The sequence below is a fragment of the Emydura macquarii genome, unplaced genomic scaffold (genome assembly GCF_026122565.2).
Source record: "Emydura macquarii macquarii isolate MOO-44397 ecotype Brisbane River unplaced genomic scaffold, CSIRO-AGI_Emac_v2 contig_3390, whole genome shotgun sequence".
Taxonomy (NCBI): Eukaryota; Metazoa; Chordata; order Testudines; family Chelidae; genus Emydura; species Emydura macquarii.
In genome coordinates, this window is record NW_027133527.1 from 7,420,957 (window position 1) to 7,564,141 (window position 143,185).

A 143,185-nucleotide genomic window follows, 5' to 3' on the forward strand; every position below is an offset into this window, starting at 1 on the left:
TATGAGGGAAACCACAGTTAAATTAGCTGATTTTAGCCCTCTGCGAAGACAAAGTGACTCTTGTTTTGTATTCAGTTTTGTGGTTTGTTTAGTCTGTGTTTTCTTTTCTTTAGGCCAAATTCTGCCCTTCAGCATGTATGGTTTGAAGTTCCATTGCTGTGACACTTGATAAACCTCAGTTCCAGAACTATGCATCTGACTTTCCAGTTCCACTATCATCAATATATAGCATGCTCATTACACCAGTATAATCACTGGTCTCTAAGAGACCTGGATGATTGCACAAGTCTGCCTATTTCCTAGGTGTGGTCTAATCAGTAGAGCAGGGGACAAAGAGTTCTATTTTTCAGGGTTCTATTCCTGGCTCTGTTACTGACTCTCTGTATGACCTGAGGTTACTGCACCTCTCGGTATTTAGGGTTCTCCAGGTGGGGTTAATGATCCTGATGCAACAGGAGTCTTATGAGGCTTAATTAATGAATGTTTGTAAAGTGCTTTGAGACCCTGGAATGAAAGGGGCAAAGTATATTATTGTTATTGTTTATCTGGTTCCTGATGGTGCATTTTAAGATTGATATCCCATCTAAACAACAGAATCCTTTCCTTAGGTAACATCATCCTATTCGAACCCCAAATTATACTATTTTATAACCCTTTAGCTTTAAGCACACACCACAAATACTCAAACATTTAAACAAATTAAATTGCTCTTTAATCCAGGCAGCAAGCCCTGTGTGCTGAGAATAAGTCATTCTCATGGTGGCTTCCTGGCTGGTCCACCCTTCCATTTACAGGAAACTCTCCAGCTGAACAGTAACAGAAAAGAAACATGCAGCCTTGTGTCACATTACTCAGCATTTATGGTGAAGTGCTGCAGTCAATAAAGAAAGCAGACACATTTCTAACACTTGGTGCTATCCAAATAAATCAGGCTTCTCCTGTTCTTATACAAAACTAAAACAGCCTGTTTTACTACTTTAATTGCTTGGTTTATCAGATTCATTTTCAGACATAGTTGTGACTAAATAAAATAATATATATAGCAATTTAAGACATGACCAGTAAAATCCCAGTCAAGGGACTCTGAGCATTTAGACAGCCTGCCAAGTAATGTTACTGATCATCCTATAGAAAACACCTTTAACTAGCCTGTGTTTGCCTTACAAGGTCTATCAGTAACATGAACACAATTTTTGTTTTACAAAAGACTGAGGAATATAAAGAAAGTGGCATGCAGTTTAGTGCAAGTTCCCATGGTGAGCAGCCTTTCCTGCCAGATATAAGTGGGAAACTGGACCAGGCAATACATTCTTCATTCAAATAATCATTTTCCAAGTCCTGTGCTGATTGCAGCCATCTTGCTGAAGAGTGATATCATTTATGATACTAGTAGGCTGAGAGCCTCCAAAGGTCATGTACCGCTTTCCTGTTATGCTCTGTTTTTTACTGGCAAAGAAAAGGGTCTTTGGAGATATTAAAGTGCAACTCAGATTTACAAAGGATCTCTCTCTCTCTCTCCTTACCAACCAACCAACCACCCACAAGGGGGACTGCTAATAAGATGTACAATACCTAGGCAGCACTAACTTAGCCATACCCTTTCAGTGACCATTGATAGAGTTAATAATCTTAATAATAATCTTAATCTTAATAATTACCTTGAAAAACTCTAAACTGTGTCTTTGTAATGCCAAAATTATTTCACAAATTTAAAAAAATAAACTTTTGAAGTAAAACTTTGCAGATTTGGCCTCAACCAGAAAAGAGTAAAATAAGAAGAAATGGCTTAGGTCCTTGTCAGAGAGACTTTCTTCATTTCTATGTAAACTTCTTTGCATGGTCCTTACAAAGCTAACTACCTCCTCCAGAAAGGGGAAGATATGGTGGGCTAAATCCATCCCTTGTGTACCTTGCTATATATATATAGCATGAAGATTAATAACTAATGTAGCTTTTCTCTTAACTAGTGTCACTGTAAATGCATGTGTAGATGTGCTGCAAAACTAATAGACTGCACAGCAAAGAAATTCCATAGGCAGAGTGCCGGAAGAGCAGGTAGATCATTTGTTATTGTTGTGATTTTTTTTCCCAACAGCTTTTCACAGTACTACTTCATTACCAACAGTCATCACTGGAAAATAGTTTTACACATTTACTTTTTCTTCTAAAAGAGTTTATTGTAAAAATAATCTGCTTGATGTTACTTCATCTTTCTCTAAATACTCATGGCTCAAATCATATCCTTAGTTATGGGTACATAGGGTGCCCAGGTGTAACTGAGGGCAGTTCTATGTGCTATTTGAGGTATGGGCATCTGAAAATCCCCCATAGCCAGCACTTTATTTATCTCAGTTTCTGAGGAGTGAAGTCAGATACTTTGTGGCTGCTGAATTTTTCAGCATGAGGAAGACTTTGAAGGATCACTGATTGTGGCTGTCCTAATGACAGGAACACACTGTACTTTTTGCATTAGTTATGTAGACTTTGCTGAGAAGCTCTTTATTTTTAGCATGATATTGTAGCATTATTGCATATGAAAAATGGTATGATTCATTATGACTCAGTGACTTGTAACTTAAGCAGGCTTTGGCTGTGATGCACCAAAAGCTAAGGTGAAGCTCACTAGTATATCTTATCCCGTGATGATAACAGTTTCCAGTGAAACCATAATGTCCTTTTAATATACTGGGAACGCATATATGTGTTATTGTATGTGAAGGGAACATGGGGGGAGAGACCTGCTTTGGTAGAAAGAAAAGAGACAGCAGAAACAAGTGGCAATACAGCCATGCGGCACCTTACTTCATGTGAGGCTTGAGGAAACTTTCTAGAGTTTAATTTTAGATGGGTTCCCACTCCTTCAGTTTTGTTCTGAGTCTGTTCAAATACAAAGTTCAAAGCTACACTCAACTAAGGAAGGGCACTTTATGACATTTCAGTGGATTTGTGTTCAGTCTGACTCTGGGACAGACTGCATGTGTGACTTCTGACAAGTACCTTTTTCTCTCTGTGCCTCATTTCTTCATCTGTAAAATGGAGGAAATAATACTTTCCTATTCTCAGAGCTGTTGTGAAAATACATCTATATATACTGGGGAGGTGCCCAGATACTATGTTGATGGGGTCATATAAGTATTTATTTAGATAGATATTTTGCCTTGTTTTCAAAATAATAAATCCCTAGTGTTTGATCAAAATTCAGCCCAGGTTTATTTGAACAGTTTAGAGATACCGATGACCTTTTAAAAGATGATCCTGTGCCAAATTTTGTTTTTTGTTATAAAACGTTTGCACAGTTCAGTGTAGCAGCCTCAGCCACTAAATCAGAAACTGACTAACACAAAGGATACCGTTTTGCTTCCTTTGAAGTTAAGGAGAATGTTGTCATTACTTCAGTGAGAGTGGGAGCAGGAGCAGGGACACTATATAAAAAAACAAAACAAAGCCCAATATGCCTCACCACTATGGTGAAACCTGTCCAGTAAACTAAGACTTGGGGTAATGCCCACTACATAGTGTCATGCCAGTAATGCTATTGAAATAGGAGCTGCAGGAAATATTCCGAATACATGGAATTCTGGGCTATATGTATCCATATAATGAGTGATTGGACAGGTATGGAAATTGCTACATAGTCAAACACAGAATGACAATCATAGTTCCTTTGAACTCCTTTAGGAAAGCAAAAACAAACAAACGAAACGTGGTATGTTTGACCAAAAGCCCAGAAACTAATTTTGCCAGTAATAAGTAATAAAATATATGTATTGCAGTGTTGTTGTAGCCATGTTGGTGCCAGGAAATGAAAGAGAGAGAAGGTAGGTGAGGTAATATCTTTTATTGGACCAACTTCTGTTGGTAGAAGGTACAAGCTTTAGAGCTACACCTCAAGAAGAGCTCTGTGTAGCTGGAAAGCTTGTATGTATATGTATGTATCCACAATAGTTTTTCTCTCTCCATTTTGGTTTATTTCTTGAAGAAATGGACTTCACTGTTTTCAAAGTCTTTGTTGTTTCTGGCATGCAATGCACACCTGGTAATTTTGGCTAGTATCTAATATCCTCTTGAACATCCTATGCTATGGATATTAGGCATTTAAAATGCTTTTCATTATGTAATGTCATAAGTCCCTGGGAAGCAGACTTGGCCCCTGATCCAGCAAAGCAATTAAATATTTGTTTCGTGTTAAGCAAATTCCTAAGTGTTTGTAGGATCAGGGCCTTGGAGCTGGGTCCAGTTTTCCGAAGGATATGGCATATGTTACTGAAGTCTGGTAAATCAAAGCTTCACAAGACGTTACAGGAGTCCAGCTGTAACTGATATGAAGACAATGCAGCCAGGGAAGGAGTTGGCATTCTGTTTTGTATTTATCTGGTGTAGTTTCATTATTGCATAACAAAAGAATGATGTGTTTCTCTTGTCATGAGCCAGACAGGTCTAGTTGTTAGGAGCTGGCTATTGTACTGTTTGTGACCAGAAAAAAGAACAGCTCCTCACTATTTTACCAAACAGTCTTTTGGTTCAGTATTTGGGGAATAGTTTCATAGATCCTGGTTTCAGAAACCTGAATTATAAGCCTGTCTTTCATATGAGATGTCAAACCAAGGTGGTCCTATTTGTTGTCTTGATAGATCCCATGGCAGAGTAACTATTCTTATTTTTTATTAATATTATGAGAATGCCCACAAGTCTTAGAAGATGTTGTACAAATACACATGAAGTCATGATCACTCCTCTGGAAACCTTGCAACCTAGAAAGGGTGCTAACCCAGTTTGCTGACCAAGTTATATTTTATATTTACTCTACTTAAATCAAACTCTGCAATTTCAACAGGAAAAGACATTCTTCACTTCTCATTCCAAAATCTGTGTGCTGTTAAAAAGCTGCTGCACTCCACCTCAGGAGTAGCTGCTTTTCAGTGGTGGATGAAATGAACACTGTGTATAGTTTTCTATACCCGTTTAAAGTTATAAAGTACTGCAAAATCCCTTGTCGTGAAAGATGCTAGTTAAATATGACATTATCACTATAAATAATAGCTCTTCTTTTGTATTTGACACCCAAAGGACTCACACTGCTTTACGGCATTAATTTATTAAGCTGTGTGTTACCTCATTTGAGGTAGAGAAGTATTGATTTCAGCGGGAACAGGATTTTGCCTGTCATATCCATTATACAGATGGATAAATTGAGGGGGAGAGAGAGAGAAAATGATGTGCTCTTGGTCGCACAATGAATTTTTGGCAAAAACCCATGAATCTAGAATGTCTCTCCTGCTAAAACATGTGTCTCCTCCATGTTTTTATATATTAATTTATTTTTGTAAGTGACAAAAGTTCTTTTGTGTTGGTTAAAGATCCACAAGTGACATTCATTCTAACATGCCTGTCAAAGGCAACTCTGCTGCTGCTGCCGGTTTTTAAAAGGACTAGATAAGATTATGGCCATTGTTAACATTTACAAGGATGGACGCTAAAAGACAGTGAGCCCAGTCCCCGTCCCAAGGTGTACATGATATGCCACAAATCAATAGCAAAACTCCGAGTGACTTCTACCGGAGCATGACTGGGTCCAGTGTTATACAAAGAACATGCACTTCAGAGTATGAACTGATCGCCTGCAAGAGTAGCAAGTCATTGTTTTATTGGGTATTTTTCTTCCTCTGAATCAGCAGGGATAGGCCACTACAAGAGGGAGCATACAGGACCAAAGGATTATAAATCTCATACATTCCTTAACCTACCAGTCCCTCACAGAGCATTTTTTATTTATATGATATTTGTCACTTTAAAAATCTTCTTAATTGATCACTTAAGACAAATGGGTGAAGGTACCAAAGGTGCGTGTTCTGCTAATTAGGAGAGTATTCTTCCTTAGACAGTGAGCTCTGTGACACAAGGATGGTATTTGCCTGGGTGAGTGGTGTTTAGCACTTTGCACATGGGGAGCACTACCTGAATATGAATAAATATCAAGTAGAAAGAGAGGATCTCATGAGCACAATTAGATTGGTCACAATCTAACAGGGGAAAATAACTATTGGCTTCAGGATACTATGTGGCTTTCTGGAGACTGTAGGTTTGCATATTCTTTCACTTTGAGCTAGACATTTCCCCAGGCCATGCAGCTAGAGAGGTCCTCTACTGCTAGCAGCTGTTCTCTCATTAATCCACAGCAGAGGAGGGTTGATGCTGTCTGCTTTTTAAATCATTCCGGTTGTTAGAATTGTAGATGCTGTGCTTAGAGCTCAGTATATGCAAAAAGGATTTTCATTCCATGTAATAACAACACCCCATTACTCTCTAAAGTAGTAAAGTATGCTTAATTAGAGGTTTGCTTTTATAGCAGTCTGAAAAAGTTTCAGATATTTTCTTACAGAACAAAATGTTTTGAATTCACAGCCCATTTGGGAGCAAACAGCATGATTCTTCCTAGGAATTCAGAGGCTCCCAACATGTCCATAACAACCATTATAGAATGAAATATTCTTCATAAAATCTTCCAAAACTGCCTCCAAAACTGGACTAAATACTCCAACAAATATAAAGGAGACAGCCAAATGTTAAAATGAAGAAATGAGTTTTCCAACATTTTGATAGACAGCTCCAGCTATCGGCAGAGAGGAAACAAAGCTTGGGCCTACCTTAAAATTTGACTTTCCAGGTACACAAAATATTTAATAACAATAAGTAGAATCAGCCATCACTAATGTTAGCAGCTCAAAGCAGCTTACAAGAAACTGATGCAACAGAGCTGGTCATGTTTATTACAGTAAACAAATTAAAAATTTAAAAAGCACCATGTGTCAAGTATATGTACTGTGATTTCATTATCATACTATTCTTTGTATAATTAAGTTGCATTGAAACTAAAGGCAATTATAATCACTAAGTCTATGTCTACACTAGAGAGCTTACAACAGCACAGCTGTATCGATGCAGCTACACTGCTGTAAGTTCTCTCATGTAGCCGCTCTATGCCGACAGGAGAGAGCTCGCCCATTTACATAATTAAACCATCCCCAATGAGTGTGGTAGCTATGTTGGTGGGAGAGGCTCTTCTGCCAGCATAGTGCTGTCCACATCGGTGCTTCTGTCAGTGTAATTTATATCACTTAGGGGTATGTTTTTTCACATCCCTGAGTGATACAAGTTATACTGACAAAAGTGATAGTGTAGACATAGCCTAAGATAAAAAATGCACATGTTCCAGTAATGTGAAAACCACGGGATGTCCAGAAAGAAATAAGGTCACAAGGCAGCAGCTGCATTTACCAGCCTGCATTTACCAGCCTAAACAAGATGTGGCCATTGAAAATCAACAACTTAAAGATCAAACTATGAATCTTAAACTCAAATCTTATTTCCATCTTAACATATGGATGTGAAAGAGGGAAGTCCACCAAAGGTACAGGCAGATGTGTAATGCCTTCAAAAGCAATTGCCTTAGAAAATTTCTAGGTATTAAACTGAATTATTTTATAACAAATACCACCATTTGTTAGAGAGTTCAGCAACCTCTTATCTATGATGTTATCCAGAAGAGAAGATGAAAATATTTGAGATGTATGAAGAATGAAGCAGGTGCGTCCATTTGGGCAACTGGAGAAACAGCCAAAAGGAGCCCACCGAAAGAATCCCTTCATCACACAGCACTCAGAGAGGGAAAATTTACGGGGCTTAACAACAGAGAGGACATACAAAGAGCAGCCCAGGACAGACAGGAGTGACGGATCCTTGTCCATGCCCAAAGCAATGTCTGATGGCATGGGAATGATTCCGATTCAGGGGATAAGAAAGGGATTCCCCTTTGGGTTTATCACAGCAGTGAAATGGAAAGGGAAAACGAGACCACCTTGTTAAAATGTAAGTTACACGCTCACAAGGATACTGTATACAATGCCGCCAACACACAATATCTGTGGATTCTATTTGATCTGATAATGAATATTTCTCCTTCCTTGATATTTTTCCACATGGAGAAAGAGGAGGAGTGACAGACAAAGTCCAACCTACAAGCCATGATTCCTTCAGCCAGGGAGGGATCAAATGGTTTCCATACCAGGCATAATGACCACAGCACTATTATGTTTGCTGGGTAACTTTCTCCCATAAGGAGGTGAGGAACATGTGTGCTTACACTTGTTCTTGACAGAAAGATTGAGAAACTTCCTCATTAGGTTTGAATTTAGATGTTGCTTGCTGTTACTATTCCCACATACAAATCTGACCGTGAAAGGTTAATGGGAATTGGTCATCCAAGATGCTTGGGGCTTGTCTACATTTAAAACACTACAGCTGTGCTGCTGCAGTGCTCCAGTGTAGACACTACCTACACTGATGGGAAAGATTCTCCCGTCGGCATAGGTAATCCACTTCCCTGAGAGGTGGTAGCTAGGTTGATAAAAGAATCCTTTCATCTACCTAATGCTGGCTACACTGGGGGTTAGATCAGCTTAACTACACCACTCGGGGGTGTGGATTTTTCACTGACTGGTGTATTAAACTGACCTAATTTTCTGGTGTGGACAAGATCTTAGACAACTCTGAAAATTTCAGCCTAAATAGACAAGATGAATAAAAGACAGGAAAAAGGAAGTCACCACTACATAACCCATTTTGTAGCAAATCATTTGACCAGATCTAGAGGAGACCAAGGACTGGTCTATACTAGAAAGTTGGGTTTACCCAACTATGTTGTTCAGGAGTGTGAAAAATTCACATCCTTGAGAGAGGTAGTTAAGCCATCCTAAGTCCCGGTGTAAATAGCTCTAGGTTGATGGACGAATTTTTCTGTTGACCTAGCTACTGCTTCTCGGAGAGCTGGATTCAGTACATTGATGGAGTAACCCCTTTTGTAGCTGTTGTATGTCTACACTACAGTGCTACAGCAACATGATCGATTGCAAGACCTTGGGAAAGTCACTTCCTCTCTCTAGCCCTCTGTTTCCCTCTCATTCTTTCTCTAGTTTGTCTATTTAGGCTATAAAGTCTTTGGGGAAGGGACTGTTTCTTATTACATATATATACAGAACCTAACATAATGGAGCCCTTGTCTTGGTTGGGGCTTCTAGGAGATTTTGTATTATAAATAATAATAACGGCTGATTTTATTTATTTATTTGTTTTTTAAAAAATCTTTAAAATGACTCAGAACAATCTAGTTGAGCATACTGTACCCTTATACAACCCTATGATCTTAGTATGGTTACCTTCATTTTCCTTCCTATTATTTGTCACATCCACTTGTTACATCTTAATTCAAATTATATGTGAACTCCTCAGGACAGTATTCTGTGTTTGTATTGCAGCTAACTCAAAGGGCCCTGATACTGGGGCCTCTTGGCACTACGGTCATACAAATAAGAAATAATAATAATAGCCATAATTGAGGGTCTGATCTTCATTTACCATCCTCATTTACCTTACACAGTTATCACAGTGTAAAGGGACCTTAAAGTGAGAATAAATTACGTTTTACAATTACACTTACTTGAACTTTAAGGAGCAGAGTAAAGGGCCATTAGTGTAAATGAGAATCTGGTGCAGAAAATATTGATAATTGGATAGTTTCCATGTTTTTTTATAAATGGAAAAAGTATTTTTGTTAGATTGCATTTGGTTTAATTAAAAAAATATAAAATAGGAAATAAATTAGAGCTGATTTCTCCACTTCTGCTTTGCATTCTGTACATGTTAAGATGGTGTTCCTGTTGTTTGTTTGTTTTTATTAGCTTGTTTAAGAAACATTTTTATTTTTCCTGGTCTCTTCTTGTTTGCAGTTCAAAGTGGTGAGTAGAATTTCATTTATATGAACATGGGGTTTTCCTTTAAATATGAGCCAGCAGAATGGGAATAACAGGATCAAGAAAGACAACTCCACAAGGATTTTTAGGGCCGAGATAAACATGCACTGCACAAATATGACGGAGAGGAAACTCATTAATTTATCTTCCTCTGTCTCACACAGGATGTGGTTTGCAAGCTGGGCTTCCCCTACGGGAGTGTGTGAGACAGGTGAGTAGGAGTGAGAGAAAAGAACTGGCAGAGAATTCCCAGCAAATATAGGTGATGATATAAAAGAGAGGAGGATAACAACATACTAGTCCAGACCCTAAAATTAAGTATGTTTTCTTTTTGCTCTTTCAAATCACATTGCTAAACATCTCTCAGTAGAAGGGACTCGTTAGACTTCAGTTCCAGCTCCTAGGGAACTCTGAGGCCTGATCATGTTAGAAGCTAAAGGGAAGAGTCACATAAACTACATTTTTATTTTGCAATCAAGTTGTAGCCCTGCATTCCAATGCTTGTGCCACCCTCTGTGGCAGTCAAGGCTGTGCCTGTGCATTCAGGTTGGTTGGTGAGTGAGCATAGGAATGGGAATTAGAAGCTCCCACATTCCAATTCCAGCACTGACATGGCCTCCTCCTGTGGCTCTGGGCAAGTCCCTTTATTTTGCTTCCTCAATGGGTTCACCTGTACAATGAGGACAATACCTTCTTACCTCACCTGGATGTTGTGGGTGTTTAATTAGTGTGTGTGCAGCACTTGGAAGATGCCAAGCCCTACCTATGCACTCCACATTATTACTATTACCTGTCACAGCCTATCTGTTTTCCTAGTTGTTCTAGGAGGGTCAATTCAAAGTGTTGCTGTGGCAAGTGGATCAGCAGCAGGTTTACCTTCAGTGGTTTAGAAGGCATTTTGTGGCTGTTGTCCATGTTGATATTTTAGGTATTTTTTAACTCAGGGCTCTTGGTGAGTGGATTAGCTAAACGTAAATACAGAAAGGAAAGGAACCAGTTTATTGCAGCATAAAGAAGAAATACCCAGAATTCCATGTACAGAATTCTGGGTATGGGTTGGGTATCAGGATTCTGTCTACAGAATCGATAGCAGCATTTCCCCCCAGTATAGATCCTGGGTCTGGCTTCTCAAGGTGCTGAGCATCTGTAGCTCCCATTTATTTAAACTGGAATTGTGGCTGCTGCGCACCTCTAAAATGAGGTCTCCTTTGTGGTTTTTTCTTACTCACAATGGGAGGAGCTTTCACAGCTGATAAATAAGAAAGGGTAAGCTTTGTTAACAGAAAGAATGTCATGGGGATTCTCAGCCTGGGAAAAGAGTGGCACAAGCTTGATATTAAAATAGAATATTTTCAGGGACAGACTGTGATTGACAGCCAGTTTTCAAATTGGTTAAGAACTGAATTAGAATTGTAACCTGCTTCCTCAATGGTTGTTCAGGCCCTGGACTTTAATGGGTCCCTAACACTGCCCCTGCAAACTGAGCTCTCCAAGTAGATAGTTGCTGCTAATACAAAGGTTGGACAGGAAGATGCCACAGTAGGAGGGTGATACATGAGAAAGATTTCCTCAAAGCTCAGGGACAATGAAAGACTCTCTTGTCAGAAAGTGCGGAAGAAAAATTGAGCAGAACTCTGGGAGAAGTTAAACCAATGACCTCATACTATAATGTAGCAACCTGCCACATGGAGAAGAAATGCACATGAGTATCAGATAGCCACCTGGCTTACAAGCCTTCCTTCCTGTGAAACCCAGTACTGGATTGTACTAGACTAGAGCTCAGCTACACTTGTCTACCTTGTCATGCCAACAGAACTGTATTGAATTGGCTTGGCTGTCTGAAAGTGACACTGCCAAGGTCAGGAGTTCCAAATGTGATATTCATTTTAGTATTTTTATATCCTTATATGGTCTTAAGAAAACACCAAATGTCTAAAGTTCTTTTATTTTTAATACAGAAAACAATAACAGCTTAACATTCATTTCCTGAGCAACCCTCTGATCACAGAGCAGCAGGCAAAGACCAGTGTTTGGCAGACCCTGCTTTAGCAAACTATCGTGCAGACCAATACATATGACAGATCTTGGAATGAACAAACAACGTGCCCAGTCCAACACCTGTCTGGGCTGCGTGCACGTGTGCTGGCAGTGTGTGTGGAGGTATGAGTGAGCTTATATCAGATGCCGTTGTGGGGCTCGGTAATCTGGCAGCATAGGTGATGCCTTTTGGTGCATTCTGTCCACTGGGAATAGAACCAAAATGTGCTGACACCTAGTATTATGTCGTAGTAGTCCTGTTGGCATGCACCATCTGTGGGTGTGCTGTTGTTAAAAGGAGGAAATCAGTGCAATGCAGGTACTGTCGCAGAAACAGGAGAGGGGGGACTATGCAGACCACCAGGGAAGGCTTGGGGAGCACACTGGCCCAGAGCAAAAGGGGAACTCTCAAGTTGTGTCTACAAAGAGAATGAAGCATATTTTCCATGGGGAGGATTGTCTCCTTTGGTCTGTGATTGTTCCCTTTCCTGATGCACTCTCTCAGCTTGACCTGATCTTTTCTCTGCATTTTTTAAAATGTGTAATCAGTTTTTCCTGCCTTAATTTCCCAATAAATAAGCAATGGTGACTATAAGGGTTTGTTTATGCTGTGGATGTGGTGCAGAAGTGGCAGTGACTTCACACCTGCCAAGTCTTGCTCATTTGCAAGGAGACATCCTTATTTTGGATTAACATTAAAGCTAGTGCTCAAATTATTGAGGGGTTTGGGGACCTTACTACTTTTAAGGGCTACCTCCCTTCTGTCTATGGCCTCCTTACTTCACACTACTGTTTACATTAAAGCAAGCCACTTGAACCTCAGGAACCCCTGACTCTTTACCCATAATTTGAGTACTGGTTAGAACCATGTTTAAAATATCTCACTTTCCAGAGGAAAGGTTTTGCAATGTGTTGTTCAAAATCTGTCAGAATTGCCTGAAATCTCTCTCAATCAAATCATCACTTGACATGGACACAGTCTGATTGTTCTGGATGCTGTGTCTGAACTATGCAGGAAGGAGAAGGCATTAAAGATACTCCTGAGAAGTAGTGGGAACTGTTGACTGAGATAATTAAATTTAAATATTTTTGTTGGGGGCTGAGAGTAAAAGAGATCAAAGAATATTATTCTGTTCTATTCAAGTTCTTTTACTGTGTCCATCACCATGGTATCCGAGCACTTAACTCTTTTATGATGGGAGCTGAGATTCAAACCCACAAGAAGAGACAGGAATTCAACTTAAGTACCTGTCTGCCCAGACTTTGTGCAAAGCTGTGGTACTTAGTTTTAAAGGTGTGTTTTTAGAACATCTATCCATCTTTTTTATTAAATATTACTTTTCTTATGAGGGATTGTTCCACACACCCAGGGACTTTTGGTTCATTAGCAATAAGAGATGTGGCAGGCAGGCAAACTTGTAGAAAATAAATCTTTCTTAAATACGTTAAGTGGCCATTGCTGCACAGGGGGGTTGTGCAGTTGGAGAGCTAGCAGCCTGGACTCATCTTGCATTCTTGAGCCCATGGCGTCAAACTGAAGGAGGTCCATCCTGAAGCCTGACCTGCTTTCTCTAGTTCCACTCCTCATACTATAGTCATGTGGGATGAAAAGGTCCTTTTGATCCTTTTGAGCTGGAGCTAAAGTTGATTCTCCTTTCTTTTCAGATCAAAAGCAAATTGTGATGAAGTGGTGATAAGCCTCAAGCAAAGGAACAACTGGTGCCCGAGGGAGCTGTGCGTCTGTTCTATTATCAGAACAAACCAAAAGAAAGATGTAACCAGCCCAGCTCCATAGCACATGAGGCTCCTGTTCTGAACATCTCAGGTTGTTGTTGCTCCAGATCAGTGACCTTCAGAAAGGATGAGAAATTCTCATCCCAGAGCTCCTTGCTTCCTAAGTGCTGTGCAGTCACTGGACCCCTTTGTTTCGTTTGCCTTATCAAAAAGTCTTTCCTAGCATATTCTGTTGATAACTGGCCATTTAAGTCCACGAGGGATAAGCAGGTGCAGTCTTAAGGTGGCCATGTCATCTTCATTTACTCCAGACTGCAGCTTCCTCCTTTCGAGCTGGTAAGTACTCGAGCTGGTAAGCCTCTTTTATGTTGTTTCCCTCTTTTCCCGCAAGGAAGTGATACGTCCACACACACATACACTGACTTTCCCTGAACCCCTCTCAGTGTTTGTACCTTTAATCTAAGGCTCTGAGCTAAATGTGGAGCCTTTCTCTATTTGACTGTCCCTTCATTCTCCCCACCCGCTATAATAAGACCCTGTCTACACTTACCTCCGGGATTCGGCGGCAGTCGACGGAAATTACGCAAGCTACGCAAAAAACTTGCCTAACTCCCGTCGACTTCTGGGCTCCTCTTCTGCATGCCGTCTTCACTGCACTGCGCTGGTTCCTGTTGATGCAGTGCTACGCCACTTGCGAAGGTGGTCTTAGCAGATTGATTTCTGGATCGACTGAACGCATCTTCACTGACCGCTCAGTCGATCCAGAGCAATCGATCTGATGGCGGAGACTTTGCTGCCGTCAGTGTAGCCATCGCCTGTCTTGTTATCCTCTTCCTCTGGAGGCCTGGTGCTGGTCAATGTTAGAGAAAGGATATTGGACTGGATGGACCATTGGTCTGATTCATTCTGGCAATTCCCATGTTGCTAAAAGGTAGCTATAAGTAAGGCTAAATTACTGCACTTGTCCTGAATGCTGGAGACACTCATCTGACAGAAACAGTAAATAAACCTGTTGAAGCATTTTCCTTTTTTGGGAATGTGACTTTATTATTTTCAGAAAATCTGGACCATCTCAAGACAGTAGGAATTGCAGGGGTGGGTGGGATATGCATGTAGAAAGGCCTAGTTGTGCAAGGTGCTGAGCAGAGTGACTGCTGGGAGTTGGGGGACTGATGTCAAAGTGCTTTTATCCTGGGATTTGTCTGCTTATGCCCCTTCTAGTTTCTTGTATGCTGAGTGGGGGAAACTGTCTGAATTATCGTCTATGGAGGGGGCATTTTGCAGTCAGGCAGCAGTTCAGCACTTATGCCCACAGCAGAGGGCACAGTAGCTGGCTGATGTTGTTCTCACAGTGTTTCCAAGTGTGTGCGTGTGTGTGTAGCCTGATAGTTGTGGTTTTGTAATATTGTTCTGTTGCTTTTGTACTTTAAAGCATATAACTGCACTACAGACTTCCATGTAATATATGAGCCCAGTGCACACTTAATGGGAAAGAGAACAGATCCACAGCAGAGCAGCAAGTATTCAAAAATCGTGAGTCAGGCACTTAAAAATCATGAACTTTTACAGATAATTAATTTTGCATTTTTTTGTATTTGCCTTCTGGGTTTTGAGCCATTGGAGTTCATGTTCTTAAGCTTTTCTCCACAAGTCTGAGAGATGGAAACTAACCTTTGCGTGGGAGGGGAGCTGAGATTCTCAGGAGCTGGGCTTTAAGAAAAGCATTGAATATTACCAAACTTTGCAATAAAATAGCAATACTGCCAATGGCCTGATTTCAGCATGTGTCTGAGTGAGAGTTGCAAGTGCTGCATGAGTTACAGATAAGTGAATAAAATGCATTAGAGAATGTTTTTAATCCTGTGTTATTCACTGAAGTTGTTAGGGCTTCAGTGGCTGATTTTATAATCTGGTTTTGAATAGCCAGCTTGATCGATGTTCATTGTCAAATGCCCTAGATAGCAGTGGAGAAATCATCTGTCAAAGCACCAAAACATCTTGTGAGTGCAATTGCCCTCTCCTGTAGTAAAAGCAACTTATTTATGACACAATATATAAAATAAATGATTGACAGCTGTACAAGGAATTCCAACTCAATGCACACTGCCTTGAAGCCTATGAGAGCCAAATGGATTTATTATATTTTGGGAATAATAAGGTTTAAGATTTTACGGAAAACCCTGACATAAAGGCATGGAATGAATGTCAACTAGCAATTATACTTGATTTAAGCATTACCTCCATAATGGAATAGTGTTGCACTCACAGTGGGCGATACACTGCTTTGGCTTTTTATGCAGGACTTGCAGAGACATCAGTGGAAGTCATTAATGGGAGTCAAAATGTGACACGTTTTCAGTACAATTTCAGTGTCAGTCAGGTCTGGAGTTGGACACAGTTTTGGGGGGCAGGTACATACCGTGCAGCATGTGCACAGATGAGCCATCAGGCTTGAGATGGCTAAGGTTGCAGGACCCTGACTCTTCCAGTATTTTGGGGTGAAGGTCTTTATAAATTGGTTATATTTGGGACTCAGGCTCAGCCTTGAGATTAACTAGTCAGCTGCTGGTATTTTCCCTCTTTATTCCCTCGAAGAGGCTCTAGGTGTCACTTGCAATCAGAAAGCTGAGAGCCCTATCTGCTCCAGAACTATGTTTTGTAGTGTCTTGTCCAGTCCTGTACGTACAGCTCATTTGTCCTGGTTTCCTTGTAGCAAAAGCCCTGCCTAATCTCCCATAACATTCCAGCATTTCAAAGAAAAGATTCTGCTCTTCCAGGTGCCATCCAAGATCAAGGCTGAGAGAACAATAGCATTTTATACCACCTTCTACAGCCCTCCATGCAGGACACTGAGGGTTAGGTCAGGCAGCCTGCAGGAGACGAATACTGTTGCTTCCATGTGGCACTCTGATGAGCTGTTGAGTTGATGAGGGAACTAGGCAGGATAATTTGAAACAGTAATTAGTAGTTTGAGTAGCTATCTATCTCTTCAATTTTTCTGCATTGAGCACATCCCATTTCAAAGGCTGCATATCTCAGCTATTTGGAGAAATTCCATTGTCTGCAATTATTAGAGGAACAGAACAACAATAAAAAATAAAGGCAAAAATATCCCCTTCTTGTGGGCTGTGTGCCAGCTGTGGTGTCTCCCTCCTTCCACCAGAGCTGGTGGTGCTCAGACCTAAAGGGCGGATAATCACCCACTTAAAAGAGCCTCAATAGCAGGAAGGTGGTGCAAGAAAACAACTTGTGGCTCCAGAATACAGCTGGGCATTTTTTGACTGAAACTATTTTTCACTAAAAAATGGAGATATGATCGACTGAAACATTTTGTGAATTTATATCGAATTCTCCAAATTGGTTTGGTTTGAAAGAAAAAATCTCAACATTCAGTTTCCACATTTTAAATCGAAATGTTTCAACTGTTCGATTTGAAACAACTTTTCCTTTTTTAATTTTACTTCAATTAAAAAAGGTTTAAAACCCACAGAAAACAAGCCTTTCATTTTAGGTCAAATTAAACATTTTATGAAACCCTAAGTGAATTTAAAAAAACCTTTGGTTTGCTGAAAAATTGATCTAGCAGTTCAAAACCTCCGTTCTTTGCATGGCTGTGCTCCTGAGGATCTGATTGTTACTGTGTTCTATGGCACCTGAGATGATGATGTTATTCAGTGTAATTCCTAGCCATGTGGAGATGGCTTTCCCCACACAGAGCCAGTGCTGCTGCTCAGACATCTATCTCATCCTGGCACAAGACTGTCTCCAGACTCCAGCTGGCCAGAGAAGAACAGCAGCTGAAGTGTGACTGAACTGGTCGTAATAATTAATCATCCTTAGCACTTATGTAGCATTTTACATTTCAATGCACATTACAAACATTAATTGATGCATCTATTAACCATCTGGAGCCATCTGAAATTTGGGAGTTTTTGGCCAAATCTGCAGGTACAGGAGGGGCTGCTATGTGTGATCTAACCCACGTGCATTTCTCAAGTGCCTGTTGCTCTGTTGTGTAGGCCCTGGCTTCATGGTTGTTCTGTTCTACAGATTCAAACACCAGTTCGTATTGCTAGTGACAAGGAAAATGGCTTATAAATATTTACAGTCTTATTAAACCAAATGATTTTTGCTGCAGACTAGGTTTTTAAGAAAACACCTTGAAGTCCAACCCTTTGCACTGTAGCTGTGAACTGTAAAGGCCTCTTTATTGTTCACTGTTGAGCTGTGTCTGCAGTAGGGTGTTTTTACAAAAAATTCCCACTGTGACCCTGGTATATGCAATTTTAGGAGGCTAGTGTAGACAGCTGTCAGGCTCCAGAAGCCGCTCTCAGTGTTGTGCCAATTAGACTTGCTCAATTGCACCAGAATTAGCTAGTGTGGACAAAGCCCTATAGACAGTGGTGCCATGCGAATAACCGAATTAGCCATGCGAATAACCAAAAGAATAGCTGGTAGCAAAATATTCTGTTTGCAGGGTAAGATCATGTGGCTTTGTCTTCACGATATTTCCCATTGAATGAACGGAACATCAGGAACTATCTTGCCTGACTGGACAAATATTAGCTTGGTGTTTCTGATATTTAAGTGTGTTGGGAGTCTAAACTTTAACTATGCTGATATTTAAATAGTGATAATTATGGTTTAGGCTTAAAACCCCTTGAGATGAAAGGGAAAAATTCAAATGATGTCCTATTGCTCCATCGGTCTGTCTGCAGGCGCCCAGCCACTCTGCTGTTCCTGTGTTCTGAACAGTCCTCACAGCCTGAATAGCTTTTCCCTAGGCATGTTTCTTAAGATGCCCAACCCCATTTACCTTAATGAGGCATTTAACTTCAAAACTTGTTTGGGGACCATTGAAATGTGGGTGTTACCCAGCGACAAATAACCCACTGGAGTGGTGGAGCTTTTAACCCCATCCGTGCTGATGGAATGTGCTGCTGAATGTGTTTCTTGGAAGCAGCTTTCAATGGAAAGTTCCTTCGAACCAATAGGATGGCAGGAGTCCCCAGGTTCATGGGGCTATTTCACACAAACCAAACTTACGTTCCACTTCCCAGCCCATGCATCCTTGGCATGGCTGTTTAGTGTGAAAGCCTAGCCATTGTGTTCACTCCTAATTCACTGGGGGATTGGGCTCTCCCATTTCCCTCCAGCTTCCCACTCCCAGGTGAGGCTCTGCTGGTTGCCTGTCAGCCTAAGCAGGGAGGAATTTCTGTATCGCTTCACAGTCTGCCTTCTCTGCTAAGCCATTGCAGCATGGTTCCTCATCGGCTGGCTTCAGCTGGGAACACCTTCACTTGACACCAGGGTGATTGAAGTGTGGGAGGGGCCAAACGCAGTCCCCAGAGCATGACAGCGTAGCCCATGGTCACCATGATCTTCAACAGGGAGCGCATCCAGGGCATACAGTCTCAGAGAGGTGCTCGGTGTGTGTGTCCGATGATGGAACTTCACAAATTTGTCACAGGCAGCTTGTTTGAATTAGTGAATGTTGGAGAGGGTGGGAAAGAGAGCAGGATTCTTGTACAGCCTGGGCAAAATGGGCTGAGTTTGTGATTCAGGGAATGCTGTGTGGCTGCAGCACTCTCTGAGATGCCGGGCAGCAAGTAGCCGGAATGATAAGTGGTTAGTGAGACAAGGTGGATGAAGGAAACTCAACAGCTTCTGCTGGTGACACAGCCAAGCTTTGGAGCCACACAGAGCTCTGTCTCTGGGCTGGGAAAGGTGATATTCCCAGCATCACAGCAAAATGCAAGATGGGACAGATTGGTTAGCATAGGTAGTTAGCACATGTTGTAAGGACCCATTTAAGGTAGAGTAGCCCGTTAACACTGTTGCAGTCACAGGACAAAACGGGGGGGTGGGGTTAGTGGGTTACAGATTGTTGTAATAAGCCAAAAATCCAGAGTCTCTGTTCAGTCCAGGATTTTTAGTGTCTGGAAGAGTTATGAATTTAAACTTCTGGGCTCGTCTTTTGAAAGTGTTGTGCAGGTTTCCTTTGAGGATGAGGACTGATAAGTCAGATATAGAGTGATATATAGACATGGTTACAACTACCCTGCTTACAATGTGGTTAGTTGCATCTGAATCTACAGGTGACATTGATGATCCCCCATTGGCTAATGGCTGGATTGCCCGCGCTTAGAATTGTATGCAGTGCTGTTGTAGCCATGTTGGTCCCAGGATATAGGAGACACAAGGTAGGTGAGATAATATCTTTAATTGGACCAATTACTCTTGGTGAGAAAGACAAGCTTTTAAGCTTACACAGAGGCCATCTTCAGGTCTGAGAAACAAAGGGCTGGTCTACACTACAGAGTTTAGTCAACAAAAGTCAGCTTTTGTCAACACACTGATATGCTCCTCCCACCTATCTCCCCTGCTATGCCGATATAATAAAACCACCTCAATGAGAGGTGTAGCCTTCGGGCTTATGTTGGTGTAGTTAGGGCGACACAGTGTCAGTGTACACACTGCCTTCCTTACACCTACTCTGAACTGTGAAATTGACAAGAAAGCTGGGCAGCTAGAGCAACCCACTTTGTCAGATGTAAGGTTTGAACAGATCGTATAGCATAAGTAGTTAACACACATTTCAAGAGATTATTGAAGGTGAAGTGGCCTTTTAACACTCTTTCTATCATAAAGAGGAAAGTAGTGGGGGGGAAGCAGCTGGGAGAGGTTTGTTAGTGGGTTACAGATTGTTGTAATACATCATAAATCCAGTGTCTCTAGGAATTCACAGATCAGAAGCCAAATGAAAATAAACCCATGAAATTTACTTCCCAGCTGGAGCAGACACTCAGCCCTATACCCAGTGCAGACACTTTCTCCTGTGAATGTGCATTATGGCAAGTAAACAAGAAATCGCAGAAAACCCTCAATGTGTGAGGCCAGTCATTGCTATGGGACCTGTTAAATTGGGGAGAGCATCCCCCACACCTGTGATCAACCCGCCTCAGAGCTCTGTGGGCTGTGGCCTCTGTGTGGCCTGTGCCGTTTTACAATTGGGCTTATCTTCACTAGCAAATTCGGTTGTGATAGAACGTGACCTTGAGGAGCTTGATAATCAGCATGATGTTAACATGGCTTAACGCTCAGTGTAGACAGGGACTGTCATGTTTAACATTGTGTGAGCTGCTTGTGGTTAACTCCAAGGTCTATTCATCCAAACTTTCCATCTTGCTGCATTGATTTTTCCCTCCCTCCAGCTGTGCTGTCTAAACAACCAACTCACAATAATAACTCCTTTGCACACCATCCACTTCTCACCACACGGATCAGCATTAGACATGCTCCTTGCTATAAAATTCAAGGGTCCCCTCTCAAGTAAACAAAATGAACCTGAATCTGTGGCCCCAAAGACTACAACCAGGCAGTTATAATTTCAAACCAGACAAGAAAATTAGTCACAGGCCCTTCCACCCCAGTCACGGGATGCACTGAGTGCCTTTCCCCCACCATCTGGCCATGGGGAGCATCAGCACAGAAGTAAGTTTTAATTAATCCTTTTAAAAATTCTTTCTCCTCTGTGAAGCTCTCTTGACATTTACTGGTTCCTTGAGAGATCCACAGACCTGACACACATGAAGCACAGGTCTTGTTGCAATCTAAAGGAACTTAGATATGAAATAGCAGCACTAATAACTTTGGTATGTAACCTATTGCTGAAATCAGCCTATGTCCCTGATTGCTGTGTGACCCGTTCATACTTAGCTACCTGAAAATGCCAAGGTCAGGGCAGGCTACAAAAGGAGAGCAGATTCTCCCAAACTGGTGGCTAACACTGCAGTAAATTCACCAACCAAAACCAATCACAAACAGTGCTTCTGATTTCCCACACTGGTTATCAAGAAGCTATAGCAAGAAATACACAGCCCTCTACTGAATTTCAGTCTCTAGCTTCCAGTCAGCTACTAGGTCCAGTAAAGAGATAAGTTATTAAAATTATATTCCATTTACCGGAAAGGTTCTCCTGATTGCCAAAGGGTCAGCCACATTACCAGACCAATACAAGTTTGGATCCTACCCAAAATACCACACTGCCAGCCAATCCTTTAGTAACTAAAATTAAAGGTTTATTATAAAAAGAAAGAAACAGATAATAGGAGAAATGTTAAATTGGTCAAAACAATCAGACACATACAAATGACTTCAAAGCCCATATATATGAGATTCTCAATAGAACTGTGGAGTTTGCAGGCTTGTACAGTCCCTCTGGTGTATATCCTGTACCTGGATGTGTCTCAGTTCTTTGTTTCACAGCCTGAGTTGTAGATGAGTTGATCCAGAGTTAGGAAGCAGGAATGAAGACAACATGGAATGATGGATCAGCTGCCTTTTATGTTCCTTTGCCATGCGGCTTGTGGAAATTCACAGAACCAAGATGGAATCCAGGGTCACCTGGGCAAGTCCCGGTGACTCACAAGGTGTAGCCCCTGGTTTCTTTCCCTAGGTTCATTATACCTTTGAGTCAGTGGTGTACCAAGTGGTGGGGGCAGGCCCCTAGGCACTGGCCTGCGGGGGTGCGCCAGGCTGGCCCTTCACGACGTGCAAGGGACAGGGGGGCTGGCCCCTCCACTGCCCCCCCATCTCCTGCGCGTCATGAAGAGCCAACCCAGCGCTCTCCCCTCCCCGCCCCCCAGGCTGGGGGGTGAGGCCGCCCAGTCCAAACCAGTTCTGGGCTGCGGGGCTGGAGTGGTGGATAAGCACAGGGCGCCAGGCCAGCCCTTCACGATGGGCAGGGGGCTCAGGAGGCTGAGAGGCGGCTGTTTCTGTTCCTGCGCTTCCCCCCCCCACACACACATATTGCAAAGGGCCACCTAGCACCTCCTCAGGCTGGAGGGTGAGGCCCCCCCGTCTGAGCCGACACCGGGCTGCAGGGCTGGAGCGGGAGAGGCAGGTGCTGGCGGGGGAGGGAGGTGGTGGAGCCAAGCCTGCATTGGTCCCCCCCCCAGCCTCATGCCCCCCCATAGGTACAGACCCCCCTCTCCCTGGGGCAGCTGGGGGGTAGTTCTGGGACCCCTCCTGCCCTGCATATGAGGTGGGGGGCCACAATGCAGGTTTGGCCCCTGGGCTCCGGAGACCCACGGTATGCCACTGCTTTGAGTTCCCTTAATGGACCATTAAGCAGGCTTAGTACTGCTGCCATCCTGTCTGGGGTGTTGCCCAGAAACACAGCACCAGTTGAAATACAGATATATCAAACATATCCATAACTTACAATACAAATACAGCCCCCCAACCTGAAGCAAATACTCACCAGCAACCGTACACCATACAAGATGATCACTAACCCAGGAACCTATCCCTGCAACAAACCCCATTGCCAGCTGTGCCCGCACATCGACTCTAGTGACACCATCACAGGTCCTAACCACATCAGCCACACCATCAGGAGCTCATTCACCTGCACATCTACTAATGTTATATGTGCCATCATGTGCCAGCAATGCCCCTCTGTCATGTACATTGGCCAGACCGGACTGTCATTACGCAAAAGAATAAATGGACACAAATCAGACATAAAAAATGGTAACATTCATAAACCAGTTGGAGAGCACGTCAATCTCCCAGGACACTCTGTAGCTGATTTGAAAGTTGCTATACTTCTACAAAAAAACTTCAAAAACAGACCTCAGTGAGAAACTGCAGAGCTGGAACTCACCTGCAAACTTGACACAATCAGACTGGGTCTGAACAGGGACTTGGAATGGTTCTCTCATTACAAGAAGTAATTGTCACTGTTCACACATTCTCACCTTCTAATCAATGGTTGTGAATAGGCCTCAGCTACTCCAACTGAATGGACTTTGCTAACACCTACCCTCTCCATTGTTGTTCCTTACCCTTGGATGTATATATATACCCCCAATCTGATTTCTATTTCTTGTATCTGACGAAGTGGGTTACAGCCCACGAAAGCTTATGCCTGCAGAAATTAAATTTGTTAGTCTTTAAAGTGCTACAGGACTCTCAGGTTTTGGGGGGTTTTTTTGGTTTTTTTTAATACAAATATAACATACACACATAAACAATATCCTCATATTTAGCAAATTAGAACCTTTCTAATGGTACCTGACATGGTCTATCCCGTACAAATTATTGTAATTTGGCAATATTGATATCAATAATATTATGACGGGTCATTCATATTCCATCCAGCATCAGAGGCTGGAGAATAGCTAATGTGATTCCGATTTTTTTAAAAGGCTTCAGAGGCAATCCTGGCAATTACAGGCTGGTAAGCCTCATTTTAGTACCAGAAAAATTGGTTGAAACTATAGTAAAGAACAGAATTATCAAACACATAGATGAACAGGATTTGTTGGAGAAGCGTCAACACAGCTTTTGTAAAGGGAAATCATGTCTCACCAATTTCTTAGAATTCTTTGAGGGGGGGTCAATAACCATGGAGACAAGGGTGAGCCAGTGGGTATAGCGTACTTGGACTTTCAGAAATCCTTTGACAAGCTTCCTCACCAAAGGCTCTTAAGCAAAGTAAGCAGTCATGGGATAAGAGGAAAGGTCCTCTCCTGGATCAGTAACTGGTTAAAAGATAAGAAACAAAGGGTAGGTATAAATGGTCACTTTTCACAGTGGAGAGAAGTAAATAACAGGGTCCCCCACGGATCTGTACTGGGTCTGGGACCTGTGCTGTTCAACATATTAATAAATGATCTGGAAAAGGAGGTGAACCATGAGGAAGTAAAATTTGCAGACAGTGCAAAATTACTCAAAATAGTTTAGTCTAAAGCTGACTGCAAAGAGTTAAAAAGGGAACTCATATCGCTGGGTGACTGGACAACAAAATGGCAGATAAAATTCAATATTGATAAGTACAAACTAAGTAATGCGTATTGCAAAAAATAATCCCAACTAAAAATACAAAATGATGGGGTCTAAATTATATGTTACCACTCAAGAAAGAGATCTTGGAGTCATGGATAGTTCTCTGAAAACATCTGCTCAATGTGCTGCAATAGTCAAGAAAGCTAACAATGTTAGGAACCATTAGAAAAGAGATAGATAATAAGATAGAAAATATCATAATGCTACTATGTAAAGCCATGGTATGCCCACACCTTGAATATTGCATTCTGGTTGCCCCATCTCAAAAAAGATATATTAGAAATGAAAAAGGAACAGCGAAGAGCAACAAAACTGATTGGGATATGGAAGAACTTCCATATGAGGAGAGATTAAAAAGACTGGGACTGTTCACCTTAGACAAGATATGACTAAGGGGGTTATGACTGAAGACTATAAAATCCTGAATGGGGTGGAGAAGGTGAATAAGGAAGTTTTATTTACCCCTTTACATAACACAAGAACCAGGGATCACTCAATGAAATTAATAGGCAGCAGGTTTAAAACCAACACAAGAAAGTACTTCTTCACACAATGAACAGTCTACTTGTGTAACCTGTTGCCAGGGGTTGTTGTGATGGCCAAAAGTATAACTGGGTCCAGAAAAGAATTAGATAAGTGCATGGAGGATAGGTCCATCAATGGCTATTAGCCAAGATGGTCAGAAATGCAACCTCATGCTCTGGGTATCCCTAAACCTCTGACTGCCAGAAAATGGGACTGGACAACAGTGGGATAGATCTCGTGATGATTCCCTTTGAAGCACCTGGTATTGGCCACTGTCAGAAGACTGGTATTGGGCTAGATGGACCATTGGTCTGACCCACTATGGCCATTCTTATGTTCTTATGATCTGTGGTGTCTGCGGGTGCTACTGTAAATCCTCAGAGCGCCATGAAGTGAATGGAGCTTTGCTGATTTACTCCCTCTGAGGATCTGACCCTGGGGTTCCTTCAATGACCCTAGTTTAAAGAGGATTTCACAGAGGGATTAAACGCTCTGAAACCTGCTTTGGCACTGTCTGGCTAGGGGGTGTTTGGCAAGAACCTGGCCTTCACTCAGTTTTTGTCTCTGATTTGCACTTCATCTGAGAATATAATGATACAGTGAAAAGGAAAGGTTTGTGGTTCTTGCCTGAACTCCTGAAGCTCGGAGTTAAATCTCCTCCATATGGCTAACAGGTTCCCCTGCACTGTTAGTGTCTCCTCTGGGGCTACAAGAAATGGACTCTGAACATCACTGATTGTGACTTATACTGAATAAAAAAACCTCAATACCTGGTGACTCAGGCATATGGGCAGCTGCTGCATTATTGGCTGAGAACATACCACCTTCACCACATCCCACTGCACACTGGCAATTCCAGGCTCATGACTTCCACTGGGAACAACACCCAGAGGTCATGCAGGATGCAGTGAGATGTCCTGGTGAGAAGCCAAGCTGTGTATATGTACGTCACTGCTCTCCAGGTACCATTGTGTGTGTGGGGCCTGGCACCTTCCTCCCTTTGGGACATTAAACTTCGTCATGGAGTGGACGATGAGTTAACGGAGTTCATACTCTTGGTTTCATCCAACTAAATGGAGAAGAAGCGGAGAAGGGCCCTTTAAGAGAGTGGCAGGTAGTGAGCTGGGGTGATGATATCCCCCTTGTTGCATAGGAAAGTGAGACAGCCCTTCACATGTTTAATTTATGTTGCCACACAAAGGAAAAGCATGTTTCAATTCCAGAACTTTGTTTTGGAGCCAGTGGTGAAGCATTGTTTCAGGCAGATTCCGCTGACCAAGGAGCCCTGCCTTTCTCTCTATAAATCACAGTGCATTTATCGCGTTAATGAGGTGTAACTTCTGGGAAATGAACACCTGATTGCAGCACACATCTTTGGCAAAGCCCAGGCACAATAGTGGGGATTTATGGTTTTGATTTGGCACAGAATTTAATCATGAGAGTGGAAGTTTGATCAGGCAGAAGGTATGCCTTGTGGGAGAAGGTATGTCTTCACTGCAGAACTAGTCTGGGGGATTGGCACCTGGCTCTGAGCACCTGGTTAGCCTAGGCTGGGTGTCAGCATCCCCATTGCAAAGGCCTGCCCAGGTTATTTTGTCCTCACTGTTCTGCACTTGCCTGTTAGTGTGTCAGAGGCCATATCCCATGGTTCTTTGAGCTGAGACCCTCTAGGATTCTTTCCCAATCAATCGTGGGAGAACTAGCCTGGCCTTTGGGGCGATTTATGGGACAGCATTGGAGGACTGTTAGCACTTGCGTGGCTTAGTCTGTGTCCATTGTAGACACTTGGGACTTGGCTATACGGAGGGGTAATGTGCTCTGGGGGATGTGATTTCAAAGTGCGTTAATGGGTCCATGTAGACCTTGCTGGTAGTTAAAACTCTCTAGGAATTTGCAGTGTGCACCAGTAGGATCCACATGGGACCGTAGGGTGCATCTATACTGACGGTGGCAAAGTCAGATCAACTTATCTGGGTCGATTGAGCGGTCAGTGAAGACCTGCTCAATCGATCCAGAAGTCGACCCTGTTAATCCACCCCCTCAAGTGGTGTAGCGCTGTGTCCACAGGAACGCGGTTCCCGTCGGAGCAGTGCAGTGAAGACGGCGCGCAGAAGAGAAGCACAGCAGTCGAATCGCTGGGTAAGTGTAGACCAAGCCTTAGACACAGTAGCATGCTTTAGAAATCACAGCGGCATGGGGCACATTATATTACCTTAGCCACTATGTAGACAAGCCTGAAGAGTAACTCCCAGCTGCTGAGCAGTTAGTTCTGTGTTGGTCCCTGGTTACAAACGGAGAGGGCTCGTACAGAGCAGAACAGGGCAGAGGGAGGCACAGCTCACTTGTTCTTAGCAAGGACTTTGGACATCCAAGCAGAAACACACATGCATCCATTAACTACAAAAGCAGTTTATTAAAAAATATATCTTTCCCTGCTCTTTGTTTTCCAGCCTCTCTGCTGGTAAATAATTCAGTTAAAAAAGATGTCTTGTATTGCACATTTGGAAACACCTTTGTTCTCCCTGTTAAAATGCATAATTCATTTGACAACACAGTTCTCTGAAAGCCCCAAGAGGCCATGCTGGTCCAGAACACATCCATCCTGACACTCACGCTGCCCACCCTACTCAGCTCCAAGGAGGCTGTGGCAGGAACTGACGAGGAGGAGGGGGATTCTGAGTGACGGCATGGAGCCCACCCCTCCGTACATAATGCACTTGCCAGGGCTGTGCCCATCTGCAATAAACTGGGCACACCAGAGAGGACAAAGAACTGCAGCCTTCACTCTGGGTCAGACCTGCTGCCATGGAAGTCCATGGGAATTTTGCTCTTGACTTCAAGGGGGCAGAATTGGGCCCTAAATGTTCTTGTTTTCACATGCTCAAGGCAGGGAAACTCCAGTGATTTGGTCTAACCCATGAGCAGTGACATTTTAGAACCAGTGTTTGAAACCCAGTGACCATTTTCATCTCAATTCAGTGGGTCAGATCTGCAGGCACAGTGGCTCCCGGGTGGAGAGGAACTAGTGATAGGGTCCAAGGAGCCCATACATCAGGGAGTGCAGCTAATGTACAAGGGGAGTTTGAGCACAACATGCCTGGGGTCAGTGCATCTTCTGGACAATCCTGCCTCTGAGGCTGGGTACAAGGACTACAGGCAGCTGCAGAAATTGCTGTGGGGCTCTGCTGCCACTGTGCCCTGGAGTGGGATTCCTCTTCCTTCCTGGCCCGAGATGCTCCCCAGTTCTGTGTGCCAGCGATGGGGCTGGCATTTGAAGGTGTTTCCCAGCAGAAGGTCCCAGCCCATGGGTCAAAGGACTGTAGCATGAAGAGGATTCAGCTGTCCTTTGGGAGTGCTAACCTGAGTGTGCCAAGGGCGCCTACATTTCAAATGAGATCCCGTGGGGTTAGTGTGATGGTTGATTTGATGGCCGTTAAAGGAGCCCGCTGCTTGCAGAGTCTGCGCCTGGTCATTATTCTGCGCAAAATGATATTCCCAACATTTTAAAGGCGGGGTTGGGGGCTGACTTTGGCTCCCGAGTAGTTCAATTGGCTTTAAGGGTTCTCATCCATGCTAAGGAGCATCTCTCAGCGTATCCTGCCCTCTCTGTGCTTAGCTGAATTGGTCAGAATATGACACTGCAATGACATTTTCCTTTCCTCTCATCCACAGCCAGTATCCGTGTGGCTTTCCCTCTCTTTCCTGACTTCCCTCTCTGCCTGCTCCTAGCAAAGTCCCACAAGCATTCCAAAGACCGGGATTGTCAGACATGGAGCAGTTACAGTGTTATGCTGGATATGGCTGCAAGCTTCTCCTGAGGCCTAACTTCGGCCTACAGGTAATGGGCATGTGTGTGTGGCTTGTCTCTGTTTGGCAAGGCCCATCACTGCCCAATTCCACAACCTTTAGGACCTGGAGTTACCAATCACTCTATGCTTGTGGGCTGACTCCTCCTGCCTGGACTCCTCCCAGACACGCTTTCACCACAAAGCTCCAAACCTCTGAATTAGAGGCTGCACCCAACAGTCCCTCCGTGCTCGCCCCCAGACACACACCTCGCTCCTGGACACACGGATTACACTTTGGCCCTGGAGGAGGAGATAAATACTGTGTCACTGGCGCCTGCTCTCCAGGGTGTCGGGCAGCTGTTCTGTGAATGCAGCTCCTAACTGCAAAGTGCTGTAGTTGGGCGGGGGAGTCCTGGGCATGTGATTTTCCTGGGGCAGTGGTAAGTGAAGGGCCGTGTTAAAGGTGGGTGGGTCCTCGTCAATGCACACAGGGTTGTCGTGGCCTTCTTTGGCTGGAGCATTAACCTGAAGTGGCTCCTCAGGTTGTGTTGCTTTTCGGTCATTCCACCATTTCTTTGTCTTTTGCCAGCGGCGCCGCATGATGATAAAGAATGAATCGATGAAGAAAATTTCGATGATCTCAAGGACACAAACCATGGAGCAGCTCATCCAAAGGCCCAGCTGGCCCCCAAAGTTGGAAAGAAGAATGACAATCTGGAGGAGAAGAGAGCTCAAGGTTATGCCAGAACCAGCCAGGTATCCATAGGAGCTATGGCAGAGCAGCAGCAGAGAGAGAAGCGACTTCTCTGAGCTAGAACAATCAGCATCTGTCCCAAGGTGCCCAGGGGCTAGGTACTTAGATACCGTTAAAGGGGCACAACCTGCCCAATACACTAAAGTGAGGGCAAATGTCCTGGGCACATCTCTAAGCTGCTCTACTCTCACTTATTCTCTAGAAATATCAACGAATATCGAAACAGAAGCGTCCCTTACAGTTGTCTCGGGGCAGTTCCTAGCGGAGAGGTGCCCACATGATAGAAGACAAGGACTGAACGAGCCAAGGAAACCGACCTCTCCTCATCCCCTGCAGAGGTTTGCTACAGGGCAGGATGGAGGCACAGCGGAGGGCACTGTTTGGGGAAGCTTGTCCTGCCACTGCCTGCACTGAATCTATTCTAAGTGTGAACAGACGCTTGCAGACTTCAGAACTGTCAATGTGGCACCGTAGGCCAGCACTGAACTCACACTAAAAACTCCCAGAGTACTTACATTGTTGGTGGGATTCTCTGAAATTAATCTCTCGTTCAGGTCTTTGTAAAACACCATGAGGCTTGCAAGGTCAGTTCTGATAAGGGGGAGAGATAGAGCAGGACTTGGGTTTAGTGAAACAATAACGTGAGGCTCACTGAAAAATTATTTAAATAACCAGTTGGACGAGTAGGGCCAGGCCAGTTTAAGGGAGCTTTCTTTTCAATTGCCATCATTAGGGCTGCTGAGATTGTATCTGAAGTAGAGATGCAGGCTGGAAGCACACAGGTGGAAACTTACTTGTTTAACATTTTGTTGATTTTCTGCCCTTTGTCCCAAGAAAGGACTCGAAGCATCCAGTCCTTGGAAAATAAGAAAACAACGTCACAACCATGAGCACAAGCCCAGGAAGCCCAAAACGAGACATCTTATTTCACACCCTCTTTGGATCAGGTTTCATTCTTGAATGCCATGATTGTGTGGTAAGGGACCTCCACTGCTGCCATGTGGGGGGGATCTCGCAGACCCGGGGAGACTGAATCCCCAGAAGACACGTTTGCAGTTTAGATGGCGAGCTCCTCGAGCAGGAGCCTTGTCCTTGTACCTGGGTATGGGATCCTCACTCACGGCAGGGCTCAGATCCCCTGGTCAGGAGCACCAGGCAAACGCTCACAAATATAGAAGGGGCCTCTCACTTCCAAGGCTGCCCCTCTGGATTTTACCTAGTTCCTGTCAGAGCTACGAGGCTTTCCCTCCTCCTTTCACTGTGGGAGGCTGTTCTCCTTTGTAACTTCATCCCTCCATCGCTGAAATATCTGGGATCATCCCCCCATCGGGGAGAGGGGTGGCCCCCACTGAGACTGCAGGGAACCCCTGGAGGATGTGATGCAGCAACCTCCAGAGGGGAAAGCCCTGGCCTGACAATGATCCTGTGATCTGAGGCACAAGAGCAGTGGCGTATTGTGGGTCTCTGGTGCCCAGGGGCCACACTTACATTGGGGCCCCACGGGGGGGGGGATGTCTGTGAGCCCATCTTCTGCTCTCCTCCACTCCCCCCGTTGGCAGCAGTGCCCTGCAGGGGGGTGTCTGTGGCAGCAGCAGTGTGGGCAGCACCCTGTGGGGGGAGGGGGTCTGCGGGCCCATTTCCCGCTCTCCCCCTGCTGTGGGAGCGGTGGGGGCTGCCCAGCGGTGGGGAGGAGGGCCTGATGGGCTCTGGTCCCCGCAGCTCCCTCCTTGTGTCCAGTGCAGGGGCAGAGGGGCCGGGAGTATGCCTTGGCTGCCTGCAACAGAGGGCAGCTCCTCCTCCGAGGGTCTAGCCGGCAACCCCCCCCCCAGGATGGTGCCCTGGGGCATGGCCCTTCCCCGCTGCCCCCTTGGCATACCACTGCACAAGAGAATCCAAGCCGGCCTGGAGGCAGAGCCTGTGACCCTCATTGCGCCACTAGGCTGGCCTGCAAGCTCAACATGCAGGCTGAGCAAGCAGAGCAGAACTGGGAGCTCACCTCAGAAACTGAAGATGGCCACTGGGCTAAGCTGGTGGTCAGTGTCCACTCCTTAAAGCTGCGGGGAAAGAGGCTCGGTGTTAGCTGTAAGTCTGAATTCCTGCATGTGGAATGTTTCATTTCTTGTCTGTCTTGCAGCAGGACTTACCTGCAGGCTTCTTTGCAAATCTGCTGACAGCCCAACTGCTCCTTCACAAACTTCTCATGCAGTTTATAGTAGCAGTACACTGCAGAAAGAGAGCCCAGGGTGACTGGCTGGGGAAGGCAGAGCGTGAGACAGGCTGGTCTTGTGGTTAATGAACTGGGCTTGGGGGACCTGGGTTCAATTCCTGGCTCTATTGCAGGCTCCCTGTGTGCCTGGCAAGTCACCTCACTTTTGTGGGTCTCATTTCCCCATCTGCAAAATGGGAATAAACACTTCCCTTCTATAGACAAGACCCTCTTGGTAGGGACAGTCTCTTGCTATGCGTAAGCACAATGCCTAGCACAAGAGAGCCCTTAACTCAGGCTCATGATGCTACCAGGACACAAATCAATACTACCACTAAACACATAGCTGGGATTTCAGAGAAACGTGAGCTCTTGCTAACAAAGATCTAGTCTCTGGGCTGAACCCTAGAAGCATGGGAAGGGGTATGTGTTACTCCAAGGCTGATTCGTCTTTTCTCCAGCCCAATGGGCTTGTGTGGATGGAGATTTCAGTAGAGGATATTATGTGTTGTAATGATCTAATGAAAGGGGCTGAGATGAGACAGCAGCACATCTGGTGGTTGTAGCTAGGCAGTAAAGGAGGCTGTGCGGGGGTTTACTCATACTATGGAGAACTTACTCCAGTTGGGGTATTTCTTGTAGTCGCAGTATTCTGCGCCGGGAGGCAAGGGCTGCGCGTACTGGGCACAGTGACAGGTATCCACCATGGCTCTCTGGAAACAGGAATGCAGGCAAATCTGCAGGACAATAAACCAAGAGTTGGGTTTCTACAAGTCAACAAATGCACACGCATGCCCTGGTTGCTTATATGTCCTGCCACTTACTGCTCTGTTCCAAACTGTGTTGTCAGTTGGCATCAACAGGAACTAACTATTTTCAGCTGGAATTTCCAGTAGGTGGGATCCCAGCTTCAGTTCCTACCAACAGCAGTGCAAGGGTCCATGGTTTAATGAACTAATCCTACTGGAGGCCCATTTGACCTCAGCTGGCATCACATCACAGGAGGCTGCATTTTAATACCCACTAAAAGAAAAATCAAACCCAGGTGCTGAATTTGCAAAAAGAAGCAACTAATCCAAGAGCAATGGGAATTATAACCCTTCAAATGGAGGAGAGCAGGATGCCTGACGCTCTCAGGATGGAGCCTATTACAGGAGCCATGCAAAACCAGTGGAAACTTGCTTTGTCAGCGTTCTGCTAGTGGGACACAGATTAGATAGTATCAGTTATTCATGGAGTCTTATCTGACAGGAGTCACAATTTCTGGCTTCAAGGCTTACTAAGCTGCAATATTTGTTTGGCCAATATTTTCCAGTCCAGCAGTGCCAGAGAATTTCATAATGAGCTAATGTTCTTGCTATATATGACAGAATCCCCAAGGCAACTTCAAGCTTCAATTACTTTGAAACAAAACCCTGATTTAAAAAGTACTACGGTATTCTACAGCAGTGATCCAAAGCATTCAGCTGCAGCAGTGCTGCTGCATGGTCGGGGACTAGCACTGTAGAATACTGTACTGTTTGTATAAGGGGATCGCCCAAATGACTGAAAAACCTGAGGAAGAGCTTTGTGTGGCTCAAAAGCTTGTCTCTCTCACCAACAGATGCTGGTCCAATAACAGATATTACCTTGTCTCTGTAACAGAGCTTTACCTGAAGTGAGTAGGTCTTGTTGTAGAGGTTTGCTACTGGAATGTCAGTGCCAGTCTCCGTGCAGTCACTGTACGGTTTGCTTAGCTTGTGAGACTGAGTCTGAAAACCAGAAAAGAACAAATGTTGATCTGAGAGACCCCAGCAGAGCTGAAGGAAAGAGACCATTCAGTGCTCCTTATTGGATGTCCTCAGATCACAGTCCTAAACTAGAACAATGATGGGGCAGGATTGAACTGTGTCTGCCTTTTGGCCCCTGACAGAATTCTTCTCAGGCCTCTCAATGTCCTCTCAAAACAGTTAAGCATGGAATTGTCCATTCCACAAACACCATGACAGCTGACACCAACTGGTCCCTTTGTTGGGAATCTTAACAGAGACACTGAGGACTGAATGGCCGTGAGATTGGATTCCCCACAACAGAGGTACTGGGTTTACACTGAGGCCTTGTCATCACTAGCAAAAAGGAGATTTTCTTAACATGGAGAACTGCCATGCATCTGCTGTACAATCCTAGTGGAGACAAGGCACCATATGGCAAACAGGAGAGGTAGAGGATAGAGCTGACTTTGCCTAGCTACCTCGCAGTAAAACCGACAGTGCTTTGTCTCCACTGGGATTTTACAGTGGGAGAGCTAATGCGAGCTAGTTACCTTGCGGTAACTCCCACCCCCAAAATCACCACAGCTTTGTGCAGTGAAAGCCTGACTTGAGCACATGGCAAGAGGCAGCCTGGGAGCAGCTTGCACTGTTGCTGTACCTACTGTTCTTGTTCTGGGGATAAAGACCAGACTTCAGGCTCCAGCACTTCTCTAATAGTCACTTGTATCTCCTCCATAGGGACGCCCTAGGGCAGGATGTTTGTTGGTTTGTATAGCGTATGCTGGGGTCTTTGCAGTGTGTGTTATGGACGGAGTGATGCATGTTGTAACTGCGCAGCTCTAGTGCTTCAGCCTAGCCACTCATTGCAGTGACGGGAGGGGTTCTCCTGGTGGCATAGTTAATCCACCTCCCCAAGAGGAGGGAGCGAAGAATTCTTTCATTGACCTAGTGCTGTCTACACCAGAAGGGAGGCTGACTTAACCTTGTGGCTCGGGGGGCAGATATCACAGCAGAGGTTTAAATAGAAATGTTCCACTTTTGTGGTAAACTCTGGCCATTTGTATCACTGGACTGTGACTTTTTTTTATGGATTACAGGCCAACAACTTGCTTTTAATGCTGCTGCTTCCATGAATATCTGACAAAGCAACTTCTGGGCTGTGTCTACACTGCAGAGCAGATGTGAATAGCCTGTAGGTTGCTTTTATTTAGGGGATTATGTGGCTAAAATTGTTATTAGTTTGTTTCCCAATTACATTTGACACCTCCATGAGATGCCTTCTGCCTCAAAGTCTTCATCTCTCCTGGGCATACCCTTTTCCCCATCCTGTCTCCTGTGCCTGGAATAATGGCCTTGATTGAGGGCTCAATCCTGACAGGGGTCAAGTGTTCTCAATTTCTATTACAGTCAGTGGAAGTTAAGAGCACTCAGCAGCTCTGAGGCTCAGGCCCCTAGTGCACTTGGCCACCTGGCTTTCTTCCCTGTGTCTGCCTGGCCTTGTCCACTCGCACACCTTCAGTACTTGTTGTATAACATCCCAAAAGAACGCTTGGAACTACAAGACCACGCACTAGATCTTATTTACTTGGCTGTACATCCATTCTTCCTGCTCAAACATTGTCTGACTAGGCCATAGATCTTGCAATCAGATCCACTAGCACAGAGCCAGCAAAGGGGCTCCACATGGACACAGGGTTCTGTGCTAGTAGATCTGACTGTAGGACCAGGGCCCCTGAGGGTAAATTCCTTGGGGCAGGACTGGTCATTTTTGTCTGTAAAGCACTATACACAGCCATGGGGCTGTAGAAATACCAAACCCTAACAATCCTGGCTGTAGTGACAGGAGGAGCCTGTCACTTGTGCAGTGCAGGTGCAGCTCAGTTGCTTTGATACAAGATTGAAGTTACACCCTGGAAGGGGCAAGGAAAGACACTGAGTCAGTCTGGAGAGATCAAGCAGAGACTGGTTGCTTTTGAAAATTCATGTGAAATGACTTTTAAATGTGGCTCTTTCAGTTCCTGGAAGAGATCTAATGCCAGGAATCCTGCCTCGCAGGATCTGCTGCTGGGACCTTTTGCTTGTCTTGTACTTGGCTTATGATAGCTGCTTCTGGTAGAATTTCTGCTGTGGCATGTGCTCCCTTTCCTGTCATTCCTGCACTGAAATAACTCTCTGTAAAAACACTACTGTGTGTGTGGACAAGGGGCTGGAAATATTACCAATGCCTTGTTTAGGACATTGTTGGCTATATATTTATAGGGTGGAGGGTCTTGGTGCACCCACAGAAATACATAGGCATCCATTATGTACCCAGAAACTGACATTTGCAAAACTAGTGAGTGCCAATATACAGGTCTGTCTGTGCATACAAAGAGCCCTGTAGTGGCATGGGCATTTCAGTGGATGTGGCCACTGTGCCCTTTGCAGAACTTGGTTCATGTGCAGGTTTGAGCAGGGTGTCTTGCGCAGGCATTGCTCTGATGGTTGCATCTGAAGCAGCCCTTCTGTGACAATCACAATCTCTCTATAAAGGCTCCCAGGAAATGTCAAGCTTAGATTCTTCCTCCTCTTGATTGTCACTATTGAGATGGCACCAAGATGTAGTTTTTGGTTCTGGGACAAAGAAACTGGAAGCTGGATTCTATCTTCTCTGATACGTCAGGATGCAAGCAGACTGTCTGTAGGTGCCAAGCCTCTAAAACTCAACTAGAAGGAAATCTTATTTTTGTGAATTGCATAAAACTATCATATTTCAGGGTACCCAAGTCTAATCACTTACACATTCAGAATATTTGCAATAGCTTCCGGCTAAACACTGTATTGATTGATTGTATTTTCTATGTAAGAGTTTGCGTGCCGTCAGTCTTTTCTGTTTGAGTGACTGTCTTATTCACTGTGCACCAAGTCATGTCCTGAGACCAGCTGATGCCAGAAATCTACTGCCTCAAGACATGTCTCTGGGTCTTTATGGCCAATGCATGAATAGTTGGGGAATGCCCAGGCAAACCATGTGTGTCAGTGATAACTTGAGTTGTACTAGTAAAGTTTTGCTTATCTGATATGTGGAGTTGTTCTTATTTCATAGGCAGCAGAACAAGGACATGGGGCAAGGCAGGATTGGGAGATATTTTAGGGCTCTAGAGATCTAAACCCTCTGTTGTTGATTGCTCAGCCTGCTTTTAAAGAAACCCACAAGCCTTTATGGGATATTCCCATATTTTTAGACACTATAAAGTCACTTGTCCTTAACGTTTATGCAAACAATTGGAAGATAGTCAACTATATGCACATTTGAACCTGTCAGCTTTTATCCTACTGTCCTTTCTAATGCATGGACTAACAGGGCATGGCATGGCACACCCAGCCACTCCAAATAAGCAGTTTAGCTGGGTGTTTATGGTACAGTGAACAGCAGAGAAAAGGAAAGCCCAAATTATCACTTAAATGGTCCTTGAGATTAACCGGGAAGTTTGCATCTTCTGATGGCACAGCTTTAGTTTCTCTGCAATCAGGCAGAGGCCCCTTAGGACACTATCATCTTCTCTACTGAACTACTTTGGGAAACTCCCAGCTCCGTATTTCAGCCTTCACCCTACCCCCAATGATAGCAATGGTGGGAGATTTCCTTAAGCAGTCTAATGCAGACACAGCCATCTGGAAGGGTCTTTTCACAGCCAGGAGGGCAATAAACACAGAACCCATCTATCGAATCAGTATAGCCATATGTGAGAGATGTGCTTTAGCTCATCTGCTCTGCCCAGCCAACCCACATCAGAACCTGCTTTGACCACACCCATGTTTATACTGTGCCACAGCACCTGTGTTAAACCAGGTTTTGATGGTGTGGATAGTGGTAGAAAACAACAAAATCCTCAAGAAATCCATGGGAGAAAAACACAATCACCTGTAGGTGTGGAATTCCCCAGACATGGATTTCTAACAGCTCGCATTCATAAGCAATAAAACATGGCTCAGAAGAGTTCTAGCACATGTCAATTACACGGGCTCTCCCTCCGGTCTCATGCCTTCTAAGGCACTTTAGATATCCAGGCCTAGGGCATAAATACATCCTCACAACTCTCTACTAGCATTCCTGGATCATGCTATCCAACAGCATCTGGATCTATGTAACACAAATGGCCTGGCATTTGTAAGCTATGTTGTGAGCCTGAGGAGAAAGAGCCCTGTCACTCACAAAGTGCATCCCAATGGAGGTGGCCGTTGCTGTCTCAATCTCAGTGCCGACATCTTCAATAAAGGGATATTCGTTCTGGTCATGGACAATGATTTTGGCCCCAGCCGAAGTCACCAGGAAGGGATTGTAATCTGCTTCCTCTATATAAAGAACAACCTGCAATCCTGTAGAACAAAGGGATAGTATTAACAAAGTTAAAAAAACTAGACGCTAGAGCCCTATCTCTAGGAGAGTAGAACAGTCTATGGTTACTGTACAATCTTCTTCAGTTTTAACTATCATCATCATCTCTTTGGACTAAAGATCTGGCTTCAAGTTGGATTCTCAAGATATCATTTGGGTGCATCAATGCTTGTCCGACTGCTTCCGCAGCTAATCTTTACATCCAGCACGACTAATAATGTATAGTAGCAATAACTTAGAATGTTACCGAAACCTATTAGAAAACAAGGTACATAACTGGGGAGGATAATTTCAGGTGGAAAAACACTAGTGATGCAATACATTTTATTTATGTGAGTTGGCAACAGATTGGAGAAATGTTCATTTGAACCAAAACAATCAGATTACACATCTAATGCCTACGTGTCAGTCAACCCCATTAGGATCTACTTCTCCGAATGATCTGCTTTCCAACAGTCGCTCTACTACCTCAATTCCCTTACCATACTCGCTGCCTCCCATGGAGGTGGTCAGGACTGTTCCGTTTTCTCCACTATTGAAGGTGTAGCAGTTGCCATACAGTGGATGATGGAAAGGAGTGAAGTTTCTAAAAGAGAGCAAACACTTTTTCATACTAGGCTCTGTGGTCTAACTGCCTGTGGCAATGTAAATTACTCACTCCATCTCCCTTCAGCCTGATGGGAGAGATAGCAAGTGGATTTAACAGGTGTTAAGAGTCAGCACAGTTCCTAAATTACTCTGTTTGTTGCTTAAGTGATAAGGCTCAATGACATTCATGCCATATCTATACATAAAACAGCCAACAAACTTGTTACAGTCCCAGGAAGATCCCCTGTGGGAGAAGTATGTGCAGTATTAGGGTATTCATTCACTAAACTGTTAACACACTAAAGGTGAAATCCTGGCCCAGAATATCTCCCTCGGAGCACACTAAATTGAACCAATACAACCGCTTTAAATGGCACTGTCCAGCTAAATTCATATATTTAAGCAATCTTCACCTATGTTCTAGACAACACCTTATTAAACCTGAAATACTCCTAAAATCAAATTAATATTTATCTCTTGTGCTGATTCCTTTATGCATATTTTTTTCAAGCTTGGAAAACAGGTACCTTTTGCTTTGCTTTATATCTGGTTTCTAGTCGCTCTCCTTTTCAGGCTCTTGTGCACTAACACAATGCTGCAAATGCAGCAGGAAATGATTACTAAAAAATGTTTCCAGTTAAATAATAAGGAAAAAAAGTTATAAGAATATTTTTGGACAGATCTTGCATCCTGGGGAAACCCCAAACTCCTTCTGAAATCAACGGTGATGAGGGGGCAAGGAACACAGAAAGCAGCACTTCTATTGTAAAAGTGAATTCTTAGCTCTGGTGCCCAACTCTACCCAACAGTGTCTGTTTAAGACCCAATACCAAACAATCTGTGCTCCAGTGACTCTTACCTTGGACACTGGGGGCTCAGTGCAGTGAAAGACCCAGCAGAGCGCTAGCTTTTGAAGTACATTGTACCATTTTTAACAGTCTCTCTCTTGTGTTCCAAATGACCATCCTCCTTCATTCAATCCTTCCTTCAAATGCACTTTTACTACTGAACTTGTCAGCGCTAATCCATCAAAGCAAGACATGTGTAACACAAAGTTAAACTGTACATATCTATCCTCACCATTCCCAGTCTGGCCATCAGCTGATTGTCTGTCTGAGCTGTGCGGTCTGCCTAATCTAGATAGTAAGCTAGGGACTGTGGCTTCCTCTATGTTCTCTACATTCCTAAGTGCACCCATTTGCACTCTGTAAATAACAAACATTTAATTCCTAATTGTTTTACATTTATTTTAAAAAGTGAGAAGTCAGGCTGGCAAGTAGTTTTCATGCACTGACCTTGTGTCACAAGATATGCCATCAAAGAAACATGTCAGCAGAAGATCCTCAGCGGAATAGCCCATATTCACTTTCGTCTCCAGGGGAATTTGTGCCATGATGTTCATATAATGCAGCTTGTACCATTCTTGAATAGCATTTACCCCAGAGCTGAATGTGTAAACTGCACAGTCACTGCTGTTGTTTGGGTCACACTAAGAACAATAAAGGAGGAAAATGAGTTTCAGATGAGGAAGATATGGTGTAATTTTCCACTGAAGGCTTTGCAATATGATTTCTACTGAAAAATGCTACTCAAGCAGGAAGTTTCTGGTGGCAGAAAAAAAAGACAAATGAGGTATTATGGGGTGCACAAACCAAAGAAGAAAATGATTCCTCTTCACGAGGTCCTTGGTAGACTTCGTACTGAGAACTGTGTGCATTCTAAAGGCAGACCAGTCTGGGAAAGGTACAAAGGAAGCAAAGTGGCTCATTTGGGGACCAGTGGCCTTGCCTATGAGCATGGACATCAGGAACTGAATGTGTGTAACCTTAAAGAAGCATGGCTGGTGAAGCCTCGTCATGGGGGATCTCGGAAATAACCTCTCCAGTGTCGTGGTTGGCAATAAAGAGGAAGCAGTTTAGACTGGATTTCAAAAAGGACTTTTTCTCCCAGAGGATTGCAGGGGTGTGGAATAATCTGTGGGAAGCAATGGGAGCTGTCAAGGTGGATATGTTTAAGGAAATGGTGGATGAATGTTTACCTACTGAAAATTGTACCCATGTCAGGGGGCTGGATTTGGAAGATCTACGGTACATGGGTCTCTCCATCCTTGAAGATTCCTTGTATCTATTCCTCACTAAAACCTCAATTAACTCTTGAAAGTTTATTGTTTCCATCCATGCTACACTTGTCATCTACTCAAACAGGGGTCTTTGTGGTGCTTGCCCTAGAACATCCACTCCCTGTGCCAACACAGCACCCACTCACCACGTGAGAATGGAACTCACCAACTGAAAGCCAACAACATCTTGAGGATCCCCAATATTCACCATGCTGGAACCTTGGTGAAAGACACTAGCCTCAATTTTCCGCTTACGGCCACTGAGAATTTCTGTGGCCGTCTTCTTAAAGAGGTCTTCAAACTTTAGCAGAGGGACTTTTTCAAGGTATTTGCTCTGCATGTTCCTCTCCGTAGTATTCCAGTCATCTGCATCCCGACGCACCTTGGATTTGCTCTCTGAAAATCCATATAAAGTCTGCAAAGCATTTTTTGTCTCTTTGTCCAGTTCAGACAAATACTCTTTCATTGCACTGTACCTACATTTGAGAGAAGGTAATAGGAAATAACATATGTGATATTCTCCCAGTCACCCCTGCTGGACTATTCCATGCAGTCCTGTCCTGTCCTGTCCAATGCATTGTAGAATGAACAGCTCAGTATAGGGGACAGCCAGCTCCTCCTCACTCTGCTACCTAGACTGACTGAGAACTGCTGCTCTCCTTGATGTACTGTCTGGAACTTCTAGTCACACAATTAATTTGAATTGGCTTGAGTAAAAGATGGATTACAGGGATTGCCCATTGGCTGAAGGACCATGGACAAAGGGCCATTATAAACAGCAATGGACTGAGTTTCTTTAAAATCTTAATTAACAAGCTGGAGAGGCTAGGGAAGGTAGTAACAGGTAATAATACATTTGGGGATTGCACTTAAATTAGGAGGAATTGCCTAAACTAGAGAGAGCAGAAAGCTGGGCAGGAAATGGAAAAGATTTCTCAGCTGCGACAATACAATCTGAAATGCAAATCCTCCAGGGGCAGGAGAGAGCAGGAATGGCAGAGAGAGACTGGGATGGGGAGAGCAGATAGCAGATTAGATAGAAGAGTGCAATGCAGTTTAGCAGGAAAAAGAACCCAATGTGATTCTGAATTGCATATGCCCAGGCACCCCGTCCAAGAGAGGGGAGATGGCAAACTCTGCCTTCCTCTGGAGACAGCGTCCCTGATCACTCCATTACTGGACAGATGGAGTTCAGCAAGAGCCTCAGGAAAGATCAGGGCACTGGAGGGGCTGACTTGGCCAGAAAGATAAAAAGAGCTAAATGCGTCTAGCTTGGCTCAGCACTGGTACATCAAATCCTGCATGTGATAACTGGCATATAAACCGCCAGGAGGCAGAGGTGCTGTGAGAAGGTGGGCAGAGCTCCCAGGAAGGAGATGACATTAAAGAGCAGTGGTGTCAGAGCAGCGGGATGGGCTTCCTGAGGGGCTCAGTGCTGGAAAGAGTTTGGAGGAAAAATGATTTTAAAAATGTCTGAGAAACCCTTTCCGGTGTCCTTTGAAAGCGCACCCACCCTGGCTGTAATGGAGTGACTCCGCCATTTATACAGGAATTAACAACCCTCTGGAGCTGGTCAATCTCCCCAGAACCCTCATGTCTTACTTGTAAGGGTTGATATTGCAAATGGTGACAGCAGGGAAGGGCAGTCTCTGGAATTGCACAGTGACTGACACTGAGGCCGTGTAATAGAACATGATGAGCTCAGCACACTGCCACAGGATCAGCGCCACGGCACTCAAGGTGAGCAGGATCCAGACGAATCTGCGCAAGCGCCCCCTCGATACCACGATGCGCCGGCAGCCGTGCGTGTTGGTGTTCATGCAATACCAGTGCATCAGCTCACTGACCGTTGGAGCCTGAGGGCCGGTCACTGGCCAAGTCTTCTTGATCGTGGCTGTGATCGTCTTCCTAGGAGCCATGCTTAACTCTACAAATGGAGGGTGACAATGTGTTTGAACGAGACAAGGCGGGCGAGGTGATATCTTTTACTGCACTAGCGTCCGTTGGCGAGAGAGACCAGCTTTCACATTACACACAGCTCTTCTGCAGGTCTGGGACATGTACTCAGCATTTTAAAACAATACCGAGCCAAGTGAGTACATGGCCCCTTTCCTAAGCAGACAGCGGTCTCGGGGGGGCATTCACAAATATAGCAGAGGCAAATGCAAACCCATTTATCTCTGGTATTTCTTGCTTGCTCCCTTTGCTAATTATCGGGGTGATCTGTGTTTAAGCCAGAGCCACCTGCCTTAGAGCTCATCTGCTCCTCCTGCACCAAAGTCACTCTGGGCCCAATCCTGCAAGTACTGTTGACCTCAGTGGGACTACTGACATGAGTACAGTTACTCTTACACAGAAGTGTTTGCAGGATTGGGCCCTAAGTTAGAACTGCAGCATTACAGGCACGTCCAGGGTGATACACACCATGCAGTTGCAAACAGCATGATGACATCTGCACAGCATCTCCCTGACAGCGCTGTCAGGCTGGGAAGCACAGACCTCTGATTGCAATAGAAACTGCTGCAGTTGCAGAGATGGGAACCCAGAATTACTGGCAAACTACCGTATTTTTGTATACCGTGGAACTTGAACATCGAGAAAGTGTCGTGTTGCAGTCCCAGCTGCTAAGTGCATCACTGATTGTCTGTGATTGTTCTGGCACTTTTCTAAATATTTCACAAGTAGGAAGTGTCATGGTAAAATATATTTGTGCAAAAAATAGCAAAACACTTTCACACAAATGATGCATTCTACAATATGTTCTTATTGCAGATTTGCCAAAGTCTCTTGAATTCATGAATCTTTTAAAGGAAAACCACACTGTATTTAAAAATAGACAAATATATCCAATAAAAATGTGTAAATCTCCAGGAATTTAGCAAATGTTATAAAAATGAAACTTACTCAAGAAATAGGAAACCATCATCTTATACACATGGAGATGGGACGCAGTTCCACAAAGATTTAAGCAGGTGTGGTCAGTCCCATTTATGTTACCGGCGCTACTCTGCTGAGTAAAGTTACTCGTGTTCTTGAGTTTTTGCAGGAGAAGAGCCAGAATTAGTGACAAAGGAACGGTTCCTCAGCCTTTGAAAGCAAGGGCAGGCAGGGGCCTTTCCCATGTGTTTTCAGTATCCATTAGAACGTTTTGCTGATTTGAATGTGAAAGCTACTGACTTATTTTCTACCCAGATATTTCTAGGACGTGGAACTGAAGCAGCTGTGGAAGGCACCAGCCTCCCTCCTCTGCGGACTGGGGCTCCCCTTTGTCACCAGCTGCACATCTGGCCTCCTTGGACCCAAACCCTTGTGCAGAGCTACTGCGGGTGGGGCAGACCTGCGGGATCCCTCCTGCGATCCTTGCCCTGCGCTTTGGGGGCAGTTTTGCCTACCCCAGGAGGGAAGGATCAAGGCCGCGCAGCTCCTGCTGGGAAGCAGCAGTAAATGGGCAGCCCCCCATCAGCACCGGGACGTTCGCTCAGGGAGAGACTAAAAGACGGACTAAAAAAGCGCTGTCCGCCCTTCCCCAGGAGCTGCGGGCTGCCGCCGACTCTCCCGCGCCACCAGCGCGCCCCGGGGCTCCCAGCCCAGCCGCAGGAGCCGCTCGGAAGCAGGCGCCGGGTGGCAGAGCCAGAATCGCCTTTAAAACGCCCTGGCGCTTGCCGAACAGCGCCCGCATCTCCGCGGCTCCAGGCCGGGCAGCCGAGCCGGAGACCAGACGCTCTGCCCGAGGGAAGGGTCGGGCTTCCCGGCCAGCCGGGACGGGACATCTTAGCGCCCGGCGCAGGCTGCGCGGCTCATCCCGGCGCAGAGACGGGCCGGAGCGCTGGGCCCGGCGCCACGTCGGAGCCGCGGGGCAGAGGAGATGCTCGGAGCGCCCAAGGACGGGCGGGTCCCTCTCACCGGCCCCGCGGAGCTGCGGGGCAGGACCTGCGATGGGGCCCCCTGCGATGCGCCCCCCAGGTCCCTACCCGGGCCCCCTGCGATGGGGCCCCCCCAGGTCCCTACCCGGGCCCCCTGCGATGCGCCCCCCAGGTCCCTACCCGGGCCCCCTGCGATGCGCCCCCCAGGTCCCTACCCGGGCCCCCTGCGATGGGCCCCCCTGGTCCCTACCCGGGCCCCCTGCGATGGGGCCCCCCAGGTCCCTACCCGGGCCCCCTGCGATGCGCCCCCCTGGTCCCTACCCGGGCCCCCTGCGATGGGCCCCCAGGTCCCTCTCACCTTGTGTCTCTCCTGGGCGGGGGGCCGCCATCGGCCGCTGCCGGGCTGGGCTGGGCTGTGCTGGAGCCGGCTGGCGCTGCAGGGAGCGAGGCGGCAGGCGTCCGTCTGAGATGCGGCGCCCGGGACCCGGGACACCTGCCCCGTCCCTGTGGCCGCCCCGTCTCCGGTTGCTGCCCCGCCCCGCCCCGGCCCGGCCCGGCCCGGCCCGGCAGCGGCCTCGCAGCGTCCCCTGCCGGCAGCTCTGCTGCTGAGCCCGGAGCCGGGACGCGCGGCGTCGCTGCTGAGTCTGGACAAGCGGCTGGAGCCGCCCGACTTGCGTTAAAATCAAACCGCGGCGGGGGCCCTGGGGGAGGTGCCGCGTGTGCTGGGGCGTGCACGGCGCAGGAGACTTGGGGGATGAGGCTCGGGCTGCCCCCAAGGCGGGACATTCAGGATGAGCCTGGGCCCGCGGGACAGGCCGCGAGCAGAGCGCGCTGAAGCCCCTCTCCCCCGGGTACCCAGGACAGCCGCCTGCAGGCGGGGCCGGTCCTGGGGACAGGTGGGCTGGTGAAAACCCCGGATGAGGGGTTCAAGCGTGGGGGAGCTTCCCATCTCTGCATGGCTGGGGGGCAGCGCTCCCCACGGCGCCTCGTGGTTGATACTGTCAGCTGAGCTCCTTCACAGGTCATTTGTCATCTCCGGCTGTGCAGCACCTGGTGCAGTGGGGCCGGGTCCCGACTGGTGACTCTGGGCTCTACTGCAATGCAAAGAACGGAGAATAGCAGCCACTGTATGTTGAGGATGTTCTCCTATGCCCCACTTTTTTTCAGTTAAACACCCCAGGCTGAGTCAGCAAAGGTGTCAGAGCGTGTCTGACGGCGGCTTTGGCAGGCCCTGGCTTGTGCGTTTGGTTGTTGACAGAGTGACGTTGATTTAAAGTCAGACATGAAGAGACGCATCCCTAGGTTGGTGGCTCTCCTCCGAGGAAATATGCCCTTGAGGTGGGCACATTGCCTTTGCTGAATAGTGCTTTCAAAGGGACAAGGAGCATTCTCCATGTTGACACAAAAATAAGACATCTAAAACCTGCCCCAGAGGAGATCAAGTCACAGTGATATTGTCAGAGGAGTCAGGCCCCGTCAGCCCAAACTGAGTCTCCTGTCTCTGTAGTGTCAGCTCCAGGGTTATTATGTCCGTGGGCCAAAGAGCCCAGTCACTCACGCCAAGGATAGTCAGCATTTGTGATGTTCTGGATCAGGGTTTCTCATCCTGTGGTCCATGGACCTCTGGAGGTCCGCAGACTATGTGTTAGGGGTCCACAAAAGGTTGTCGTTACCATAGAACAGTGGTTTTCAATCTGTGTGTCCGCAGACTATGTCTAAGATGTCCAAGAGGTCCACGCCTCCATTGAAATTTTTTAGGGGGTCTGCAAATGAAAAAATGTTGAAAACCACTGTTCCAGCTGATCACCTGCTCTGGATCTCCCTCCTGCTGCCTGGTGGGGGGAGGTATCACACCAGTACAACAAGTGGGAGACTCCAGTGAACGCAGGCTCCTCCCAAATCTTGGGAGATGGTGGAGAGAAATACTATCTGAGCACTAATGTTGCCAGGAAATCTCTTGCGTGTGTGGTTGGGGGGATGAGTTATATGAGGCTATTAGTGTATTTTGTGCACCGGTGTGGAGGGAGTTATTCCCTGTTGGTTTTTGTTTTTTTGGTATTGCTCCCTTGTACTTCCCCATAGCTTTCTTCATCTTGTATTAGCAAGAAGGAGCACATGCCTCCATTGGACAGACAGCCTAGGGATGGAGAAAGAGGAGAGCTGTCTGTAGGACGTGTCTGAAATCAGGTGTATCTGGAACTATTCCATTACATTCACAGAGGGCATGTGACGGGATCCCTCAGGTTCCACTACAGGCCCCACTACAGATGAAGCAGTGATCTGCTAAACATTACAATTGCTCAGCTCACTAATGCCACACACCGAAGGGAAGCATTCCTGAGCTTCACTTATTTCAGGGTTCTGAACTGGCATCCGTCACTACAGTATCTGAGCACCTCCTTGGTTAATAATTGATATGGTAAAGTCCCCAATTGACTTCAAGGAGTCTTTGGCCTTTCTCCCTTCCTGGGGTTTTTGGGGAGAGGGGCAGTTCTGAATATCAAGACTTTGTCACTTATTTTCTGAACCCAGTGTGTGATCTAGTCTCTGTGATCCTGTTGGCTCTTTTATTGGTGGGTGATAGGAAGGCCCCTGCTGCTTTATGTATCATGTCAATGATATGGATTTAATGGTCTCCATTCACACCACCTAGAATCTCAGACAGTGTCCTGTAACAGGTTATACAAGTCAGACCTGACAAAGCAGAGTAAAGTCACTTCTGAAGTCCCTGCTGCTGCCCAATAGTTGCATATAACTGATGTCAGTAGGACTTGGGGGAAACATATTCATAAAATCTAACATCATATTATAATAAATACTAACCTGCTAGGCACAAAGGCTACTTCCAGACTACCAAATCCATGCATTCACCTACAGAACAATTTAAATACTGTAATATGTCTGGAAATGAAAACATAGAGAGGGTAAAGTAAAGTAAAATGAGAGTTCTTTTACGCTGGTGATAAACCAGACACATTTTAATAAATGGCTGGCCAGCTAAGTCTTCACAGCTGCCACCACAGTCCATGCTTGGAGCTTCACCCCAATAGTGGGAACAGAACTCAGATCTTCCTGTTTCAAACCACAGGCCCCCTACCACTGAGTTAAGGAGAATCTCCACTAGCTAGTATCAGTACAGGGCTTTCTCTTTGAGTCAGACTATCTGTAGAGCCCAGTCTGAATGGTACTGTAATTATAACAGTAATTTAATAATAGAAAAATTGAGCAGTTTTGATTCCAATCAGTAGAGGGCAGTAGGACACACACAGATACTAGCACGTTTATTGCGCTGTGTGGCTAACGTATTACCCCACAGCAAGGTAAGCTGAGCTTTGGAAAGAGGAGAACCACCCTGGTTAGATAAACACCAGCTGTGATGTGTGCACACAGGCATTCAGAACTGTAGAGCCTGGGTAAAGCACAACAAAGAGTGGGCCTACAAGAAGCCACAGAAATGCTGCCATGAGTGATGTGGTAAAATACCTTCTGCAAAAAAATGTCAACTAACCAAAGGACTGTTAGGAATGAAAACTACTGTATGTGAGGCATGTGTGCAAACCACAATGTCAGAGAAATGAGGCCAGGCTGCAAACCGTAAGATTAGGGAAAACCAAGCTGACTGGAAAGACTGCTGGGTATGGTTTTACCAAACCCACAGCCGAGTGCAAAATGATAGCAGGCGATATAGGATGCTGACCAACACAGAACTGATTTATGTTGGGCTCCATTGCTGGCCCGGTGTGTGAGGACAGAACCTGGCACCGAAAGGCCATTTTACGATTTCTGATGAAAGACATTGGCCTGGCTTCTGAGTGAGCAAGGCACACTGCCAGAGGAGGAGGAGCTGAAGGTGGTTTTATGCCACTTTTACAGCTGCCCAAATTCTTGGCCTAGCCCTCAGCATAAATTAGAGCGCCCCCAAGAGAGCTGTGACTGCTGCTCACTGTATCAAATATTACTTGTTATCTTGCCCTCTCCCCTGTTTGTTTGCTTACCTCCAGCATTGCTTCACATGTGAAGATTGTAAATCCTTAGGGGTAGAGACTCTTCTATTATTTATATGTGTGTACAGGGGCTGGTACAAAGGGGCCTGGATCAGGGCATCTAATGCTCTCACAGTACAGATGATAAATAACAATCATAATAGTAAAGTGGATGCACATAATACAAAATCTGTGCATGTAAGTCAAAAATATAATCTCAGTCTGGCAACTGTTACCATTCCATACAACAATTCAGTCCCCTTTTCCTGCCAGCTTCATAACAATGGTCATGCACCTCTCAAATCCTCACAAGGCGGCTTAAAGCCCCCTGGGCTGTGCCTCCTGTGCAGTGTCTCTTGTGAGTTGCAGCACAGGATCTGCCCCAGAGTGTTCATCGTTAACTCTGCCATGTCCCCTGGGCTCGTCACCTCCTATTCTGTGCAAACCATATTCTCTTTCAAACATGTGTAGTCCTTGTTATTACAGCCCTGAACTCCCCACTAGCTCAGTAAACACACAGAGGGGATCCCTTGGGGAGCACAGCTGTGTTTTCTCTTTGGACCTCCCTTACACTCTTCCCTCAAAAGAGAAGAGAAATATTTAGTTGACCCCCTCACATTTGTTACCCAGTTCCCTCTTAACTAGTAAACATAGGAAGTCCAGCCCTGGAGCTGCTGCCAAAATCAAATACCTGACATGGGATCTATGAGACGGACGGTGCCAGAAAAACAAAACAAAAAAACCCGCAGGAAATGTGGGCCTGGGGAAAAAAAAGAGTGCATGGCATGCGAACATATTGTTGAAGTAAGGATCAGTATCTGAGGTGTGAAGGTAAGTGTATGACTGAGCCTGGCAGCACGGAGCACTGCCCCTGGGCACTATGTGAGGGCAGTCTCATGGTACAGAATGGCAGCGGGGAACCCCAAAGGCAAGCTTTCCCTTTGCTTTGAGAAGTTATTAATTATGTTTAATTATTATTATTATGAATGCAAATGCAACGAAGGTCAGTTAGATGTAGAGGCCAACCACCAACTAAACGACTGGACATAGTATGCAGGGATGTGATCAGGCTGGGCTTACTGGAGGAACAAACCACGGACCGGAATGAATGGTGCTGCTGTGCTGCTCCCCGTGTCAGTAAAGAGTCTTTGGGATGGGAACGGAATTATTATTATTTTAACATTTATAATGAGGTAGCCCCTAGAGGCTAGCCAGGCCAGGGCTCCATTGTGTGGTGGGCTGTCAAAAGCTGACACGACCATGTGAATTTGCCCTCAGTGAAGCTGCCTCTACATCCTTCCTGCCCAGTGCTCTGCAGTTTGAAAACTGAGGAGATTGTCTAAGCAGGGAGGGATGGGGATGGGGGACCTTGTGGAAGGAAAGTGGACTGTGGAGAATGTGGAGGACAGAACAGGGAGGGAGAAAGATGGGGATGGAACAGAGGAGATGCAGGTGAGGGGGTCAGGAGACTGAGAGGACAGGGTGGGAAACTGGGAGGGGCAGAAGATTGAAGGGGCAGGTAACAGTAGAAGACTGTGATGGGATGGGAAAGGAGGCAGGAGAGTGATAGGGAGAGAGCTGGGGAGGAACTGAATGGCAACTTGCTTACCAGGGATTAGCAGATGGTCCCCCTCTGGCAGGCAGGGAGCTGCCTGTGTGTGCACATGTGTGATTGTGTTCTCTGTTTGTTTAAGGTTTAATTTACAACCTCAAATGATGACACACAAGTTGGGAGCTGGAGAGGGGCTTTGCAAATCAAAACACAGACCAAAATCAGCATATGAGTTGTTAATTGTATTATTTATTTATTTATTTATTATTATTAAAATCTCATGATTTTTCAGCCACTGTCATGATTTTAGGGGCTCTGATTCATGGTATTTTTTAACCTTGGGGTTGGAGATCTAGAGTAGGTGCCAGTAATGATGGCATTTGGTGACAGATTGTGATAGAACATGGGCTTTTGTGACAGACAGGGGCAGCTGATGGCAGGTTGTGGCAAACTCAGTTAGGTGGTGGGCGATTGTGGTGGAAAATGATGACTGGTGACAGATTGTGGCAGTTTGGTGGCAGGTTCTGATGGAACAAGGCCATTGGTGACAGATTGTGGCACTTGTTAGCTGGCTGTGGTGAAAGATGGCCATTGATAATAGATAGGGCAGTTGGTGACAGAATCCTAGAAATGTCAGACTGAAAGGGACCTCGATAGGTCATCTAATCCTGTCACCTACACTGAGGCAGGACTAAGTATTATCCGGACCATCCCTGACAGGTGTTAGTCTTACCAGTTCTTAAAAACCTCCAGTGATGGAGATTCCACAAGCTCCCTCGCTAATTTGTTCCAGTGCTTACCTACCCTTAGAGTTAGGCATTTTTTCCTAATGTCTAACCTAAATTTCTCTTGCTGCAATTTAAGCCCATTACGTCTTGTCCTGTACTCAAGAGATCAATTTATCGCTCTCTTCTTTATAACAACCTTTTCTGTACTTGTAAACTGTTATCGTGTCTCACCTCCTCTTCTCTTCTCCAGACTAAACAAACCCAATTTTTTCAATCTTTTCTCAAAGGTCATGTTTTCTAGATCTTTAATCCTTTTTGTTGCTCTGTTTTGAACTTTCTCCAATTTATTTACATTTCCCCCTAAGTGTGGTGCCTAGAACTGGACACAATACTCCAGTTGAAGCCTGATCAGCACTGAGTAGAGTAAAAGAATTACTTCTCTCTTCTTTCTTATGACACTCCTGCTAATACATCCCAGAATGATGTTCGCTTTTTTTGCAACAGTATTATACTGTTAACTCATATTTAGTTTGTGAGCAGTTATAACTCCTAGATCCTTTTCTTGGCAGTACTCCTTTCTAGGCAGTCATTTCCCGTTTTATATTTGTGCAATTGATTATTCCTTCCTAAGTGTAATATCTTGCATTTGTCCTTATTGAATTTCATCCTATTTATTTCATATAATTTCTCCAGTTCATCAAGATTATTTTGAATTCTAATCCTATCCCCCGAAGCACTTGCAACCCCTTCCATCTTGGTATCATCCGCGGACTTTATAAGTGTCCTCTCTATGCCATTATCCAAATCATTGATGAAGATGTTGAACAGAACCAGACACAGTACAGATTCCTGCAAGATTTCACTTCATATGACCTTCCAGCTGGATTGTGAACTATTAATAACTACTCTCCGAATACAATTTTCCAACCAGTTGTGCACCCCACCTCACAGTAGGTTTGTCTAGGCTATATTTCTCTAGTTTGTTTATGAGAAGATCATGTGAGACAGTGTCCAAAGCCTTACTAAAGTCGAGATATACCACATCTACTGCTTCCCCCCCATGCACAAGGCTTGTTACCCAGTCAAAGAAGGATATTAGGTTGGTTTGATATGATTTCTTCTTGACAAATACATATGAACTGTTGCTTAACATCTTATTTTGTTCTAGGTGTTTACAAATTGATTGATTATTTCCTCCATTATGTTAACCCTATCTGCCATCATCTGCCCTGCCTGTCACCAGCGGCTGTGTTCTGCCACAGCCTGACACCAGCTGCCCCACCTGTCACCAGTGGCCATGTTCTGCCACAGCCTGCCACCAACTGTCCCACCTGTCAGAAGTTAAGCTGATTGGTCTATAACGCCCTGTGTGTCCTTATTTCCCTTTTCATAGATTGGCACTATATTGGCCCTTTTCCAATCCTCGAGTCTCTCTCCTGCCCTCCATGAGAACATGGCCACTGGTGACAGGTGGGGCAGTTGCTGAAAGGCTGTGACAGAACCTGGCAGTTGGTGACAGGCTGTGGCAGAACATGGTGGCTGGTGACAGAACCTGGCCGCTGGTGACAGGTGGGGCCATTGGTGACAGAATATGGATGTTGGTGAAAGGCAGGGCAGCTGGTGACAGACTATGGTGGCAGGCGATGGAACATGACCGCTGGTGACAGGTGTGTCCATTGCTGACAGAACATGGTGGCTGGTGACAGAACCTGGCCGCTAGTGACAGGCAGGGCAGTTGGTGACAGAACATGGTGGCTGGTGACAGGGCAGTTGGTGACAGGCTGTGACAGAACATGGTGGCTGGTGACAGGGCAGTTGGTGACAGGCTGTGACAGAACCTGGCGGCTGGTGACAGGTGTGTCCATTGCTGACAGAACATGGTTGCTGGTGACAGAACCTGACTGCTAGTGACAGGGCAGTTGGTGACCGGCTGTGACTGGCTCCGGTGACCTGGCCGCTACTGACAGGCGGGGCAGTTGGTGACAGAACATGGTGGCAGGTGACAGGGCAGTTGGTGACAGAACCTGGCCGCTGGTGACAGGGCAGTTGGTGACAGGCTGTGACAGAACATGGCCGCTGGTGACAGAACATGGTGGCTGGTGACCGGCTGTGACTGGCTCCGGTGACCTGGCCGCTGCTGACAGGCGGGGCAGTTGGTGACAGAACATGGCGGCTGGTGACAGGTGTGTCCATTGCTGACAGAACATGGTTGGTGACAGAACCTGACTGCTGGTGACAGGGCAGTTGGTGACCGGCTGTGACTGGCTCCAGTGACCTGGCCGCTGCTGATAGGCGGGGCAGTTGGTGACAGAACATGGCGGCTGGTGACAGGTGAGTTGGTGACAGAACATGGGTGGCTGGTGACAGGGCAGTTGGTGACAGAACATGGCGGCTGGTGACAGAACCTGGCCGCTGGTGACAGGGCAGTTGGTGACAGGCTGTGACAGAACATGGCCGCTGGTGACAGAACATGGTGGCTGGTGACCGGCTGTGACTGGCTCCGGTGACCTGGCTGCTGCTGACAGGCGGCGCAGTTGGTGACAGAACATGGCGGCTGGTGACAGGTGTGTCCATTGCTGACAGAAGATGGTTGCTGGTGACAGAACCTGACTGCTGGTGACAGGGCAGTTGGTGACCGGCTGTGACTGGCTCTGGTGACCTGGCCGCTACTGACAGGCGGGGCAGTTGGTGACAGAACCTGGCCGCTACTGACAGGCGGGGCAGTTGGTGACAGAACATGGCCGCTACTGACAGGCGGGGCAGTTGGTGACAGAACATGGCGGCTGGTGACAGGTGTGTCCATTGCTGACAGAACATGACTGCTGGTGACAGGGCAGTTGGAGACCGGCTGTGACTGGCTCTGGTGACCTGGCTGCTACTGACAGGCGGGGCAGTTGGTGACAGAACCTGGCCGCTGGTGCACCCGCCCCCCTGCCCTGCCCTGCCCCAGTTGTGCCCCGGGCACTCGGGGGAAGGTGCCTGGCGGGCAGGCGCCGAGGGCGGCGGGAGGCCGGAGTCCAGCCGCCAGCAGCGGCCGTTGGGGACACTCCGGACAGGCTCACGCGCTGCCGGCGCTGCAGCCTGCACACGGGGCGGGGGCTGCGCAGAGGGGGAAGGGGACCGACCGACCGACCGACTCCCCCTTCGGGGAGCCCCCGTCCACCCTCTGCGGGAGCCGCCGGCCAGGCTGCAGGGGAGGCGGGGGCGGAGTCACGCCGGCGCGGCGGCCGCCACCCACCGCGGGCTCCCGCTGTGTCGCCGACCCGTAGTAAAGATGGCGGCCAGCCGAGGCCCTGCCCGGCCCTGCCCGCCCTCAACATGGCCCGGGCGGCATCACGGCGGGCGGTCACGTGAGCGCCCCCAGCCCCGCCCCCAGCCGCTCCACGGCGCGCCGGTGAAGCCCCCCAGCTGCTCTCGCCTGCAGCCCAGCGCCGGGGAGCCGAGCCCAGCCCGCGGGGTGCCGCGGCCGGCGGGCTGAGCGGAGCGAGGCCGGGCCGGGCCTGCAGCGGCCGGGCGGAGCGGAGCGGCCCGGGATGTGCACGGGGCGCAGGAGCCATGTCCAGGGTGAGCGGCCCCGCGCCGGCCGGCGGCCCCGGCAGCGCCAAGGAGAAGCGCTCGTTCAGCAAGAGGCTGTTCCGGGGCCGGGCCGGGGCGGGCGGATCGGGCTCGGGCTCGGGCTCGGCCCCGGCCCGCTCGGTCAGCGGCTTCATGAGCCGGATGCTCAAGACCCTCTCCACGCTGTCGCACTACAGCAGCGAGCCCGAGGCGGCCCGGGGCCCGCCGGCCCCCCGCCTGCCCCCTCCGGAGGCGCCCAGCGGCCTGGGCAGCTGTTTCCAGGCGGCCCGGCCGCAGCAGAGCCCCGAGCCGCAGCCGCAACCGCCGCCGCCCGAGGCGCTGGAGCCGGGCCCGGAGCTGGTGCCCGGCGTGGCCGGGCTGAAGAACCACGGCAACACGTGCTTCATGAACGCCGTCCTGCAGTGCCTGAGCAACACCGAGCTCTTCGCCGAGTACCTGGCGCTGGAGCACTACCGCGCCGGGCGGCCGGCGGGCGGGGACGGCGAGCCCCCCTGCGCCGGGCACGGGGACGGGCCCGCGCTTGGACCCGCAGCCGCAGCCGGGCCCGGGGCGCCCCCCGCCAACGGCGTCCCTCCGCCGCCCAAGGGCGAGGTGACGGAGCAGCTGGCGCAGCTGGTGCGGGCGCTCTGGACGCTGGAGTACACGCCGCAGCACAGCCGCGAGTTCAAGGTGAGGCGGGCTCTGGGAGCGGGAGCGGGGCGGAGACCTCCGCAGGGGCAGGGGCAGCTGCCGGGGCTCACGGAGCGCGGGGCTGCAGCAGCCGCGGGGCTGGGGGTGGTGCAGCTCCCGGCTCCCTCCCTTCTGGGCTGGGCCCGGCCGGCGCTGCCCGCTTCTCTGGCAAAGGGCTGGCCACGATCCATGGCATAAATGCGGAGTGCTCTGCTCTGCTCTGCCTGCCACACCCAGCAACGGTCCGGGCTGGGCGGCTGCTAACACAGCTGGCGTGTCTCTGCTCCGGGCGTTCCCTGCCATTTCAGGTCACGGTTGCGGCTGGCCTGCGCGGACTGTGCTTGGCCGTAGCTGCAGTTTGTTGGAACTGAGTCTGGGTTTTTTATTATTGCACGGTTGTGCCATGGTCAGGTACATGGAGAACTGCGAGATTCCTCCTTCAGCAGTTAGCTTGACCTGGATATGTGGAAACCTTTCACTGTTCTAATGACTAAAAGGAGAACATGTAACTGAAACACAAGAGGGAAGGCAGGTTATACAAGGTCATACTTCAGTTTGTACTCTGATTTCATAACGGTCTGACTTACAAGCTGAGGGGTTTGGTACACACTAGGAAGATTCTTTTATTGTTTCAATTAAGCGTTGCTTTCAGGAGGAAGGAACTCTGTTTTAGTGGATGTTTCTTTTTATTCTTGGTCAACATCATTTATCTTGGTCAGTTAAGAGTTGGGGACCAGATGTGGGTCCACTAGCAGAAATATAAGCGGATTCATAAGGCATGTCATGTTATACATTGGTAGTCACTAATGGGTCTCTGGGATAACCAATACCTATGTAGCTTTTTGAGCGGCTCATGGACTTCACTGAATGTTGTTTCTCACGTTCTTCGTAAGCAAAGATGCTAGCTAGCTGTAAACAGGCAAATAGCAGACTGGAGTTTTCAGAGTTTGAAATTTCTGTGATGCAAAGCGAAAATCTAGATGGTGAAATCTGAGTGTGAAGGTAAACCTGGCAGCATTTGCAAACAGCTTGTTTCTTCTCTGTAGAGCAGTTGCTTGTTAACCTGGCTATGGTAGCAACACCCTGCTTACCTTCTTAAACTAGTTCAGTATTAAGTTAGCCCCCACTCCCTTTACTCTGGGATCCAGTCTCATGTGCCAGTGGCTAACTCTGTCCTTGAGACGAGTTTCCCTAAGAACCCTGCTCTGAATAAGTTTACAACTTATTAATGTCATTACCAAACCAGGCACTTCACCAGCTGAGTGTGTACCAGGCTTTCTTTTGGTGGTCTTTTCCTTTCTTAAACTTTATTCCAAAGTCCCTTGGAACAGAATTCTGGGGTTCTTGATAAATCTGAAATTAATATTTCTAGATGCATGGCCCAAATGTTGCTAATTGAAAGCTTTGCCTACGGTGGAATCAACTTGTGGCTGTGAGTGGAAGGTGTACTTCGGTCCTCTGATTAGCAAAGCTGAGCCGTGAAAAATGGGTTGTATTGTGTAAATCATGCTCTCTCTCTCAAGTAGCCTCCTGAAACCACTGCTTGCTTTTGTCTCAGGCCACACTTGTGGGATTTTCTGTTTCAGGATGTGTGAACTTGAGATTGTTGACTTTTTTTTAACTTGTGGTCTGGTCATAAGCATTATCAGGCAAGGTTAGTTCTTGGTGTTCTTAGGAAGTCTTTCATCTTGTGTAGACAAAATCTAAGAAAAATTAATTACCAGGTTTGCACGACTGCCCTATCCTCTTACCACTAACGTAACTGCACCGTTGCTGTAATATGACTAGATGCAGGTGCTGTAGGAAATGGTGTTGATTCAGTGTACACAACTTCCCAGCCTGGTGCTGGGGATTACGTATTGCTGCTGTCTTTCAGGAGAAATGCAAAGTGTGGTTCTAATTTGAAACATGCCTCTCCGTAAGGGGCCTTGTGGGGTTCAACGTTTGTGTATCAGCAGCTCCAGAGAACTAACATCACTTCTAAGTGATTTCAAAAGAGCAAACTTGTGTTTTAAATAACCATGCCACAAACTCAAGCTATAAATCAAACTCCGTTCTTTCGAGGTCTTGCATGGTCACCAGTAATTATTCTGTAGATCAGATTCTATCCTTAATAACCCTAGTATTTTCATTAACAATCTTGTTGGTTTTGCAAAAGCCAGTAAAGCATCCGCTTTGCTGTCCCATTGCTGTATGGACTCTGCAGCACTAGCATATTAAAACTTTGTCACTCAAGTGAGCAGGTCTGAGACTGATTACATGCAGAAAGTAGGTCTGTTGAATAAGAAGATGCCATTCTTACAGAGTCAGTCATTTTTAAGACTAGATTCTTATATGCAAACCAAGTTTCTGACCATGTGGAAATATTCAGTTTCACTTTTTGCAAGCGTTGAGACTTCTAACCTTCACATCTGTGCCAACTCCTGTTTCACTCGGGTGCATTCTGCCTACTTAAACATTTCTTCTGCAGTTTTGGTTTCTGCTCTAAACCGCTGTCTAGCATTGTGCTGTTCAGTAGCTGTCATGTTTACTCCAGAAGTCAGGTCACTTCTGTGGTGGGGAAAGTGATCTTGTATCTGTAGTCTTTAAAGTACCGTAGGATCCTTTGGGATGAAAGGCACTGGGCAAAGAGAGGTTATTCCTGGGCTAACTTTATTCCTAGCATAGCGAGGATGCTACTAAATTACCTTCTCTGTAACAATGACTCTCGGGAGTATCACAATTCTGTGCTCCCATGGAGGATTAAGAGACAGTGGAGATTTGATTTTGTTCATCTGAACGGTCTCTACTTTGGGTAAATTCCTTTTCTCTAGAGTGGGATGAAGAGAGGATGCATTGGGTTATAGCAAGAGCAGCCAGAAATGTGCTTTTGTGGGTCTGAGGTGGCTCTTCATTTTCCAAGTGATGGTGCGACCTATAGAGACTGCAGGTCCCAGCATGCAGTGCTCTACCTTGATCTGAGCAACTAGGCCCCATCAAATTCTCAAAAGTGCAGCATGTGAAGACAACACATTCTTACTGAAGATGACTGAAGATGGTAACAACTTGCTCCACCATATGTACGTGCCAGGTGTGCTCTTTAGATTCCTGTTACATTGCCCATTTGGGTGCTGCAGTGACAAAATTTGGGCTCCCCAATCTTCTGGATTTGAGACAACGGCCAGCAATCCTGTCTGTTTCTGCACAGGAAATTCACTGATGTCTTTCCATGGCATTCCTCCTGCTATTTCCATGTTTTTGTTGTGAGGTCTGTCAGTTCATTTCTGAGCTGGGCCCCACTAGCTGCAGTTGCTGACATGTGCATGATGCAGCTAACTGTGTTCAGCTGTTATGTTGTGCATGGCTGCTCGGTAGCGGTCCTCACATGAGTGGATAATTCTGTGTTCAGTACTGAGTATCATTGGGCAGTAGAAGCACTGGAAGAACAGACTCTTGGAACTGCAGGAATAATTAAACCCTTTCTGGAAGTGCTTGGGGGCACTGACACATCATATAATTATTTTTTCTGATCATGCCCAGAGTGTGCAAAGTGCTTCCTGAATAGAGACAGGATGGTCCTCTCCCAAGGAGTCCACAGTCTAAAAGGGGGTATATAAACTATTGCTGATCATTCCTTCCACTGCCATTATCAAATAATCAGCTGACCTTGCATTTGGAAATTCTATAAATTAATTCAGATTGCAGAGGGGTTTATATAGCGCTGACAAAATGGTGATGGAATGGAAGGAGGCATATTGTAAGTTCTTTGGGGCAGGGGCCATATACTACTCTTGTGCTTGTACAGTGCCTCCATGAGGCCCCACTCTTGGGTGGTCTTTAAGCACTACCATAATAAACATGATTAATAATAATAATACCTGGATAGAAACAACTCCTGCCCTCAAAGGGTTTTCATAGAACTCTTTTCTGCATTCCCATTCCTCTCAGAATCCCCACTGCATCTAGGTGAACGCCTCTCTCTAGACATTCGTTTGATGCAGCTCTGGCATACAATTTTTTGAGTCCCTCAGGAGCCTTCTGGATGATCTCAAAAGCAATCTATCATGGGGAATTCTGCTGAGGGATTGTCTGAATCAACAGTCAGTGCACAGTGAGCTAGGGTGTTCATCTACCTTAATAGCCTGCCACTCACTGGCTGGCTGTGTGAACCCTACTGACCTCACGAAAAGTTCCTTAGTGTGCTTTGATAAATTCCTTTATTTATCAGAGGGGCCACATGGACAGTTGGTAGATTCACACCCCATCATACTGTGCGCTGTTTGTTAGACAGGCCCTGAGTAAGATCCATCTTCACATCTGCAGAGGGTGTGCAGGCTTACACAGATGGGAAGTGATTTGATGATGATACTGTCAGGTACTCAGCTGCCTCTTTACAAGGGACAAGATGTTTCCAGTGAGTTGGCTTTCTGCATTTTCCATCCTGAAGTGTAACTGTCCTGAACCTGCGGTTAAATCCTATGTTTAATGGGATTGTTATTTGTTAACTAACAGATTTGCACAATGCCTCTTAAAGGTGTAAGTAAATACTCTTACCTCTGGCTAAAGCAGGGACTGTAAATTAGGGGAAAAGTAGAAATTGAATTTTTCAATTTAAAAGCCACAGCTAAACGAACATTGTTGCTTCCAGTAATGGACACAGCGTTGCCTAGTTCTATTCTTTCCTTGGTCAGTCAGTAATACGTTTATTGAAGGTATCTGGAGAAGAACAGTGTTGCACCCCTACCCAAACAGCAACTTCCTGGGCAGACTTTTTGGACACCCTAAAAGCTTGTTACCAGAAAATAATTACATGAATGTGAAGTTCTTGTAAATGTTAGTGTAGCAACCAGCATGCTTTGGAAATCTAAGTGTCCTCTGCTTTGTGGCTTGGGATGGACTATTGCTGGACAAAGACCATTTTCACTTTGCTCTGTGGAGTAAGTTGGGATGGGGAGAAGATGCTGATTTGCAGGGGGAGTGGACTTCCTACTGTCAGTTACACCCCTGCTGACTCTTGGCTTGTCCTTGATCTTTGTGTGTCTCTCCTATTGCTTGCCCTTGTGACTTGCCTTTTGGGTGAGGGCACTTCTGTCTGAACCCTTATTGACATGGATTAAGTCTCCACAAACCCTTTATCCTTCACTATAGTTCTTTTGCATTTAAGGTGTTTTCTTTGCTTTCAGGTTGCCTGTAAGAAATTGCCTAACCCACAGTCCATGAATCATGTCATTGTATTTTTTTAAAAAACAAGAAAATCCATTTAAAACAAAGGATTTGTATGGTAACTCTGTGGAGCTCAGTGGAGTAGGCTCACCGTAGCTAATTCTACAGTGAAAAGAGAATGTTTACAGAGCTAAATCAATATCCACTGTTTGGTCAGATATGCATGACACACCATGTTTTCTGTGTCTCCTAGAATCTCTCCAGTCTCCTAGGACCTGGTTTTTTAAGCCCTTGGTTTGTCCTATTCTCTGATCACAGGAGTGTTTGAAGTTCATTATCATACAGAGCACCTCTAATAAAAGTACTTACCTAGTTTCACTGGGTTATCGTTGTTTCAGACAAATGCCACATGTGTAGTCCATTGTAGATAGATCCACAGATGGTGTCTGCAACCAGTTCCAACCTTAAATTAAGGCTCCATTGTGGGAATAAGGTGTTTGGAGTTACTAATTTACCTCTGTGATGGAAGTGGAACTGCCTTGTAACTGATGAATACCGTGTGCTGATCTGATTATTGAGATGTTTGTTGTACATCTACATTGGTGCAGTTTAATTAGGGTGCTGTAAGAAAAAATAAAAAATAAACTGGAAGGGAAGAAGCAAATTATTTTCAAGTGAAGGAACTTTCCAGTCCTAAATTTCAGTGATAAGCCTGGCTCAAGATAAGTCACTTCTCAGCAAACACTTGATTTGCTGAGAGACAATGCCAGGACAGGAAAAGACCTGGGAACCAGAAGATCAAAAGGACTATAGGGTGTGTCTCCACCCCATCAAGAGAGAGAAGAGGTGCTTGGGGAACTAGATTGAGACAGGCACCAGCTGGAGGTGTCTGAAGAAGGTAGGCCTGCCTAGGTTATCATTGGGGATGGTAAGCCGGATATGCGTGTGTACTCTTCTAAAATCCTTTTTCTCTAAATGCTTTGTTCCTACTAACCAATAAACAATACAACGATGCTTTGGTTGTGAGGAGGCTGTTTGGTACATGTAGTGACCACTGGCTCAAGGATCCTGAAAGGAAGACCCTCATTGGAGCTGCTTGATCAGCATGATTGGGTCCTGTGCTGGAGCACAAGCATGGGAGATGAGCTGGGAGTTTGGTAGGAATGTGTGGGTGGAGTTTGGGAAGGGCATGAAAAGCAGTTCTGTATTGGCTGCAGGGGGTGGCGGTGGCGGCAAGCACACATGAATTCAGTCTGCAGCATTATTAGTGACTTTAGCAGCTTTGTTCGCATCTCCATGGCTTTTATCATGTGCCTGTGACCTGCTAGCACTCGCTCCTTGTTTTCCCTTATCTCCTACTTATCAATTTTCTGATTTTCAGACACTGTCTCTCCATGCCCTTTTTTCTTTTCTTTTTTTTTTCCCCCCACCTCAGAAGACTGGAGGAATTCTTGGAACATCTCCTTTTTTATTTCTTCATGGTCATTTTCTTATCAACTGCAGGCACTTGGCAGGTGTGGAGGGGTTTCCCATCAAGGGCACAACTGTAGAAGCACAGTAAACAATGAACAGAAGCATGACTGAGAGTGCAATAACAGTATTGATACATGACTGTAAAATACACCTCTTTTCACTGTCCCTGGCGAGCACACAGCTCAATGATCGACCAGGGCATGGGGAGTTGTACCTGAGGGGAGGGGGCGCTCAAGCTGGGGAAACAGTTCTGGGTGGTTATTTGGGGTATTGATACAGATAGGGACAAAATTTCAAATTGTGCCACCATTTTCCACAGGTGGGCGCCATGGAAGCCGATATTGCACTCCTGAGAGTAAGCAGGGATGCTTGGGTTTATCTCCTCCATGCGAGCAGCTTCAAACTGGCTCCCTATGCGGCTTGTCTGTGTGCCACTTTGGTCCCTGCACAAGTGATAGCTGATTGTAGGAAATTTTCCTGTGCCAATGGGGGAAGAAACAGCAGCTCTGCTGAGGAATGTCCGGCAGAGAATTGGCGAGTATCTTCAGGAAAGTTTCCTAGAGATTTCTCTGGAGGGTTCCCATGAAATCTCGGTGTGCATTAATACACTTTTCGTCTGCCCTGGCTGGCTGAGCAGGGGAATAGGAAGCACATGCAAACACAGCTGCTCTTGTGCATTTCTATCCCTTCAACCAGCTGTATAATGCAAGAAAGCAAAGGATCACTGTATCTCATGTAACTGAGCAGCATCAGCTCAAAAAAATCACTTACCCAAGCTCCTCTCTCCTGCATCCTGCACGCCAGAGCTGGAGGGCTAGGACTGGCTTGAACCCCCCTGGGTCAAGAAGAGGTCCTGGCTCCCCATGTCCCCAAATGACCCGGTCCCCTGCTCTGCATCATCCTCTAACTCGATCGCCTCGTCCATGACTTTGTCAGGGTTGAGTCTGGTGTTCACTGCCTCTGGGCCCAGGTAGGTATCCACAGGGTCTTGCCACGCTGAGGATGGCTTCCAGCTCCTTATAGAAGTGGCAGGTATTTGGCTCTGCACCAGAGTGACAGATGACTCCCTGCCTCTTGGTAACCCTGCTGCAGGTCCTTGACTTTCACGTGGCACTGCAGCGTGTCCCGTTCATAACACTTCTCTGCCATTAAACGAGAAATTTGACAGCATATATCAAAGTTCCTTCTGCTGGAGCAGAGCTGGGACTGCACAGCTTCCCTCCTCAAATGCTGATCGATCTAGAAACTTCAGTGCACTCCAAGCAGGAGAGCTTTTGGTGCATGGAGCCGCCATGGTCACCTGGAAAGATGAGATGTGAACTCTCCATGCCGACCAAGCAGGAAGTGGAATTTCAAAAATTCCCGGGACTTTCAAGGGGGAGAGGCGGATGGCTGCAGGGCAGCAGAGTTCAAACTGATGTCCAGAGCGGTCAGGATGGGCATTGTTCCTGGAGGCCAGTTACTGCAACATAACCAAGTGTGGTGTCTATAATGACGCATTGTCTCTAAAAGTTTGGTGCAAAAAGCTCTCTGCCCCTTGTCTGTGGTTTTATTTTGTCACAAAATCAGGGGAGTTGGGTCGGCGGATAGAGGGGAGATTGCAGTGTGTGCACCACTACTGTTGTGTCATAAAAAGCTGACTTTGGTTGACAAGTCTCTAGTGTAGACCAGGCCTCAATGAGCTATGTGCGGGCGGGAATGTCTCCATTCTCAGAGAATTCTTTACTTCCTGGGCGGGGAGAATAGAAATAAGAATTTTACTGCTAGGAAAGTTGCCCACGTTCCACAACTGTACTTGTGTGCAGTCCAGGGACAGCAAAGCAAAATATTCCGTGAACAAATATATTCAGAGTGTATGTGGTATGACCAGTGATATCCTTACGTAAATAAAACTGATGAGAAAGGAATGCTTCTTGTGTAACAGGGAAGCTTCTTACCAGTTAGTACAAGTACGGTGAACATTGTTTTGTATCAGTTTAGTCAAGCCAGTACAAATGTTGAAATGTTGAGCAAATCAAAGGATGAAGGAATAAATTGATTCAGTATAAGTATTTGAATGTCATCGCTACGGTATCAGGCAGTGCTTTGCTGAGACTGATGACCTGTTTCCAGGAAAAGGTTATTGCCTTCCCTTGTTGACAACTCCCACTACTGTGTATGAGCATGCTATGTGAAATCTTAGTAGAAAGAATAAAGTATTTCTGATTTCCATCTGCTTAAATAAGAGCTAGCTCTTCTGCAATATACAGCTGAACCTCTTCCTGCATAAAGGCTGGGTTTTTAGCATACATTGAATTATATATTTTTTCATCTAAACATTAACAAATGCAGCCTTGTGATCACTGAGTGTCGTAGGGACACAAGTGGGAGTTGGGTACTGCTAACTTATTTTGGCGCACAGGATCTAGAACTCGGTGCGAAGGGTTTGGTACTTCAACTTCCGTTTATGGAGCAAAGCTGGCTTTGTCCGGCCTTGTCTGCACTAGAAAGTTTTGTCGACAAACGTTTTGCTGGCATACAGCCACCGCTGTAATTAAATCACTGTTGCGTGTCTTCACTGTCTCCTGTCAGTGGATTGCGTCAACAAAGTAAGCAGTGCACTGTGGGTAGCTATCCAACTGGGCGCAGGCTGCTCTGGGAAGGATGAAGGTTTCTGAATCCCATCATTCCATGGGCATCCTACTAGTTTGACAGCTCTTTTAAACTGCCCGGTCAGCCAAGCTGACACTGCTGAGCACAAGAAGCTCACAGAAGAGGGGGGAGAGGTGTGTGTGTGTGTGTGTGTGTGTGTGTGTGAGAGACAGACACACACATGGAGAGAGAGAGCCTGTGTTGGGGACAGTGAGTAGAGTGTCTGCACTCCTCCTTTCTCTTTAACTTCAGACAGCAGCAGCTGGAGGCAACCAATCCCAAGTCCCTCACCTCCCTTCCTGGCTCTGCGTGGCACAGCGGGAGTTACACCCTTCCCCTGTAGCTTAGGGTCGGCAGGACAGAACTGTTTGCTGTGCTGTGGAGTGAGCTCCATGGTGAGTTAATTTGAAAACTTTCTGGGGCTTTGACAGGGGAGGGGCGGAGGTGGACGGCTGAGCTCAAGCTGTTTATCAGAGTCGTCTCATGCAGGCGTGCTGGGATAATCGGGAGGCTATTTTTAGCGATATAACCTAAGCGCAGTGTCTACACATGTGCTTTTTCGCAAAAACTTTGCCGAAAAAGGCTCCACGCCGCTCGTCTAGGTGGTTTGGTTTTGTTGACAAAAGGGTCACTGCAGTTTGTCGACAAAAGGTGACATTTGACAAAACTCTCTAGTGTAGACCAGGCCTCAGGAAAGCTGAGTTTTCTTGTAAATTGGATGATGATTGTACTCTGGTCGTCATCTGCTAACTCTGCCTCTGACTAAATAGGTGACTGTTAATGAGTGATTAAGCCCGTAGCTATTTGTTACTACTTCCCTGGTAGATGGAGGGAGGTTAAAAATTCCTAGTCTGGTGCCTGGCCTGGGCTGCCTGGCCCATGCTGACCTTCTGGGCAGAACTAGAGTCCTTTCCCCGTGCACATACAGTCACTTGGGCCATGAGCTTCTCAGCTTTGAAATTCCATCCCATGCACTTGACTAAAAATTGATCATTTTAGGAAACAGTAATTATTTATAGGGGGAATGGGATCCTCCTTCAGGTCAGAGTTAAAAGCCTTGCACGCTGCACATTCACCACAGTGGTCAGTTCTTTTTATTCTGTATGAAGGGTCAATTGCATGTTTGTTTTTAAAATTGTACTGTAGTTTAACAGTACTGTATTTTAAAAAAAGCAGCAAGAGAAATGACTTAAAATTCAGTGTTCATTATCCATGGGGAGAAAAAAGCCAACAAAAAAGCCCACCAATTTAAATGTCCATTCAAGTAGCACTACAAAAAATGCTGCAGCAAAATGTACTGGCACTAGTCTTTATAATGACAATTTAAATAAAAAAGAAAAAGTATCCAAACTTCATTTCCTGCTTAAGTAAAACAGGATAAACTATGTGGACTTGAATGAATCTTTAATGGTACTCTGAGGTTGCTAGGTTGCTAACACGCTTTTTTGCTGTCAAGGTGTATAGCTTTTAAAGTATCATTAGTTTCATAGCTACAGCTTCAGGCTGTTGTTCAAGCCATTGAAGACAGGTAGCAAAGCTCTCTCTTCTGCTTGCACATTGTGGGAACTTCTTGGTGTTCTCTCCCTCCTTGTCACTGTCATTGTCCGGTTGTGCTGTGTCTCCTACCCATTCAATTATCTCATGGTAGCTAAGAATAGGGTGTCTGTTTTCATGTTTAGCCATTCTTCCTGCTCCTCCAGGGTAATGTCCAAAAGCTGTTACTCTTCCGAAAAACTTAGTTAATTTGGAAAACAATGATCAGAAGGAAATAAATCATCTGGTTCCGTGTTATCAATAGATGACCAAAGTGTATTCCACAAGCGTCTCAAAGACTCAGAGCCAGTCTCACTTCAGGACTCTGCACACATGTAGACAGCATCTTTGATTGTCAGCTTTTTACAAAAATTTGTGTAAGATTCAAATTGCATTGATCCCAGGAATAATCGCCATAAGAGGTTTTTCTTGTATTGACACCTTGACTGAATGAAGCTTCTGACATTTGATGGCAAAAACAAACACCGAATGCTTGTCTTCCGTCGATAGACTTTCAATGGCAGGGTGAGATGGAGCATTATCCATCAGTAGCACAGCTCATATAGGTGAAGATTTTGACTTAAGGTAGTCTTTCACGAGTGGACGACAGTGTGTGTGTCTTTTAAACAGTCTGAGAAAATGTCTTTATTCATCCAAGACTGTGCTGACGGTAGTAATGGACAGATAGAGCTGACAGCGCACGTTTGCAAAGCAGTGAGGTTTCACACTTTTGTGAATGAACACCAGTGGGAGACTGAAATCCCCGCTTATGTTATCAGTAGCCCTCAGCGTGACCTGATCTTTACTGGATTTGAAATTCTTCCTATTTTTCTGAACTGTCTGCCACAGTCTTGTTTGGAAGTAGGTGCCAGTATAGCCCCATCTCATTGCAGTTAGATACTTGGTCCTGGGAAAGTATTTGCTGTTCAATAAATGATTTGAAAGTGTTTTTTAAATACACCAGCGGTATTCAAGTCAGCTGTGAGATGCTCTCCTTGCATCCCCAACTGCTGTATTTCACACCGATTTTTGAACCGACAGCCACCCATTCCTTGCTTTAAAATGGTCCTCACCTTTGTCTGGATACATTTCTAGGTAGAGTAACTTTGCTTTTTCTGTAACTATCACACTGCTTATAGGAGTGCCTTTGGATCTCTCTTGTGCAAATCACAGATGCATTGCCTTATTAAAACCCTAGTCCGCTGTGTGTACAATACACCTGCTTTTTACTGCTCTTTGGCTGCTTTTGCAAATTGCTTTATTTTTTCCTGGCTTTTACAAGTATCAGTGACGGTTGATTTCCCAATGTGACATTCTACTGCTATGTTGCTGAGGCTAACACCGTTGTCAAGTTTTTAAAAAGATTTCTAGCTTGTGTCAGTTCCATGTCTGACATGTTTGCGCTTCCCTCTGCTTGCCATTTTGCTTAGTCATTCAGTACAATACTTGAAATAACTTCACAGGTCAATGAAACTGCCCTCAAATGTGCTTTTACTGCCAGGCTAATAACATGTCAAATTCAGCTGCGCAAGAAGTCTCCTTGTGTGATCACATCTAAATACAGGATAAGAACTAAGGGTAAAAATTTCAAAGGAGCCAAAGAGGCTGAGTAATATCTTCAGCCTGTCCGTTCTGCTTCAGTGTTAGCATGTGGGATGCAGGCTTGATCCCAGTAACCTCATCAATGTTAGCCTTTTTCAGGCAGTTTCACATATTGGTAGTGCTAGTATAGACTGCTGGTGTCTTGGCACTGTTTGTCTAGACTGGCTTAGATCCAGGCAAGGTGACTCTGATTGAAATGCCTGTGCCCTATCTGTTTGTGCTACCGCCGGAAGAGATGCGATGGTGGAAGACTTCCCAAAAAAAGGTTAGTATAGATGTGGTGAATTGAGTGCTAAGGCCCCAGCTGCTCTGTTAGTTGGTATCACTATCAGGTGCCTTTTCTTAATAAAATTGAAAAGCAAAGCTTAAAACCCTGTGACACAATTGCAGCACTTCTGGCATGTTGTCGGGAGTAAATGCGACTTGCCATTCACTAAAGTCTCTGGCAGTCTTGATGAGAAATGTTTTTTTATGTAATCAGTAAGATGTGGGAGTTGCTTTTACTACTTGTCTGTAGTTGCTACTAGGAGACTCCACCCGTCTTTCAAAAGGCTGGAGAGTGTTTGCTGTCTTTGCTCTAATGACCCTGAGGAGGGCTCGCTGTGGCCAAGTCATGGTCAGGCTGCTGCTTTGATCTGTCGAGTCCAGTGGCTTGCTGGAGGCTTGAGTTCAATGGGTTAGGCTGTGGATCATTCTTGAGAGGTTGGTCTGAGTGGTAGGAGCAGAAGGAGGTGGAAACTGGAAGCAAATTTCAATGGTGCACAGCCAGGAGACACTGACTCCCTGGTTTGTAAAGCCGGGTCTGTGGTAAGGAGGGAAGGGGCAATGAGGCCTGACCTCTCTAGAAGGCAAAGGAAACAAACACAAGGACGGGGAAGCAACGCTGCACACTGCTTTGCCAGATAGCCCTAAAAGCTTTTTCTGATTAGGTATGTGATCTCCGAGATGGCAGGGATCTGTCACATACGTCACATGCTTCGGCAGTGTGAGAAAAGTTACACAGCAAAAAACATCAAAGTGGCCGTTCTGGTCCCAGTTGGTACCTGATAAAACGAGTGAGTGACTCGTCTCAATGAGAGTGAAAGTAATTAATCCATAAGTGTGCAGACTAGCGTTTCTAAATGGGTGCTTGCCACCAAAGTGAGAATGTGCAGGGTCCCGTTTGAAAATTTGGCCTTTATGACTAATCAGTGACATCGGATTGTTGTTGATGTGGCAGGTACCTTCTTATTTATTTTCCAGCATATGAAATGTGCTGGGAGCTTTACAGAGGAAATACAAGCAAGATCCCTGTCCCAGTGGGTTTACAATCTAATCTGGGATATGGGGTAACAAATGAGGCAGTAGGATAGGGTGGGAAGGGGAAGTGACTGGCCCAAGATTGCACAGTAGGTCAGTGGTAGAGAACTGAGGTCTCCTGAGTCCCAGTCCTGTGTCCTGTCTCTGCTTTTTAACTACATTTTGAATCCTCTTCATGTGAAAAGAGTGTCCCATCCAAGGTACTTTGCCTACTAGTGTTGAGACCCAGGTCTTGCTATCAGCTACTTCACTGAATGTTTATATTTTTAACAGCAGGGCTGTCTGCATAGCACCATCCCCAATCACCGTGTGACTGAAGCAGGGGGTTATTTTACCAGAAGGCTTATGGTTATTATGTCCTCGACAAATTGTTGGGTTTTTTCAACAAAATGAGAGAACTAGGAATAGGGTAATTAAAGCTTAAAGCTAGAGGAAGTGAGCTAATTGCTAGTGTTTTGCCAGCTGGGCTAAGTGTGCATTGATCTATGAATTTGTTAAAGCTAAGAGCTTCCTATTTCTATTGAGGCTGTGACTTTCTTTAGAGGAACAACCAAATTCCCATACTTCTCTTTGAATGTGAGTACTCTTGTGTAGAACAGAACGTAACGGGAGCTTCTGAGGGTGGCACGCTGCCAGAGAGGCTTCCGCTTTCCTCTTCGGAATGCCATGCTTAGCTGTGTTTGCAACAAGACTCATCAAGCAATTTTGGATAAGGATAAAGAGCCTTAAAGCTTCTCCTAGCAATTTCATATGAGGTAAGGAGGTAAAGCCTGCTTTACCTTCATGATTGACTGATGTATTTCCTCCTTAAATTCCTGAAAGACTGAATTGACTACAAGGCTGTAAAATCAATCCCAAAGGAAAAGGGTTCAGTTAATCAAAATTATAAGCACCTTATTTTTACTACCAGAGCAGCATGACAGTTAGTCAAACACGCTTGGAAGCTAGAGGTGAGCCCAATGCATTATCAGCTCAGCAGTCCATCTCAGACAGAGCAGGGAGCTTTTAAACAGCTGTGGACATGTTGTTTGCATGTGGCTTATTCCTCTCCATGGAATCTTTAAATCTACATGGTAATAATGGATGGCTTGGTGTTTGTCTGGCCAGATGGCATTTGCTTTATGTGCTAAGGTTAGGAATGGAATAGGAGGGTCAACTGTAATACCATACAAACATAGCCGGCAGTGAGGGAGCCCTATGAAACCTGGAGCAAACTTCATCAAGAGCTATAAAACAGGCTGTTTGTGTGTGCACTAAGTATACAAAAGCTTTCTTGAAATGTTGTTTTTCTTCTGAGGTAGGAGATGGTTTGTATTCACTAGGGTACAACAGTCACTGGGAGGTACTGTTTTGAAATACTAATTCATGTGCCATTTCAAAGGACTGTGTGTTTTCCCTGACCCATCTTAAACTGGAGTTGAAATCATGGTGAAATGAATTTGGGCTGCAGTCTTCTGACAGGCTGATCTGTCTTGTTAGCCCCCATTTTCCAGAGTGTTCATCCAGTGAAGCAAAAAAGCCCTGTGGAAAGAGATCTTTCTCCCAATGGCTTTAGTAGCCATGTGACTGTGCTAACCCACCCTTGCCACTTAGCCCTTTGTAGAGCCAGGATTAGGGTTTTCTGGGACGGTCAGCAAGAGGATTATTTGGGATATCCCCAACCCCAAATACCACCCCCATATCTGATCCTTCTTAAATCGAAGGACGAGTCACCGTCCGCATTTGCTGCTGCAGGAGAAGTGGCGCTTATGATTGAGCAGAGTTGCCAGCCTCCTAACACTTGTCTGAGGAAGGACTCTTCAGCTCAGCTGGAAGTCTGGAGGATGTGAAGCCTCCATCTGATGGGGGAGGTGAGTTGTGACCAAATGCACCCCTGTATTCACACCCTACACCCATGATTCCCAATCTTTTTATATTTTTCCCTTACTGGTGCAACAAAGCCCTAATATCTGAACTGCCCAGGAGGGGGCTGGACAGTGCTGAACACCCCTTTTGTGGAAAATTTGGGACTGGGAGTGTGTTGGGGTCACCCTGCAGGTAGTAACCAAGGCTGCTGGAATCCAGTGTGGCTGGTGTGTTGCTGACAAGCTGCTGGGATCAGAATGGCTGGACCAGGGACTGCAGCTATACACAGACACGCAGGGTGTGTGAGACCTGCCTGCTGTTTGCGAGTGACCCCGGTTGGGAGCTGCAACAGCAAAACTTTGTGAGGCACTCCATGTTTCAGGGCAGGTGGTGATGCAACCTCTCACTAGTCTGGGTGGTACACTGGAATGTGACAGGAGTGTTGGGCACAATTTTTTCCCCACTGTTTCCCCTCTGTTCTCCTCTTATCTCTCTCTATTGGGAAGCATCAGCATCTCTTTTCCCCATTTTGTATTTGTGCTCCATTATTGCTGTACATCCTTTCTCAAATCATTTTGTTTCCTGCTCCATCACAGAGTGCCCTTTCCTTTTCTGTCCCCATGAGGCACTGCAGTTGGTGGGGCAGGAAGAGGAACTCAGAAACCCTCTTCCTCTTCCAGTTTCCCCGGGGTTTAGGTCCCCTCTTTGGGTACATCTGGGTTGGGAAAAGTGCTTGAGGTTGGCTGACGTGTTAGCCAATTCCGACTTAATCTCAGCCTCTCCCTACTGTAGACAAACCCTTCCTTTGTTGCTATATTACCTCTTCTGTCTTTGCCCCTGCCCCATCCGACTCACCCCAGATGATTGTTACTGTTAAAGGTGTGGGAAAGGGAGATGGTTTCATCTGCTTCTGCATTTTTTTGCAGTAGTTGTCTACCTTCATGGAGGAGTCTGCTTAGTGGCCAACAGGCCAGGAAGGAACATGAGTTGGCCCCCCACCAGTCATTGCAAACCTAGGTAACTTTTTTTTTTTTTTTTTTAAATTGCAATCACTACCATTCCAGGGACGTTGTGTTCTGTTTTGGGGACAAATGGAAGATCTAGGCTGTCCAACTCCTTTTTGGTTCTATGGTGGTTGCTCTTGGAGAGAAATACCTAGAAAGTGCAGAGTTTGTATTTCACCTGTGTAGAGAAGGATAGCTGGCTGGGGGTATGTGTGCGGGGTTGGAGGTGGTTGCGCTGCTGTGGTCAGAGAGCTCTGCTTGAGACACCATCTCCCAAATGCAGAATGAGGTGTGGGTGACTTAAAAATCTGTTTTAACATGACTGAGTGTTCGTGTATTGAAAGATAAAGAATAGAAATCTTTCCTGTGCACATCTGTGCCATTGTATTATCAGACCTCTAATGAGCTAACCCCATCCGTTCACATACCAAATCCTTTCCACAGCTGTTTCCTACACAGATGCATTGGAAAATAGCAAGACCACACTTTTCCAGTAAAATCGTGTGTATTCCAGGGAACAGAAACGCCAAATGAAAGGCTAATAATTCTGTGCCATATGGTTTTATTTCCTGTTTGTGATTAGAACAGTAAATTAGACTGGTGGTTGGGCCTTGTCTGTGTGGTTCTATACTGATGTAGTATCACCAGTGCAAATACAGCACTGGTGTGAACAGCAGCTTGCGTCTGGACATGGTTCCCACACTAGAAGTTTGTCCATTTAGTTCCCACACTGTAGACAAGATCTGACTGTGGAATTTGGAGACTTTTCCCTTCCTCCTCCTAATGACCCTGTTGCTCTTGTTGATTACTTTGCTGCTACAGCATCTTATTAGAAGAAAGGCATGACACATTTCACAGAGCAGCAAATATAACGGTTTCAGTAACAACAAACCCGCTTCATAGCAGTGATGGCAGAAGGCCTGAGTAGAATTGGGAACACGCTGCTACTATCAGTGGAGTCTCCATAGCAAAGCACCTCTTGTGAGGGAACTGCATTTGATGTTCTGTGGTACTTCCTGATTCACGTCCAGTGACCTAGCAGTCCATCTCCATAGGCAACTCTCTTTATTCTCTGCCCACTCACTTCTCAGTGTTATGGAGGTGGCCAGGATGACTATCATGGAGACACTTGTGAGGCAGGGAAGGACGATGATACCACCCAAGGTGTACTGTTTGCTGCTAGTTTCCTGGCTTTTCTCTCCATTGTGAGCAGAGATTGATTTCTGCAGGATTGGCTGATTTTCTTGTGGTGTGAAAGCTCATCAGCAAAGCTTATTCATCAAATGTTACTATGCTTTTGATCAGGGTGGATAAAAATCAATGATTTTAAAAAAATCTTTTTTTTTTTTTTTTTAAATTTAAATTGGCTTTTTTGTTTTTTAAAAATTATCAACAAAATACTACATTTCTCTCTCGTTTAAAAAATAACAGTTACAATTAAATCTCATCACAAACATGCTAATAAACCTACACTTAGTCTCATAAAAATGAATTAATGGCTCTAGTCTGTCCAGTCTAACTACCAGCTCTTGCTTCTTGGAAGTTCTGGGCTTTCAGTTTGTTTCAGTTTCTGTTTCTCAGCAGACTAAAATCACACCTGCAAAGACAGACACAGGCTAGATAGGATTGTTGTTGTACTGTGCTTGTGTGGTGGTGGAGCTGGGCCAAGCAAGGCAGAGGAGTTAGTTAAGACACTGTCTTAAAGGCACAGAATATTTTCATTTGATATTATTCACTCACTGCTGCAAACTTGGCAAAAATTGAGAAAATATTAAGAAGAAATGGAAGGATGCTCCTTAACACACGGCTGCAGTGCCCATTTAATGCATCTTTTAGCCAAAGACTTAAGTATGTCTTCTCCAACATTTTCTTTTATTCCTGAAGTTGCAAAATACTTCCGTAACAACCATTTTCCTTCAGCTTCACTGAAGAGAGCTGGAGGATCCAAACTAATTCTCCCTCAAGATGTTCCATGGAATTCTGTGGTTAATTTGAACAATGTATTAAGAACTGGCCTATTCTCATAACTTTGAAGAAAATCGTGATAAAATAGATGGAAGTATCACATCCAAAGTATCTAACATTGGATTAAAGAGGAATGTAGAGGATATGCTCAGTATGCGGAAGCCTATATCCATAGCCTTAAACTTCAGAGAAATTGTTGCTGCATTGCTGATGCTGTTGAAATTTGGAAGGCACTTCCAGAGACATTGAAGAAAGAAATCCCTCACCAGAAAGTTAAACTGCAGGCAATAAAGAAGCGAATGGATCAAGCACTAAACTCCACCTCATTTTTTTGCTAACATTCTCAACCCCAGATATAAATGTAGATGCCTAGCTTCTGAAGATGCTGCTGCCATGGCACGGGCATCTCAAAATTACTCCTGAGTAATGCCAGTCATGATAAATGTCAGGGCTGGAGCAGCACCATTTAAACAGTGCATGTTTACTGATGTTTTGAACAGTCACTCCCCTGAATTGTTGGAAATCATTAGCCAGGCACCTTGAAACAGAGTTCCTTCAGTTGCTAAGCCAACTTTTCACAGCAGTAGCTTCCTCTGCAGGCAGAGAGAATATTTTCATGGGTTGATGTTATTCACTCAAAGCTAAGGAATCGACTGGGAGTTGAAAAAGCAGGAAAACTGGTATTTCTGTTTGTCTATGAATAAAAATGACAATGGGAGTGGGGAAGATGAGAGCTAGTTGTAGAAGTTTTAAGGACCGTGTATGTTTAGTGTTGTGATGATATAAGGACTTTGCAATCACTTATAAATGGTTAATAGATCATACAACTTTTATTATTAAACCTTTAGTTTTTAGTTACTGAAGGGTTGGCATCAGTGTGATCACTGGGTAGGATCTGAGTTATGTATTGACCTAGCTAAGTAGCTGATCCCTTGGGATTAGAAGGACCTAATTCTGGTGAAACTGGTTTTCAGTAAACACTCCTCATAACGTTGAACATCTGGGTATGAGCCAAGGGCTGAAATGCCTAGCAAGATTGCATTTTTGACTTCTTGTGAACTAGTGTGGTGATACGGAAGTTCACCTTTGTTGTTGGCTTGGCATAATCTGATGATAGAATACCACCAGTGTGGGGTGAGTCTGCCCTATTTCTCAGTGGTCTGTCCTGAATTTGGCATCCTCTGCTGTGGCCCACTGAGACACAGTGAGCGAAGGATCCAGCCCCAATGAGCCAGGAATGATCACAGTTGGGTGGGTAAAAACTTGCACATAACCTAAGCTGCTGCCCAGCTGAATAGTAGCTTAGGTTATGTGCATTACGTGTGCTAACCTTCTGTAAGGTTGCACATTTTCTATCTCCTAAGTCGTGCTAGGGACCCAGGCTTTCCTTCCTTCTTGCTAAATAGTTAAGAAAACAGAGAAAATCCCACTTCTGTTTCCAATGGATGGAACTGTTTGAAGATGTGAGAGTAGGACACACCCACCCCCCTTCCTACCACCCTACCTGTGTTAGACTTCCTTAGGGGGTGGTGAGTAATCTCATTCCCGTTCAGGGCTGTTTTATGTCTTTATTTTCCCAAGACAGCAGTGACTGAAGGTGGCAGCTAATAGTTTTCAATATGGTCACTTCTCATCTTGAAGCCAAGCATAGAAGCTTTGCGTGCTTAAAACCAAGTGAACGTGAATGTTAATGGGAATTGCATATGTGCATTAAGAGGGCAGAACCTCCAGTGCTTGGAGATGAAAAGAGAAAGGTCACGAGTTCTGTTGCTTTAAATGTGTGTCCTGTGAAAGCATGTTCCAAGTGGGTGACTTGAAATTCCCTCGCTGTTTTAAAGGATCTTGCTTTAAGAAGCAGCAGCGAAGGGCAGTGGATGGCAGGCAGGGTTGTTCATGCTTGGAGGCTTCTTTGACGAAGAATAAGCTTTTCAAGTATAGAAACCAGCTGGAGGGAACACACTTCTTGTGTGCGGAAAATCCATGATGGAGGCTCTGAAGTAGAGTCCCCAGGTCGCTGCTATGGGCTGGCCTGGGTCTGCCCCACTTTCCAGCACAGTCCTGCATGTCATCTCTGGGTGGACAGAGCTTTGAGTGTGAAGGTGGATTCCCTATAGCAACTAACCGTCAGATGGGGTGGTGGCAGCAGCAGTTGGACCATAGGCAGCTGTGTGATACTGAGAGCAAGTTGGATGAGAAGCACATGACCACCTCCATGATGTGAATAATTCACACCCCTGAGCGACGCAAGTTACACCGACCCAACGCCGGTGTAGACAGCTCTCCCACCAACATAGCTGCCACCTCTTGCGGAGTCAGGTGTTAACTGACAGGAGAACTCTCTCCCGTTGGCTTGGAGCGTCTTCACCAGAAGTGCTACTGCAGCGCAACTGCAGCTGCTGTAGTGTAGACATAACCTTATTCGTAAAAGGTGATGGTGGAAAAGTGATCAGGGAGCCAGAGAGCCGGCCAACATCCAGTATAAATATATAGAAGATGCATGAGGGGCTGGGGGAGAGAGACTCCTCTAATTGTGCGCAAGAGCTTCTGAATCAAACGCTTCTACAGAGCAGAAATCTGGCTACTGCTGGACTCACATAACCTTGCTCTTCCTTCCTTCATCTCTTGCCGGTTGCTGGGCTGAGGTGGTTTAAAACGACAGTTTTGTTCTGCCAACACTTTGGGCCCAGTTCAGTGCTGCCTGCTTGTGAATGCCGTTATAGAGCCTGTTTCTGATACAGTGTGCAGAGGGCTCTGTTAATACTGTGTGTTCTCTGTTAGGACACTGTGCTTTCTCTAAGGTTTTCCAGGACCATTAGACCCCCAAGTTCCCCTGCCATTCCTGACAGACTAGACTAGGTTTAAAATGGCTGCAAGCTATGACCCTCCGCGTGGCGACCTCCTTGGTTTGTTGGGGATGTGTGCAGTGTGGGTGGAGAAGGAATATCAGGTCTCTAGTGTATACAAGACTCTGCAGGTGGGAAGACTCCAGTCTGTGCAGGCACGAGCAATAAATCTACTAATGTCACTGGAATTGCATGTCTGTATTGAAAGCCGATTATCTGCCTTAGTTTCCACTTCCTCTCATTTGCTGCCTCAGGGCAGGTAGGCAGATTACTGAGGATCTAGAATAAATATGTATTGGCCCATTTCTTTCCCCTGTGGCGACCTCCTTTCTTAGAGGGATAAAACTAGTAATCCAGCCGCCGTTCTCAAATCTGTTGTAAAGTCTTATTAGAGAAATGGAAGTGAAGGGGAGTCTTGATAACGTTAGCATGTGTGGCTCGCCCAGCAATCCTGTTGGCAGGACCATTATTGCAGACTGCATTGCTTTCTCAGTCCAGCTTGCTGGCCCTGATTCTGCAGGGATTGTTCGTTTCTGGGTTGGCAGCTGTAGCCTGTTGTGCTGGGAAAGTCTTTGTCCTGTCACATGGCTGGTATGGAAAAGCAACTCTTTTCAGCTTCATCACAATGGTTTTCAGATCACTTGCAAACATGGCTGTTGAGCCATGCTCAGTGAGGAGTCTTGGAATTATTTTGTGGATAAAATTGCTGAGTCTAAGACCTGGGAAGTAGCTGTGTCCCCCTCCTGGCTAATGAAAGTCAGTAGGAAGGTGTTGGGCCTCTTGCAGGTGACTTAGGAAACATGCTGATGACTGAGGGGATGGTGATGCTATTGCTCAGTAAATTGTCTCTCAATGCGGCTGATCACTCCACCTGTCAAATCTCCCGTTTATTGGGCAGGAGAAATGATCAAAAGCTGGGCAAAGCTGCCTCAGCGCTGTAGGGCGTTTTCAGATCTCTCCTCTGGTTAGTTTGGTTTGGGCCAGGATATACTGCTAGTACAGAAAGTCTTTGATTTTTAAGGCCTGAAAGGACCTTTATGATCATCTAATCTGACCGTCTGCATAACACAGGCCAAAGAGCCTCATTAATAGCACTGCAGGTATTGGTGAGGCGGATCTGCTATGGATGGCTTTACAGGAAGATCTCCAAGGCAGGAGTCCCATCACCTCAGTATAGTGCCAGGCACAGTGGAAACCTGATCCTGTTTGACGACGAGGTGCTGCAAATTGGAGATGAAATAATCTGCTCCGGTGGATCAGTTGCCAAAGGGATGCTATAGACTAAACACACAATCTTTGATTTATAAAATGTGCTAAGGGTGACTTAGGGGAGGAAAAAACAAGTAGGAAAAATGATCCCGTGGGAGATCTGAAAGCAGGGTGCGTGTTGTGTGGCTGTATGGCTAAGTATAGGCAGCAGCATTGTAAACACAGCCCCATGGCCACCACAATCCCTGAAACTGCAGGGTGATGGAGGAGCTGAACTGCAGGTTTTTACAGCTGGTGAACTCCCAATAGGCAATTCCTGTTTGTGTCTAGGTAGAAACAAGTCTGGGCACATACCCGTGGTGCCTGCACATACTTGTAATACAGTTCTGGGAACTCAAATGTAAATCAGGTGTATCCCTCTGGCTCCCAACGAATAGCCAGTGTAGCTTCTGTTTCCCAGCTCTTCCTGGTGTGAAAATCCCCTACAGTGCAAGCAGTGTCTGTCTCTCTGCACTGGGGGTGGGGGGAAATTGAGCGTGTCCGTGTCTCTCTCTCAGCGCCATCCACATCACCCTGTAATCTTTTGGGGGAATGTCGGTGGATTAGTGGTGTTCATGCCATTTGCTACCATCACATTGTTTTACTCTTTTCTATGTTCTATCCCTTCCCGGGTCCTGTCTGTCTGGTCTATGTAGATGTAAGCTTTTCAGGACAGGAACTGTCTGCGACTGTGTATTTGTGCAGTGCCTAGCACAATGGGGCTTCGTTCTTGGCTGGTCCTTGGGCACTACCATAATAAACATGATTAATAACAACATGGAGTCTGCGCATTCCCAGAGGCATGGCATAGGAAACAGTCTGCTTCAGGGTGGAGCGGCCTTGTCAGAATTTGCCGAAGATGCGTGGATGAGCTGGGAGATGGCTTTCGAGCACTTAGGACAGGAGCCTTTTGTGTAGATGGGTTACTGGAGGTGGAATGTGTCTGAGGAGCTATCTGCAGCGTGCTGTAAAGACAATGTATTCAGCTGGGGAAGGCAACTTTCAATGGGTTTGCTATGAAATATCAATTATTAGTTCAGCTTGTTACGACGAGGGTCTCCTTAGATCTTAGACTCCTTTCAATCACCATTCTAAGGTCCAAAACCATGATGTTCCTAGGCATAGACAATGGTAAAAGACCAGATGTCTCTCTCCCCTTCCCCCCAAATGCTTGGTTTAGAGAGTAAAGTCTAACAGACCAGCACTTGAAATCAGTTCTGCGCTACAAAGGGGCAAATGGACTAAGTCAGGTGATGTTGTCTGCTGGTGCTGTTTCTTTGCAAGATGTAGTTCTTGTGGCTGCCAGCTTGTCTTTAATGGCGTCAGTCCAGGACAGTAGTCGGATGATGAATAGTACTTTGTTCTTCTGATAAAGAAATAAATGTGCAGATCTCTGGCAAACTTCCCAGTTCCTTGTCTCTCCCATCAGTTAGAGGCTAGGCTGCTGCATCCAGGCTGAGGGCTAAAACCTGCTCATAACCATGTATCTGCTACTAAGGCAAACCGTGATCTTCGTTCTAGTTTTGCACACTGGGTCACTGATGTTTTATATTTAAAAGGTGAACTCACTTCACAGGTGAAATGTGGTGAATGTGCTTTAGGGCATGCAGCCCCTCGACCAGGACTGTAGCAGTGGCTGGAATTTCTATTTGCTAATCCAGATAAATTTTGGATGTATCTAGCTATTGTCAAGGATTGGGTGTTTTAGGCAGAGGATTTTGTGATTCGTTTCACTTCTGGCTCTTTGACACAAACTTGAGCCCGAAGACGGGTCTTAACAGCAAACGCTTAAACTAGGGATTTCATACTTTGAGTATGACGCTAATCAAGGTATGTAGTGAATTGTATCCAGAATGATTCCAAAGCGCTCAGCAAACCGTCTTTAAGCTTATCTACCTGCATATTACTTCACTTACCACTGAAATGCAGCCACTTCTGGATTGGATAGGTAGTTGGTTAACCGTTCCCTGCAACACTGCACAAGTTTAGACGCACAGCGAAGACCTGTTTGTTTTGAATAATGGAGAATTTATGGCCCAGGTGTACTAGTGTGTGCTTCATAGCATCTGTGTGGTCTGCACTACAGAGTTTTGTTGACAAAAATCAGCTTTTGTCATCAAAACAGTGGAGAGATGTACACACTAAAATGCTCCCCCCTGCAGATGCAACTCCCCTGCTATGCTGACACAATAAAACTACCTCAACAAGAGGTGTGGGGCTTCTGTTGGTGTAGTTAGGGCGACAGTGCCAGTGTAGACGCTGTGTTCCTTGTTGGCTGGGATTCTTGTTGTGAAGTTGACAAAAAAGCCAGGCAACTAGAGCCTAGTTGCCACCTGCTCCCCTGCAGAACTGGGGTGGTTGGACCCCCGCTCAGAGGGGAGCCTGGGCTCCCGGCAGATAGCTGGGGCGAGGAGGTGGTGCAGCTGGACCTGGAGAAGCCAGGGCAGTGGAGAGCTGGGGTGGCAAAGGGGGGGTAGCCTGCCAGGGGCCTGTGAGGCAGCTGGGCTCCCGGCAGGGAACTGCCAGCAGAGCTGAATGACCAGGCTCTCAGCTTCCCACAGTGCCCCTCTTTAGGTAGGTGGAAGTGTTCCTGGGGAGGAGGGTAGGTGTGGACATGAGCCACTGCAGTAATTAATGTGGTGACTGTAAGTTGACTTACCATAGGTCCACTTATCTTTGTAGTGTAGACAAGGCCTGTGTTGCAGGATATTAGAACCTTTTAGGCTGTGACACGCTTCCTAGCATGGATCTAGACCATTGGTGCCCAGACTTTACCTCTCACGGCCTCCCATTACTAGGAAGGAGTGTGTCTGTTGCTTGGGGCTGGAGCCGCAGTTGGGGGCAGAGCGGGGCTGGGTAGTGCTCCCTCCCCACCCCTGTGGGGGCTGGCCTGGGCCCTGCTGCATGGCCCCCCCCCCCCGAACATTCTTATTAGGGGGCTGAGCCCCACACTTTAGGGATCACTAATCTAGACCTGCCAAAAGCTGTGTTTAGACTGTAGGTGCCCATCTGTGCCAGATGGGTATTGCTGGTCTCACTAGGCTAGGAATGGAGATAGTCCCTCAAGTCAGAATATTCATACTGGAGCTGGATTTTTGCTTCTACTCTGAGGTGGGGGAGGAAATGCCAGGGGCATTTTACACCTTCTCCAAAAGGTCTCTATGCCAGCCTCCCTGCAAATGCTGCTGCTGCTCCACTTCAATGGATCTAAAATGCATCTGCCTGATTTCCAGCTAGTGCTAACTCCACACACAGATCATTTTGGTGCTGATCTCTTTGCATCCGGTCCTGAGCAGTCAATGCACCACTTATATTTCTGTCTAAACTAGAAACCAGGCTCCTTGGTAGCCTCTGCTGTAGCCCTTCTGCCCAGTTTTCAGATCAGATAGTAACTTCCACATCTCCTGAGGCTCTCAGCTCACTTATACCTTGCCTTCAAGCAGCGCACCGGATCCTGTGCCCCTTCCACCTGTGACGCTCCGCATCGGCAACAGGCCATCTGTAGTGGGTAGCTGAGCCTGGCTGATTATGTTCTTGAAGGCAGGTGTTCTATGCCTGGGCTTGCACTATGTTCTGAGTGCCTCTTTGCTGTTCCTCTGCAGAGCATTGTCTCCAAGAACTCCATGCAGTACCGAGGGAACTCGCAGCATGATGCGCAGGAATTTCTGCTCTGGCTGTTAGACAGAGTTCATGAAGACCTCAATAATGTAGTGAAACACAATGGCAGACCTCCATTGAAGGTAAGGCAAATCCAGTACAGGCCGGGAGGGGCATTTAGTCAGTAGTGGTTCCATGGAAGCTTTGTTTTGTTTAAAACATCTCTGTATGGGATTCCCAGCCACGATATCTCTGCTTTAAAAAACACACCGACCAGAGTGTGGTTGCAAAGAGCCTTCTCAGCCAGTGCCTGGTAAGTGTGCCCCAGCCCAGCCCAGCGTGAATGGTGACACCCGACTCTGCCACCCGTTAAGTCTGGCAGCTTACTGATCTCCCAAAGATACTTACCCAGTGCAGGAGGCTGCCCCAGTTGCCCCAATCCCCTCTGTGGGCCACCCATGGGAACCAAAAGCACTTGCAATTCAAACCCTTGACTTTGTCCTGGTGCATTCAGTTTAGGAGATCCTAACTTGGCTCTTCCCCGTTAGCGGTATGCGATTGACATGCCACTCCTGTGTGTCCTGGCATGCCTCCTTTAGAATTGCTTTTCCCTTTCAGCCTCCGCTGGAAGACGTTGCACTGCTTGAGGCATCAGGCTTTCCAATCAATAGCTCTTTCATACAGGAACTCTTTCAAGCCCAGTACAGGTACGGTAACTTTCAGCGCACCCTGCATGAGGGGGGTTTATGTGCATGTCTTTATAACACCAATACAATTATTTAATCCTTTGGGGCAGAGCCAGATGCAGTTCAGCAGCGCTGGGGGGGGGGGGGGGGGAGGGTGGCAGACAACTAACCCTCTGCAACCCTCCACTTTGTTTACAGTGTCGCTGTGTTTCCATGTCCCATTTGGTCAGACTCCCTTAGTGGTTGCCTTTGACTCCGGAAAATGAAATCTAAGAGATCTTGCTCCAAAAGAGAGCAACAGCCAGTTTCATTTCACTAAAGTCTCTGTCACTTCAGTAGGAAATTTACATTTGTTTCGCTCTAGCCAGTAAACCGGAGTACTTGTTTCATCCTTCACCCCCAACCCAATCCCGCATGGCATTTCCAGCCCGACTGGTCAGAGAGCAATGGTGTGGGATGCGATTCAGCATGTCTGCGATTTGCCTGGGCTGTGCCGAATCAGTAGCCTGTGGCATGAACTGGAGGCATGTGGTGGCTGCTTGAGTTTAGAATCCCAAACAAACTTGTAGCCGTTACATTTATCTAAGCTAATGAGGAGGCTTTCTAGCAGAAAAGAAATTATGAGCTTAGTCCTTCACTGTGCCTTTGTTCATGGGAATTAGCAGAGCTTTCCACCCTGGGAGCTGAAACTGAAGAAAAACAGGCCAACTTCCAAACTCTCCCAGCAGCGCTGCAGCCAGTGTAGGAGACTGACTGGTCAAAGAGTGTGTCACTGAGGCTCCCCAGTGGCAAAGAAATAAACCTGAGGTGTTACAAAATCCCGGCCTAGACTTGTTAATTTTGGATATTAAATACTCAGTGCGTGCGCATATGTGGAGTCTCCTTCCCTTCTGACTGAGGGAGACTGAGGCACCTGCTGTGCTGTCTGCATAACTATCCCCTCCCCCAGACATGTGGGGAAAATAGTCTTTGTCTGTCTCTTTATATTAAATCAAATATGGGTGAACTGTTCATTTCAGAAATGGCTCAGTGGAGGCGAAGTGAAATATTAGAGCTGGAGCCTGTTTTCCTGCAAGCCCTGTAATAAACGAGCTCAGAGACTAATTACTGAGTGCGGATCTGGGAATTAGGCACCTTTCACTGGCAGCAACGGTTTGTCTGCAAAATCTGTGCAGAGCCCTGCTGGAGTGTGTGGGGGAAGGGGACTGATTCAGAGGGAACAGCAGGTCACTTGTTTGTGTTCTTGCTGGTTTGTTTGTCCCTAGTTCAATGAGTGACGTAACTTTACCCCATTAATATTTTAATAGGTCCTCGCTGACGTGTCCTCATTGTCAGAAGCAGAGCAACACCTTTGACCCTTTCCTCTGCATCTCTCTGCCAATTCCTCTGCCTCATACGCGGTAAGGTGCTAATCTGTGCCTCAGTTACATTTCTGAGAGTCCTTCCCAATGCTTGGTAGCATCACAGATCTTAATATAGAAGAGACTGAGAAGCCCACAAGGTTTGTGGCAGATTGCGGCTGCATTGAATGAATCAGTACAGCTGTGTTCTGAAGGAGCCCCCCAGCCAATGCTGAAAAGAGGAGAGCTGTTTCTCAGCATTCCAGAGGTCTAAAAGCTTTCCCATTCCAAACCGAATAGAAACAATACAGATTGAAATTACATTTTGGGTTAAAGTTTTGCTCTGATTTTGACTTTTTAAAAAATTGTTCTTTAGGTCCACCAAGGGTAGGAGAAGAAGTAATGAGCTTAGTTTGCAGCAAGAGAGATTTAAGTTGGATATTAAGAAAAACTTGCTAGCTATAAGGCACTGGAAGAGGTTATTTAGGGAAGTTGTAGAATCCAAGTCATTGGAGGATTTTAAGAACAAGTTGGACAAACACCTTCCAGGTATGGTCTAGATATACTGGGTCCTGCCTCAGTGCAAAGGATGGACTAGATTAGATTACCTCTTAAGGTCCTTTCCAACCCTACAATTTGTATGATTCTATAATATAAACATTTTAAAAAATTTAAACCGAAAAAGCAGAAAGGCTGTATTGACAAATTGGCTTTTGCCAATGAGAAAATGTTTTGGTGGAAAATTTCCAGCCAGCTTTAGAAAAGAGCCTGCAAAAATGCTTCCCCTTTCTCTTTAACCCAATGGATTTTCCCAGCAGCACTCTTTCCGAGTGGCTTTAGTATGTCAGTTTTGATTGATTTGGGCCATGTTACAAGGATCCTTGAGGTAATATTGATTGCCCTTCAGTCCTAGAATCATAGAAATGGAGGGATGGGAAGGACCTCAAGAGGTCATCTAGGCCTCATTGAGGAACTGTGTTTAGTCTGTGATTCCACTTATTTGGCAGTGCATAGAGTAGAGGCTGACACCATCGAGAACGTACCTACAACCTGGAGTAAGATTGGTGTCCTCCCCTCCTTTATTTAAAGGTCTGGTAGACATTTGGGACTCCAGAGCATCTGCTGGGTGGGTCTGGTTGCCTGAGTAGTTCCAGTGTATCATGACCCAGAATGGTCATGTATGACTTCATTACTTACGATGCAACCAGCATTGTGGTCATTCATAGAGCCATCGAATTGGGAGCGCTATGTGAGAAGTAGGCTGGGGTCATGACTCAAAGACTGAGTGATATCCTTACACCATTTATCTATCCCGAAGTGCTCTAGAGAGTAAACATCATAACAACCAGATGAGAAATGGTCTGTGTTCTTGTGATGTGTGCAATGTACATGATTCTACAGCCTGCGTTGTCCATCAGTCCAAGCTGAACTCCGGTTGAGCTTGTTTTCCTAGGTTCCGTGTAGAAATGTTCAGCCATCCCAAAGCAGTTCTTCCTTGTATTCTCTGTAGGCCTCTCTATGTCACTGTGGTGTATCAAGGGAAGTGTTCGCACTGCATGCGCATCGGTGTGGCAGTGCCTCTGTCTGGGACAGTGGCGAAGTTGCGTGAAGCGGTATCCAGGGAAACCAAGATACCCACTGAGCAGGTAATGGCTGGTCTTTGGTCACTGTTGGTGTCCTGAAGGAGTTCTGATGCATCGTGCTAGTTGCTATGGCAGGTAACAATGGACGCTCGGGATTCAGGTCAGTGGACCTGTGTGCAGGAAATGGGAGAAGGCAGAAACTAGGTTAACGTGCTGTATCTTTCTTGTAACTCACACATGAATCGGTTTGGCTATCTGTAGGTTACACCAGCTCCCTGCTCAGGCCTCCAGGCTGCACTGCTGCTCCTGCTCCTTTTTGCTCCATTATTTGAGGAAGGGAAAGCCTGGTGTGTGTGTTTGACAGCCCTACAGTGATTGTATGTTCACATGTTCTCTGCTCACTGTTGAGAAACCAGCAGGGGCTCATGGGAAATGTCCTGGAGTTTTGAGAGTCCTGTGGGAAAACTACTAAGACATAGGATCCCACAAAAACGTGTGTGCATGCGTGCGTGCCCTTGATCCCAGCTGCTCCTTCATGGTCAGGCCTCTCCCCCACTTCTCATCGGGTGATATTGTAAGACTGGAGAATTCCAATCCTACATGAGGAAAATTCAGCAAAAGGCCATTCCTCAACTTCTCTTGCTGTCCTGGGTGCCCTTCCTCCCCTGGTGCTGACTTTGGTAGCTCAGCTGTGGCTGGCACTGCTGGTCTAAGGGCTGCTGTTCCATTTCTGTCTTCTAGATTGTGCTAACGGAGATGTACTACGATGGGTTCCATCGCTCCTTCTGTGACACCGATGACTTGGACACAGTTCATGAAAGTGACTGCATTTTTGCCTTTGAGACCCCCGAGATATTTAGGCCTGAGGGGATCCTTAGTCAGAGAGGTAAGTGGGTAGGTCTGCTTTAACGCCCCTTCTCCCCAACTCCACCTCTACTGGAGTATTGGCTGAAGGGAATTTGTTTGAAAAGGGGGCATTTGGTAATATGAACTAGTGATGGAGAGGAACATGGCGTCTGCTGATTCCTGACTCAGAATTGGGCTCTGTTTCCATGGGCTGGCACTCCAGATGCAGCTGGCTTAGCTTGGAACCTGGTGGAGGGACGGTGCTGAGCAACTTGTCACAGTACAGGGTAACGCACATGTATTTCTCCATAGGTAACTGGTACACAGTGGGCCTCTTTTTCTTGAAGGTGCATCTTCAAGAGATTGGCTTCAGAGGGTAGAATTTGCATTCCCCTCACCTTCAGGTGCTTCCTAGGAAATCCACTTCACACACGTTGCAAAAAGGACTTTGAAGGGTCCAATACCTTTCAGGGATTGCAGTATTCCTGTTTTCCTGCTAAAGAGGTTCCATGCAATCTCATGATAGTAAATAAACATTTGCATTTCTGATACAATGTATCCCGATTCTATAATAAGATTTATAATATTATAATAATATATATATTATTATTATAATATATTATATATATATATTATTATAATAAGGTTATATCAATAATGAATAGTTAATTCAGTAACGTTCATTCAGGATATTACGGGATATTGTCAGTCTGTTGCAAAGCCCTCTGCAGAAGTGGGTGTAATTAGGTTCTGACTGACATTCTAGGGAATACATTGATTGATTGCCTGGACAGATGTGTTCTCTGGATAGCAGTTTTGCCATTACTTGTCTGTTATCTGAATGGGTGAAATGTAAAACAGAGCTTCAGCTAGCAAATCAGTACGCCTCCTTTAAAAGTCTGGCGTGGTCTGACCACCAACCTGCCTGATTTCCCTCTTTAGAACCTGTGAGACTGATCTTTCATGAGCCCCATTTTTCCCTTGCTACCCAAGACCTGTGGATGAGAACTTGAGACCTGATTCTCCCACTTCTCGTGCAGTTTCTAGGGATCATGTCTCGTATCCTGTTTTTACCAAAAGGGTCAGTTGCCTCAATTCTGGATTGAGGCTCCCCACCCCCCGGGAATTTTACAAGCAGGCATTCTTTGGACCAAAGGAGAAATAGGTCAGGGGTGCCTTCCTGTGCAGTGGTTCTTAATGCACTGCTTTTAACAGCAGAAGAGTCAAGCAAGGGAGTTAAGTTTTCAGGGCTGATTTGTCTTTCTCTGCATAACTCAATCAGCCAATTTTTCTTCAGCTGTTCATAATTCCTTTTCCCCAGTCATTTTTTGCTTTTCCTTTTCCCAAAAAGACTACTGAGACACTTTTCTCTCTGCTTTTTCTTCTACAGTACTTTTTTTCCCTGCTGTTGGCACTTGTGCAATTCACACTGTTACAGATCCCAAACACGTTGTCATCCTGTATGCTGCAGTTCAGGCAACTGCCACTGCATTTCCTCGTAGTGGCCCAGCAAGGGCACTCACTCTCAGGCACCAGCTGGGGAGCTAGAAGTGTGAGGGTGGCTGTTCTTGTTGGGGTGCTAAAGGGAATTACAGGGGCAGCTGCCCTGAACTGCAACACAACCTAAGAAGCTAAAATTTTGCTATGAAAATCAGATTCCTGAATCCTAACCACCAGCAATAAACAAAATGTCCCCTCTTTGTAAAGCCCTGGGGCCCCAGTTCTCTCCTAGTCTGAGTAACTCCCATTCAGGGAGTAACTAACTCAAATCCTGCAGGATGAAAACCCTGCGTTTCTCTGGTCTTCTTTTGCAGTAGCTGGTGCTAACATGCTTCAGCCAATTCATGCATTTTCCAGCTGAACCGCATGCTGCTGGTGCACAGATGGGGAAGGAAACCAAAGGAAGCTAGATTTGCTGGAGCTCTGTTAGCAATTTGGCAGAATACCATTTTCACCAACTAGAGGAGGAAACATCTGGGCGTGGGGTGTAGGAAAATAAAAGTAAAGCTTATATTTGAAAACGAGCAAGATTTTTTTTTTCATTTACTCTTTCAAATAATTCTCCTTTTACATAGAAACAAAATAAGCTGATCTAAAGCTGCAGGTGCATGTGCAAACAATTGAACTGGGTTTCCAGTGTAAGGAAGTAGGGTGGGTGTGTGTGGGTGTGCACGCTATATTGTATCTCTGTTGTATAGAAATAATCACATATATAAAATAACTTGTTTAGTTTTAAAAAGTATTTGACAATGAATCGAATAGAAGTGATACAATCTAGAGGCCCTGATTTTACATTGGCATGCTGTCCTAAGGTAAAGAAGGCTTCTTGAGAGCATGTGCCCTCCCCAGGGAAGTGTCGACAAGGGCCCAGTAGCAGAGGAAAACCATGTAAAATGCCTTCTCTCCCCTAATGTTTCAGGAATTCATGTGAACAATAACCTGAATAACTTGAAATACAGCACTGACCACCACAGAACATCTTTTACACAAGGAGCGGTGAAATCAGGGAAACTGGAACCCTCTCCTCGGTCTACAGCAAACGACAAGATTGTACTGCTGGTCTGCAACAGAGCATCTACTGGGCAGCAGGGGAAAAGGTAAAGGCCAGCTTCAAGGCTGAAGCTCTGGTTGTGGCCTCCGCAATAAGCCAGGATTCACTGTTGTAACTCTCCATGTAGTGAGGTGACAACAGAGCCGCCTCTCTGGAGCCACGGAGTCAAGTCCGAACTCCTGTTGGGAGCCGGAGCAAGGTGTGAAGGCTCCCTGGCCCCCTAAAAGCATGATATGCTCAGTGATGTAGCCGTTGGATTCATTTGAAGCCATTCATGGTTGAGTCTGCCGTTAAACAGGGATGACAACTGTGAGCGCTAAAGGGAAGCTGGGTGTGTCATTGGGAATTAGACCTCTTCCGGTGGTCTGAAATCACCTCTGGTGAGCCAGCCTGTTCTCCGAGAGTGTTGCGGGCCACATTCGTACCGGATATACCTTCCTACCAAACGTCAACTCGACCTGCTCTTGTGGAGGTCTTGAGTGGGCATGGGAAAGCTCTTCTAGTGGGAGGTTTATTCTCTTTCCTCATCTTCATGTTGGCAAATGGCTGAACCGGTGATGATCACACTTTGCAAAAACTCACTTTCAAGTGGGGACTGGGCCTGCGAAACTTCAGCTTGAAAAGGGGAACTTCTTGGTGGGAAGTTACAGCCAAGTGAAAAAGGCCCTTTTGAATGTGACTGCTCAGACAGCCTTACCAATAAGGGTCTGTGTGTGCTCCAGTTGTACCTCTAAATGTTCACCCTCCCCCAAATCCATCTGGGCCTGATTCTGATCTCAGCGGGTCTCAGAGGCCTGGGCTCCACTGAGGTCAGTGGAGTTGGGGTGAGGGTAGAATTAGGCCTCGTGTTTTTCTGAGATGGGAACTGGAGTTAATGAGGAGAAGGGTGAGCTATGCCATGGGCTTTGGTGGGGCAGTGCTGGAAATCTCATACAGAGTGTCATCTTTAACTTTGAAACTCCAGGCTTTGGCAGGGTTGATGCTATTCAGTGTTGTGCTGTATATGTGCAGTGAGAGAGGGAAAGTAACATCAGCCATCATTATCATGCCCTCAAAAAGAGTAGTCTTTCAACGGCTTCTTGAAACGTTACTCCTTTCAATAGGTTTGGCCAGCCCTTTGTGTTGCACTTGGAGAAAACAATTGCTTGGGATCTCCTCCAGAAGGAAATCCTGGAGAAGATGCAGTATATCCTGCGGCCCTCGGCCTGCATTCAGGTAAGAGACTGACCCTTCTGCTCCTGGAATTTCCATCACTTTGTAGCTTGAAGCTGAATCAAGTTGATTGGAGGTGGCGAAGGTGCTGTGTGTGACGATGGACCATTCCTTAAGTGAAATGTTTACTGGGGTGGGTATACCGTGCAGTCTGCCTGTGTTTTCCATTTGCTAAATTGCCCACTTTTATTTACCACATTGAAAACTTACAGGTGCTTGGCCTTGGCAGGGGCTGAATGAAGTCAGTTTCCTATGGCTGTTGCATAAAGGATTTCCGCAAATAGCTCTGTGTGCCTTTCTGACAGCAGCACACTGTAAGAACTCTTTCTTTCCTCTTCCTTCCATAACTGAAATCAGTAAGTAGGAGGCATCTCTGCCTTTTACACCTACTGGAGCAGAGCCCTTCGGTCTGAATGATAGAGCCCGCCAAGTGTTCAGCTCTCATGTTTGGAATTTTCCTCTGCTATGAAAAGCACAGGTTTGGCAAAATTGGGATGAGCAGGTGTCTAATTTTGATGTGACCCATGTTAGGGGAGGACCAAAGGAATCGCCCTGGGGCTCTGTTCGGGATTAAAGTCCTGGCGAGTATACAGAACCTTGTACGTTCTTGGAGTGCCATATTGATATTCATTTCATTCTCAGGTCAGGATGCAACTTCTGCGGTTAAGAGAAAATCCCATTGTGAAGCCCCCTGAGCCGAGGCGAGCATGAGAAATGCAATGCCAAGGGGAGTAGATGAACTAGAGTGCTCTGTGTTTGGGTTCAGCCTGATAGGGGCACTGCTTGCCTTCAATCTTTGGGGGAGGTGTTGGAGGAGCTGAGAGCAGACTAGATGGCTAGCCAGAGAATTTTCTTGTCCCCTGAGAACTTTTGACTAAACTCTGTTTAGAACCCATGCTGATCTTTCCAGCTCTTCGTTCCTGGAGAATTTCTGCCCCAATCAGTCCTTTGTGTATAATTGTTTCAATGAGATGATTGCTCATTTTCTTCACGCCCCCACTCATAAGCCTCAAACTGTTCACAGTTTAAATTGCGAAAATCTGAGGCTTGAAGCTGTAATGAGTCATTTGTAAGATCAAACGTGCCATCCTTTATTTTGTAGTTCTGCCATTAACATTCTTAATTGAGAAATGCCTCGCAGTAAATGATTCCCAGCTATATAACGAACAATCTGAGATAAGACATAACTTTCTCACAAGACCAGCCCTGTTTGTTACCTCCTACGCCTCTGAAGAAGAGTCAGTCACGTACTGCCAAGACTTGGACACATTAGTTGCTGACTGGTTTCGTGGCTCCCACAAGTGTGCGAGGTGGTTCTTAGGGCAGACGTGTCTGTTGGAAAACTTCTGTGTAAGAACCAAGCGGTGGGGGGAGAGGAGGCATTGCCTGATTGCTAGGGAGGAGTTCCTGGTCATTCTCCCAAACCTCAGCTCTTTCAAGTGTCCCTGCATTGGCTTCCAGGTGCAGGAACATCTACTCTTAGCTCAGTAGCCACAAGAACTTCACCTATTTGTTTTCTCCTGCAAAACGCATAACCAGAGGGACAGATCCTGCCTTGGCCCCTGTGGGGAGGGAACCAGCCTCTTAGAATAAATCCAACTTCAGTCACTCAACCAGTTCACTTTTTTCCTGTTTACCACAGGTTTGTCCATTCAGCTTGCGGGTGGTTAGTGTTGTGGGCATAACATATCTATTACCTCAGGAGGAGCGACCTCTTTGCCACCCCACTGTGGAACGGTAAGCAAGGCCCTTGTTCCCCCAGTGGGGAACAGTATTTCCCAGTTCACTCCTTGCTTGTTCTGTGTTGCAGTTCAGTATTGCTGCCTCGTCCTTAGGAGACTGTTGCCTTATGTGTGGGAGCACAGATAGACTTTCTAAACCTGGAGGGCCATGCACATGTGTTGTTTTGTTGTAAGAAAATTCCATTAGAAAAATCCATGATAAAACTCTTACTTGACACTACTTGGAGAATGCGAATGAGTGAGTGGAAATGTGTGGGGGGAGAAGATGAGAGGCAGGTGGGGGGGAAGGAGAGGGTAAAAGACTATACTTGGCTTACAGTCATTTTACTCCCTTAATGTACTTAGCAAGGGCCGTGTTCAGCTGTGCCCAGGGCGGGACCATCTCTAGTAGCAGGAGGAGTTCAACTTACAGGCCTGTTGCTGGCACGAGACATGCTAGTGTCTGAGGGAAAGCAAGGAAGGGTCTGTGGACTCGAAAACGGCATCTCTAAAATTGGATTTCTGCTCCGAGTAGAACACGTTAATAATTCTGCCTTTCCCTAGCCCCTCCCATCCCACAGCACTTCAGGAGCCACTTCACCCATCGCTGCAATGCACACACACCTAGGTTCTTGGAGAATGTGTTGATATGAGTCATATGCGTAGCTAGAATAGATTGGAATGCAAAACCATATCAGCAGCATGTGACATCACTGCATTACCATTAAGACAACCAGTGAAGCAAGAAACTGTACCCAAGGGAATATGATGGCCAGCAATAAAATACTGAAACAATGGGCCTGTTAGAAGTACCACCGACAGATCCCCAAACTGGGGCAAAGTCTCATGAGCATCACTCTTCCGTTATGAGCTATCGCACACTGAGTGATTAGGACCTCCAGTTTTGGAGGTGATATAAACCCTTTAAAATTCTTGCAGGTCTTGTTCATGGGGCAGTCTTGATTACAGACAGAACGGTCATTTTTCAAGGGAGGAAAACACTGGAATCCAGTTGGCTAGCAGAACTTTTGGTTCATGCATTGTTTCTCTGGTCATATATTTTGCTGGCTTCAGAACTCACTGTTTGAGTTTATTTCCTTGCTCCATTTTGCAGAGTGAAGTGTGTCTAGCAAGTAGTTTTTCTGGTATCCTTTCTTTATTCTATTCCTTGCTGATGATAGCACGAAGGAAAATTCCCCAGAATATCTGGTCACTTTTGTGGCTGAACACCTTATGGATAAGCTGTTCTGGCTGGATTTGTTTGAGTAGCCTGTCAGTATCTATTTAGCAGCAGTAGAATATACTTGCTTCTCTGGTCCAGCCAAGTTCCTACCATGTAAGGCCCTGCTAGGTTTGTTTGGTGGTTGAGGGTAGGGGATATATAGTACAGGTCTAACTTACAATGTCTGCTTCTCTCTCCAGGGCACTGAAGTCATGTGGACAGGGTGGAACTGCTCATGTGAAGTTGGTGGTAGAATGGGACAAAGAGACTAAAGATTAGTAAGTATGGTTGTATTAAGTGCGGGGAAGTGTTTGCAAACAGCCTGGCATGATAGGAAATGCGGCAAAATGTTAGATCCCATAGAATCTCCAGCTTCAGAGATGTTCAGGTGTAGATTGTAGCTGTAAAGACAGGAGCATGTAGCGATTGGAGCGTCCGTGTGGTGGAATCCTAACCTCTGTCTAGCCTGGATTCGTAATATCAGAGCTGGCTTCCCAATCGCGAACCTTTTGCTCCATGTGCACAGCTCCCATTCTTGTGGGAGGGGGTCTTAAGGGAAATACATGGGGCGGCTTTCTGCTATCAGATCCAGACCTGAGGTTGGGAGGGTGCCCCCTGCCCCCACTTTCCAAAACTGCTCTTGCCTTTAGTTAGTTGCTGTAGAGCAGCCTCTTACCAAGGCAGTGCTGGCTCCCTGTGGGGTGGGACAGATCAAGCAAGTGATATATCTCCAGCCTTGCAACAGCTCATCTGTAACGGGGAGGAATTGGGGGGGGCGTGTATTGTACAGCTGGTAAATGCCTTGTTTCTCTGGTGCAGTTTGTTTGTGAATATGGAGGATGAGTACGTCCCAGACTCGGAAAGTGTCCGTCAGCAGAGGGAGCTTCATCATCAACCTCAGTCCTGCACTTTATCTCAGTGTTTCCAACTTTACACCAAAGAGGAACAGGTAGGAGCCCAGGACCTGGCCTCTTTCCAGATGGAGCAGGAAGTCGGGGAGGAGAATGGTAGTCCATCCTCTTCTCTGCTGCTGTAGTCAGTTCCTGTGCTGCCTAGATTCACTAGCTTGCTGGAGCAGCTGTTCTCTTCTGCGAACATTGCTTCATTGGGGTATCAGAGGCCCAGTTCAGATCCTCCTCCTCCTCCTTGGCAGTGTCCTCCTCCTGAGGGAGTACTGCTTCCTGCAGACAGTGGGGGCTTCTTTTTATTCTCATGGGAATATGCTATTGCGTGTTTCCAAGTCTCTGAGGCAGACCGGAAGGGATTTTCCTCTTGCAGTGCAGGCTGCCTCTAAAACCCTCTACACATGCCCCTGGGAACTACATTGCTCAGTCTGAGCTTCCCTAGCAAGCATTCCGAGGGCTCCTTCTCTCCAGGGATCTTGCCTTTTTCTTACCCAAAATTAATCTCCATCTACCAAGGAGCACTACTGGGAAGGCTGGAGACACCTAGTCTAGACCCTGCTGTACTTAACCTCTTGTAGAAGAGCTGCTTTAAGCCTATGCAGTGTTCGAGGGAGAGACTGCTAGCTTGGTACCAGGCACCTTCGGGGAGCAGGCTTTTCCCCACTTCTGGGGGAGACGTCCTGTGCATGATCAACATGGGGCTGCACAGGAGGGGAACATGCAGATGTCCCTTTTAATGCATGCACATGTGATCTGCATGCCTGGCCACAGAATGGACTCTCACTGTCCAGAACATGGCTTCATTTTTTGGGCCAGGTGCTGTAATTACACATCGAAAGCAGTATAGTCCCAAAGCTAATTTCAAGCTGTCCTGTAGTGGTTCAAGGGCGTCCGTACCAACCTCAGGGCAGATTGTTAAAAACCAGGGCACCAACCCCAAACTGGTGGTGAGTTCTATACTTGGATGTTACCAGCCATTGTGGAGTGTAAACTCCTTGGGCACTATAACAGCCTAACTGTGGAATAACAGACAGACCCGTTGGGTACTCCAATCTGTCTTGCTACCCAGCTAAACTTACTTGTGTGATAGAAGGTTCCTTACACCAAGTAGAACAGTAATATTCAGGATACTTCCAGTATCAAAGGACCAGTCGCTTACCCCAGGCTGTTTGCACTTTAGATCTCACCCCAGAGACAACACTTGTGGCCAATCCTATAATAAACTATCTGAAGATTGATTGTATAGGAAAAGGATACAAGAGGGTTGTTGACAAGGTTAAAGCAGGTAAACCTAGGTAAACACAAATGAGTTAGAAACTTCTATTGCTTTTGAACCTTAAGACTGTGATTAGCAAGCTCTATACGTCCTTTAACAAAGCACGGGGGATCTTTTGCTTGTGGCAAATAATCCTTGCCCTTCAGAGTCCAAGCAGCATAGATATACAGACGTACATTCCTCCGTGTTAGGAGGAGCTTTCTGCTTTGAGCTGCAGACTGAGCTGATGGGAGGAATTCACTTGCAAGAGTCATCATGGGGAGTGGAGGAATGGGGGTGGGGGGCGAGAGTATAAACAGTCTTTTGTCCTTTGATGTTTCCCTCTAGCCCATCTGGTGCTGATGGGCCTTCCTTGTCAGGCAGGGTAGCACATCTTCTGTTGTAGACCAGCGTTTCACCCTAATTGATGTTTCTCCTGTCTGCTGATTTGCACTATTACAGTGGCTTAGAATGCAAATGTTCAAATCCTGCCTTGCAGTGTGGGATGCAGATGTTGTGTGAAATTAATGCCTGCAGCAGCTCATGTACATTCAATAAAGTCTAACCACTGAACATGTCCCTGTAATCCTAACACCTATTTTAACACTGTGAACACACAGGTGAGCCAGGCTGATTCCAGCTGTGTCTGTCGGTGTCAGTTGAGCCATGGGGACCTGGGCCTGACTTGGTGCCTGCTCTGCCAGTGTCGTACAAGCTGTGTGGTTTTTAAGCATTAACCCTTCCAGCCTCTTCCGTTGCTTGAGTCAGAGCAGAGAGAACACACTTATTATATAGGTTGTTGTCAGTCTGTAAGTGGCTTCTGGGCTTCTAGCCTGGTGCTCGGCACTGAGCTGTGGTTGGACAGTGATTCATCCCATTTCTAAGAAGTGGTTTCCTTTCCCACTTACGGACTTTCTTTGGGGTTCTAGCTCCATGTGTAAATGGGATAGGGAGGAAGGGGTTCTTGCCTAGAGCATTGTGCGTGAGATCCCAAATAAGCCCGTGCTCTTCCAGTTCTAACTGGTGGGGGATTCCGATTCCCCTCCCTCTGGGTAAGTGTGTTCTCGCCAGTGGCAAAGAATTGCTTTCTTATGCTGCCAGCCCTGCCCGTTTTTACCTTTCTGTGTGTATGGCCATGGAAGGGGATGTGGGAAGTGTGCAGCTGCACTGGCTGAAGTGTCTCCTGTGTCCAGCCCCCTCATGTTTATATGCACCACCAATGTGGAGAGCGTTGGGGAGTTCTCCTCCTGCAAAGGTTCCTCTGCATAGCTGGGAAGCCCTGTTGGCCGGGGGTGACCGCCAGGCAGTGAAGGTGTTCGGGGCAGGCGTCTGGATGCACTGCGTCTGAGTGCGTAGGTGAGCAGTGGCTGTGGGTTAATGGTCCAAGTGAGATGTTTGCCAGCTAATAGCTGCTAATGCTCCTTCTTCTTAGCTTGCTCCAGATGATGCATGGCGCTGCCCGCATTGCAAGCAGCTGCAGCAGGGGAGTATTACACTGAGCTTGTGGACTTTACCTGATGTTCTCATCATCCATCTAAAGCGCTTTAGACAGGTAAGAAACAGGTGCATGAAGTGGGAGGCTCCAAAAGGAGCACTACAAAATGGGCTTTCAGAACAGACCCTCTGAGGCTCCGCAGTCGATGGGCATGTTGCCTTTTGGCTACTTTGCAATGAAATACTGGCCCCACGGGGCCAATTGTGCTCACCAGAAGTACGAATGTCCTAGATGTACTTGTATGGCCACCTGGAGTTGTGGCTCTTACACACACCCAAGTAAAACGCGAGTGTTCCTCAATACAACCTCACACTACAGTTCCAAGCGGCGTTTACTGCGCCCTGGAACACACTGACCTTGCCTGCCTTTCTGTGCATTCTTCCGTCTGCCAGAACAGCTCCTTTGCTTGGGAGTCTCACTCTAGTTTCTCTCGTTGCTGTGTTGGTGGTGGCGGCTCAGTAGCCTCTGAAGAGAGGAGCTGCAGAGAGAAGTCCTTCACGGTGTGATTGTGATTCTGCCTCTTGCATTCCTCAAGCTCAGGACCCTCCCTGCCATTGTAACTCACATTTCCTTTTCAACAGGAAGGAGACCGAAGAATGAAACTTCAAAACATGGTCAAGTTCCCTCTGACTGGCTTGGATATGACCCCTCATGTTGTCAAACGTAGTCAGAGTAGCTGGAGTTTGCCATCTCACTGGTCTCCATGGAGACGACCCTACGGTCTTGGAAGGGACCCTGAGGATTATATCTACGACCTGTATGCTGTGTGCAATCACCACGGCACTATGCAAGGAGGCCACTACACAGGCAAGTGCTTGACAGCTTTAGACTGATGCATTTTCAGAAAGGCAGGTAACTGTTGGGGTGGAGCTTTGTGGCCGTGCCAATGTGCCTCCTTCTTGACCCTGTAGCAATCTCGCTTGGCCCCTCGGAGCCTGCTAATACGGGGCTAGTTAGTGTGAATTTTATAGGTGTGTTTTTGTGGCCTTTTGTGACTTGTTTACAGGGAACTGGAACAGTGCCTCTAGGCCCAAACTCCCTTCACGTGCCCCACCAAACAGCCTGTATACGGGTCCTTCTAGTACAAACAACAATTGTAGAAACACAGTAAAATAGCTGACTCCCACTCTAGATGCTTGGGTCACATGGTGATGAGGGCCAGGCATGTACTTAGAGCCCTGTTTGCGGCTGCCTACTCCCTAATCCTCCTCTGGTAGGAGCTTGTCTGAACATGGAGTGCCAGGTAGAACTGAGCTGGCCATTAGATGAAAAGCCTCCAGCTGTGGAAGTGTCAGATTATGAATTACAATCAAATCTGACAAAAATGATTTTCTCCATCTTCCGAACTGCTCTTTTTGGAGATAAAGATGCTAAAAAGCCATCATCCTTAGAAAGGATGGTCAAGTTAACCCTCCTTCCATCTTCCAAAATCCTGTTCAGTGCTTGCCTGCCACAAGAGCTTGCGTTGTACATGAAATGTGTTGATACTTCAGCTGTGTGCGCGCATATCCCAGGCTGTCTTAAAAACAGCAGAGTCCTACTTGCTTGGCCTTATGGGGCTCTAAGGAACAGCTAGAGAGAGAGAGAAATTTAGCACCTTTCAATGTCTTTTGCTTCTGTACTCCTAGTTCTGTGATCCAACTTGTACCATTTCTTTAATGTGTGTTCTCTGGATGTTCTAGTGCTGCTTTGCTCAATTGAGAGAAGCTACAACAACAGAGGCAAAAGGCCGCAAATGAAAAATAATATGAATGGAGCTGTCCCAAAGTAGGGGTCCCTTCTGTAGGGACAGCATGGGGCAACTGTAGGCACTGGAGTGTGTGCAATGTACATCTCTGGAGTCTTCAGCAAGCTTCCCGCTGGTCACTGAGTATGGGTAGCCAGTATAGTAGATCTGTGATCCTTCCTTCTCCAGTTTGTCTAACTGAGCCCATGGTCTCAGAAGAGGTTGCTTGCAGTTTGTCATAAAACTGATTTGGCTGCTGGGTTGACAGGAATGAAATGGGTGGTGCCTGCTGCTGTGAGGTCTTTAACAGCATTCTTCTCTCTCTCAGCATACTGTAAGAACTCTGTCGATGGCCTGTGGTACTGCTTCGATGATGCTGACGTGCAGCAGTTGGCAGAAAACGAAGTCTGCAAGCAGACCGCTTATATCCTCTTCTACCAGAGGCGTACTACGATCCCATCGTGGTCCGCTAACAGCTCTGTGGCAGGTAAAGCCCCACTGGCTGGGTCAAGGGACTTGCATGGTCTTTTCTTATAGAACTGAAGGAAGGGCTTTGGCTTAGTGCCTCTTGCTCTTGAGTGGATGCCCATTCCTAATGATGATTTCAACGTGTGCTTACGAGGCAGGGATAGAGAGCTCTGCCAGAGAGCTGAGAACACAAGGCCCTGTCCATCCTACAGCCTACGCTTGGGTTTGCCCCCACTGAGACCTCTTGCCTACACTGCAGACTCTGGGAAATTCTTCCACTGCTGTTCTTGCCCTTGCTCTGTTCCCTCAGGGCTAGTCATGATGGAACCACTCCTATAGCTAATGCACCGGCCTTTCTACCACCATGTTGTCCAACCCTGCAGAAAGCCGTTTTGAAGAACACCGAGAGAGAACCATTGCTGGCCCTCTGGGAGGGCAGCACTGGAGTGAAAGCAATGCAGGGAGGGCTTCAGACTCATCTGGTTAAGGTTCCCTCTGTATGATGTAGCCTGTGTCCTTGCCCAACACGGCTACAGCTCAGTTACTGCGCTCAGCTGAGTGTCCCTTCACCCCTGCCAGAGGCACATGCCTGCCTTCCTGTAACCAGGTTGGCACGGTTTTGGATAGGACACTCTGATCATGTGTGTCCAGTACTTTGGCTAGTCCTGTTTTTGCTAGGAGGCCAGCCCACATACATAGCTCCATGTGTTGCTGAGGCAGCTCCACCTGCATGCACTCCAGGCATGCTCTCCTTGCTGAGGTGCTGTAGGATGGCTGCCCAGACTCTTCCCAGAATGCACTCCTACAAACCTGGTCATCAGGGCAGAAAAGCTGCTGCATGAACACCAAATGAAGCGTTACTTGTAACTGGCTGAAGTGACTGTGCCTCTAACTGGTTACAAAATCCTGGGTAAAAGATGTGATATGGACGGGGCCTTATAGAAATCCTCGGAGACTTAATGTGCTGGATGCTCACAAAGGGAGGGACTGGTTTTCTCCCCTCCTTCCCACAAAAAGAAAAATCTCCTTCAGGGAAATGGTGGGTGCGCACACATTGGGGTAGGTCAAGGTTAGGTGGGCAATACCAGCTTGAAGACTATAGTAAGGGGAAAGTGGAGTACGAAGGGGAGAAAGCTAAGGGGATAGAGTCAAGAGGTGAGTCTCGGAGCCCATTTTGATCCGGATGGTTGCTTAATTAGACCAACTGGACTATGTAGCGGCCGGTCAGATTGTCACAGCATTATTTGTCCATTAAAAGTGTTTTAAATCTAGCCAATCTGAAGCTAGTTTGTTCATTCAATTACAGTAATATGCTATAAATGTAACCTGGTCTGGAATTGGTAGACTCTCACTAATTCTCTAAGCCAACCAAATGCAGCAAGTCAGCGGTCCTTGGTTGATTGAAAGGAGTGACTCGAGTCAGACAGGAATGAAGTCATTGGCAGTGGGGGTGATGGGGCAGGATGAGCATCTCTGCCTTTGGAGAGGAGCTGCTAGGTGTTTGCGTGGCAGCCTGGGCTGAGTTCTTCTCCAGTGGCGCTCTTGCTCCAGTTCACACATTGCTGCAGGAAGTGTTTCACTCTGCACTTAAATTGCTTAGGGCCAAAACCATGTGATGTGAATGTGGATTTATTCCTGCAGTTAGTCAGAACATTGCAGTCACATAGGCACAGCTCTGGTTCCCAGGAGTTAGTTGAATCTCAGTGGTGGGAATGTAATTTGCTTGTGATCAATCAGTGTCTTGCCAGGGGGTGTGTGATCTGTAATTGGCCACGTGCTGCAGGTCTGATCTCTGTGCCCTGATCCCTCTGCAGGCTCCACAAGCTCTTCGCTGTGTGAACACTGGGTGAGCCGGCTTCCTGGAAGCAAACAGCCCAGCATTGCCTCAGCAGCTTCTTCACGACGCACATCTCTGGCCTCGCTTTCGGAATCAGTTGAGCTGACTGGTGAAAGGAGCGAAGATGATGGTGTGTATGAATGTTCCCAGGCATTGGGGGGAGGGCAGGGAGAGGGGGTTATAAAATCAAAACCTGTCTGTGGATCCAGGGTCTCCTCTCAATACAGAATCTCTCCAAGGATAGCAGCAGACTGCACGCAGCGCCATGGGAGGTGGGCTCCCTAAGCTGAGAGGGGAGTGCTGGGGAGGCAGGCAGTGTACCCAGCAGACAGTCTTGTGGCACTGATGGGCCCTTCTTTTGGGAGTGGGGGACCAGCATAGAGGGCCTTTGAGAGGAAGAAAATGGTAGGTGGAACTCTAAGCTTCTGCCCAGCCCCTCTAGAAAATGGTTCTGTTTGTTTTTTTTTGAGAACTAAGTTCTTCCATGTTTGCAGGGAAAAGTATCAGGCTGACACTCTATGTACGTTTAAAGTTCCAGAGGGGTAGCTGCGTTAGTCTGTATACAGCAAAAACAACGAGAGTCCTGTAGCACCTTTAAAGACCAACACATTTCTGCAGGCATAAGCTTTCGTGGGCTGTGATCCACTTCGTCTAGTGTAGAATGCTGCCGTGCTCAAAGCACGCATAGGTCATGATCTTCTCATTTCCCCAGCAAAGAGAACACTAGTAGATTCACCTTTACAAATAACCGGGGAGTTGCTGGCTGCACCCCGCTTCTCCAGGATTTCTCTAGCTGCTGTTGCTTTCTTCCTCTGCAGGGGGGTTCTCAACTCGGCCCTTTGTAAGAAGTGTCCAGCGCCAGAGCTCGTCTTCTAGATCCTCTGTCACCAGCCCTCTGGCAGTAAATGAAAATGGCGTCCGGCCGTCCTGGTCGCTGTCTGCAAAGCTTCAGATACGCTCCAACTCTCCATCACGCTTCTCTGGAGATTCCCCTGTGCGCACTTCTGCCTCGACACTGGAGAAGATTGGGGAGGCGGCTGATGATAAAGTGTCCACCTCCTGCTTTGGCAGTTTAAGGAATCTCTCCAGTAGCTACCTGGAACCAAGTGACAGCAGCAGTAGGCGAGAGCTGAGGACAGTGGGCAGGGCGCCTCTGGCTGTTATGGAGGGGGTGTTCAGAGAGGAATCCACCCCGAGGAAATCTACTTCTGCTCTCTTGGACCTGCCTGGGAAAAACTCGGAGCAAGCAGACAGGAGCTGTCTGGCTCTGGACCCTTTTGATAACAACAATCCAATCGCTTTTGTGGATCAGAGTGACTCTGTGGATAGCTCTCCAGTCAAAGAGGTGAAAGCCCCCAGTGGGACAGGGCTGCTCTCTGAGAAGGCAGATGGCACCCCCAAGAAGGCTGCCAGCTCCAAATGCATTTCTGAGCCAGATAAGGGTTTGAGGAAAGGAAGGACAGTCTTGTCTAGCCAAGAATCCCCAATTTCTCACCCCTCTCCTGTCTCTGCCTCTCCTTTAAAGACCTCTCAGAAGGTTTCCCGTTCCAGAAGCAAGACTGATTCTTCCAGGGCCAGTGGGCGACATGCGTCTCCTGCTTCTGGCCAGGCGAGAAAGGAACCTGGCACCAAACTCCAGGAAACGACTTTGTCATCGGTTCAGCAGAAACACAGGTCAGCTTCTTCCCCATCCTCCACAGCTGCCAAGAAAACCAGTTCGGGCTCAGTGACACGGGGGCCCTCTGCTGGGAAGAGCAGGACTTCAGACCGAAGCCTCAGCAGGGAGGGCTCCAAGGTAAGCCTTGGTTCGGATAAGACAAGTGTCACTTCCAGCTCACGCACTAGCTCTCCTCGGATAAGCCAGCCTAGGACCGAGAGCAGAGCAGCGGACAGCAAGCACGTGCGGAGCTCCTCCATGGCCAGCCTGCGGTCCCCAAACGTCAGCGTGCGCTCGGGTTTAAAGCGGGACAGCAAGTCGGAAGAGAAAGGGCTGTCTTTCTTCAAATCCGCCCTGAGGCAGAAGGAGACCCGGAGGTCGGCCGATCTGGGGAAGACGACCATGCTTTCGAAAAGGACTGCAGGGAGCTCCTTCAAGTCGGGCAGTAAAACTGTGACCGAAGACAAGTCAGAGAAGAACAGCCTCCTGCCGTCCTCTCCGCCAAACCCCACCCTTGCTGCGAAAGAGAGGGATGCCACCCCCACGAAACATTCTCTGCTGTCTAGCCGCAAATCCACGTCTTCCCACGTACAGCCCGGCCCACAGTCTCCTTCCAGTGGCAAGCAGCCTGTCGACAAGTCACTGAAAAAGTTACCTTCTAGCATGCGCGTGTCTGCACGGCCGTCTCCAAACCTTCAGTGACATCCTGCAAGCCAGGTGTTTTCCTTTCTTCTGCTGAGAGCTAATTTATTCCGAGTTCTTGTTGGTTTTTGTTTGTGCCTAATGTGTGTTTGAGGAGAACTTAACTGCAAATTGGTAAAGCGCCTTTTGATTCTGCCATCAAACCAAATAGCCACAGCTGGCCAGCATTGATACCAAGCTGAGTCCAGCTGGAACCATTATTGAACGTGAACGCAGCTGCTCCATAGCACTTGTACAGAAGTCTCTTTCTAGAAAAATGCAACAACTTTCTTCAGAAACCAGGTTTGAACCCTGTGACCCAGTTATACTGTAACTATTGCGCTATATAGAACGATGTGAACTAATATTCCATTGGTTTGAGTCTGAGCAGGCGCCAGCCATGGATGGGAGGCCTGGTTCTTGGCTGAAGAAGATGCTAAGGGAACTGTGAAAAGGAGGGACTACCGCTTCTGTGTGCTGTCCCCAACCCCCCATTTTTTTTCAAGCTTTTTAAAGGGCAATATCTCAACACTAATGTTGTTTCTCAGGTATATACTCAGCCGGTATAGGAGGTTTAGCATTAGTGACCGGACAGATCCGAAAGGTACTCCCGTGTATGTGTATACAGACTAGTTTCCATATTTTCATTCCAACACTTAAGTTTTTTATAAAGTATAACCTGCGTTTTGTTGTTGCCATATCTGGAGACTCACTCTTCTTCAGCTCCCTTCTCCCTTTGAGGTGTTACACTAAGCAACAGAGAAAATGACTAGTCAGTTGCCAGCCACTAGCTGTGAAATGTCCCAGGTGGAAAGATGATTACAATGCCTAGAAAGACAGCTGGATTTCTTGGAGTCCTGAACAATAGTGATGCTGGTAGGACCCCTACAGTTGAACCCCCAAGAAGAAGCATTTTCTGGTTCAGATGCTTAGTTGTAGGGACATCGCTAATCTGCGCAGTAATGGATAGATAGGCCAAGTGTTCTCTTGTTCGTTTTTTGCATTTTCCAAGTGTGCTTCTGTGTGGCCAGGCCAAAATACTGTGGAACTGTATTTTGACTAATGATGTCGTGCCACGTTCTTCACTTCATTATACATTTCTGATGCTTGCTGACAGGTCCTGCTGCAACAATGTCTTCCCAAGACAGGTCTGCTTTCTTAGCAGATGAGCAATTCTGTCAAGGCTCAAACACTACATCTGGCAACATCTTTGCACACACTGTCTTTTTGAAAGGTGGCTTCTCTTCCCTCAAGTCCTTTTACACACACATGGCATTCATTCTTTTTTTTGTTTCATGAGTTGTTGTTGATGTATTGCATTTTCATTTTAAGAAAAGAACAAACTGTGTCCTTCATCTATGGAGTCGTTCTGGTTTGTGATGGATGGTGTGTGACAGCCGAGTTGTACTTTGTGCACAAACATCTCCAGTTTACATTTTTATGTACATTAATTCTTTGCCTGTCACATGAACACTTCTGGCTCTGTGAGCTTAGTGTGTGGACAGACCTATTTATTAACCTTTCCTGCTAAGTATTACAGTAACAAATAGTTATTGTTCAATATCCATCTCCAGCTCCTCTCTCCAACCTGCATGTCGGGAAAATAACTCCCAGGTCACTGATTGTGGGTGCTCCGTGATAACTTACTCTTAATGCATCTGTAACAAGCTGTTCAGTTACTTTTAGGCTAGCTTCACCTTGGTAATACATACAAGACTTGCATAGACAGCCTCAGACATGATTGTGCATACCACAAAGCTCTGTGTAACCTGTGAATATGATCCCATGTGCAGCGTAACCCACACCAAACAATCCAGACCACATCTTCTGCAGTGCCAGCATTCTTGAAACCCAGAAGCAATGCTAGGAGCTGGTAACACTTTTCTGTATTCTGCCTGACTTTCTGTGTCTTGGATTATATTTTAAAACCCAACATGGCCATTTTCTCCATTCATTCCTGTTCCTGTATCACACTTAATGGAGCAAAAAAGTCACGGAGCATAGAAAAATTGATCTGAATTTGAGAAGCTGGCTTGTTTTGTTTCTTGTACCCAGCTGAACAAGCAGGAGTTACTGGACCCATTCCTCTAGTCATAAATTGCTACCTAAAACTTCTGACATTGAAGCGTTAGTTTAAGGCTTTGCTTCTTGAGAGCACAAACCATGTTAGCTCCTTTCTTGCAACAGCTCTTCTAGCAGGAATGCCGTTTCAGCAGCCAGCGCTAACATGGACTGCCCTCTCACTATAGATTGGGCCTACTTTGATACACTTTCTAAGGAGGTGGCATTGTGCAAAGTGACTTTATGGAATAGCTTCCCCGTCTTGTGCACTCATTCATTGAGCCATTCCTGTACTACATAGAGCTGGAAGTTGGCTTAGGGTTTCCAACTGGTAGTTTTAGTTCTTGTCTTCACTGCCTTATAGCAGTGTAGCAAATTTGCAGCCACGTCTTTGAGGTTGTGTTCTAGACCGATGCTGATCCAGTGTTCAGGTATCATGTGATGAATTTTCAGTATAGACATAGGTTGCAGCACCAAAATGGGAGCTAGAGCTTTATTGTTCAATGCTCTCATAATTAAGATAAAAAACAGCCCAGCTGTCCCATTCTGGTAAGTAACTCCCATCTTTCTCCGGTGTCTGCTGCTAATTGCTCCTTGGGAATTCCTGCTAGCTACAAAATCACCTCTTCTGCAAACTGTCCAATGGGACTTGGTACCTGTGCCTTTGAAAATAGGAATTAATGATACATGGGTCCCTTACTTCAGATGAGGGGGTGAGGGGGGGAAATGGATGGAGATTGGCCAGATGTATTTAGAATGTTACCCTCTTCCAATTAATCTTCATCTCTGGGGAAGAGTGTAGCAATGAAACCTCTCAGACCAGTGAGTGATGTGCTGCTCTCCTGGGCAGACTGCCTGCACTTCAGAATGAGCTCTGGCCCACGGGAAGGCTTTGCCAGCAGTATATTTTTGACTAGGCAGGCTAAGCCAGGCAGCAAATCACTTCAGTTTACATAGAGTGGTAGATTTCTGTTGGTCTCTTAGAGTAAAGTGCACAAATTTGGGTAAAGCAAGCAAAATTTCGATGGCCGTGACTCTCACCAGTAACTACAAATGGAGATCCGGCTCTGTGGGCAGATGAAACACTAATGCAAAACTGTCATGGTCGTTGGCTGCTTCTGTGTGTCCTCTGCCTTTGGGTTGTCGATATCAAATGGAATGTGAAGTTCCGGGGATACACGATGCTTGAACTGGTGGTGGCCCCAGAAAAGAACCAACCCTGAATACAAATCTAGGAAAGCATCTGCCCTGTAGACCCTGATCAAACAGATTACGGGCAGTAGATTTTTCTAGGGCTGTCCATGTGATTTTTGGAGGCTTCCCAGTGAGGTGATTTGGGGAGGAGAAACATCATCTCAATCTCTTCCCTTCGTTCTCCATCAGTTCTTTTCCCCCTATCTACAAGATGAGGGGAAGGGGAGGTAGTTGGAGTATACTGCTGTCCAAACACAACAGTGCAACCCTAAACTAGGGGTGACCCCAGGATGGGATCCCCTTCGCTGTGAGCTTTGCAAGTCCTAAAAGCCGTCTCAGACTGGGTTTTGTGTAGTCCTTTAAACGCCCTGGACTGCTCTGAAATGAATACCTGTAACTGGTTTACAGTGACTTAATTTAGCTCTGGCTGTCAGAGCAGCTCTGACCTGATGTCAGAGGAGGAGATGCAACTTGGGGGGATGACAGGACCCAGGATGCCATCCTGACCTCATGGGTTTGTATGCTGGGTCCTGTATGTGGGTCGCTGCACCTCTGAATTCAAGACAAGTGGCTGCAATCCTGCTGCATTTTATTAGTCAGGGGCAGCCTTTGAGCTTCTGTTGAATTGCCAGTGTAGTCCTAGGTGGGTAGAGCCTGGTCTCCATGGAGAAACTTGTTGAGCTCGGAGGGGAGATCCTACAAGACCAGAGACTGATGAACTGGAAGAGAAAGTTGCCCCAGTAGATGTAAGAGCCCTTTGAGCAAGGAATTGCAGTGTGAGCTCAGGCTTAAGTTCCAGCAGAGCCACACAATCCTCAGAGGAGACGGGGAGAGTTAGTCATTGACGGCTCGATTCATGGTTCTGACCGTCTTTGGGTTGGTCTGGTGTGTGAATGGATTCATTTCTTAAATTGTGGAGCTTAAAATGTCGCTCGTTATTTGCTCCTAATCCTAGTATTTGGTCTCTGACTGCTGGAGAGTTGAGCCTTCATTCCATAGCTAGACTCTCGCTAGACCCATCTGAAGAATTTATTTTCACCCTTTTGGGCTGGATTTTTTGGATAGCATTTAGTGGTATGCAAACTAAGCACATTTTCAATGAAGTGTATTTATAGAGGCACCTTGTACTTTGTATTACTTGCATTTGATAGACAAACTGGTGCCTACAACTCTTTGTACCTGTGATAAGTGTCTCTCACTTTGGATGGATGTACAAACTTTTACCCCTTTCAAATGTATGTGATCAGTACAGCTAAGTCAAAGACCATACGCTTTAGCTAGACAACTTACAGCTTAATTACAGTACATTTAGCCTGCTGCTAGTTCCCCAGTCTCTACATGCAGAGCTGTCTCCTTGTCACAGCAGAAATTTGAGCATGACCAACCATTTTTTTTCTAAGCAATGCAGACAGTTTTTGCATGGCAATTCTTGCTGTATCCTGACCGCATGCATTTATTAACTATGCAAGCAATTAATATAAACTGTAGACTGCACTGTCAATATCACAAGCTACTAGGTAGACTTTGGAGCTCCTGTTTTTTAATCTAGTTTTATTTCCCAATGCGGCTGCATGTCAGCACAGAAAGCATCCAAGCACCAGAGAGGAGCATGTATCTGGTTTCTTGCTTTATTTGCACATCTTTGATTCTCTTTCCTTTGCAGAATTTTGGATTACTGACAAGACTGCAATGTAGAGTAAAGTCTGAAAGGAATCTGAAGTGTTGAAATGAGAACAAACTGGTTTTCTATATTTTTAACTGGAATGGCCTGAATCTGTTATGTTCTGTACGTAGCTCGCCACTTTCTATATGGTTTTAATGACACATTCTGTACATCATGTTGGGAGAAGAGGTCGTCACCCATAGTGTAGCTTTTCTGGAGTTTCAGTGCAACCGTTGGCACGTTGCCTACATTGGCAGAGCAGGCTTTGGTGACTGGGACCTTAGGTTCCTCCCTGAATGATGAGCCCTGCTGTTCACTGGCTGTGTACACTCCATTCTGTACTCCATGCGCTGGCCACCATGGGGCGTGACTTTCTCCAAGCCTCAGTCTTGTGCGAGTGTAGATTCCATCATCGTCAGAGTGCACAGCCTAATGGGAAGCAGCATGGAGTTGGATGAGGGCTTAGCTTGATACGGTTGCCTGAGGAGGTTGAGAACAGCTGGTCTAAGGGACAGTGTCCTTCTAATTCAGAGATGGGTTTCAAGACTTCGAGGGATTGGGCATTTTATTATAGAAAACTGAAGAACCCCAATGAAATGTGTTTAATTTTTCTGGAAAACTGAATGTGACTTGGATAGGAGATATTCCCTCTTATACAGACATCTCTTTCATAGCCAGCAATCCAGTCAGTCACTGGTCATGTCTAGGACCTACTTATTACCCCCATTTCTTTGTGGCATCTGTTCCAGGACCCGTTTTTCTCAGTTGAACAGCAATTATAAAGAATGTTTGTATTGAAATGACATTTCAAATCATTTTATTGTAATCCTCTTTGTATCTTTGCTGTTGTTTGCCTACTAATCCAAAATAATTTGGCAGTATTTCATGTTATCTGTGGAGGCAACTGAAATTTAGTTTTAATCTGTGGTGAGATGAAAATACCACACGCTTTTATTAATAAAAGCACCACAAAACATTGGTTACCATTGGGAGCTTTCTTTTGCAGAATAAAGGTAAAATGAAGATTCCTACAGTATCTGACAGGTTTTCAAAGCTTAGTGAGGTTTTTTAAAAACTGCTAACACCCACTTTACCTGCAGATAGTGTTTGAACGGCACAGATTAAAACTAGGTGCAAACACGCTTTCTGTTCCACTCTTAAGGCTCTGCAGCACAAACTCTTCTCAAAAAAGTTAGGCTGTAGCATTTGTGCAATGCAGTATGGCAATGTTTCTAGGTGCTATACAGCCGCGGGTAGTATCTGTGCTACACGTGGCTAGAGCACTTTCTTGTGGCCTTCAGAGTATACTACAGGTTTGCTCACCAACTGTGCCTCACCATTGGTTAAAATTGAATTTTAAGTCCCGTTACAAATGCAGTTACTCTTCTGGTTACCAAATTTCAGATTTTACACTGGAATACCTACAGTTCTAAAAGCTGCATGTCATATCACTGTACACTGGATACTGGGCAGTGGGGATCTCCCCCACATTTGATACTCTTCCGTATTTTAATGTGTTTGACCTGTACAATAATCTGGAAAGCAGGCTGTCTTTACTTGGGGTTGAACATTGTACCATAAAACTTTTAAATTATTTGAGGACAGTGCATGAGACTGTGATGCCTTTTATTATTTATTTGTATGTTTTATTATTCGAGGTGTATGCACTTTTAATATGCAGAATTTATATTTTTATGTTAAAAGATCATTTTCTTTCAGAAAGAAGAGTTTTGAATACAAGGAATTGGAAATAAGTGGAAAACGTGGGAAAATGTAATAGAATACAATAAATTTATTACCAGGGGTCTTGGCTGCATGAGCTTTCTTCAGGGATGGGGAGAGGGTACCTCCTACCCAAGCGGGCTGATTCTGATTCAGCCCATCAACCTGCCCCTTCAGCATTTCTGCACTACTCCCTGTTTTGCCCTTTTCCCACTTTCCTCCACCTCTGCCACAAACTTCTCCTGCTGGGGCGGGGGGGGGGGAGGGTCTCTGCCATTTCTGGGCCAGGCTCCCTCCCTTCATGCACCCCCTGTGCACAGAATCACTTTCTGAACCTGATCTGACACCATCTTCCCTCTTTCAAACCTGTACCAGGGACTCTCATAAAGATGCCATTGTCTTGCTGCTGCCACTGTCCTCCAGTCCTCTCCCTGGCTTCACCGTGCATCCTCTCTCCCTACTCCATTTGCATGCTACTGCCTGGACTGTGGGCTCTTTCAGGCAGTGCCTCTTTTCCTAGAGTGCAACAACTACGCTGCACCGAGGGTGCCAGTGGTGTCCACGGCCTGTGTGCCTGACATCTCAGTACAGTTAGCGACTGGGGGGTTTGTCTCTTGTGCCTCTGAGCAAATGACAGGAGATGAGCCAGCTCCAAAGACACAGCCTAGAGTTAGACCCTTCTGCTGAGATTCTGCAGGTCTCAGATACGCGGTTTCCCGTGGCTGGTTGGCAGTGTCGAATCTCCTTTGTGGCCGCTAGATGGCACAACCAGCCCGTTCTCCCTGCGGGGAGGCAGTTTCAGAAACTCCATCCTGGAGGCTCCTCAGGCCAGCAGCCTGCTGGAGGAGTGAAGTGCGTTGAAGCCGGGGGCTCACTGTTTGTGCGCCACGTCGGCGGGATGTTCATGGAATCGGTTTTCCAAGGGACAGTGCAGGAGTGAATGTCCGTGATGCCGGAGTCTGCTCGGCTCTGGTGCCGCCTCTCCTCAGAGTCCCGTCCTACTCAGCTCCGAAAAGGGGCTGCAGCTAAACCAGGGTGTCACCCGCTCTCCAGAAACCCACCCTCGCTCAGCTCTGCTCGGGCCTGGGGCGACGGGTAAGGTACTGCTGAGAACTTCAGGAAACCCAGGCCGCTCCCTTGCCCTGAATCGCTTTGCCACGCGCCCTTCAGCAAAGCCAGCAAGATCCAGCACAGCTGTCTGAAACGGCAGTTTGCCCTTGGAGGGCAGGGGACAGCCTGGGGAAACCTTTGAGTTGGTTGCTGAGGAGGACAGGGATCTAGAATTTTCTTGACATCTTTCGAATTCCCTCTCCTGCCAGGCAGCGGGCAGGAGCGCGTTCTCAGTAAAAGACGCACACACTCCCCTCTCTTCGGCAGAGGGCTGGCAAGTCTTCTACTCGGGTTCTCTAGTCCACGGGGAGTCCTCCAGCTCTGACGACTGTCTTTTTGGGGCTCTCACTGGAGCGAGCTGGGACGCTTCCCATTCAGGTCTCTGCAGGCTGCTGCCTCTTGCTCCCGTTTGCCCTTCGTTTTCATGCAGGTTTCGGCAGAACTCTCCTCAGACCTGCTGCGCTGGAGCCGTCATTGACATGCAACAGGAAACGTCCCTATTTCCATTCTGATATTCTATTAGCCTTTTTTAATGGCTCCTTATTGGACTGAGGCTTAACCTGTGTGCGGCTGATAGACAAGCACACAATTAGATGTTCTATTACCAACTGCCCTAATTAAATATTGTTTTTCATTTGGTAGGTTATGCAGCGATGGTTTCCCGCCGTCCGTGAGGAGAACGCGGGAGCTCTCCTGGAATGTAGATGAGTTGCTGATCTATTCGGTGCTGTCAGAGCAGGCAGGTACAGCCGTTCTCCACCTCCATGGCTTGGCTTGGTCCAGATGCTGCAGGTGAACGAGCTGTTGGGGAGTGCTCGGGCCTGGCTGTGGGGATGGAGGGGGAGGGATTGGAGAAGTCGCCTCCAGTTCTGACGGCTGATTATAGCTCCAGCCAGCCGTTTGCTCGTGACTAATTCTGGTGCCAGTCAACACTCCAGGTTGTGGTCAGGCAGCCGGGGGAGGTGGCCCTTGTTGCTGTGGCTAAGTACATATGGCTCCCAGGAGCTGCTTGGACCAGAAGGGCAGTGACCGTCTGTATCCTTGTGTTCACCTTTTCTACAGAACTATAATGGATTGTGTCTTGTGAGAGAGCATTTGAAAACTCGTATTCTGCTGAACATTATTGTCCTGGTAAAAGGTGTGGTAACGCTGTACGTAAAGTTACAAGATTCTACTGTATAAGATATGTTCCGAGTGTGGGGAAACAGCTTTGAACCAGTTCCCCAGAGACAAAAGACTAGCCAACACCTCAGCCAGCTGTCGACAAGATCAAATGGATGATCACCTGGTTAAGCGGCCATTTTTTGGCAGGAAAAGGGTGTGAGCGAGAAATGCACATCTTGGCAAAGGAACAGCTGGAAGTTGTCCCACCAGACAGCCTGACTCCTGAATCCCAGCTGGAGATAATTTTCAAAAAGAAAGGGGAACAGAGGCCCCAGATACCTAGTTCATTGCTTCCTAGCATTACACTAGTGCCCACAGTCCAGCCAGGAGCGAGGCCCCTGGTGCTGGTGCGCGTGTGGCACAGCTAGAGGGGAAAATGATCCGCTCCAAAGAGCTTCCAGTCAAAACAGACGGGAGACGTGCAGCGTTCAGCACCGAGGGAGGCCATGGGGTATAAATACACTGACTCAAGGTGAGCAGAGTCCTGGGTAGATGCTTTGTCTAATAGAGCCCTCGCTGGATCTGCGACTTTCTGGTAGCCGTATTCACTCACCTGCTGGTCATCCGGCCTGTCCCCTGTGGAGGGGCGTACTGATGGAAGGGAGGGGGCGGGGAGGCCAGGCACGGGTCGAGGTTGCACCGGCGGGACCCTCCATGACGCGCAGGGGGTGCAGGAGGCTCTGAGTGGGAGAAGCGAGTCTGCATGGCAGGTAAGTGGGGGAAGGGGAGAGGGGTGCAGTGGAGCCTAACCAGACCTGGGCTCCACCTCCCTGAGTGCCAGAAAATCCCCGGGATGCAGGAGGAGGAACGTGGCATGTCCCTCCTCCACAGGTACAGACCTCCCCCTCCCCACAGGAGCCGGGGACCCCTCCTGCCCTGCACAGGGGGCATGTGAGGCTGCAAATGTAAGCATTGGCCCCCGGGTGCCAGAGACCAATGGTATGCCACTGCCCCTTGCTGTGTCTGTACTGAGCCCGGCGCAATGGGGCCCTCATCTCCGTCGGGTCCCCTCGCAAGAGCCCCTCCACCTGCAAGCGCTGGCAGCACTGACCCTGTGAATTGCTGAAGACGGACAGAATCTTTCCCTTTAAAGCCTCGTGCTTTTCGGGTCTGACTTCCCCTTTGTGAACGCGGAGGGCAGGGAATGCTGCTGCCATACCTCTGCTGCAAGGAGCAGGCTGCCGTTCCAGGGCCCAGGGACGGTGTGTGCAGAAGGGGGGGAGACTGTCCTTGCGCACCGAACCGCTGACGAAAAGGCCACTTGCTCCCTTCGATTGTCGTCTTCCAGCCCCTTTTTCTCAGGGGTCACGGGCGCCTCTCCTGTCTGCCCAGTTCTGCTTTGCTGTGAGCTCAGGGCACTTAGCCTGGCTGCTGCACGCGTGAGGCGGGCAGTCGAGCCCTGTGTGCCGTCTCAGGGGCCAAAAGGGGACTCTCCTCCACGGCTGTGATGGGGAATCCACCTCCTCCCAGCTGCAATTGGAGCCTGAGCTGTGGGGCCAGCCATTCACAGAGGACAAGACTAAGCCATGTCCTGGGGGTTTCTCAGTGTGCTCAGCTGCCAGCGTCATGGAGACCACTGGACACTTCATAACACAGGTGACAGGCACTAGTCACGCTGTCTGGAGTGGCTCCCCTCTGGGTGCCAGCCTCAGGGCAGACTGGACAGAACCAGGGCAGACCCCAGGCTGCTTGTATGTTCTATAGCTGGATTTCACCAAGTGAGTACCAAGCGTGAACTCCTACGATGGCCTTTCCATGGAGTCGCAGCCAGCCCCTGGGACGTCTGGTCTGTCGTGCCACCCAGACAAGCCTGCCTCTGTGGTAGACGGTTCCTTACGCCAAGAATCACAGCAATATTCAGGTTACTCGGAGTCCCAAAAGACCAGTCACTTGCCCCAGGTCAATTGCGCCTCGCCAAAGACAGCTACAGTAATCTAACGAAAGATTTACTAACGAAGAGAGAATGAGTTGTTTACCAGGTTAAAGCAGGTAAACACACACACACACACACACACACACACACACACACACACACACACACACACACACACACACACACACACACACACACCCCCCCCGCGTGAGTCGGAGGGTTCAAAAGGTCACAGAAGCTGCTGTAATGTGCAAGCTCTATGCATCCTTCAGCAGCTCCCGCCCGCTTCCCTTGCCCAAGCTGCACAGTGGCCAAGTTCGTTCTCGTCAGGGATTTTTATTCCCTCCCACAGAGTTCAAACTGCCGGAACAAGTGTCGGGGCCTGTCTCCTCTTCATGGGCCTGGGTGCGTGCGTGGGGGGGGACAGTGAACAAAGTCTTTGTCCTTTGATGTTTCAGAGTGGCTGGTTTGGTTTCAGTGGGCTCCCTTGTGTGCAGGCCCAGCACTTTACACTGCACTAGTGAACGCTGCTTTCCCGTTGGTGAGTTAGCCAGTTACAGCGGCTTACAACGCGCCCACTCAGCGTGACTTCGTACCAGGGGCTACAGCCGTTATAAGTGAGAGCAATACATCCAGCTTCCTAAAAGCATGTCAAGTCTAAACACGCTCTGATCAAGGTAAGGTCTGTTTCACCCAGGCTAACACACAGGTGAGCCAGGCTGGCGTGAGCTGGCACCTGGTCTGCCGGTGACCCAGCACTGATCTTCTCCCGGCTGAGGAACCAGTCCTGTTTTACCGTCTCCTTTGCTGCTGGGGTCAGACCTGGCGTCTGACACGAGCCCGGAGAAGCTATCGAAGGCGACCAACGCCAGGGCTCCCTCGTGGGGTCTGGCTCGATCACTTCTTCAGCCACGGGGCTGAGACTTCAGACGGGAGTGGGGGGGATTGTCTGGAAGCCACTAGAGGCTGGCAGAGGTGGGGGGCTGCTGTGCTGTGTGCTTTCCTGGCTGCTGCAGGGATTCCCCTGCAGTTGCCTGCTGACAGCACCGGTTTCCCACTGCTGCTTGCGTGCTCCGTTTGGCAAAGTGGGCTCTGGCTCCCTGGCTCCTCAGGGAGCAGCAGACGTGTGTCCTCGCCAGCGGAGCACTGGGATCTGTGGATCTGCTTCCTCAGGCTCCCTCTGCTAGCTGCATTGCAGCAGCAGCGCAAAGACTGGCAGGTTTAAGGGGCTCTGCTGGCAATGCCATTGCTTCCCTTTGATCCGCGCCCGCCACTCTGCAGTAGCTACAGCAAATGGTGACTTCACTGGCTGGGAATGTTGCGCGATGCCAGGCTGAACTAGGGGCCGAGCTCCCCTGCAGTGCGTCTTCCCTTGCAGGCAGGGCAGGAGATACCACGACACGCAGTCCTGTGCATGCCTGCCATTGAACGCGTCCCCCTCCGCGAGGCCGGGGTTCTGCAGGGGCCAGGGGAACGGTGACGCACTGAACTCCTGACAGTTGGCTCGGAGGTTTCTAACTCGTGCTCTGTATAATGCAAGAACCTAACTGGGCCAATGCACCCTACAAGTGACAGCTTCTTCCTTGGAGTCCGTACGCTCCACAAGGAAAGGCTGTGCCCTTCTCAGGAAGCAGCCTGATCTGAGCAGCCTTCAATAGTTTGCAGTCCCCCAGGATCAACCTGCGACAGCCTGCTCTGTGTTGATTAAAGTGAGGGCTAGATCGAATGGTGCTTTGGCAGCGTCCGTCCCGTGCAGTGCTGCTCTGTAGGCAGATGGAGAGCACAGCGAGGCTGCAATAGACACGACTGGCGTCTGCCTCCCCTTCCTATGGAGCTGTGTTTCGTTTGCAAGGGAAGCCCGCAACCACCGCAGGGAGGGGGCAAAGCAAAACTCTGAGCAGTTCCAAAATGTCTGCCCTGCCTTTGGCTGTAGAGAGACGTCGGCAGATCGCTTTCCTGTGTGCAGGAGGTGTCTGGCTGGAGTAGCTACAACTGTGAGCGCTTAGCACAGGGCAGACGGTCAGAAACCAGGGCAGATACTCCACTGACCCTGCCAGATCAGAGCAGAGCAGAGCAGACCCCCCCGCTGGTGTGTTCTATATTCGACTTCACCAAGCTAGTAACAGATGTGAACTCCTGGCTCATTGGACCAGTCTTATCACAGACCGTCCCCTTCCACGCTCCAGTCTCTTGCCACCCAGACAGACCAAACTCGGTGATAAAAGGTGACTTAAACCCAGAATCTCACCCAGTCCCAAGAGACCAGTCACTTACCTCACATCAGCGGGTGCTCCAGATCTGACCCCCAAGACAATGCTGGCAGCCAATTCTGTAGTGAGCTAAAGGGTTATTAGCTAAGAAAAGAACAGGAGCAGTAGCGAGAGCCTAGAGCAGGTGAAATATAGGCACAGGTGAGCCACGTCCTGTAATTCCAGATGGTGGCAGGGGTGTAATAGACTGCAGTTGTTGGCTGTGTGTGTGCGCTCCCCGTGTGTGTGCTGTCCCAGCTCTGCACAGGAAACCGAGCCACCACCCCACGATGGAATGATTCGAGACAACCACAGATCCGCTGAGCAACGAAGGCACCCAGCCGGGTTTATTGTGGGCAAGCCCGGGTACTAGTATCCCATAGAATCTACAGGACGCTAGCACATGTATGCTTGTTACACTGACCAGCACAGCCAACAGCGGGACTTTCCCTTTTCCCCTTGGCCAGCCAGATGTTTCCTCTGAGACCCTCGTTGCTACAAACAAATACGTATTGCCCCTCTGACGTGTGCAGCTGCTCCCCCCTGCCCTGGCAGGGCACCACCCTTTGACATGTTAAGACACCACCCATTACCTTGTCCTGGATGGTTCAGGCAAAACCTCTCTAGTCATCATATTAACCAGCCGTTTCTGTCCATTCGAGTGTCATTTGGGCAGGCCCCTGAGTCCTCGTTAACGCCGGGGTATTGGGATGTCCTGGCACCTTTCTGGAGTGTGCTTGTGCCTAGCACCTCTCTGGAGTGTGTGTGATACCAGCTCTGTCCTTGCCAGTCACTGTCACTCCACCAGCATTCACAGCACCACTGCTGCGAACTTTGCTTTATACCAGACTTGACCATTACTTTGCTCAGGCCTCATAGCTGGCCTGTTATACTAGGCCTCACTTCTCAGGCTCTTCCTTTCTACTACACCAGTTTCCCAAAAGTCTTTCCCAAAAGAACTCAAGAGTTCCAGGGTTCCCAGATTGTCTCTGCTTTGCATCTGGTTCCCTTCCCTGTAAGAGTCCAAACGGTCCAGAGATGCAGGGCCTTTCCCTGTTTCCATTCTTACAGCTTCTCGTCACAGAAAACAAGCTGGTAGGGTCACTGCCCTCCTGGGCTGTTCTTTTGCTGCTGGAGCGTGAGGAATGCATGGAGAGTCTTTGACCTCCAATCATCACACACAATCACCACTTGCTTTGCTTTCTCTGTGTGCTGCTGCATTATAAGGGGATACAGAGAAGTGAGAACAATGCCAGTAACTTCCCACTAGTTTTCATGAAGTTTTAACACCACCTACACTCTTTTATGCTTTTCCCACTCACTTTGATCTATGCTCACACACAAGTGAATTGGCCTGGGGCTTCGGCATGAGCTGGCACCTGGTCTGCCAACGTCACGGGGGGTTTAACTCCTGTGAGATTGTGGGGTTGTGTTGTGTGTTGCTGGGCTGCTGCAGCATCACACCGGTCTGTCTGCTTGTGCATGTGCATCTCGTCTTGTTCACAAGGAAAATCTCAACCCGTGTTTCTACGCCCTGCCCCACCTGCAGACACTTCGCAACCAAGCCTGTTCCTAGGGACACTCTGCAGGAGTCTCCGCCTCTTCCTACCCTTGCTGCAGCTCTAGTTCCATCTCTTGTGACCTGAACTGAGTTTTCATCTTGTCCTCCTGTGCCGCGCCAGTCTGAGCGGCCCTGGGTTCTGCGGGGGCCGTGGCCCAAGCAGGCGGATGCAGTCGCTGCTGCTATTTGGGAAGCAGAACTGCCAGCGCTGAGAGAACATGTCTAGTTTGATAGCATGAAGGCAACTCGCTCCTGAGAGCTCCATGTGGCAGGGCTGCTTTGAGGGAAGTGATTACAGTGGAAATGGGGGCTTAAAAAAACAGAGGTTTGCGCATAGGCTGCTGAATGCAGGATCGAGCCAGGCAGGAGCCAGGCAGGCTCCAGGGAGAGTTGGGGATGGTTGGTGTCTCCTCCCACTTCCCCCAAAGAAACCCTGCTACTTTTTATTTGAAAATTGGCAGCAGAGCATAAGCCCGTGAAAGGGAAGAGATTTAAATGAGACTGGATTCTGAGACAAACCCAGCAAATATGCAATATTCTCTTGTGCTGCAAAAAATAGCTCTTTAAAAGCACTGGTATCAAATCAGAATGAATAGGCAGAGTGTGCGTGTGCGTGTGAGAGTCCGTCCGGCTCCCTCCTCTTCTCAAACCCTGGAAGTCTTTTTTCCTAATTCCCATTTTTCAATGTCAGGTTCATGTCTCCACGCAGAGCAAGGTGAAGCCCCACTGAAGGGAGTGCACCAGGAGAACAGGGTATGGATGACGGTAAAGTCATAGTTCTGCACTAGACTGTGATGTCTTCCTACATGGTTGCGTCACAAAGGCATTTCTTTCAGTGTTGCTGATCTTTCCCAGAGCCATCTGTTTAAGACACTAGGAAAGTTTCACTTTTGCAAGGGGAGATTTCTGAGCACGTTGCATTGGGCAATGTTTCCTTGTCATAGGCACTAATTCCTTCTGCTAATCCTCCTCTGTACTCAGCCAGCACTGAGCTCTCCAGTCCTGCATTTCAGTAGCACTTGAGGTCTCAGGGTGAGCAGCTTTGCACCCACACTATATAGCACTAAGAGTTGTGTAACACACTGCCATGGCAATGTGCATGTCTCCTAGACTCTGGTAACACCTGTATATCTTGTGCCAATCAGTTCAATCAGACTTTAAAATTCACATCCTCTCTAGTGGTTAACTCTCCGAGGACAACCACCTACTACTGCTTCCAGACAATGAAGTTAATCCTTCAGCTCAACTGGGCAAGGTCTGTGCTGCGGTTCTGATGGTCTTGGGCTGAAACCCTGATTGAGGGGAGGAGATTACCACATTTGTAGTGGAGGGGAGGAAGGAGGCCCTGGGAATGAAGTGGCAGCAAAAAACCCTCGTGGCTCCTGAGGACTGGTGGAGAGATCCTGCTGCATACGAGACGTGATAGTTGGAAGGAAAGAGCCCAGTGACTCTTAGCTGCCTCATTCCAGCCAGTTTGTAGGCCAAGCAGATTTAAGGACGACCGCTGCAGGAGGTGGGGCTTCAGCCCGTCCCCTCTGGCCCTGCGAGAGCATCTTTCACACGGGAAGGCTCATTGTTCCCTCAGGGCTGTAGAATAGACCGTGCGTTTTAACTTAGTGTGTGGGGCAGGTTTTGAATAATCCCGGTGTGTGTTAATGTGTGTTCTTGGGATTCCCCGAGCAGGGCTGGGAATGGGGCGCAGCTTTGGAGGGGGAGGAGCATTGGGGACATGGCCTGGAACCTGCATGATGGATTGGTGCAGAATGGCGGGGGGCCACCTCTACCTACCTGATATGCTGAGGGGCAGGCGTGGAGTCCAGCATCCTGGTGAAAGTGAAGTGTGCCCGTACAAGACTCTTCTGTCCTCCCTCCAATCACCAGCGACTGTGCTTTTAAAAATATAAATGTGGGGTTTGGGGGGCTGGTTTGGCTGGGGGAAGCAGCTTGGGGGGCCATTTGCTCCGGGTCCTGAGGCCCCTGCTCACTCTGGTTTCCCACATGAGCCAGTTGGTGAGTCGTGGGCCAGTTGCTGAGAAATCTCCGTTTCCCACGCATCCGAGGGGCTGACAGGGCTGTGCTCTCGGTGGGATGTAGCTGTCGGGGGACCTCGTGGGCTGAGCAGCCCTTGGGTAACCTGGGCCGCCCCCTCGGAACCCGGATCTGACTCAGCGGTCAGAGGGGAGCAGCGCAGGGAGCCGAGCCTGCTCCTGGGTGTCTGCGGCATGAGATGTTTGAGCAGGCAGCAGACGTGGGTGGTGCTCTGCACATGCTGGTGGGGCCAGGCTGGCCTCTCAGGCTCTGGTGGCAGGACCCCGGCTGCCCGCGTGAGACGTGCCAGCCCAGCCCAGCCCAGCCCACCGCGGCTCCGGCTGAAAGGACCTCCGTGAAACGCGATGTCCTGCCAGCATTAAGTGAAATTTAGTAAGGGCGCAATAAATTATTGAGTGGAGTGGCTGTTAGGAGTGAATGAAATACGGCCGGCACTGCCAAGGGCGCTGCGTTTACCACCCCGCGCGGCTCAGGACAGCCATAAATCCACCCCGGAGCCTGGATTGTGCTGTCAGCTCTTGTTTATCTCCAGCAGGCCTGCGGAAATTTATGGAGCATGGAGAAGATCTCGCTGGCTAAGGAACATGCCTGCCCGGGCCTGGCGCGTTGGTGGGAGGCACAGGTAGGGGCAGGGCGCCTGAGAGACACCAGCCCCAGGGCGCAGCGCTGCGTTGTGGGGTGAGTCCCAGCCATGCGTGGGGAGCCAAACCCGTCCCTTGGCCGGTCTAGCAGGCGGAGCGCCAGGGGGGCTCTGCCTGAGGCTGTCTGCGATGGGCCGTACACCTCGCACTCGGCTCCCCGGCGGGAAGGGGCCTGGCCCCTCGCTCCCCGCCCTGTCCTGCGTGCGCTGCATGGCACCACTGGCCTCCCGGGAGCAGCGAGGGGTGCAGGGCACTGGGGTGGCTGGCTTGGATTGGGAGGTGGGTGCGCGCCTGGAGCTGGATTCTCGCCTTGGCCTCTCCCCGCCAGCACCCACCGTTGATGCTCAGCACCTTGGGCCCCTCCCTCCATCAAGGTGCTGCTGCCTCCAGCGGGGGAACGGAGGGGAGGCAGCGCGGCGCTCCTGGCTGCCCCGCAGCTGGCCCCACAGCAGCCCTGGGGGCTGCGAGGATCAGCTGTCGCTCAGCCCCGGCCCGCGGTGACGTGGTGTGTGGCTGGGCTGAGGGGCCGGGCTGCCAGCGCCCCTCGGCCGTGTTCGTGTTCTCTCCCCGCACGGCTGCCTCTGCCTCGGGGGTGTCTCCTTTCAGCTGCGGCACTTGGCCGTCCCCCGCCTTGTCTCTAGGCAGGGCCCCTCCACACGCCCGCCTTGAATGCCCACGTTCCTGTGGGCTCTGCACAGGTCTCCTCAGTCTCCCTGGCTCTGCCCCACAGGACCCCTGGCACCCCAGAGAGCTGTCGCACCCGCAGCTCCGCTTCCCTTCGCCCACCAACGCTGCTGGGCCTCCTCTTGCTGGGAACACCCGGCCGGAGCCAGGCGACTTGCCTCTTCTCCAAATCCCTCCTCAAGCCTCCGTGACCCTGCCACTGCTGGCCTTCGGGCCGACCCCCACCGCTGCGTACGCCAAGTTAATGAACCCTCCCCCCATGTCCGTGCGTGGCACCCTCTGCCTCGGGGACCGTGCAGTGAAGTGGGAGTTTTACACTTGGGAAGATCCGGGGAGACTACAACTCCCACGCTGTCTTGTGGGGAAAAGGAGAGAGACGCCCCCATTCCAGGGAGTCAGAGAAGAGCATGTGTGGACTCCAGTCTGGTGCTGGGGTGGAGCATAGCCCAGGCTGGGAGCTGCTGCCTGCTGCCGGAGTCCCGAAGCTGCTGCTGCTGCCTGCTGCAGTCTGATGGAGCAGGGAGTGTCGGAGGGTGGTGGCATTGCCCAGGCCAGGGCAGGGACTGAGCCTGGAGCTGGCTGAGCTGGGCCTGCAGTGAAGGTGAGGTGAGCCCCCCCACCCCTGTTGTTTGGGGCAGGGCGTGTAAAGGAAGGGGCACAGCAGAGAGACTGACCGGGCCTGAGAAGAGGCAGAGCGAGAGTCCCTTCAAACAGGGCCAGGACTGCAGACATTTGGTTGGGCCAGCTCCAAATCTGCAGCGTGACCCCTGGGCTGGACTGGTGCACTGACCCACAGAGCGCTGTCTGCTGCTTCAGATCTGCAACGCGCCCACGCCAGCCAGGGGTCAGGCCCTGAACTCGAGGGCAGTGCACACTCCACAGGTGGGGTGAATAGTGGCAGTGTAGACGTCAGCTAGACAAGTTTCATTTATTACCGTATACTGTTTTTATTAATTGATTTATTCAACTGCCCCTGTGGATTTAAAAGAGTCGTGATGTTTAATTTCAGTCTGTGAGGCCAGATTTTATTTATTTGTTCAGTACAGGTGTGTTAACTCTAAATTAAAGTATAGTGGATGTTCAGTTTGCATAATTGCAATTGTTTAATTAGACTGTCACAGATTATTATAATTTGTAGACTAGGTTTAGTCCTGGAAGCTTCCAAGGCTGCTATTGAGCGTGTGCAGGGGCCAGCTAGGTGGAGGCACCGCCAATTTTACATTCCTTTTAAAGTAAAGGGACTGCAGCAGAGGGGTGGATAGAGGATTCCCACCTACCCTACATCATCACTGGGATACTCAGCATCTCCTTTGTTAGCAACCTTAGCGCCCTTGCACGCCGGTGAGTGTTGCCGGCTCCCCAGTAACCCAGAAAAAGAAGGGGGTTACACATGTGACCCCTTTGACAGTCATAGGATCCTAGAAGATGGGGGTTGGAAGGGATCTCAGGAGGCATCTAGTCCAGCCCCCAGCTCAAAGCAGGACTAACCTCAGCTAAATCATCCCAGCCAGGGCTTTGTCAAGCCGCAGCTTAAAAACCTCTAATGATGGAGATTCCACCACCTCCCCAGGTAACCCATTCCAGTGCTTCACCACCCTCCTAGTGACAACGTTTCTCCTAATGTCCAACCTAGACCTCCCGCCCTGCAACTTGAGACCGTTGCTCCTTGTTCTGTCATCTGCCACCACCGAGAACAGCCTAGCTCCATCCTCCTTGGAACCCCCTTTCAGGTAGTTAAAGGCTGCTATCAAATCCCCCCTCATTCTTCTCTTTTGCAGACTAAACAAGTCTAGTTCCCTCAGCCTCTCCTCATCAGTCTTGTGCTCCAGCCCCCTCATCATTTTTGTTGCCCTCCGCTGGACTCTCTCCAAACTGTCCACATTCTTTTTGTAGTGGGGGGCCAAAACTGGACACAATACTCCAAATGTGGCCTCACCAATGCCGAATAGAGGGGAATAATCACTTCCCGTGACCTGCTGGCAATGCTCCTACTAATGCAGCCCAATATGCTATTAGCCTTCTTGGCAACCAGGGCACGCTGCTGACTCATATCCAGCTTCTTATCCACTGTTACCCCCAGGTCCTTTTCTGCAGAACTGCTGCCTAGCCCATCGGTCCCCAGTCTATAGCTGTGCATGGGATTCTTCCGTCCTAAGAGCAGGACTCTGCACTTGTCCTTGACTGCCCCACCAAACCCAGCTCCTGCTTGGGATCAGTGAGGGGGAGCAGGTCTGTCTCCTGTCCCAGGTGCCCAGAGGAGCCGTCACTTTAATACACTTTAGTGATGCAGCTGTATTGAGGAGCTGGGTAGGCAGGGTCTCAATAGAGACCAGTCTGCTGCTGTCCTCTGTCACCTCTCACGGCAGAGCCCTCCGTCTGCAGTGTGTTTCACTGCTAAATCCACACAGGAGAAAGGCCAAGAACACTTAAGACCCTTGAGCAAAGTCCTGGCTGCTTGGAAATCAGCTGTTTGCCACGAGGTAACTCCTCTGGCCTAGCTTCTCTGCAAGCCCACTGCCCGTCCCAATCCCAATCCAGGTCCAGTTATGGGGACTCCTCACGTGCCCCTTGAGGAAGTGTGGGCAGGCAGCCTCTGCAAATTAAACCTCTCTGGCAGGAGTTTTCCTTTTCCCCATGCAGGGAATAGAGAGCTCTTCACTGCGGGAGCTTCTGGCCATACTGCTTCCCTCTTTTTAACAAGCCCATTTTGTGACCTGTCCTTCGTATCCTTGCTTTCATCTGTGCGGGCGCACTTCGCAAACACTTAAGGAATCCATTCCCACAACCCGCATGGGCAGCTAGGCAGTGCCCTCACCCCTGGGTACAGAGGGGGCGCTGAGGTCCAGGGAGACGAAACGATGGTCACGTGGGAAGCTGGTGGTGAAGCCAGGTACTGACTTGCTGAGGAGGGCCGTCCGGGACACGCGTTCTGTTTTGTGAACTTTTTTCATTGCAACTTGGAGCAAACCTGAGACCTTGTGACACTTTTCACAAAAGGAACAGCCCGGACTAGCCCGTAGCCCAGCGATTAGGGCGCTCCCCCTTCCCCTTGCATCGTCTCTCATGGTCTGCACGAATGAGGCAGAGCAGGGACTTGACCTATCCCGGGTGAGCACCATACGCACCGATTAACCAGTCTGGGGTCACCCGTCCCTCTTGTCTTGATCAGAAATTCCATCCTGGGCTTGAGAAACCTTCCTGAGGATGAAAGTTTCCTTGAAACTGACACGCTTGGCTAAGAGTTTTGGTGGCAACAAACAAGCATTTTCTTGTGAAAAACCAGTTCATTGAAACATTCCTGCCCAGCCCTATTTCCGAGTCCTGCTCTCCCGCCGTCGCCACGAGACCATCTCCCCTCTCACCTTTTGGCCTTTCTCAGTCTCTTCGTTGACCTCGGAGCAGTGGTCGATCAGTTGTTTGTCTCCTGAAGGCCCCTGCGTGCCAAGGCTGCTGTACACATCAGTAAGAGAGAGTTTTTACTTACCTTTAACGTTCCCAGAATGCCTTGCATTTCCCAGAGTCCTCCTGCCTTTTCAGCTGCTTGGCCAGCCCTCGCTTTGGCCTCTGGATGTCAGCGTACCGTCACTGACACAGGAAATCCATATTTTTATTACATTTTAAAGAGCATAATTGCTTCATATCTTGTATGGAAATGGGCATGACAGATGTCATATTAAATCATAGGCCCATCATTTATTTATAGATGATTATATTAAAGATATATTAATATGGCCTGAGGCTTTGGGGAATTATACACAATAAAAATACATTCACTCTTATTGGCCAATATTTTCCCAATCTTGTCAGGATTTTACAGCCACTTATTAAATCGAGAGCCCACTGCAGCTTCCCTGACAGAGCTGGAAGGGTATTGACTAGGCAATTGGAAAACACTTGAGACCCTTGAGCTCGCTGTGATTAGATTGTATCGCTCCTTAGCTTTATGAAGGGTCCTGTATACGGTGCTTCGGAGTCTTTGAAAGGAGCCGACAGTAGCTTAGAACTTGAGTGGTTAAATCTAGGTCAACAGGGAAGGTTAAGTACCAGAGCAGAGCCTGCTAGCACAGATGTTGTTTGACTGTTGGCCAGGATTATTGCGGCACTAAACCAGGATTGGATTATTGTGAAACAAGGCTAAGATTTCTAATGATGAGGTGGGGGCTTTGCTTTATCCCAGACACTCTGCGTCGGGAGAAGCTGATTCTCAGTGTCATCCCTCCTACGCTTTCCTTCGCCTCGTTTGGCTTCCTGCTGCCCGCCTCGCCTGCAGCATCCAGGCAAATCCTCATTTCCTTTCCCTAGTGGGGGAGACTCTTCATCATGCTGGGTATTGTGGGAATACCTAGGAGCCCCAGGCATGGACCTGGCCCCCAGTGTGCTGGGTGCTGTACAGACACAGGACACAGAGCCTGCCCCAAGAGCGGACAGTCTAACCCGTACTGGGAGCTCTCCGGGCTGCAGGGTGGGTTGCTGGTTGGCTTTCGACTCTGGTGCCTGGCAGTTTTCCATGCTGCTTCATGCTATTCCCTGTGGTAACTCCTTTGCAAGCAGTGCCAGTGGGCCTGTCCCCTGCCTCTGAGCGGAACCACAGCCCCATCGCACGAGGGGCGCGTCTGCACAGCTGCTATGTGAAGTGTGGGCTAGCTGCCGCAGTGCAAACCCCAGGGTCGAGAGGCAAGCCAGTCCAAGCAGCTGCGACAGATGTGCTAGTTTCCTGCAATATTCTCGGGAGCCCTTATTGAATGAGGGCTAAATATCTTTGGGGTCCGTTGTATTAAACGCAAAGGTTTTGTATTCTGGGGGGCCCGGGTTGTACATACCCTCTCAGCCTTTTTGAAGCCACCCCCTGAGGTGCGGGGCACTGTCTGCTGATTACCTCCTCCTGGAGATCAAAGGCCCTAGCAGAAATGGCTGACCCACGGCGCAGCCTGGGCTCTGCTTCGGAACTGGAGACAGTCGTGAACTTGTACTCGGGGGAAAAGCCAGCTGTGGGTTATGGAGGACTGACCCCTACCAGAGCAGAGGGGGGCAGACGGTGCAGTGGCTGTGCTCCAGGGGACATTGGGGCCTCCCAGGGCCCCTGCCATTCTCTCCCTTCCCCCGTAACAGGCGACGGTTGGATGCCTTGATCCAGCTCTGTCAGAGAGCGAGCACAGCACAAGAGTTGATCTGAGCTGGCCTGAGGTAAGTCCATTCACTGCAGCTGGGGACAGAAGCCTGTTGCCGGTCAGTTTGTGGGAGGATTAGCTTGCGTTGCACCGAATGTGACCTTCGGAGGCCCTTCCAGCTCTAGCAAATACAAAAGGTCAGACTGATTAGTGTGGAGCAGCAGCCAGTGCCGTCACCGCGTCAGGGCTAATGAAACGCCAGGCAGCAGCCTGGAAAGCAACGGAGGGCTCCGTGCCCACACTCCTCCCACGCCTTCACAGCAGATGCAACGAGCGACTCATCTTGGGCATGCACGCCCCACAGAGCGGGTTCAGCAAGGAGCCAAGGGTTGCGTGGGAGTCCTGGCGGCTGGGCCCTGGCTTTTGTGGCTGGTGTCTTGGGTGGAGCTGAGGGGCGCCTCTTTGGGCAGCTTTCCTGCAACATGTGAATGAGGGGGGTGGGGAGTCGGTGTATCTGAGATTTACTAGATTGTTCCAGTTCCCCCAGAAGCCCAAAGCAGCAGAACTGGACACCCCAGGCAAACCACGTTACAGTGACGGGGGAGCACAGGATCCGCTGGCGCTTACGGCCAACCTGTCACTAGAACGGATGGGCCGGCTGGCTTGTGGCTAAGGCACTGGACTGGAGACCTCGGTTCGATTGGCAGCTCTGCTACAGACTCCCCCTGTGACCTGACGTGAGTCACTGAGCCCTTGGCCTCACCTCCCTGTCTATAGGCCAGGGACCGTGCTTCCTTTCTCCCAGCCCGAGCCTGCCCTGTCTGGCTGGGGCAGGGACTGGCTGTACGGGTACGTCTCTTCCCCTGTAACCTGGGTTTACAGTTGCTGGACCCGGCTCTCTCCCCCGTGCAAACGTGTCCATGCTGCATCACTCAGATCTTCTGGCTTAGGTCTGTGGCTTGAGCTGCATCCACACTGCAAAATCACAGGGCTTGGACCCAAATCTCAGTAGGAACTGGGCTCGGATCCCCTCCTCCCACTCCCTGGTGTGGGTCCTAGGACCCGGGTCAGACAGATTTGTGTGTGGACAGTGGTGGGGGCTGGGCTCGAGTCTGCGCCTGTGTTAATAATGCCGTGTAGACAAACCTTGAGCATGGCTGTGCAGTGCCCAGCACGAGGGACCCTGACTTCGGTCGGGGCTTCTTGGCCTTACCACAATACAAATAACCCCCGGTGTGACGGATTCCAGGAGAAGGCAGAGCTGAGGCGGAGTGCTGTGGCTGGGCGCTCCTTGGTCGGGAAGCGGGACAACACAATACGACACGACACAACACAACACAACACAATACAGGCTATTTCAGGTCACTCAAGGCAATCTGCCGCCCGAGGCAAAGCCTCCATGTGCCACCCTTCCTACTGCCGAGAACAGAGGTTCTCCGCTGGGGGTGCAGGAGCCTTTGATGGCCCCATGGTTCTGGCAGAAGTGGGTTGCAGTGCCACTCACCCCAGTTTGGCTGGCCACCCCTCCATCCTGCCAGAGGGCTGCTGGGCTGCATTTGAGGTGTGGTTCGGTGAGCTGGTGCCCAGGGTTGCAGTACCAGTCAGCCGTGGCCTGGCACCCCACCTGCCCTCAGCAGAATCTGCCACCTAGAGCGCGGCCCTGGGGCGTTTGCAGCATGGCGTGTGTCTCTTACTGGTTTCTTGCTCTTTCTCCCTCCTGCTGATGGGAGCGGTCGGACGCCCTAGGATTATCTCTGCTAATGGGGCAGACCTGAAAGTCCGACAGGGAAAGCTGGGCGCGTGCGATGAGTTGAGCAGTGAGTGTGCTCTGCCCTTCTCCGGGAGCAAGGCTGCAATATGTGTCCCTACAAATCCAATTGCCTGTTTCCCCTCCCTGTGCCCGGCCCCACGCGGCAGCTGCTCTGCTTGGTTTTCTTTCATGCCTGTGCCGACCAGCTCGGTGGGGATCTGCTGTTGGTTGGGGTTCATGCGTTAGCTGTTGCTGTGGCTGGCAGGTGTTGCGGAGGCATAAATTGCAATGCGCCAAATCTTGCTGTCCTGGCTGGTGTAGAGTGTGTGAGACCAGGAGCCCTGGCATTGCGCCACTTCCTGGAGAATGGCACCTCTGCTTCCAGCTCACTTCCGTGCGTCTGAAGGGCCTGTGGAGTGGGTCACTGTAAGTAACCCTTAGAAGACGCCACCTTCCCCTGTCCCAGGATTCCTAACCATGTCTAAGAAGGGCTTTCAGATCCCAGGCAGGGAGGGAGTCCTGTTTAATATGCAGTGTGCCAAGACGCACATTACGGGCGCTAACAGAGCTCAGTCAGACGAGGGCATGTAGGAGACGTGCTGTGCTGTGCAGGGAGCACGGCTGCTTGCGCCGCAGTCTGCAGAACAATTCTACGTTCTGCCGAGCAGGAGCGATGGTGCTTCCGCGCGTTGAGGGAGGGTCATTAGTTACACTGATTGTAGGAGACAAGCGGCAGGCGAGAGATGCACAAATGTCACCCAGTCCCTGGAGTTAGGTACGAGGCTTTCTGATGTTTTATGAACACCCAGCAGCCTCGCTCTGAGAGAGCCAGCACAAAAACCTAATCTTAGGAGACTTCAATAAATTACCGCACACGAGGCGCTGTCATGGGTACCCTTGGACTCTTAAATTTTATTCTAATTAGAGCATTGATTTCCCTGGCTCAGCACTTCCCCCTCTGCTGGGTATTGATCCTGTCTCTGTGGGATCTGACCAACTGTTGACAATTTATGGTAACATAAAGCTAGCACCTCTTACAGCAACAGCTCCGCTTTTAATAAAACCCACCGTCCCCCGGCTCCGAGAGGCAGCCTGCCCTGATGACGGGATGGATTTAGCAGTTAAGGGCACGCCTGGGCCGCTAGTCATTTTGCACATAGGGATTTTTATTGTAACACTTGGTCTTTCAATTGTCGGCATGTTTCATAAACATACAGGCACCCCAGTGAAGCTACAGGGGCCACCGGAAGCCAGAGAAAGCAACCGGCGCTCCACTGACTCAGGGATGCTCACCTCTTATCTTGACAGTTAATTGGGGCATCTGTAGGGCTTGTGCGATCATGCTCCTGATAAAATCCTTCTCTCCCTCTGGCAGTGAGACATTTATGTGCAGCTTTGTATTAGGGACAGAAAGGAGACAGATAAGATCCTCGACTATTAACATTTCAATGCAGCCGAGCGTCACACTGAGAACAGCCGCGCTGCTCTGGGCTCGCGCTGAATAGCGGGGCTGCGGCGCACGGTCTGACAGACTTTCCGTGCTGTCACCTCCATCTTCACGCTGGCCCAACCCCTACTTTAGGCCTGGGAAGGCCTTGCTCCTTATCTCCGCTCTTTCCCCAGGAAGGAGGCTGGTGAGGAGTTGAGCTGTTTGGTGTTTTTATTTATTTCACTACAGTGGAGGTGGGAAAACGCAGTGAAAATGGCTCCACCCCATACCAGCCCCAAGCCCTTCACTCCAGGATTCATCACCCCCCTTCTGTCTGTCTCTGGTACCTCGGTGCTCAGGCATCAAGCAAAGGCAGCAGAGAGCTGAAGGCTGAGCCGAGGGAAGGCCTCTCCAGCGTGAGGCTTAGCACCCGAGACTCCATGGCTGATTCAGTAGCGCGTGCTGTTGAGTTTTCACCCTGTCCTCCAAGACGTTCCTTCCAGTCACCTCCGCTTGGGAGCAAGGACGGTGGGGCTGGAAGATGACAATGCTTGCCCCACAGCACCGGGACTCTGCTACACCATATCGGCCATACTGGGCCAGCCCAAGGGTCCATCTAGCTCAGTATCCCGTCTCTGACGATGGCCGATGCCAGCTGCAGCAGAGGAATGAACAGAACAAGGCAGTTATCACATGATTGATCCCCTGTCATCTAGTCCCAGCTTCTGTCAGTCAGAAGCTTAGAGACACCCAGGGGTTGGCAAATAGCCACTGATGGTCCTATCCTCCATGAATTATGTAATTTTTTTTAATTCACTTAGTTCTGGCCTTCATAACATCTCCAGGCAACAAGTTGCACAGGTTGACTGTGCTGCGTGAAGAAGAACTTCCTTTTGTTTGTGTGAAACCGGTTCCCTATCAATTTCTTTGGGTGACCCCTGGTTCTTGTGTTGTGTGAAGGGGTGAATAACACTGCCCTATTCACTTTCTCCACCCCATTCCTCACTTTACAGGCCTCTGTGGTATCCCCCCTTCATCAGCAGCTCCTTACAGAGTTGCACTAAGACACTAGCTGAGTCTTGACTTACCATTAAGCAATGGGACTTCCAGTTGTCTTGTGGGGCTTGAAATGTAAATGTAAACTGCTGCTGATCCTACAGGCCAGTTCAGTCAATCGTCCGCTTGAAGGAGAGGTTACTGTAGTGAGAGGATGAGTTTTGAACTCTTCCTCCATGGATTTAGAGTCTCTGTTACCAGGATTTAAGAGTGAATGGACAGCTGCTGAGACCCCAGTGGTGACCTGGGGTATAGGTGGGATTATGGGATTGTTAGAGGTTCATCGTGATGGTGACTCTTGCAGCATTAGGCTGATGCCAAATGTGTGATCAGGAAGGGAGTTTTTCACCCTAGGAAGGATTTTCATGTCCTCTGAAGAGCTGATCAGGGATCACCCATTAGGGCCGGGTGGGTTCACTTGACTGGTTCATTTTTCTTTTGATAACAGAAGTGGAGGAGTTGGTGACTCCCAAAGCCCAGCCCTTCAGATCAGGAGGGAAATGCTCCGCTTTGGCAGCCCACTCTCCTCAGTTCAGATACTGATTGGCCCTTTGGCGTGAGTCCATTGCCCCTTGTCTCGGATTCTCTTGTCTCCTGCTCTCTGGTGTTCATGAGCAGTGTGAAAGCTCAGCCAGGCTGAGTCGGTGGCTGCCTCAATATTTTTAGAAGTAACTTCAGTTAATATTAAGATTAAGTCACCAATTGTGCCTTACGTTTGCTGCTGGCTCCCTAATCAAGGAGGTGAGACAGCAGCAGAGCAAGACTTTGATTAATAGTCATAGATTTTAAGGCCCCAAGGAGTCATTAGATCATCTACTCTGACAGCCTGTATATCATAGGCCATTACGTGTCCCCAATTTACTCTGGCGTGAGCCCAGTATTTTGTTTGACTTAGGCCTTGTCTACATTAGCACTTACGCCGGCAAAACTTTTGTTGTCCAGGGGTGCGAAACAAACACCTTGCGTGGGCAGCGCTATGTCGGCAGGAGAGTGTCTCCCATCACATGGCTACCGTCGCTCATTTAGGTGGTTTTCTTACCTTGGCGGGAGAGCTCTCTCCTGTCGACATAATGTGGCTGCACAAGCGCTCCGACAGCAGCACAGCTCTACCGATACAGCTGTGCCGCTGTACGTTGTCAGTGCAGACTAGCCCTACAGCATCTTCCAGAAAGACATCAAGATGGAGAATCCACCACTTGCCTGGGGAGCTTGTGCCAATGGATAATCACCCTCACCGTTAAAAAACAAAACGAAAATGCCTATTTTGAACTTACATTTGACTGACTTCACCTTCCAGCCGTTGGTTGGTGTTAAGCCTTTCGCTGCTGGATTACAGCCTCTTGCTCCCTGGTATTTTCTTCCCGGGAAGGTGTTTATACACTGTAATCAAATCACCGTTCAAGTGTCTAATTGATAAACTAAACGGATGGAGCTCTCTAAGTCTCTCGCTGTCAGGCATTTTCTCCAGCCCTTGAGTCACTTTGTTGCTCTTTTCTCTACCCCCTTTCCAATTTTTAAACAACTTTTAAAATGTGATCGCTAGAGCTGCACACAGGATTGGTCTCGCCAATGCTGTATTCAGAGGTAAAATCATCTCCCCACTTGCACCCACTACTCCTTTCGTTTTATACGTCCAGGGATCACATTAGTCCTTTTTGCCACAGCATAGCACTGGGAGCTCACATTCAGTTGCTTGTTCACTATGACTCCTAAATCCTTTGCAGAGTTCTTGCTTTCCAGGATACGCTCCCCCATTCTCTAGGTCTGGCCTGAATTCTTTGGTCTTTGATGTGTAACTTTGCATTTTGCTGTATTTAAAATGCATTTTATTTTAATAAGCCCAGCTTACCAAATGATCCAGATCATTTTGACTGCCCTGTCATCGTCACACTGCCAATTTTTGAGCCATTCGCTAATTTTACCTGCAATGATTTAATTTTCACTTCCCGATTAATTGATAAAAATGTCAGTGTCAGACCTAGCACTGATCCTTGCAGAATCCCACTAGAAACACCCGAGTAGATGATTTTTTCTTGAAGACTACTTTCTGAGATGTCACTCTGTTTACAATCCATTTATTGTGTGCTTTGTTGAATTAATTAATTTTTTGAATTAGAATATTGTGTGATACTAAGTGACATACCTCACAAAAGTATGTTAATTTACACAGTTACTTTAATCAACCAAACTTGTAATGTCATCAAAGAATAAAACCAGGTTTGTGAGAAGACCTGGTTTCCATATAACTATGCTGCATTGCACTATATTTCTGTCATTTAATCCTCTATAGCTTTTCTGTCATTTTCCCCAGGATTGATGTTCAGATTAACTGGACTCTAGTTACCTGGCTCATCTTCTTTGCTCTTTCGGGATATTGTCACTGCTTTAGCACTCTTCCGGTATTCTGGAATTCCCTGTTGTTCCAAGATTTATTAAAAAATAACATCTGTGGGCCAGAGATCTTGGCCAACTCTTTTGGGTGCAAGTTTATCCTGCTGATTTAATAAGATTTGTCCTTAATAGATGTTGTTGAACGTCCTCCTCAGTTACCAATAGACTGAAAGTACTTCACCATCCTCATGTGACACAGGTACATTATCCGGCTTGTTTCCAAGTATAGAGCAAGTATCTGTTGAACACTCCTGCCTAGGCTGTATCATTATTAATTATTTTATCATCTGCATCTAGTACCATGACTGTTAAAATTTCTTTTGTTTCTAGGGGCATGTCTACACTATGCGTGCTACAGCAACACAGCTATCACGCTGTTGTGTATACACTTCATGCCTCAATGGAAGGGGTTTTTGTGTTGATGTCGGTAATCCACCATCTCGAGTGGTGGTAGCTAAATTGACAGAAGAATCGAGTTGCATCTACACTGGGGGTTAGGTGAGCTTGACTAAGGCAACCTACATTTTAAGTGTAGACCAGGGTTAATAGACTTAAACGCCTCCTGATTGTCCTTATCCCTGTCAGCCAGGGATTTTCCCTGATGTCTTTAGCTGCCTTTTATTACTTTTCTGCTCTTCATCATTTCTATTTTATACGGATGGCTATTTCCCCCTTTTTTCATTTGTGGTATGTTGCTTTTTATTTCTAATTGCTACCTTCACTTCACCACGGAACCGGGATGGGCTTCTAACCAAAGTTGTTCTCTTCATTGTGGAACCATGGCTTTTGGGCATAGACTAAATTCTTCTTAAAGAACGCCCAACTTCCAGTCACTTTTTTCTGTCAACATCTTTTCTTCCAATCAGTTTTACTCATCACTTTCCTCTGCCTGGGGAAATGAGCCACGTGGTGACTCACCACGTACATATCTCACTAGTTCTAAGGAGGGTTGGGTGGAACTTGCTGAAAAACACAATTTTGGGGGCACTGAAATTATTCATGACAAATTTGGTGACTAGTTTCAAACAAAAACAAAAAACAAACAAAAAAAACCAAACAAACCCGCCCAACCAAACAAAAAACCACCAACCAAACCTAAAACAAATACATGGCAAACCGGTTTGTTTTGGAAATATCTAATTGAATTGACCTGAAGGATTTTTTTCAGTATTTTTCTTTCAGCCCACAAACTGAAAAGTCTGTTGTTAGCAGAGCTTTTGTTCTGAGCGAAGCAGAGCTGCAACTAATCCCCTGTGCTAACCTTGACTTGTGTGAGCCGGCAGCAGTGTGGATTTGCACTCCACTGAGTTCTCTCCTGTCAGCGTGGAAGGGGCTCAGTTTTAGGAATTTGCTGAGGTGCCGGTTAGATGTTAAAGATGAATTAAACTTGACTTCCTAGTCTGAATGTTACAGCCAAGGTGAGAATGGAATCTCAGAGGATCACCCCCTGGCATGGAGACCAGCAAACATTAGCTTACTAATGGAATGCTAAGTTCTTCTCAGGTCAACTTATAACTTGACCAGTAATTATCAAATCAGGATATGTGATTGTTCTTAACAAATGAACAATGTGTTAATTCACCCAGAACTACCTCCGTGTACAATACAGCTCATCAGTCTAGTGTAGACCCAGCCAGTAGTTTAGGTAGGTGCGGTCTTGCAAGCAATTGTCAAAGACTAGCGTTGAGGCTCAGCTGTTACACCAAGGATCGATGGAAATCACCAAGAGTTCTCATTGCGTGGATTTTTGATGGTCAGTGCTTTAGCAGCTAACACACTCATCCCCTGTCCAGTGTTTCACCAAGGAGTAAGGATGTGCTGGTCTTCCTGGCACTTCTGAGAGCATGGGCCCTGCCGATTGGTCCAAAAGGGCTAAGTTTAGAATACCAAAAGCAGTGGTTTAAAGTTATGGTTCAAATTTCACTGAAGCCACTTTGTTTGCACATATAAAGGAGGGCACACAGACAGCATTAGTGAAAATCTAAACTCTGGTTACCTGGGGTCTCACTAAAGAGTGCAGACTTAGCAAGATAACCTTTGCTGATTTGTATTTCTCCATCTTTTCTTCAACATAATCTTTGCAGTGAAATCTCACCACTTTTTATCCCGTTAGCCCTGGGACGGGAGAGAATCCTTTCCACACGGCTAGTCCGAGCCTCTTTCACACTCGGGATTTTGCAGCTTCCTTGTGGGTTCAATCAACTCTGGAGTCCCACGTGGTGACCTCAGTTTAATACACCCTGATTTCAGGGCTCGTTGGAGGGGCCACCCTCTGATTTCTTCTGTTGGCCATTTGCCAGCTGAGTGCTCAGATTTCAGCTCTCTCTTTCTTTGCTGCTGCCATCCATATCCAGTCGATGACATTGGAGTAAAACAACCTTCTTTGGTCTTTTTCTTACTGGAGGATTTTTATGTTTGGTACATTCCAGGATTGTATTTCAGTATTCGCCTGCGTTACTGATTGGAATTTCCCTCCTTTTAAAGCAATTTCTTGGAATAATTCCAAGTTATACCCTGGCTAGGGACGATATCTTTCAACCTCCCTTTTTGTGCTATGCAATGCCTATCCCTTCTAGAGTGCAACAATCCTTTACCAAGAAAACAAACACAATCCATTATAGCCTTCTGCACTTGGTAGCTAAACTCCAGATGTTCTTTGACCGCATATAAGCATTGCACATTATTTAGGGATTACAATAGAACAAGAGACATCCATATATATATATATATGGAGAGAGAGAGAGTTTATCTGATTCACAGGACAAATTTGCAGCTTCTAATTCAGGGTGAAAGACATAGTAAGGGACAAAACAGATTATCCATAGTATATTTGATTTATAATTCAAACACATGTCTAGTTTATAATTTGGGATGAAAATGTGGTCTGGATTTCCTGCAGTAACACAGGCAGTTTGCCTTATTTGACCTTAAGTTTTACAGCAAGTTATTTCTAGTTTGGTTAAGTCACAGCTTCCCCACCCATCTCTTGGTCCACTCAGTGTGCGAAGGACCATTTTGCACAGGAAAGCAGGGTTGTTAGCGGAGGTGCTAGCGCGGTTTACAGAAAGCAACCTCTAGTTTATGCTGGGGGGGAATGGTGCTAGGGCTCCTCTCACAGGCTTGTCTGCACATGGCCAGCGCACGGCTTCGGGTGTGGGGCAGACAGGCTATAGGGCAGCTGGAGCAGGGACCTTTGCCATGGCATGCAGCTCTCTTTGCAGAGAGCACTGCCAGAGGAAACTGGAGAAGCTAATGGGGAAGTTGAATGTAAAATAATGCGGTGGGCTGGGTGTGCAGCTCCTCCAGGGCAATGGGGGGCGAGAGTCAGTGACCTGGTCTCATGTCCTCTGGAGTTCGACGTTCCTGCTGGACCCTGCCTCCCTGAGGAGCGGAGGCTATGGACCCAGCATCCCTTTCCCAAGTCTCAGGTCCCCCTGCACGCCTGCTTTTCAGTGTTTTCCCACGGGGTAGGCGGGCGTTGGAAGGGGGCAGGGTCTCCTCTCCCAGGGTAACTTCCTTAACGGTGCCAGACAGGTCGCAATAAAAACGTGCGGAGTGAGGGGCCATGCCCAGCAGCGAGAACCACAGCCCCGGTGACGGTGCCTTCCCCTGGCACCAGCTTGGGCAGTGGGCTGCAGTGCAGCCGGCAGGCCCTCCAGCCATGGCGTCTGTGTCTGTAGCAGGAGCCCTGGTCCCTGGGTGGCCTTTCTGAGAACACAAACCCCACGCACCGAAGGGAAATAACTAAGTGGGGCTTGAATGCAGCTGGAGCACACGATTGACTCGTTTACTGCAATGGCCCTAGAGGGACGCGCTGTTCAGCGTGAGCGCCTGCTGCTTGCTCGCTGAGCCGCTCGTAGCGCAGATCTTGTGGCCTGGTAAATTGCGTGCAGAGGGAGGGGGCCATCAGCCTGCGGCTCGCCTTGTCAGGCTGCACCCGGGCGATGTGGCCCTTCGTTGTTTTCTCTGTTCGCTGCCTCGGCCTGCCTGGGCAACGACACACCAACGCTCGTTTTCCATGCAGCGGCTCAGCAGACGTGAGGATTTGCTCAGCGGAAGCAGACTGCTGGGGCGATAACGGCGATGTGTAAACACGGTTAGGAGTATCGCTCAATGCGGGTGACCTCCTTTGCTGCTCCCGCTTGCACAGCGCCCCTAGCTGGCCACGCTGGTCTTTGCTTTGACCCGGGAGGAGAACCCAGCTGCCAGTCAGTCTGAAAGCTCCTATTCACGGTGCCGTACGTCCGCATCCGAGGACAGTCCGTTGCTGTGACCTGCTGGCGTCCCTCTGTCCCCAGCAGGGCCCAAGGGGAACGTCTGGGAATTGCCATGATAGCAAATTGTGGGGAAAGTATTTATTTGCTAATTGAAGGTGAATCCCAACCTCAGCCCAGCTGGGAGCTGCAGATGCTAATGACTTTGCAACTAGTGCCCCCCCGTTCCCCGAAGACATTTACATCAGGAATAACGAACGCGCTGTTGGCTCCTGGAGCAATTTGTCAAGTCACCACGTGGGCCCCTTTCCACATCGGTTTCAGCCAGTGGAAAAAATAAGAAGAAACCCCGTGTCTAACAGAATGACCTGAATTTCTTAATAAACGTATGGAATATGGATGGCTGTGTGCTTCCCCCAGTCTGCACCAAGCCGTGATGAATTGATCCTTCCTAAATGTATTGAACATTTCTTAAACTATTCATCAGCCCCGCGACAAATACAACTGTCGGCCCCAGCTGACATCCTATTTTAATACCTCTTCCAGCGTGCCAACACAAATAGAGCTGCTGCTGCTGCTGCTGCTGCTTGGAAAGCGGGGACCTCATCATTTTTTAATGTGCTGCAGTTCTTGGACTTATGGAATATTTATAACACTGTCATTACTTACCATGGGTGTTCACAGGCCTCTCAGGCCAGCTGCTCCGGGGCATGGGAGGTGTAAGGGGGCATTTCATTCCCCCCCGCCCTGCTCATTCCCTCCCCCTCTACTTCAACAGCCGCGCCCGGCAGGTAGGCGTTCAGAGGCGCTTGCCCCTCGGGAGATGCTTTGCAGGAGTGTCTCTTGGTGCCTCAGTGGGATCCGGGGAGTCTGTTACTAACGGAGAAGAACTCTGCTCCCGGCCTGTGGGACTGGTGCTGGGAGCTGGTTGGGCCCTTTCCCCCGGCTCTCCACCCCGTGTTTGCCTTTTTCTGTAACGGGCCCTGATCCAGCTCTGACATGCCTGGCTTCCCCCCTGCTTCCCGAGGCTTCTGAAAGGCCCAAGGAGCTCAGGCGTGATCTGCACACGGGGGCTGGCGTCTCCCTTAAACTTATCCAGCTGTCTTGAGGATGCCGATTTTGCTGCTGTTTCCACAGACATCCTTGTGTTTCTTTCCCCGCTGCCCCTCCTGCCTCGGTTTCTCTGTAAAGCCGCCACCCTCCCTCTTGCAGGCATCTCAGCAGAGGGTGGGCTTGCAAGGAATCTGGCACTCAGTGATCATTGGCTTGGGCTGGTCAGCTGGGCGATGATTTTTATTTAAGAAAGAAATTAGTGACCGGACAACGTGCTGGTTCTTAAAAACGGCCAGTGTCGCTATGGGAGCTGCCGGCTGCTCCCCCGCACTGCCCCCAGCTCTTCCACCCCAGCACCCCTGTCCTTGCTACCTCCGGCTCAGTGAGACCCCAGTGTGAATGTGAACAGGCTATAGCATGGATCAAAGGGCCCAGGGAAGTGAATGAAAGCTGCCACCCCTGGAATGCAGGTTGGACCGAAGTCGCTCTGAAGTTCTAGCCAGCAGGGTTTGCCGCTGTGCAACCTGAGTGCTACAGAGACCCATGTCCCCCACTGGTGATGGTGTCGGTGTGGCATGTGGCTGTTGCGGGAGGGCGTGCTTTCTGAGGCTGGGTCCAGGCTGGAGTTCCTCCAGTTAGGAGCCTGACTAGGCCTTGGGTCTCCCACCTCTGCAGCTTCCCCCAGCCAGGCATGTGGGGTCATTCAGGATGCCTGGAGCAGATGCTTGTGTGTGTGTTGCAATGTTCAGACCAGGATTTAAGTCAGTGAACACTGTAGTTCTCCAGTGACGCTTGATTAAAAGCCATTCCCCTGCCCTGCCAGGCGGTTGGAGGAAATGAAATGATTCAGCATGTACTTTCTGTGCTGAGCGGCATGGAGCGCTGCAATGAGAGGCAGTTGGATGCTGGGAAGATGAGCAGCCTTGCAATACTGCAGGTCACATTTCCCAGACACACAGCCCAGGTTAAGTGCAATGACCAGAGCAGTATCACCAGGGCTCTGACCCCAGCCCATTTGACAGGCCTTAGCAGGCAAGGTCAGATGCTGCTGTCTGGGTAGCGGCTGCTTGCCTGAACAATGGGTCTGGGATATTCAGGGTGCTGCACACTGGGCGGTGCCTTTACCCAGCTGCTGCATTTACTCACCAGCATGATCTGCTCCCATTGGCTCTGCGGTTGGGTGGTGGGCTACCCTGCTGCCTGAATTAATGATGATTCCTTCTGCGCCTGTGCCCAGCGTAAACGCTTACGGCTACCCCTGGGTTTGTTACAAGATTTAGTTTGTGTCTACCATCTCCCAGCTGCCCCACTTGCTCTGTCTGTTTCCCAGAGCTCTGGAGAGCACAGGGAGAGACGTTCCTGGGGCTGGGGATCTGCTCTAGTCTCCACTGGCTGTAGCACTTCCTTTCTTTTTAAATAATTGAGAAGCTGGCTCGACGGTGTCACGCCGTCTGGAAAGGCTCCTGAGTGGGTGCTAACCTCAGGGCAGACTATGAAGAAACAGGGCACAAACCCCAAATGGGCTGTGAGTTCCATGCTTAGATCTCACCAAGTAACAAACGTGAACTCCTCAAACGCTATAATGACCTTAACGTGGAGCACAGACCATCCCCTTGCACATTGCAGTCTATCTTGCCACCCAGGCAAGCCTACCCCTGTGATAGATGGTCCATTACACCAGGAATCACAGCACGATTCAGGTTACACCCAGTGTCAAAGGACCAGTCACTCACCCCGGTCAATTACACCAAAGACGAGGCTTGTAGCCAGTCCTATAATAAATGAAAAGCAGCCGCTGACAGCGTGTCTTCTTGCTGGTCAGGCGGTGCACTCCGTGCCGAGCACAGCACAGCTTGGAACGAAGGCCTCGCTCTTCACATGGCTGCACACCAACGAAGCCCCTGCACTAGGGAGGTCCAGCAGAGCAGGGCTAAGTCAGGAGGCAGCTGGGAGGTAGCTGTGCATCCTTGGATGGCCCTGCAGAGAGACAATGTCTGTGTCGTTCTGGCCCTCAGGAGGTTCTAGCCACTCAAGCCAGATCCTGATACTTGACTTAGCCCTGGCCCATACCCGACCCCTAGCAGCCGTGCTCATGCGGGTGCTTTACGCAGAGATTCGACTCCTGCTGAAAGGATGGGTGGGTTGTTCGAAGACGGATTCCCTGCACGGGTCTGGCTTCTCTTGGATCTGATACGTTCCTTCATCTGTGGTGCTGGACTGGGAACCAGGAGATCTGGGTTTTTTCCCCAACTCTGCCACTGACCTGTTGGGTGACCTTGGGCAAGTCCCTTCATCATTTTGAGCCTCAGTTTCCCCTCCCACCCTTGTCTACTTAGTCTGTGAGCACTTTGGAGCAGGGACTGTCTCTTGTGCTGTTTGTACAGCACCTTGCACAATGGGAGTCTGCTCTCAGTCAGGGCCTCTGAGTACTACGAGAATGCAAATAAACAAGCAATCTCTCTGGGCCTAAGCTCCGACCAAGTCTCAGCTCTGAAGAATAGGGGCCCTTCGGAAGGTGGCAAGTGTACAGAGCAATTTGAAAGCAGAGTGGAAGGGGTTGTTGTTGGATTAATATCTGCTGCTGAGCCCTGACTCGTTCTTGACATCACCTGCTTCCTCCTTGACTCCCTCCTGCATCCCTTGTTCCTCTGTCCTGAGTGATTTATTCCTGGCTTTCTGCGCTCGCTTCCTCCCAGCCCATGTTCTAAGGCGAGCAGGGCCCTCCCTGGGTAATACATTGCTCAGCTTGTTCTTTTGGGTGTCACAAGTGCCGTCATACCTGCTCTTGCTGCCATTTGCTGCCATCTCATTCTTTTCTGATTGAAACGAGTTTAAATGGATGGAGGCTATATTAGCTGACTCTCTCCCTGAGGTTAGTGCACTTGGATAGATGTGACTAAACTGCACAGTTAGCAGCACACACACACGCTTTCTTTCCCTAATCTAAAAGAAGCCAGCTCCCTGGAGAATTGGCATATTTCCTAATGACCTTAATGAGTTTCCATAGCTGAGGTCAGATTTATCTAGGAAGGCTGGTAATAGTAGGGCATGGAGGTGGTTCTTTCTCCACTGCTGTGAATTTCTGATTGCTTTGTACTCCAGGCTGTAAATAAAGCAGGGTTTGGTAGCGCTGCCTGGATCCCTGATGAATACGTTTTCTCCTGTAACAGGCAGAAGTGAATGTATTGCAAAGCAATTAATGAAGACCATATGACAGTCTTTAAGCATTTTAATATTTTGCAAATGATTTATCATGGGGAATGAGTAGAAGATATACTCCCCGTCAAGGGTATGGATTATACATTAAAGATGGCACCATAAAAGGCAGCTGCAGATGACATATTGCTAAGAGGAAATGGAAAGTAAAGTACAACTTGTCTTTTGTTTAACAGGAGAGGTCAGTTGCTTCTGCCACAGTTCAGGAGAGAACATGCCTTTGCCTTCTCTCGAATTAATGACTGGTAAATATTCTCTTCTGTTCGGGTTTTGTGCTGTGGACAGCCTGCTCCTCCACCTCCTCCGGGCGCAGACTCGCATATCGAACCAGTGCTTATTTAGCGTTTAGCTAGGAGTCCAGGACTGAGTCGATTCACACTGTTTTATAGGCCTTGGTATCCGATGTTATCTCCAAGGTTGTTCATGCTCCAAGTAGTTTGGGGAGACGTATGCTCGTGGGGTTGTCTAGACTTCCACTCCTAGGAACCGCTTTGTAAAGCAGTTGATCACTGTGTCACCCAGCCCAAGTCAGCCAGATCTTGGAGAGCAGGGTAAGGGCTTAGCTTGAAGTAAAACTTTCTGTAGAGCTGGACCAGAGCTGCCTGCTTGCAAACCGGAGAGAAGGGGGGGTAGGGGCGTGTCCGTCTATCTGAACGGTAACTGGCTGGAGAGAGAGCTGGGCGGCTGTACCAGCCACAATGCCTGCTGTTGGGGGGAGAGTGGATTCGGTAACCCGGAGGTCAGGCCAGTGGCAGCGCAGTGACTGAGAAGCCAGCTACTCTTCCCTCAAAGAGCAATGAACTATAGCCAGATGTGCATCGCCCTCGCGGCCAGAGCGGAAGGACGACCCGGTGGTAAGATATCGGCGCGGGAACTGAATGAGCTGGGTTCAGTTCCTACCTCTGTCACAGACTCCCTGTGTGACCTTGGGCATGTTACTTAGCGCCTCATGGACAATAACGTCTCCACCTGCAGGGGAGCTGTGAGGATAAATTCACCCACGTCTCCGAGGAGCTCAGTTCTGCAGTGCTGGGACCAGCAGCAAGGTCACTGATGGGGATTGAACTGGGACCTTCTGCCCATCAAGCAGTTATAAGAGAGCACCTCTAGCAGCGAGGAGGGTGGATGGTCGCTGGGACCAAGCACTGGAAGGGGGAGCTGCTCATGCACGCTAGACCCGTGCATTACGAACGCCCCTGGCAATGGGGTCCCGTCTGTCCCTGCGTACAGCTGATCTCTGCAGGGTGCCCCGGGAGTTACTGAAGTGGTTTCTAATGGTCATGCCTGCTGGTGACTGGAGGCCTGAGTGTAAGCCAAGGTACCGAAGGTGGGACTCGGCCTGGTGATGGCGGATCTCCTGTAGCTCCAGGGCGGGGCCGCCTTGCTGGGACAGACTGCAAGCGTGGTTCCGGCGGTGTGGCCTGCATGGCCAGAGGGCTGCTGCAGTGCGGGAGCTTCCCCTTTAATCATGCAAGTGGGAACACATCCCTGCTTTGGTCCTGGCCGGACCTTTGCACGCTCCCCAGTGCCCCGCTCCGGAGCAGCTGGCCCGTCTTACCGGCTCCTTCCACTGGATGGCACAAGATATTTACAATTCTCACGGCCCGGGTGGTGGGTGCTTTTGGCCTCGCACCTTTCCCAGTCCCCCCCCCTCGTGCTCTTCGGTAACGGGGCAGCTGGGCCTGGCCGGGGGGTGTGCTGCCGCAAATGGGGCACAGGGATTTCCAGCTCGGCCCCTCTGATGCTGGAGACACTGAGTCCCTGTGCGGAGGGACCTGGCGCTCCTCTGGCCCCCTGAGTCCCCGGGAATTGTGGGGATCAAGGACAGGCGCAGAAATCTGCTCTGGAGGGGGGGAGGAGACAACTCTCCTGCCCCCCCCCCCGCCAAGGAAAGAGCGGGGGCACTTTGCCTAGGGAAGTCTGCGCTGCAAGTCGACACTCGCTGCCCGGTGCGGCTACGGGGCTGATTACGGGCGGTGTAGGCGTTTGGGCTCAGGCTGGCACCTGAGCTCTGGGACGCTCCCACATCACATCATCCTAGAGCCTGGGCTCCAGCCTGAGTCCGAACGTCCACATTGCATGTAAACAACCCCTTAGCCTGAGCCCCGAGAGGCCAAGTCAGCTGGCACAGGCCAGCCTAGGGTGACCAGATGTCCTGATTTTATAGGAACAGTCCTGATAGTCGGAGCTTTTTCATTTATAGGCGCCTTTTCCCCCTACTCACTTCCTGATTTTTCACACTTGCTGTCTGGTCACCCTACGCCAGCCATGGGTTTTAATTGCAGTGTAGACATGTCCTCGGAGTGTCACCTACTGGTGCTGAAAAGTGAGTTCCTTGAATGTGGTTTTGTTGCATGGAAGTTTTTTTATGCAGGGGGGTATGTGGGTGTGGGTGGGGCCCTACAGTCGGTCCTTCTGCTGGTGGTTGTAAATTCAGCCTGCATTTAGGTATTAATTCATTTTAAAGGTTTTGTGTCATAGGGTTAAAAACTAAAATTACATTCTCCCAGCATCCGACTTTCACAGTAAAACGGTGCAGTAGATTGTCCTTGAAATTGAAATCATTGAATTTCCTCAGTCTAACAGAGGAAACCAGCAAATCAACATGTAGTTCAATATTCACCAAAATTGTTACTTGCTTTACATAAGAACGTTAAAATGGTCACACTGGGTCAGCCCAATGGTCCGTCCAGCCCCGTGTCCTGTCTTCCGCCAGTGG

The 143,185-nt window shown here is 47.9% G+C and overlaps 2 protein-coding genes across 2 annotated transcripts; one reads left to right on the forward strand and one right to left on the reverse strand.

Moving 5' to 3' along the window:
• Positions 1-27,349: 27,349 nt before the first annotated feature.
• On the reverse strand, positions 27,350-42,803 carry SCNN1G (sodium channel epithelial 1 subunit gamma). The gene is made up of 12 exons (XM_067534250.1): positions 42,143-42,803; positions 40,707-41,016; positions 39,717-39,910; positions 38,316-38,419; positions 37,651-37,814; positions 33,357-33,455; positions 32,324-32,441; positions 31,643-31,721; positions 31,495-31,552; positions 30,293-30,354; positions 30,014-30,089; positions 27,350-29,458 (listed from the first exon to the last, which is right to left on the reverse strand). The coding sequence occupies exons 1-12, from the start codon at positions 42,457-42,459 to the stop codon at positions 29,069-29,071; spliced, it is 1,971 nt and encodes a 656-aa protein (XP_067390351.1). The 5' UTR covers positions 42,460-42,803; the 3' UTR covers positions 27,350-29,068.
• Positions 42,804-53,790: 10,987 nt separating this feature from the next.
• On the forward strand, positions 53,791-109,001 carry USP31 (ubiquitin specific peptidase 31). Its single transcript, XM_067534104.1, has 16 exons — positions 53,791-54,911; positions 81,099-81,236; positions 81,712-81,800; positions 83,087-83,179; positions 84,630-84,765; positions 85,444-85,588; positions 87,968-88,145; positions 89,203-89,314; positions 90,954-91,048; positions 92,455-92,532; positions 93,074-93,203; positions 95,847-95,966; positions 96,491-96,716; positions 97,964-98,122; positions 99,918-100,070; positions 100,759-109,001. Exons 1-16 carry the CDS (start codon positions 54,222-54,224, stop codon positions 102,297-102,299), a joined length of 4,083 nt encoding a protein of 1,360 aa, XP_067390205.1. The 5' UTR covers positions 53,791-54,221; the 3' UTR covers positions 102,300-109,001.
• Positions 109,002-143,185: the final 34,184 nt, after the last annotated feature.

What these genes read in the sequence shown, in the direction of transcription:
- SCNN1G (XM_067534250.1), bottom strand. Translation starts at nt 42,459, where the DNA reads ATGGCTCCTAGGAAGACGATCACAGCCACGATCAAGAAGACTTGGCCA. An exon ending in CAAGAAATACCCCAACTGGA is followed by an intron (nt 31,722 to 32,323) that starts GTAAGTTCTCCA and finishes CTCTTTCTGCAG; the next exon opens with TGTACTGCTACTATAAACTG. An exon ending in GGCCATCTTCAGTTTCTGAG is followed by an intron (nt 30,355 to 31,494) that starts GTGAGCTCCCAG and finishes TTATTTTCCAAG; the next exon opens with GACTGGATGCTTCGAGTCCT.
- USP31 (XM_067534104.1), top strand. Translation starts at nt 54,222, where the DNA reads ATGTCCAGGGTGAGCGGCCCCGCGCCGGCCGGCGGCCCCGGCAGCGCC. An exon ending in ATTCCTCTGCCTCATACGCG is followed by an intron (nt 83,180 to 84,629) that starts GTAAGGTGCTAA and finishes TATTCTCTGTAG; the next exon opens with GCCTCTCTATGTCACTGTGG. An exon ending in CGCTAACAGCTCTGTGGCAG is followed by an intron (nt 98,123 to 99,917) that starts GTAAAGCCCCAC and finishes ATCCCTCTGCAG; the next exon opens with GCTCCACAAGCTCTTCGCTG.